The following is a 121896-nucleotide window of genomic DNA, read 5'->3' as shown; positions in this document are numbered from 1 at the left end:
ATAACCGACCTAGTGGTCTACAACAATCGTATTTGAAATATAATAATATTTTACAATGTAATAACAGAAGCATTTTCTCGATACATAGATAAACATAACAAACTTATATAATTGCACATAATTAACACTTGGCTGCGTATATATTCCTACAATATATCTCTACTTACATAAAAACACTATGTAAATAAAAAAGAACAAAATTATTCGCTGTTTTATTTAGGCTTTAATTGTAATTAGTAACCTATTTTTTTTATTTTAGTACTGAAAATGAAGTCCCTTACAGGACGGGAAGAATTAGGCAAGCCAATTTTTATACATTCACTGCCTTTTAACTATTGCGTAGAAGCTGGCTTACATGGATCTTCTAAGCAACAGAAAAAAGTCATCTCACAACAGGGTGTTCGGTAAGCAAGGATATGTTATATTCTATAGCCTAACTAAATTGATATGTCCTTTTTTTTGGAACACCAAACGTATTTGATTTTAAACAAGTAAATACGATCAGTGTGTATAGGTAATTATGTTGCGTTTCGATGTTTCCTCTACAGACATCTTTAGGTATAAAATGTATGTAATTGAGTAAAATCAAATACGACTTAAATGGCAAAACAACTATAGCCTAGTTACGTCGAGCGCCTCGCATCGACGAACTACAACATTACAAAATTTACAAGTTATATTTAGTTATTTTTAATGGTCGATGGCAAACAGTGGTGCCAAAGGCTCATGTTGGGCGTGCTCTATCTTCACATTATTTTACGAGCGTAACCCGCCATTTCGCATTTGCATCCCCGTCTGCTTTTTTACGATTAAGTTTAGTAATGTAAAAGCTTTTGCTTTTTTCGCCCTAGTAATGCTAAAATTAACACCTCGGTTACATTAGTTTTCTACAATTATAGGCGCAATAGTGCTATTATTGAAGCGGGGCGAGGAAAAATTATAACTTTAGTATTGCACGTGTGTCACTTTTGCCCTTTAAAATGGCAGTTGATGTAGAATATCTACAACGTATCAAACACAAATAAAGTGTATGTACAGTTTTGCGAGTAATTTGTTTTCCTTATTCCCGTATTTGCACCATCATCTGGATATGTTTAGAGTATTAGTGAACGCAGGGCGAACTTAAGTACAATGGCGATCTCGAGAAACGCGCTTAATTTATTGTTAGAGATTTTGTTGTTGCACTTCCGCAGCGCGTCGCGCAAGTTCGCTAATACTACATTTGCGGAGGCACTAGAAAACTAATCCTACAACATTAGGTTAATTAGAGTATAGATATAGAGAAATAGTTATTTGTCGACTATTTGTTATTAGTTTATTATGAATTATAAGGCAGCAAAGATAAGTAGCGACTAGATTCCTTTTTTGAAAGAAAGTAAATTGGCACACGTTCTCTTAGCATTCACTTTGTACAAATGACACAATATTATTTTATGATATGTATATAATACTTAATATTATTTTTACTATATTCTATTGTGGTGATAATTTGATGTGCAATTGTTGATTTGTATGTCCGCGACTATTTAGGTAACACGAATGAAGTGGAGGAACATACTGTGACCATCTAGCTGGTGAGGGATTGGCTCAAAAGTTGAGGTTCTGATTTCCCCAAGTGGTTCTATAAATTACAAGATTTCCATTTAAGACTACCCTATATAGTTTCATCGGAAAGCACGTGTTATTTTAATCTGTCGAGCTTTAAATGGTTACTCAAATAATTGCTTTCCTTTATCCAAACGAGGTTTTGAATAATATTTAAGTCTATTATGTAGTACAATAACGAGGAGTTTTGCATCACAGAATGTTGGCACCCAAGAAACGAGCTTAATTTCAAATTCATACACCTTTTGATCGTGGAAGACATAATACTTTCATGTTTCAAATAGGACAACATAGAAAATTAAGTATCATTCCGCAACAGCGAACGCTCGTAGTGTAGTAGCAAATGGAACGTCTGAAAAGCATGTTTTTCCGATACGTTGGGGAAATTTACGTTGATGTGTTTAACAAAATATACATCATTTCAATATATTCGTTTCTAATTTAAATATTTTAAAAAGTGAATGGCAAGAGAACGAACATAAAATACTTCACGATGGTAGGTAGGATAATGGCGATGAAGAAATTTACATTTCACAAATAAGACGAACTAAAATGTGTAGTTTTGATGATATCGGGGAGATTATTCATTATATTTAAATATTGACCTCGTTAATACAAAAGCTTTGAAAATCCGATGTCATCGGATGCACAGCCCTAAGACTAATAGTGACAGTGTGCTAGTAACAAGAAGTAGGCCCTAATATTGAACTGCTAAGAAGCATACTCCGTCACCTCTGCAGATTATTCAGTCTGTCTATTCGTAGTCGAATCTGTCAACGTGTGTTTTATTTCCTTTAATTGTAAAAAACGTTAGCGTGGACTTCTTAAAAGCGATACAATTCCGATCGCATTGCAGCCACCTGTCTTAGGCCGGGTGAGTAAGAACTACGGCGTTATAAGCCTGAAGCACATCCTATATGGCAAAGAAAGCGAAATCTAAACCGGATCACTTCTCATAACACACAATCATATCTACAATACATTTTTACGTTCTCTTCTCGTTTAACACTCAACGCTTTGTACACTTACTAATAGAAGGTGCTGGTTCGGCCTAAAAGCACCAATCGTGCCGTCAGTAGTTAAATATACATTTTGCTAAAAATTTAATAATTTCTAATGGATGTAATGGTGGTTCCACTGCGTTGCAATAAGTAGTAAAAAGATGAATATTCCTATTACTGAGCTCGGTCTTCCGGAGCCATCCGTACAGTGCGGGTTCGTTAACGAATTTTGTAGTTCCGCTGCAAAAGAAACGAACCAGATTAATCAAAGTTAAACCTAAATTGTTATTCATATTGCTATATATATGCAATGTTATTGCACAGCACGTTGAAATTTTCAAATAGAGCTGCGGGGTGAATGCTAGATCAACGAATAATGTCAATTTCATTGCATATTTAAACACTTTACTGCAATTCGCTATCGCATGAAAATTCGAAATTCTAAACTAATCATGTGGGTCAAACTGTGTGCATACGTAATATGATGAAAAACTACCCTCTATGATACTGTGATCTAGGTATTATTTCCATTGCAAAATGAAGAACCTCCCATTATAGATTTGTGGCAAATGGGACATACACTCACGTGTTGGTACAATGTCTTTACATTGTATAATATAATAATGAAAGTCTGTAATTGCGTCTCTCCCGAGGTCTCTCCGTTGGTAGCAAGATGGCAACGCACTCCTGTGTGGAATAAGGTACCGAAAGCGAAAAGATGTAATGGGCAGCAGTGCATAGGACGACAATTAAATAAGTAATTGCAAGTTCGTTAGAATTAGCGAAAATGCAAATTGTTTCACTTTACTGTCAAGGTTTAATTCTATTTTTTTTATCATATTCGTTTAAATTGATAAAGATTTTGGGGATTAATCGATTAATTGTCGCTCCTGTCAGAGCCCACGCATTTAGGAGGTTTCATTCATTAAGGGTATTTGTATTTTTGTTGCGACAGCAATTTGGATTATGTCCTCTGAAACCTAAGCAACTTTGTCTCTAGTTATCTGATAACTAATAACAACTATAACTGCAACGAAAGCGTATGGTCCACCGCGTTTGATGGGTTTGAGTATATTCTCCAAATCAATAATTAATAGATAATTCAGGTCAAAAATACTAATAAGAGAATATTGTTAGACACGCAAATGGAAATGAAATTAACTCTTATCTACAAATGAATCGGGTTTTATTCAAATTTTGGTACGAAACGAAGGAATTTCGATCAATCAAGTTTGAATGGCGACAAAGAAGAAATAAATGACTCTAATACTGCTATGATCTCATTGTTACGTGTTCAGGCGAATAGTGTGCATTATGCACCGTAGAGTATGGACGAATATGTACCTAAATCAATAGAAATTGAAACGCTAAAAGTTGTCATACAAATGAACACAATTTTATCAAGTTATACCGGCTCCGACTAATTGAGTTCCACATCGCATGTCTACAGAATACACTTCGTTTCATAGCTACTGTGTAATTATAACATGCTGTCAAGTGTACGTTAACGTGATTATTTCGACTTATACTTTTGCTTAAATTATCGTCCTCAATCACAACCGTATTTTGGCTTCAGCGTCTTCAATAAGGTTGGGCCACCCTGTATGTGAGATATTTTTAATTTGATCGCTTTTGCAAAGTATTTACTTTAGATAAGGTGCTATAAGTAAGACACATCTGGTCAAATTTGCGTGATACATGTTTGGTCTGGTCTTTGCGATAAGAAGTTTTATTGACCAGATTTATTGGATTATTGCAAACCATAAGTAATTAAGGTTCCTTTAGTTGTCTATCGAACCCCTGCATTCCGGACGTGTACAGGAAAAAATATAATTATAAATTCTTAATTTGGACAGGTGTTTTGTGGGAGGCTTACTGATCGTTTGCCATTGCACACAGCGGCACACTTGTTTTCTGGAGATATAAGGTAATGGAAGCACTAATGAAATATTACGTGTCAGTCATTAGTGCTTCGTTAGTGCACGAAAAAGAAACCCAGCACGTGCACCATATTTTGAGGTGCAGAGTGCCCGTTTTCCGAGCCAACTTCACACCATTTTTGGAAGCACTAACGAAATGTTTTGTGCCAATCGTTAGTGCTCCGTTAGTGCTTGACTGTGCAGCAAAAAGTAACACCACGTCTATCTCTTTTTGAGGTACAGTGTATCCGTTTTCGGGGTCATTTTTGACGCACTAACGAAATATTTTGTACCAAATCACCTAACGATGCAACGCCCATGTGGCGAGGCGAGTTCCCTGCATGGACACGATAAGAGACTGTGGATTTGTACAACAAAAATTCCTGAACGAGTTTTGTGATGAAACCAACATTAACGTTGACGGTTATCTACAATATAGGAGAAGGGACAACGCACGAAGGTTTAAAGTAAACGGTACACTATTGGATAATCGATGGGCAGTTATAAGATCCTTAATAATATAAAAATATCATAATGTTTTTGGCCGAACCTTTAGGGGTAGTACTTCATAGCTCACTATAACATGACGCTCTCCCCGAAAAACTAGCCACCTTTGCAAAAATTCGAAAATATTAAGTTGGGAAAAGCACTATATTTCGTAATAAGCAGATTTCTGCGGAAACGATCGAGGTCCGCAAAATAAAGCAAGTTACATCTGAGACAATTTTTTTTCGGGGCTCAATAAAAGGCAGTGTATAAACCTTCCTTTTTTACCAAAAATCGACTGCACCAAAATTTCTCGGGAAAACACTTTTTCTTATTAATTTTGGTGCGTAGAATCCAAAACAATTCGTACTTTTTCGATCGGACTTCTCAATCATAAGTTATGGACTAGAAACCAATTTCGAAAGAAAATTCAAAGGGCTGTAACTTTTGAACTAGAAGCCCAATCTTGGAACTGTTTGAAATTATGGATTCTACAGGCCACATTCTGTAAGAAAAATTTTTTTCCGGGTCGATCTGAGACAATTTTTTTTTCGTGGCTCAAAAAAAGGCAGTGTATAACCTTCCTTTTTTATCAAAAATCGACTGCACCAAAATTTCTCGGGAAAACACTTTTTCTTATTAATTTTGGTGCATAGAATCCAAAATAATTCGTACTTTTTCGATCGGACTTCTCAATGAAAAGTTATGGACTAGAAACCAATTTCGAAAGAAAATTGAAAGGGCTGTAACTTTTGAACTAGTTGCCCAATCTTGGAACTGTTTGAAGTTATGGATTCTACGGGCCACATTCTATAAGAAAATTTTTTTCCGGATCGATCTGAGACAATTTTTTTTTCGGCGGTCAAAAAAGGCAGTGTATAACCATATTTTGAGGTGCAGAGTGCCCGTTTTCCGAGCCAACTTCACACTTTGGAAGCACTAACAAAATGTTTTGTGCCAATCGTTAGTGCTCCGTTAGTGCTTGACTCTGCAGCAAAAAGTAACACCACGTCTATCTCTTTTTGAGGTACAGTGTATCCGTTTTGGGGTCATTTTTGACGCACTAACGAAATATTTTGTACCAAATCGTTATCCCCTAACGATGCAAGGCCCATGTGGCGAGGCGAGTTCCCTGCATGGATCACGATAAGGGACAGTGGATTTGTACAACAAAAATTCCTGAACGAGTTTTGTGACGAAACCAACATTAACGTTGCAACAATACAGGAGAAGGGACAACGCACGAAGCTTTAAAGTAAATATTGGATAATCGATGGGCAGTTGTAGGATCCTTAATAATATAAAAAGATCATAATATTTTTGGCCGAACCTTTAGGGGTAGTACTTCATAGCTCACTATAACATGACGCTCTCCCCGAAAAACTAGCCACCTTTGCAAAAATTCAAAAATATTAAGTTGGGAAAAGCACTATATTTCGTAACAAGCAGATTTCTGCGGAAACGATCGAGTTCCGCAAAAGAAAGCAAGTTACATCTGGTTGTAAAAGGTAAGGCATTTGACAACGTCAACGAGTTTTAAAAAGTGTCACTTTAAACGTCAAGGCTACTGTTTCGGGTTTTGTATCTTGTTATGGGGTAGTGCGAGGCCTACGATACTTACAGGCCGGAGCGCTCGAAAAAGTCACGTGACGTTAGGAGTCATATGAAATACATTACGGCTTATGGAAAATCCGTGCGCGGCTCCACTATTTATTTTTTTACTCCTGATCCGTTCAACATAGAATCACGAAATTTCAATGAGAGCTTGTCAATAGTACACACAATCAAATTATGGTGTTCGTTAATTTTTAATAACACTAAAAATAATAAATTTTTAGGTTTAAAGTATTGCAGGTAAAACGATGTTAGTAAATCCGCGTTTTTCTGTCTTTACATCATCATATTTCTTTTTCTAGGAACTATATCATTATAATCCTTTCGGTGTCTTAAACTAGAATGATATGCGCCTCCAATAATGCGTATATGATGCCTAATCTGATATTAGTATAGTTTTAAAAGGCCCTACAAAATCGCGCATTTATTATCCGCGCAGAGAAAAATTCACCATGCGAGAAACTTTTTTGTTATTACTATAATTGTCTCACATATATCGAATGAATTGTGGCCAAAGGACACAAAAATGTTCTTCAGAAGGAATTTTTAAGAAATGGTCTCTTGTTTCCTTTTTTTCAGCAGCTGAAGTAAATAGCGCGATTTCAGAATAAGTGAACGCGCAAAGGAATTACTATGTTTCAAATAATTGTTAGTAATCGATTTTCAAATTGTGTTTGTGAGATTCAAGAGGAGTATTTTGCATCAAAGATTTTGTTTCGTCGTGTAATTTAGCAGAAGATGAGGCGATGTTAAATATAAGTATTGAAATATTCTAAGATTTAGAAAACGACACAACAGTTACTTCTGAAAACGAAAAAAAAACGGCACTGCCTATTCCTTACAAGCTGTACTTTTTACTAAAACTGCTGTAAGTTGGATAGAAAATGCTATTTTTAGCGCATTTTTGCAAATTTATTTGTAAAAAGTAGCTTTTAATCTCACTTTGGCTGGCTGGCTGGCTGGCTGGCTGGCTGCAAATGTGGGCGCGTAGAAGAACTCTTGTAGAAAGGCAACGGGTGTACGTGTATCTACAAGGCCGTGAAATTTGTCAACCTTAGGGACATGGCTACATGATGTGGGGTTGGCGACATCTGGGCGTCATCCTCGAGCGTAGTATACTAACGTGAAGGTTTTTCAGTTTTTTTCCTATCTTCTACTACAGTTTTGGTCCGATTCTTTTGAAATTGGTGTCGTCGGAAAGATGTTGTAAACGCGCACAACTCCTGCGTGGCGGAATTTTGTTTTTTGTCATAGGGGCGAAATTAACGACCTTTTGCGAGGCGGCGCGCGCGTCTTCGAGAAGTAGTCAGGCGCCTTTTACTTTCCGTTGCGAACTCACGCGGTTTAACGTTTCGTGAATCTCGAATCGCTGTCTCTCTTTCTCGTGTCGCCAATAGAAGTGAATTGCGAGTGAACGGGACGTCGGAAGGGGGTACCGTCAAAGGAAATGTGGTAGCCCCCGACACGATCTTCCTGATGGTGGAGTCAAATCTTCAAACGCGAATTGCGGGTGAACCGAACGTCGGAAGGGGGTACCGTCAAAGGGAATGTGGTAGCCCCCGACACGATCTTCCTGATGGTGGAGTCAAATCTTCAAACACGAATTGCGGGTAAACGGGACGTCGGAAAGGGGTACCGTCAAAGGGAATGTGGTAGCCCCCGACACGATCTTCCTGATGGTGGAGTCAAATCTTTAAAAGCGAATTGCGGGTGCACGGGGAAAGTGGGAAGCGGTTAGTGAATGTAGTAGCCTTCGACAAGATCTGTTATTGATGGTTGAGTCGAAAGTGGCTAATAGAATACTGATCTGCCACACAAAAATGCGCTGAAGTCCCTTCGATCTCAAACGAGGACTTTGATAATTTTTTAAAACTTCCTTATTCAAAAGGCTATTTTTATTTATTCATAGAATGAAGATGAAAGCCTACGATACTTACCAGGCCTCTTAGGCGGACAAGGCAAATTTCCCATTTCACTTTAACACGAGAAGGTATAACTAAAATACTTTATGTACTGCAAAATTCATATTAACGAAGATATAAGATATACTCCATACTTTTGACTGATAATATCTTTAATTTTATAGTTTAATGTAAATTTGAATCTCACAAACACAATTTGAAAATGGATTACTAACAATTATTTGAAACATAATAATTCCTTTGCGCGTTCACTTATTTTTGAAATCGCGCTATTTACTTCAGCTGCTGAAAAAAAGGAAACAAGAGACCATTTCTTAAAAATTCCTTCTGAAGAACATTTTTGTGTCCTTTGGCCACAATTCATTCGATATATGTGATACAATTATAGTAATAACAAAAAAGTTTCTCGCATGGTGAATTTTTCTCTGCGCGGATAATAAATGCGCGATTTTGTAAGGCCTTTTAAAACTATACTAATATCAGATTAGGCATCATATACGCATAATTGGAGGCGCATATAATTCTAGTTTAAGACACCGAAAGGATTATAATGATATAGTTCCTAGAAAAAGAAATATGATGATGTAAAGATAGAAAAACGCGGATTTACTAACATCGTTTTATCTTCAATACTTTAAACCTAAAAATTAATTATTTTTAGTGTTATTAGAAATTAACGAACACCATAATTTGATTGTGTGTACTATTGACAAGCTCTCATTGAAATTTCGTGGCTCTATGTTGAACGGATCCGGAGTAAAAAAATAAATAGTGGAGCCGCGCACGGATTTTCCATAAGCCGTAATGTATTTCATATGACTCCTAACGTCACGTGACTTTTTCGAGCGCTCCGGCCTGTAAGTATCGTAGGCCTCGGGTAGTGCCATCCAAATTAATATCAACAAAGTCCCCGTAATACAAAAACAAGTTTTGCGCATAATGTGTGAAATACACATAAGAATGTATTATGTATAGACACAAATCAATTTACAATGTACCAAAAAAATGTATATACTTTATATTATGTGTATTTTTACTTTGATAATTCCTGTAATAGGCCAGTTGTAAAAATTAAAGAAGAGTTCTTACAAGAGGTAGTAAAAGTGAGTAAGTCTTCCATAATACTCGGCAGAGAAAACCATTTAAATTGAGAGTAAAAAATCGATTACCTTCTAATGTCATCTTACTTTGTATAAATCGAAACACCTAATATACAGTGGATTTGGGCTCAGAAAATAGAAATGCATACGATAGGTAGCAACGAATGTTACAAATGAAATCACGCAGAAAACAATGTGTGCCATTCTTCAATGAGTATCAGCATGGAATTAAAGTGTATTATGTGATTGTTTTATTAAAGTTTTTGGTTATTATTTTATGATTGTCAGCGGATGGTTTCGGCTGTAATTAATTTGCATTACAAAGGTATTGCTTATATTTAAATGTTAAGTATGATAAGGTACATGTGTTTTATTGTAGAGAATTTTCTAATCTTTAGGATATATTTTGGTTTAATTTGGACATGTTTGTTTAAAGTAAACAGTCTAGATAAAAAAACTTGTAAGTTAATTACAGTGTATTTTTGTCGTTTGTGCTGTTTGATTATCATTAAATTTGTTTCCGTTAGATTTAGTTTAGCTTTAGGGAGTATTAGGGAAGATAAGGTTTAATTTTCGATTTAAAGCGTTTGGAATGGTTTTTAAATTTTGTCGCGTGTGTTTCCGAGCACAGTACATTTCGAGTCTTGTGTAATTTGGGTAATTCGAGTGTGTGATTTAAAAATTGTTTGTGTAAATAAACGGAAATAATTTTTTTTGTAAATCTAGGCTGTTTGAAGTATTTCATGGTGGTGGTCCTAAAGTAGTGTCATAGTAGTAGTGATTCCTGCGAAAGTAATTTGTTCAGTTTTCCTTATGTCTAATTTTCATGTGAATGTGTTAGTGAATCCTATTTTTCATATCTTGCGTAATAATTTAGTAGTACATTAGCATTGAGTTTAATTGTGGCAATCTTCGACAATTTGTACAACCTTGGGTTGCAGTTTAATTCAGCTTTACTTTTTTAATAAACTAAGAATAAAGATATCCTTTCGCAACCAACGCTTGTCTCCGAATTATATTCATTTTATGCCAATTTGTGCTCAGATACGGAATTTTTCACTTGGGGAAGAAGGTTTCTGATGGCGATCGAATGTATCTGAAATATAACCCCGTATTAAAAATTCTATATCCTCGTTGATCTACGCACAAAATGTGGAAAGTTGAGCATAATTGGGCATGAGAGAACTAACTCATTAAATGTTTCACATTCTCCGAATGAGAACAATTTCAAACAAATTTGGAATTCATGCGTAATTTACCATTATTATTTATGTGATTTCTACAAAGTAGGCGGAAATGCTTACTACATTCATAAAACTAAGGGCACTAACAGTAATTGCAGTATAAACATAGTAAGTATACAACTTTGTCGGAGAACGTAATATTGTAAATCGATGTACCGTAAATGTTAAGGCTTCAAGTTTGCACTGGTAACGATAACCAAACACTCTTTTATTCAAAAGCAGAGTAAATCTTGAGAAGGGAAAAATAATAGAGAGCACCAGCGGAATGGAAGAATATTCCGCAATTACATGCAAGCATGTGTATTTTTGAGTTTTTTTCCAATTCTCTCTTAAACTTATTTCCGTCAGTAAGTACTCGTTTCGGATTTACGAAAAAAATTCAATCGATGGATTTGATAGACAGCTATTCGTTTTGTTCGTGCCCGTGCCACCGTTCATTTTAATAATAATAATACAGTAGTTGCAGCTATTACTGAGTTGACACATACACTAAGTTGACTGGAAAACACAGTTTCGTAACGAGGGAGGAACAATAATGCGATAACCTACCATTGTGATAAATACCGTTTCTTTTGTTGCCGTGAAAGCACACAGTTTATTATTTTATGTGAATCGGGAATGTATTTTGTGGGCTTTATGTATATTTAAGTGGCCACATTTGTGACCACTAATACAATGACTGCGGAGAACTGGCGAACGACCTACGTGGTCCCTTCGGGAATATAAAATAGTGCTTTTATAAGATGTGTCCAGAATATTATTCATTTGATGACCCCAACGTTGCAAGTTTTTTCGGTTCCTCGCGTAAATTAACTTAAAACATTTGTATGGCCACATACAACACAGGCCCCATTTTACGTAATTAATGTTTTAGGTATGCGTTATATGAAAGGTATTTCCCTTTCGCTCCCTATTAATTAAACTCCAACAAAACATCCAGTTTTATTAAGCGGGATACCTTGCACTAATGTAGGTACCTATATTGATTTCTACGAAATGGGATAAACATTCATAATCCGCAAATAATGTGGAAGTTTGCTTCATCTGAATTAATTATGTTACATAGAGACGATATATTACAGACAGGTTTCGATTTCCTGCAGCACACATCTATTGTTATTATGAATTAATTACAATACCACGCTAAAATTTATTAATTAGAAATGTCAAAAAATCGAAACATCGATTAAACAAACTAGAGCATTGAAAATACTAAAAAAGTTACAACCCCCGAAATTAAAGATTGTTGTATGTACGTTTCAAAATTATGTAATTTCAAAATAACAATGGATTGGTATGGTGGTATTGTAGGTAAAATGCATACTAGGGTAACTAGGGTATTATCATTTATACTAATTACACCCATTGTTTTCAGTTTTATAATTATGCTGATCATACTCATAATCAATTACGCAGAGGTACTTCCAGTGTACTTTTTCTACGTAATTAAGTTTGTTTCCCAATTTACTGTTATCGCCGAGTGGCCCTTGTTCGAAACAACTGGTTTTACGTACCAACCCTTAATAAAAATTCGTTCGTAGAAAAACTCGCGTTCATTTGTAGATTTAAGTGTTTTTATTTATTATATTATTTTATTTATACAGTATGTTCACTTCTGGAGAATATTCAAACCGAGTGTGCAGAATTAAGCGGTATAATTAATTTGATATCTGTACGTTACTAGATTTTGCTACAGTTTGTAATTGTTAATTTATAATTGAATTTCTTGCAGCATTTCATTTTTTTACAAGTTCTTTATGTTGCTGTTTTTTTACAGGGTGTTTCACCTGGAGGGGAGCTGCGTTAGGTCAAAATTGAATGATTTCACATGACATTGCACGCCACGAAATGTTCTTTTGTTTTGTTGTAATGTTAATGAACGTATTTTTCCTTGATCTGTTTATTTAAAACTGGTAATTAATACTGAATATTCATTTTTAGCAGGGTGACTTGTTTCGAATATGTGCTATATTTGATTCATCAAATCTCGATTTGACGTAGCAGGTTAAACATAAAAAGTGCATACTGCGCCTGATATACACCAAAGATGTCCACGGGCCACCGTGCTGATTATTGTTAATCGATTGGTTTAGTTGGCCCTTGACGTAGTGACCGAATATTGGTTTTCGTGTCAATCTTTTACTATTGCGTCACCTCTCGAAGCCTACCGATGCTATATATTTTGTTTATGAGTATGTACAAGTATGTTGATCGTTACTGTATTGTCATAATTTTTATGTTGTGCCATGATTTGTCTTTTATCGAGTTGTCATAATAATGTTAAAAGCTTGAGGTCGGTTTTTATAACTCTGCTGCTGGATTGACGTGGCTCTAGAGATGAGGGAATGCCATGCAGAGACCTGCTATCGTACGGCGTATTCTGGTTGTGCCCTTTATTTTATACTTTCTGAAGAGAGACCAACTCCTAAGGTTTTTAGTACAAGGCTGACATGTTATGACATTTTAATTAATGTGTGTGTGGTTCTTGTTGAAGCAATAGCAACTAAAGATACTTTTCTTTGTGATGTGCGGGATACTGTACTGGCCACCCAATATCCAAACTACGTGCATTTATGATAATGTTTAATGTATTTTTATTTCATACTGTCCGCTATACAGTACATTACATCATTCATTTGAGTCCGGAAAGTGATCTATTACATCACAAGACCGGAAAGTGTTGCGTAGCAACTGATAATTTTCTGACAAGAAGAAACGTCAAATTTGTTTAAGACGATAGCTATTTACATTATCATTCGAGAGCTTAAGACTATTAATTATACAATTAGAATTCTCACTAACTTTAATAGTAGACACACCCTCATCGCTGCGGACTGTGGTGGTGGAAACCTCTTGCCACCTTCTCAACCATATTCTCGGGGCGAAAATTGCACTAATTTCTGTACAATTTCAAAAAATTCACTCCATCGCACTTATTAATGACTGTAAATACGTCTACGTCTACCGTGAGTTTTTGTGTCCTGAATCCCGATGAATCCGAAATTAAAGGGTTGTACAATTAGGTGTCATCTAACCTTTACTAAACGGTAATCTTTGTAGGCGCTGTCAACTTGACATATTTGGAAATGTTCGCGTTTTCATTTATCATGGTTTTGCACATTGAATATTTGGACCACAATGTAGAACTAGAGAACTTTTTGGCCTAGAAGGTATTCTATTAGTTTAAAGAAGACTTGTTAGCCTGTACCTTTTTTCGCCAAGCACAAACTATATAACTGATACTGATTTCTGGGGAGGAGATTTTCTACAGCTTCTTCACTTTTTGAACAAATCACACTTACAAATTCACCACCAGAAGAACATGCCGCGTTAATTTTTTTTCAAATAAATGAACAAGGCAAAACAATTCGTGCGTAACTATGCAACGGTACCGGATTCAAAGGTGATGCGACTAAAGATGGTATGTGTTATCTAAAAGAATCAAAAGAAATCTCAAAATTGAGACAGTATGAAATAAAATTTTGTACGATACACGGCCGTGAAGTGATTATTAAAGCACTCGTTTAGAAATTCCGAACTCGGCTCCTTCGTCGCATCGTTCGTAAACATCTAAACTCATACTTTAATAAGCTACTTCCCGGCCTTATAACGTAAATAACTATTACATCATGTGTGTCAAATAATGAGTTTTTTTAGGAATTTCAGTGGAGTCTATATTCGACATTTCATAAATTTACATTGTTCTAATATGCATTTATTGCATTACCAACAATTCATTTGCTATACAGTATATTATTAGTTCGTTGCCTGGTTTTTTTCTTGATGAGTTCTTTTTTCCCCCTAACCTAGTTCTATATTTTTAATCGGTGAACTACCTAAAATTTATTCTGATTAAATTTCTGTTAATGAAGCGGTGAAGCCTGTCTTGTGTTTTACTTGTATACGTTACTTTATGCTCGCTCCGAAAAACAACACATATCTCGTAGCCTGACTTGTATACGTTACTTTATGCTCGCTCCGAAAAACAACACATATCTCGTAGCGACTTTTTAAAACACAACCTAGAAAGTGGTCCTAGCAGTTTATTGTCATTCAGGTTTTTGTCTAGGCCTCTAGGCGATCTTGTGCCATGGAGTTTAGTTAGTTTTGGAGGGAAAGTTTCGATTGTAAATCTTTAGTTGCGCAGTATCTCAGGGTTGGCCTGGGTACGCACAGTACAATAATTCAAAATCCACCAAATACCACCACAAATGATAAATAATGGTATTCAACATATCCGGAATTCATTTTAAATTTTGCAGTTTTAAAAAAGCTTTTTAAATGAAAACACCGAGGTCTATACATACTACCACTACACAGATAAATTTTGTCTGGGGTAGTACATAGATCCATAGAACTATTAAACAAAAATTTTGCATCCGTACTGGGTTTGCCATTTTCCCCCTCGCGACTGATGTATGTACAGCGCACACATGCGCGACCGGGGGGAAGTGCCGAGGGAAACTCCAAGCTTTTCAGCTACGCGACGTCGTCCATCGACGCCTGGTTCAATTTCCTACGATCTTTCGATATCAAAAAAAAATAGTCTACGTGTAGAGTTTTACAATATTCTTCCCGAATCTACAAAAGCGCTTAACTACATTAATTTTAAAAAGAATGTTAAGAAGCACATGCTTGAACATTGTTTCTACTCCGTGCGCGAATATTTAAAGACTAAGATGACTGTTTGTTCCTAGATGTTAGATGTTTTACGTTTAGTTAGTCACATATTATATTGTTTGGTCCATCGGTAATTTTATTGTGTATTTTATATTATGTTTGTATGTAGAACTGGACGTGTCGTAAACCAGATGGTATAGCATGACGAATAAATATTATTATTATTATTATTATTCGGGGCGATGGGACGTCATTTTTAGTGCACATCCGCACATAGCCTCGTAGTAGTTAGGATAGAGAGAACTTCGAAGGAACGCTATGCGATAAAATTTTGCGTCTAACTCCAAAATAAGGCGAAGGAAACGTTTGGTTTACTCACTCAGACCTTCAAGGATGATTGCTGTCGTACTCGCTGGTCAAAAAGTGGCACAAGTCCTTCAAGGAAGGCCGGGAATGGTCGATGGGCGTCCATCAACATCGCGAGTGGACGATAATGCCACACACTCGTGCGCGAGATTTGCTGAACAAAGACCGCCGAATGAGTGTTGCTTTGATGTTAGAACAATTAAATTTGCCGAAAACAGATGTTAATCGAAAATAATAATGACGATTTTGTCCAACCCTGCCACAAAATAGACAATTGACATTGCATTTTAAGTTAATGAGTTGTATCTAGACATCGAGGTACCTACCATGAAAGATTAGTCATCGACCATAAACAACAAAGGCGGATATCTTTCAATCTTTCCGAGAAATGTGACGTGTTTGTTCGAGAACATTCTAGAAGATTCGGTAACACTCGAGTTTCCTATATAAGCAAATCGAATTGCGATTCAGAACAGTGTTCAGGAAGTCGCTCGTTGTCTATATTGGTGTAGTTTATTTTTTCCGATAAATTGATGGTTTAAATATTTAAGTACAACTAACTTTTTGTAAAAATTTAAGCAACAATTATTTAATTTTTATTTATATCCCATAACATTTTAGTATCGTGTGAAAATGTTTTAAAAGCAATTTCAATTATAAAATTAACTGATACTCCCAATCTTCACCACAATATAATTTATTAAATTAAATTATAAATTCATTTAATAAATTATATTGTGGTGAAGACTAATTTAATAATTAACGAATACCACATAGGAGAAAATATGGATATAAATCAATTTCAATCCAATTCCAATCTTTAATATATTCTATCTTTAAATAACAAACATAACAGTCTAAGTAATTGCACTCTATTACTAATACGTTGTACCTTTACCTAGCACAATTCCTAATATCGTGTGCATTTCGACTCAATGTCGCGGGTCTCAAGATCAGATTTTGTCTGTTCACGCTTTTTCTATGCAACTGGATATCAAAAAGAGGTAGAAATGAACTATATCAATGAACAATGATAAAATAGCGATTAATTTTACAAATGGGGATAGAGTAAAATAATGATGTATTTTAATGCTTAAAAAAGATGGGCAAAACGTACTATCAGTTAGCAATGGATGGGCGAACTGTGCTAGCGATGTGCAATGACCAAAGCGAGAAATTTGGCAGCTATTGCCTAAATGCGACCCGTATAGAGTTTTTACGTCAGCTTTTTCTTAGAAGAATCAGGAAGTAATTAAAATTTCTCATCCTAGATCAAATCGCATTCATTTGCAATTAGTATATTATTTGACATTATTTGCTTATGGCAGTATTTGTAAAGGTCGGTTTTCGTAAGGACAAGTCTCGGCGACTTGTTGGCCCGACATGTCTGCTGATCGACATGAACAAAAAATGTTTACAACAGATATTTACTAAATTGATGCAGAGCACAATAGTTGGCTTCAAGATGGGAGACAGAGGAATATCAGCTTTGGCAGGAAGTCATGCGATAGAATTAATAATTCTAAACACACTCTAACGACTTTACAGTCGATACAGCCAATAGTAACGTGTTCCTTCGCTGATAAAGTGACTAACAGTTAAAAACACCCTTTCCAAAGCGTTATAAAAGCTGTATTTAATCAATTATAACAAAAGTGGAAGTACCATACCTGTCATTTGCGTTAGTTGAGGTAGATATTTCTTCCAAAAGGCACACTGCTTAAGTCTCGGTCCACGACCAGTTGCAGTAGAGTTTATGTCTAACGTTAAATATTCTCTTCCATATGCAGTATGCAACGGCCAGAAGGTTGGAGTCCACGCTCCGCTTGGAGATAAACTAGGATTACCCGTTTTCGCGAAATTTGCCCAGTACCTCATGATTCGTTTACTCAAATCGACTTCTTGCGGTGTATAGCTCTTGGTCGGATTTAGTGGTTCTCCAAATACGTAATTGATCTCGTCGGCATGCATTACTCCAGTCCACGATGGCCAAGGGTTCGCTATTGTTCGGTGTTTGTAGTAATACATGTAAACGTTATTTCCGGTTTCGGCGTAGCGATTTGCAAATTCGTTGACGTTGCACGTAAAATGGTAATCGCCCACCATTTTATCTAATGCGTCCCTATTACTGACAGGATCATCTGGATTTAACCAATCTGTGTACTCGAAGACAATAGCTTGGCGTGCAACTGCATTCATGTAAGGATTTAATTCGGTTACCGACTGTAAGAACTCTTGCCTGTTAACGTAGACGTTCTCCTCGTTTCGGAACAGTTGCGTGAGGTAATAAATAATAAAATAATATCCCTCTTCGGTGTTGGAACCCATGAGGATGTTAGTCTTTTTAAAATTTTTATTGGCAAGAGCGCGCGATGGGTATTCGTCCAGAAACGCGCCATCTATCACGGGTACAAAGGGAAATTCGCAAATACCGAGCGTACCCCATTCGTTATTAACCAACTCCTTGGGATCTTTTCTTCGTAAACAATCAATCACAGCTGTAAGATCGTCTCTTTCGTGCGGACACTGCACTGCTTCGGCTAATCTAAGACCGCGCAATAAACTTTCTTCTCTAGAGATAATGGCCCAAGGCGCCGTCGCGCTTCCCGATTCCATTATCGCTTGCGAAAAAAGATTTCGCGATAACGGACTCAATAAGTGTAACGAAACGGAAACGGCTCCGGCGGATTCGCCGAAAAGTGTAATGTTATTCGGATTTCCGCCGAACGCTGCAATATTATCGTGAATCCACTGTATCGCCATTAGCTGATCGAAAAGGCCCGTATTTCCCGGCACGTCCGACGTACCGAAATATAAAAATCCGAGTGAGGCCACTCGATATTGCATTGAAACTAGAATAATGTTCTCTTCCGAAACTATAATATTATGATCGTACACATCTAAAGTATTAGTGCCCGAATAAAATCCACCACCAAAAATCCATAATAACACCGCCGCGTTCGTAGGTCGCGGTTTAGGTACTACAATATTAATATACAGGCAGTCCTCGCTTAAGGGAGTATTAGGATTCCACATAGTGGCTCCTGCAAAATCACCGAATACAGTGTCTATAATTTGTACACAAGAATTTGGTTGCACCGTTGTATTTAATATGTGATCCCATTTTTCTATAGGTCTAGGATGTCGAAAGCGCAAGTTACCCACCGGCTTTTGCGCGTACGGGATACCCAACCATGCGTCCACTTGCTTACCCGTAGCCGCCGTTACAGTGATACCGCGTACTTTGCCCTTCTTCGTGTGAACTACCAAAGGGTCCTCATCAGTAGAGTCTCTTCGAGAAAAATCGCGTCGATCGTCTGGAGCGTCCCTGCGAAATTCTTCCGAGTCTCGATGAGGATCGAACGGATCTCTTGCCATCTGAAGTGGTTCAGCATTTGGTTCGGGAAAATGATGTCGACCACGATGTGGGGTTGGAAAGCACGAGGGTAGTAGCAAGCTTACTAGTAGCCAGGCGATCCACGGTTTCCACATCTCTTTTTATGCTAAAAGAAAACCTTCAATTAGTATCAGTGTGGGAACTGCACACGCGTTGCATGCATTTATTATTATTTATTAACGCGAGAATCGCCATATGTAATGGTATGAAAAATGAGTCGAGTATTGATGTACATCATAAGGCCGTTCGAAAAATGCGCACCTCTTACGAAAGAATCCTTTGTAAATTGCCTCAGGAAATTGAATATCTCCCAAATGTATTTAATTACGTCGTAATTACTTTGGGACTAAAAGTCGAAATGCAATACTACAAACAAATGCCATTTTGTAATGTAATTCAAAGTGAAATACCTAAAATGTATTTCTTCATGTTACAGATGAAGTATGCGTTTGAGATGCTTAAAATCCATTATAGGAATTTGATGGATTGGATCAAAACTCCAACACCGTTCCTTCTCCGTCTAAATCTTTTTATAGTAACAATTTTTCTGTGTAGTTTGATTTAGCACTAAATGTACGGTGGTTTGAAAATTAAATAAGGAGTTGTTATTAAGTGAAGGCGCTTATATTAGCGTGAAAATTAACTGTGTATAACAGAGGTTCACATATTTACATTTTACACTATAATAATAACGGAATTCTTGCGAGTTGCGGGCTCAAAATCCTACTAAAATAAGATTATCACCATTGAACACAGTACCTCGTTATTTTTCGGGGATATCGTTCAGCATAATATACCAAATACAGGATATTAGTAGACGGTCATACAAATATATTTTTCATGATAATGCTATTGTTGGATTATTATTAGTTCATCATTCGTCAGCGCTAACAAACATGTGTTGGATTAATTAGTACAATATTAATGCACTTACAATGAGAATTTCGGGTCCTTTTGTTACACAATAGCGCGTACACTCTGCGAAGTCAATTGTTGTACGTACGATGAGATGCTACAATGCAATGACGTACTACATCATTCTTTGCGTGTTACACACTTAGTGGTAAGCTTTGGCTCTTCATAATTGAAATTAACTTAATTCTATTATGTGAATCATAGAACCTATCTCAACGTTGCAAAGAAAAGTGATTATCTCCGAAACTATCAACTTTATCTGAAAAAGAAGAGCAGAAGATTATAGTAGACGTCATGATTAACTAGCTATGATTTTCATCAAGATTACAAGAAACAAATATTGAAAAATGTCAGGTTGCCTTTTGCCATATTAAATTAAATTTCTCTTTATCACTAATTACAACAGTTTACCATTCAATTCAGGCAACACTTCTTTATTTAATAGTTAATCACAGGTCTCATTAGACACAATGTTTTTTCCTTTCTTCTGAACTGACATTCAATCCACCAGTGTTTGGAGTAAACTATACCTTGATCACTTTATCCGTGAAATTAAAAATACGCATAAAGGCACCTAGCCCCCCCCTTCCCCACACACTTTTTGGGCCCCGAGACTATATCTTATAGTTTAATCCTATACGGCTGGAGTACACACGAAACCATCACTTTTGGCACAAGACTTCCTTTAGGTCCCCTTCGTGTTGCAAAAATGGGAGGTGTATATTTAGAAAAGGTTAAGACACATACGCAGATAAAGCAATCATAACAAGATATTAAATTTGATTAAAAATTTTATCAAACGCTGATGATTCGGCCTATTTTCGATAGCTCTAGTACCTACTGATTGAAAGGTGGGGGAATTTTTGCTTGCATAATAATAATTTTATTTACCGATGAAACCGATTCCGATTTACAAAGAGTTGAGTTTTTAGTCTTCAATCCTGGACTTCAAGCATATGTATTGAAAATATCCTCACTTCAATCGTAATTTGATATCATAACTAACTCTCCATTAAATAATATTTTGTAGATCCTTCATCACCCATATTTTGAAATTACGGGTTTCAGGTTTACAGTGAAATTTGTTCGCCCTTCAACCCCTTTCAAATTTTAAGTCGGAATATGTCGTTTCAGAATCGCAGCTTTAAATATTTATTTATTTGCGCAAATTAAAAATTTGTGGCTTTCAAGATAACAAATTATAAATTAAAGATGTGGATTGCTGCAAAATGAAATTTCCTTATATGAATTAATTGAAAAATCACCCACCTTTTTCTAATAGGTAATCACTATATTTTATAGGGTTGAAAGGATAGATAGATTTTAGATTTTCTACTGAACAGCGGATATCGGTGAGAGCTACTGATGCCAAAAAGCTGCACCTCCCACGCACCGGATTTGACAACAATGAATTTTTTGAATTTATTTCAAAAATTGAAGGTAGTGAATACAAAACATTTCCCAAATAAATGCAGATTCCATCTATATAAGTGAAATAAAACTAAATTAAAATTAAACTATGTTCACAGGATTCTTGACAGTTCCACATTTAAATCTGCCATAGTTCCTAAGTTCATGAAGATTTTAATGTTTGACTCTCGCTTGAAATTATTTCTCGGGCAGTTTTCGTGTTTTACAGTTTTGGCTTTTAATTAAAAACGATTATTTGCAAGTTACAGTTTACAGTCATAGGGGACTGCAAAAGTGAAGGCCAAGCCTACCTAAAAGCAATGTTGAAATAGGGTTCAAAGATTTGCAATTTCTTGCCAGATTCAACTTAAATTCACCGGAAGAAAGAAGAATTAAGTCACTTTTCTGTATAACCACTTTCATAACAAGACAGAACGTTTAATAAATTTTTCTATTTCGGTGTCACAATGACGATTTTGTACAACTGTTTTCGGCCGAAAACAGTTGCACAAAGACAGTGATTATAGTCGTTTTTTTTTGGTAACTCATCTCTTAAGTTGGCAGTTACTAGTTAGTACAAGTAGGTACTTCGTTGGGTACTTCCATGTTTGAACTTCAAAATGTCAGTCTTACTACGCTGCCAACCTAAAACTTAACGGCATAAAAAGTGTTCCCAACATAAAACATGTTAGTTCTAGTGTTCCCTATAGTTTCTGATAATGATTTTTTTAATTAAATTGAAGCACCGAAATAGAAAAAATAGTATGAAAAACGCGTGTTACAATGCTTTATTGTAATACTCCTATCTTGCGGACACTCGTGGCTACGCTTCGCGTCGCCACTCGTGCCACAAGATAGTCGTATTACAATAGGTCGCATTGTAACACTTGTCTTTCAATATACTATTATAGGTACCATTTTATGCTTTACGTTTGTCAACCAAACTTTACTGCTCTAAACTTAATACAAATATATTGACTGCTTCTCATATTCAATAGAATATCGAACATGTGTGACATTCATTTTGTCATCTTTAGATAGTTTATTATAATTATGACCTTCATTTTTAATTTTTTTACTTAAAATTATATACTCTCAATTTTTTTATATAATGTTTGTTTTTATCTGTTGTACATAAAACGCGCCTTACTTTTCTTTCAGAATCGCAGGATTATTACATTTTCTGTTTCGTCTGACGTCTCCATTTTGAAGTTTGAATTTTTTTCAAGATCTTCAGAATCAGAATTCTTTGAAATATAACATTTTTGGCTTTTAGATTGAAATTTAACCACTCATGGTTTGCAAAGTTCAATTTTTCAAGATTTTAGGTTAAAATGATTGGTTCAAATTTAAATTTAAGGATACTACAATCTTCCTAACTTTGTTTAAAATATCTGTTTTCATTATCCTGTTTTGAAATATTATGTGTAAAAATCTCAGCTTTTTTTGGTTATTTATCGGTATATTTAATTCATATTGTACAATAATTATTATTACGGTTTTTTTGAGGAAGTAAATGATAAATGAGTTTCTTTTCTTAAGTCTCTAGTAAACATACCCGGTAAAAGAATTGATAAAAACCCGACCTTTCGAAGGAAATTTTCGCGATTTCAACAAAAAAAAATGTGCGAAAGAAGCCCGAAATTTGCCACAATCATAATTCATGTGTAATTTATTTACAGATTAGCAGCATTTTATCCATGCTTCACAATTCTCTCGGATGTTTAAGGCGGTCGATACCGAAAAGGCGGCCCATGGAAGATTTAAAGCGATTTAACGCGGCGTTGATCGGCATGCTCATTTGGGGTGTCCTATGCCTTACCAACTTTTCAATGTCATGTGATCTGGTGCCAGCATGATCAGCGGTAGGCGTCCCTGGTTTGGCTTGTTGCCAGTTGCCAGTGGGTTGGTACTATTTACAGCAAGTACTCCTCATAATGCATATTAGGTACACTCACATTTATACATGACGTGTAGGTAGATATTTTCTTATGCGAATATTTTGAAGAGTGACGCCTTCACGTGTACCTAGTCGGCCTATATACTACATACAGATGGTGAATAAAAGTGAGGAACATCAGGGCACGTCTGGTGCTATCGCTGAACGTTGCAGCATGAGAACCGATAGTGTCGCTCAAAGACAGTTACCTACACCAACAAGAAGATGAAAATATCCTCACTTGAACTTGACTGTAATTATTACCATAAGCAATAAAGTCTTTCTAGGGACTGGTTAAGAGTAAAACTACTTGCAGTTCTGAAGCTTTAACCTTAAAGTTTGAAATTTTAACTCTGTGAGATTTAAACGTAAAAGCTTAAATATTCACACGTGAACTTCAAACACAAATTTTGAAGCATATATAATATATTTCAGTGAGGTACAAATAGTGGAACTGGATGCACGAGACTTGATAGGTTTGGTGTTAAAATAATTCCTTGTATATAGATCTTTGATGCTCAGATCTTACAGTTTGATTTTGAAGCTTGATATGTTAAAATTTAAATTTTGAATCTTCGTTCTTAAATTCTTTAAAACTTAAACTTGTAGCTTGAATGGCAAGAGTTAAATGTTGAAATTTGAACATTGACACCTAAGCTTTGATCCTAAACTTTGGATTCTGGAGCGTGATTCTGGAACCTTGTAGCTTTAATCTTGATGTTTGCATAGCTTGGACTTTGGAGCCTACGGTTTAAGTCGAAGCCTTGGATTTTCATGCTCTTGAAGTTTCAAAAATGAAGTTTTGATTTTTTATTCAATCAATCAATCAATCAATCAATCTTTATTTGTCCGTATACCAAAAATAGGTTTTGACACGTCAGAAAATATGGTAAATATTAAATTAGTACAATGCATATATATATATATATATATAAAAGGAATAATAAAAACAGTTTAAAATTTCAAATAAATAAAAGCTAGACAGACCATGTAGCTAAAACAGAATATAGATTATAAACAATTTAAAATTTTAGTTAAAAAGAGACAAAACAGAGATAAAATATAAACAAGTAAAGGTAAAAATGACTAAAGAGAATACTACTACACAGGTACAAAAAATTCAAGTAAACAAACAATGAAATAAATAAATATCATTAAAATTATTGAATAGATCTCCAAGGCGTATGTAAATATTCACTAACGTTATAAAAAGAATGACTTAATAAGTGCGCCTTAACGACTCTTTTAAATTTATAAAAATTGTAAGGTTTGATACAATCAGGAACGATATTGTATAAGTCGACCCTAAGACTGTTATTTTTAGACCTACTTAGTTTATAATAGGGCGTTTTTATTTTTTTTGCTCCTCGTGTAGAATAGTTGTGAGAGAAGTCATTGGTTTCAAATTTATTTTTGTTTTTATGAATTTCCAATATGGTGTGATATATGAAAATAGATGGAAGAGGCATAATATTTAATTTTTTAAAAATAGGTCGGCAGTGAGCACGATAGTCAGCATTTACGATTATACGGATTATTTTTTTTTGCAATAAAAACGCCTTGCTCGCTTTGGAAGAGTTACCCCACAAAATTACACCATATTGTAAATGTGAATGAACTAAAGAAAATAGCACGATCTTAGGGTGGCTATACAAAGTGATCGTTTTAAATTCCTTAAAATAAATAATGATTTGGTCAATGTGATTGCTCCAAGTGAGTTTTTCATCAATATATATGCCTAAAACTTTAACACACCTGCCGGTTGCAACCTTATTGTTTGTGGAGAGGGTAATTATGTGAGTTTTATCTTCATTTAATTTTAAATTGTTCTTATTAAACCAGGTTATTCCTAATTGTATTAAATTATGACTTTTAAGGGCTAGAGTTTCGATATTTTGGTCCGAAATCAGTAATGAAGTATCGTCATATGCAACAGCGTGATTAGGATGTATATATTCGAAAAAGTCATTAATGTATATAATGAACAGTAAAGGCCCTAATATGGACCCTTGAGGGACTCCATGCTTAGTATTAATTAACTTAGAATATATACCGTCAATCAAAACGCATTGCTTGCGATTATTAAGGTAGGTTGACATTAACGATCCCGTTAGTCCCCTAATCCCATATAATTGAAGCTTATCTAACATAATATCAAACGAAACGCAGTCAAAAGCTTTGGACAAATCACAGAGTATTAATGAAGAATGTTCCCCGTTCTCCCAGGATTTTACTACTAGAGATATAATTTGGCCCACAGCTTCTGTTGTGGAATGATTTTTTCGAAACCCATACTGACCACGATTTAATAATTTATTACGCTCTAGATAGTTATATAATCTTTTATTTAAAACAATTTCAAAAAGTTTACAAAACATTGGGACTATAGCAATTGGTCTATAATTGTCTATGTTGTTTGGGTCTCCCTTCTTAAAAAGGGGCTTGACAACTGACACTTTAAACGCCTCAGGAAAATTGGCTTCTGAGATACAAGGATTAAATAGATGTACCAAATACTTAATGTATATTATATGTATTGTATTTTTAATTAATTTAATGTTAATTCCGTAATAATCCGTACAGAATGAGTCACTTAATAAATTTACAGCATCTAGGACTTCGCACTTTGATACAGGGTATAACAAAAAAGTACCAGTAAAAGTTGATGGATAATGTAATGGTTGGGGAGCGATTAAGTTTGTTTTACCTAAATGGCGAATTATTTCCTCGGCCACGTTTACAAAATGATTGTTAAAGTTATCCGCAGTGAAGTTAGATTTCCTGTTTTGGGAGTTGTGCTTATTCCGTTCGAAATTAATTAATTTCCAGGAATCTCTGCTTTTGTTATCGGACTTACTCAAAAAGAGCTCATAAGCGTTGCTTTTTTCTGGTGCAATTGCTTTGCGGTACTGTTTCTTAAAACTATAGTAAGCGTCGTAGTGTCGGTTTACATCACAGATTGTTTTGATTATTCTTGGGACCTTTGATTATTGGGAGCTTTTCTTCTTGGAACATCGGCCTCAGAACGCAATAATACAGATTTTCTTAACATTTGCAACGCATATAGTAGTAACCTGAAGAGCGGTGTGACCTTAAAGAAAACTTGTATGACCCCCATTCATAATATAGAGCAACGACAATTACTTCGTAATTATCTATCCGTTAATCCAGAGAAGTCCAAATGTAGTTTTCCCATTTTCGTGGTATTAGTAACTAGAGCAGCTATACCTACTTTTCAATAGCCTCGCCTATAAAATGTTAGTCAAAACAGTCAGAACAAGAATTTTGTGGCTTGATTTGGGGGCTAGAAGGATTCAAAGTGTTCAAGAAATTAGTTTTCGTTAGTTTTCTCAAGAATAGGTAACGCTTTTATGATGTACATCAAGTATAGCTATGGTGAATTTTATTAAGGTAGGTAATAATTTATTCGCCTAGGCCCTAGATCAAAGAAATTTTGAAAGTAGATAAACGACGGAAATATTAAATTCCTTCTATTGCGTTCAAAACCATATCTGTTCTAATAACAAAACGCAAATCGCAGTGAAATTTAAAAGTAATACGTTTTTAATTTTTTTATTGTTTTCCTAATGGACAACGCTATAGGCTCGTTGTCCCGAAATTGAATATCTACCGGTATTGCAGATAAATAAAAGGGTAAAAGCAATCAACTTACAGTAGCAATGTCAACACGTTAATGTATGTGGTCGCATATTGTAGCTGTGGGTCAGTTTCAGAAATCCATATCCCTCATTGCCTTCTGAAACAAACACAGTTGTTAATACAAATACAATTTTGTAAATTTAAAACTTTTTACCCAATCGTTAATTGTAATATATTTTCATCACATTTCTTATCATGTAACGTATCGGAATGGAACACACGCTATTTCATAATAAAATATAGTAGCGGAGCTTGTAAGTAGGTAGCTACACTGTACTCCACTTTGCACAAACTTTAGGTGGCTGAACTCGTAATTCATTGCGATTGCTAAAAAGCACACTTGCGTATGTCGCGTGCCATTTTTGCGGCCTTTTACGAATATTCATTCAGAATTTTAAAACTTAAACGATATTTGTTTTACGTACGTTGCCCGTTGCACGTGCATCAGGATGAAATAGAAAGGTACAACTAGTTTCAATTGCAATAGATTAATAAATGTCGCAAATTGCTGTGGAGTGTAATAGAATGGTATGACATCACTCTATTAATAAAGTACGTTATTGTTTCACTTTTCCTTTTAATGTTGGCGGTTGCTTTAGTAGTAACATTGTTTGGATAATTATACTTACCCTCCAGTAGAGACCTGTACACAATTATTTAATTTTGAATTAAAACAATTCTTATTATAGGTGTTCTTTCAGCAATTAACATATGTCTCTGCTGCTGCATTATTTGGCTGATATTTTTACATTGGCTTCATCGAAAAGTTTTAGTGTTCGCGAATGAAATCTATCGTACATGTTTGATAATGATTTCACAAAACAACATAAACGAAATTCCATATAAAGTTTTGAGGTGATGTACAGGGCACAATAAAAACAAGTATAAATTGTGCACAACTCTTGTGTCAATGCTTACTTTCTCAAATGAGATCTGCATTGACATGAAGGCATACAAACGCGTGCAGATGCACTTTTTTAATTAATATTATTATTAATAATAATTTATTGCCATAATTGCCACATTTTGTAAAATAAAGATTGGTAATTTTAACAATAATTTATACGAAATGTGAGTTATATAGGGTTAATCGTGTTAAATAAAGTTTCAACTCATTTTTGAAACGATGCGTTGGTGTTATTTTTTTTAACCAATTGTTTTTATACAATATGGTTACTAGTAGAACTTTTTATTATAATTAAATCTACTGTTGATTATGAATAATTGTTTCATTTTATAAATATTCAAAATCTATTTTGAACCAAAATTAAATTCCAAATAAGTTACATATTTCCACCAAAATTAGGTCACAATCAAATTACAGAACTAGCCATTCTTTCAATTACATTAATAGACGTAAAAAGGGTGTGCGTTCACTTCCCGGTCGCAATAATCCCGCCTAGGAAACACAGGATCAGAAAAGTATTGGGGGGCGTATGTAATATTACAATAAAGAAGGTATAAGGTGAGCTTATTCCAAGGACTGATGGATGTGATGGCAGTATAGAAGGAGAGTGTGTTAGACACAAACACTTTGTTACTGAAATACTAATTCATTCACTTTTTGAATTAATTACATCATTTAGACTTTGTAACGGTACGTCCAAATTTAGTTTTGTTTTTTTAATTTTTGTGGTCAAGTTAGAAGTTGGTAGTGGAATTGTAAGAATAAATAAGCGAATGTCTGGATGTCTGGAGACGAGATGTCGGAGATTTGAATCATACTCAGTCATCTTAATTAAGGATATTTGATTACAACTGTGAATTCGGCATGAGGTCATTTTAGGGAAACTGCAACCTGAGATATGTTGGTCGTAATTGGGAATTATTTAGTACCTTAGTTTTTGTTTGATTTGTAAGGTGGGAATTAAGCAAATGAATTAACTATTAAGGATGGCCGTCTACTTTAATAAGACGCCACTTTGTAGGCGTTTTTTAATTAATATAGAATAGAGTAGAATAGATGTTCAAAGAAATCTGGACTTGGATTAAAAGGAATTTAACATCCTGGAAGCAATTTGAGAATTTCTGGACACTTAAAATGGAATTTAAGAACAGCTTGAGACGAAGATTTGAAAGCTGTGGACTTGCGATTGTTGATAAGCCTTACATAACGTGAAGGGTTAAAAAACCTGAGTCTTGCTGACAAAAAATAAATGGTGACTAGTAGTCAAAAATTACCAATCCGCTAGCTCATTTTAATGAACAAATTATGGTGTGATTTGAAGGAAAATGATCTACAACGCCATGAAAATGAGCCCATCGGCACTGCAGAATACCAAAAACTGTACCTAAGGACGTCACCCCTAAATACCAAAGTCTTGTTAGCAAAAGTGAAATTTCATAAGAACTTCATATTTGTGTTTAATGGACTATAGGAAATCCAGCGCATATATGCACCGAGATATGCACTTATTATGTAAGGTAGATGGTTTGAATTCTTCTGATTCCCCTGTATCTATAATGCAATTTTTTTCTCCAAAAGGGTATTTTGGCGGTTTTGCGGTCATTTGAGGGGGCAATTCGTAAACTTCACAACTTCAAGTACTCGGTAGCCAGAACTTTTATGACTACAGCACCTAAAGCGTCTCACAAAATCAGTGTCTTTATTTCATATAGACATTCGTCATCAATACAGCAAGGTAAAAGGACTGTGGTCGTTATGAAGCAGCTAAATCCTTCTTATACGCTTTAGTTCAGCACGTCTGAAGCTGAAAACATTCATGTGTGACAAACGAGTACCTCAAATATTAAGGTAAAAGGGCGCACATTAGCACGTAGTATAAAAAAATGCAAATTTCAAGGAGGTGCCCTAATAAAGCATAAAACTTGGTCTTAAATACACGTAAGCCTCTTTGCGGAACTACGGTAGAGCGATTTTTCTCTGCAACATTATAAAATAGAATTTGTCAATTCGGCAGTTAAGTTATTTTATTAGGGGTTGTGCAATAAGTTATGCTTACGAAAAGTCAATTCGAGGCACTCGTCGAGAATTCACCCTTCGCTACAGTTCGTGCATAAAAATATCCGCGTAATACATAAATGGAAAGGAACATTTGCGGTATAACGGAAATCTTATTGACAGAAGGCCCCTTTCGCCCTTATTTCCCGATAGAAGAAGTTCTGTTTTCCGATTTAAAAGTGACATTGAGTTGAGAACCTTCATAAAACGGTAAGTATGTAAAAAAAATGTTGGCGGTTGCATGAACCCCAACAAAAGGCTTGATAAAACTGTGTTCCGACACAGAAATTCGTACCTTATATAATTCGTTTCAAAAATATGCCAGTTTAGATATCGAACGGGTGCTTGCTGGCTGGTGCATTTTTGTTGTGCCATTTACCCTAGCACCCTCAGCTATCCTATTTACAAGTAACGACTAAAGTGTCTGTTAATTCCTAAGGTGTTTTTCCATCCATTTTTTTTTACAACAAAATGCACCGTCGGACTAAAACACACATTTGACCACTGATTATGTTTACCAGTTGTCCTTTTTTTACGGAACATGTCTTCTTCTTGTAGGCAACTATTTCACAAATTGACCAATTCCCCTTATTTCACAAAAAAATCCGTTATTAAAAAGATACTATACACAAATTGGCCAGTATTTTTGTAATGAACAGCGACTTTGTATTTGTTTCATTCGCAACGTAAAATAATGAAAAACACAAATTTAGAGTACGAAGTACAATGTTCGATATGTAAAATAACATAGTATGTATACTGAGAAACATCATTCCTAGTGCCTCACGGAGTAGCTTTACGATCAGAAGCAAAAGAATGTAGGAAAATCAGGAGTCTTTTTATCAATATTGCAACACCAATTTTTTAGGAATTTTGTGAAAATTCTCAATAGAACTTTGGCCGGTAACCACATTTTAAATAGTTGGGTTCAAGATGCTTCGCTTCTACTGTATATACATAGGTCCCATTGGTTTTAAAGATCTGTAACCTTTTTTCCATTTTTACTGGATTCTCGAATTTAATGATGGAGTGGAATCATTTTTTTCACCGCATACTTCCCCTCCAATAGGAGGGTTTTTTTAAAATAATAAATTAAATGGTTTTGTCAATTTCTAAAGTTTGCCGTTGAGCGAATTAAATATAGATACAAGATAATTTTTTGTTGAAGGTTATCGACACATTTAAACTTATTTGTTGGATCAATCAAAAATCAATTTCAAGAAATTAAGTGAAGAATGTGTATTGGAGGTATCGAACTTTGAAAAGAATGTTTTTGTGTTTATGAAAAATGTGGACTATCCATTTTCAACACGTTACTTACTGTATACACATAGGAAGCTATGTTGAAACAGTGACTTGCATAAAATGCAAAGAACTTTTTATAATGACGATAACATAACACGATATGAGGTGACACGAATGGGATAAATATCTCTGTCCCAATACTGGCTACCAAAGCAACTTACTGTGGGTCGTACCTACGTACAATATTCTCCAATACTTCACCTTGAACCACAATTACTTTCTAAACTGAAAACTATGAATAAACCCGTCTCAAACCTAGCTCATTTACACAATTTCCGTGTTTCTTCCTTCAGTGGGTATATGTTCTCCACCTTGATGTCATTCCTCTTTATAACATCTCGTACGAAATGGTATCTGATATCTATGTGCTTGAACCACGCGTGGAAAACTGGATTAGCAGATAATTTCTGTGCTCCGATACTGTCATTTCTTATGACGATGCTTTCCATGTTGACTCCCAATAAATTCTTCACGTACTTTGTCGGCTTTTCGTCATTTTCTTCACTTTCATCTTAAATGCTCTGTTGTCACAATATGCTCCAGTATTTCTTCGGTTTTTTTCTAAAAATCTGTTCCTTGATCATTCCATTTGAATAAGCCCTCGATATGTTGAGATTGATGAATCTTCATTTCTTTGTCAAAAGGCTGCAACAGCAGCTCGTATTGATGTATGAGCTCATTCCAAATCCTCTTGATACCACGCGACCCTTCCGTTTGTCGATTTAACTTAAATTGGTTTCGCAGAACGGATCTATTCGCAATACTTCGCTAACCATCCGGTTCGTCCACCACTTGCCATGTTTCTTTATTGATAAGAGATTTTACTTCAGAAGTCATTGCATCTTTCCATTCTTTAGATTCTGGGGCCTTAAACGTATAAATTTCAGCGGCACCTGCAACGGCCGATTCAATGTCAATTTATTCTTTTCGCGGCCGCCCAGGTTGTCTAGTTCTGATGATTCTAGGATCCCCAAGTTACCTTCTTCGACTTGAGGCAACTCCCTCTGTCCCTTCTCAAAGAATGCTATCGTGTTCGTCATCATTCTGTGACTCACGTACGCCATTTTCGTCTGTAACTGGCTCTGTGGTCTCTTGTGATTTCGATCTTTGTCGAATTCGGTACCCAAATTTGATATACCTTAGATTGGAGCGGGATACCCCACTCAAATCCCTTCCTTTTATTTGTTGTCTAGCTTCCCCTTTGTTGGAGATTTGTTCAGAATGAATACTTTTGATCCAAATTCGAGAAATAGTCGATTCATCGTTTCAGCCTTTGAGGTATACGCAAACCTACGCGGTCGCGGTCGCGGTAGCGGACGCGGTGGCGAACGTGAGGCCGCACACTAGGGCGTTCAATCCGCGAGATCACATGTTTTTTTACGCACACTACCGCAATTGATGAAATATGGCATTTGAAGTACGGGATAGATTTGTTTCTTTTTTTAATGCCTAACAATGTACTAAAACTATAAACAAATACACTTATCTTCACCAGGTTTGTCCAGTATCATGGCCAATTCATCCCATACCTTATCTTTCTTTTTTATATTTTTATACTCCTTACATGTAACGTCGTATAAAATTGGATTTTCTCTCACTAACTCAATTATAGTTGTTCTGTCATTTTCTTTTGAGACATGCGGCGCAAACTGGCGGGCCAACTGTGAGTGCAGCTGTCGCCCGCCACCGCTCTAGATCGCCGCGTTTGTTCGCTGCACTGATCTCCACCGCCACCGCTTGAACGCTTCAGTATGCGTTGCCTGTATAAAGTGTGTGCATTCTATTGCCCGCCACCGCCACCGCGACCGCGACCGCGTAGGTTTGCCTAAGCCTCAGTTCTGCTGAGCTGTGCAGGGAGCGGTAAGTCAATAGTTAATGCCTTCTGACTTCAAAAAATTGTCAAATTGCACTTCTTTGATTGATTTTCCATGTTTCTTTTGGCGAGCACCTTGTGCCGTTTGCTCTAAGTCCATCTGGAGCTACAAATATAACGAAATACGTAGATCCGTCAATCGAAAGAAAACACAGAGAGAGATACAACTATGATATTGATAAAAAAATGTAAATATATATATATTTTTTTAATGAAACGTGACCAGTAGGTACGTCTTAATGTTCTTAAAGAAATAATTCAGTTCATCATCATTGAGAGAAGTATTTTTTTAACGTGTTTTTTAAAATAGACCGGCATTGTAATGCACTTTGTATTGGCCGGAAGGACATTATAAAATCTCAAACCATATGCCAACCTTCATTGGGTTTTAATTACAATGTTATTTAAAACATAAAAAACTCCGTCCCGACCATTATATTTCGTTTATTTTTTGTCGATACAAGTATTTCCAACTTTAAATTACTCTACTACCAAAATTTTTAACCACCTATTGTAAACTACAACCAACCCTTTTATTTTTCACATGAAGATGATTGAAATGTCGAAACTAGTCGTGTTTTTATAAGATTATAAAATAAAAATTTCATGGATAATCCGTTTATTTAACAATGGAACCGCATTTCGATCCAGAATGGACAACCAAATTTCAAAACCCAGGATCAGTAGTATTGAGTATACTTACATAATTTTCTTGCATATCTTGCAAAAACAAATTGAGGCATTTCTTTAAATTGCGTGGTTGCCACGTTAATGATTATTATGATTAAGTAAACGGCCAAGCGCATTACAAGTTTCTTGGACACGTAGGATAAAAATGCGAAAATCATTTCTTAATATTCCTATGGATAAAATTGTGTTTCCTATCGGGACATCAAGCTTGAAGCACCCTGTATACGGACCTAAGATAGGTGAGTTTAATTTTATAACGGAAACAGAAGAAACTTCGATACGGATGTCGAGGCTATCGACTGAAGGATTGCTTCAGTATTCCATTCATCCAAGAAACTATCAGATAGCTTGGTTAGGAAGAAATGTGAAACTGATGCTCAATACTACTCAGAAAATTCTCAAATATTTTGTAAGCGACAACAATATTATAATATTAATAATACCTGGTATGACCAAATGAGATTGTCTTAGTCTACGAACAATTAAAATATAATGAGTTCAATATTAGTAACATCAAAAGGACGATTTCATATCAAATTCAACCTACCACTTGTACTGATTATGTTGATTAAAGTAGTCGGTTTAATATTAATTAATATCTTTCCGCGATTAGTTGATTATTATTTCAACAAGAAGTTGGAAACCATTCCCGAGTTTCCTCATTAATCAAACTGGAACAATGTAACTACGACGTGACTCAACAGCATTTTCGCCTAAAAATAAATTCCCTACACCCAATTATTAATTTCTTTTCCACTTCCAAATATGCCTTCTGTTGTTCCGGCTTTGTTCATCGCGCCGTTCTAATTTTCAATGGATGGCGAGTACTATTTTTCGTTATTATATTTGTATACACACTTTTGTTGGTGGCAATTATCTCTTTATGTGGAGTTTTACCACAATGGAGGTTTACCAAAATTAAATCGTTTTGTTTCAGTAATAGAAAAAGCACGACGATAGAGAAACATATTTCAACACAATGGAAGATTACAGATTCTCTGATTAATATATATATATGTTCAGGTGAAAACTCAAAAACGAAACCAATTTTCATTAAGTACCATTTTCATACATAGTTAACGAGAGAGTTTTCTCAAAATCAGGTTTGCAATTTATTTTAAGTGGACCGGTTCTTTGTACAGAAACTAATAAAGGGGCAGTAAAACCACCTATAACAGAGTCGTCGTTCTCAAAACCGCTATTCATTGGGGAGCTCAAGTCATTATATAAGAATCAAGAAGCATATAACGCTGCTACCTCAAAAGTTTCGACAACAAACTTGTTCATTTAACAAGCTCGCTCCCCCTTAAAGACATCGTGAATATCTAACTTTATTTCGTGACTTTTTTCTTATGAGGAAAGGTTGGCACCGCGATTTTTGTAGCCGTCAATTGGGGCGTAAATATTTTACTATCGTTTCCATTGGTTGTGAATCAATTAGGGAACGCTTTTGTTGAACGTTAGTTAAAACGAGGTTGTATTCATTAGTAAGTATCGATTTTTACTGGGACGTATTCAGCGATGTTAACAATTGTCGTTCATTCGGCCGATAAGTAAATTAGTAAATTGCACAGATAGTATCATAATGGGACAAATTGAGTTAATAATATTTGTTAGTACACTTCGCCTATACCCTTTTCATATCGTGAACTTTCCCTACGACTGCTTTCCAAATGCACAATAACGGGCGCAAATTGGTACATATCAATTTAGATTAGAATTTGGTATGAATATCATATTAATGTAGTGCTCCACTATACAACGGTTACTGTACCAGTAGTCCAAACAACTTTAGTTTAACCAAAGAGTATATGTTATATACTCTTTTTAACACAGTTACAGATGTACAGAATAGATGTTAAGAGTCTTCTGTACCCACTGCACCCAATGTAAATTTCCATAAGAGCGCCCGCCATAAAAACTCTAGTTGTTTTTCAAAAAAAAATTTTTTTTAAGAACTATTTTATAAATTTAGACCTTTATCTACAAAATGTTCGGACTATTTTTTTTTAAAAGTGTATAGCAACTGAATATCGATTGTTTAAAGATTAGGTGTTTTGCGCCGATTATTGCGCTAATCTGTTTCATTTTTTTACTCGCGATCAAGACGATTTATGGAAAAAGTAAACCGACAGTTTTTTAGATAATTCCTTCTAAACATTACCCCAAAAAATGAAATCATATTTTTTGTAAATAAAGTCTGTATCTTGGCGGGCGGTAAATCAACAATTTCAGTGTAACAAGTGGCGCCGCTGCTCAGTGTCGGCGGAAACTAACTAAGGACCAAGACAGGAGTTGACAAAGCAAAAATACCATCTTGTCTCTTGCAACTATAATCGTCTATATATGTACTATAATGTAAAAAAAGTTGCGCTTGGGTAAAGAAGACTCTTTCTTTCCTTTTAAGAGCTTGAATCTGCAATGTGAAGAACTAATCTCTTCTGCTTCTGCTGTAATTTGTAATAATGGAGCTGATATTAACCATTAGTCAACCTCCTCAATCAATATTAAGAGGATTTAATGCCTTCCGTTGTCTCCACGACCTTCGAGCAAAGTCAAACAAAATTATTTTTTCATTCCTTTTGCCGTGGAGACTCTTGGACCTTTCTATGATGAACCTTTGAAATTCTCTAAAAAAAGCTTGGTTAATTACTTTCCATTAAAAGCAGTGATGCAAGATCCACATCCTTTCCTTATAATATAATATAAGTGAATAATTATTCACTTAAGAGCTTTATGTCTTTGCTTTGAGAGTTTTCATGATCCTTCGTGGATTCAAAACCGCAAAGAGGCTTTAAGGTCCTTAGGAGCTTTTAGAACCTTTAAAAATAAGCTGTCGGTTCTTTAGTCTCTTGTCGGTGTTTATTTTCTGATATAAATTTTCTTCTGTAATTCTTTCATTTATTTGAAAGACCGATTACTGCGATTAAATATGGAAGGAACGTTATTAATCCCAGGATTTTAATAATCGTGGATAATTCGTCGGTAACCGCTTTTTAAAGCTGGTATATATATCTTTCGTTATTAGCACGAAATATCGTGTTAAGCCCGCGTAACTCCTACAATTGACAAGCAATTTATAAGCAAATTCGCTACGTCGGTTTAAACGAAGGTAAATATTGTGAGAGTAAATTAAATACTGCACGTGCAGTAAACTAACTGTTAATGCGCCGACCTAATGATTATAATGTGCGAAACTTAAGCTGTACTACAATATGTTACACGTACATGCATATTTCCATCCATAATTGTGCTTGCAATAAATAAGGGAAGCTCATGTTTATAGCCCACGGCATCGCAAGATTTATGTATGAAGTTATAGTCAAATTACGGCTGAAACTTGCATCAAAAGGATTTGCCTCGGCTGGTTGATAGGTATACATGTGTACACGTGAATTTTGGTGTACATATTCGGGTCAAATTGTAGTTAGTTCAAAGGAATGACTGAAATGTTTTAGAATCTTATTTCTCACAAAACCCTTCTGGCGACAGCAAAATTGGGAGTGAATATGGGGTATACGGTGGATCGAATTCAACAAATTTATAAATAGTAGATCGTCTTTGAATATCTACGATATTATACAGAAAACTGTCCCGTTCTTTAGGGGTGCCTAATGCCTTACGTCAAGTTTTTATTTTCATCATAAAATAATCCACAATTTCTGAAGTCGATTCTTCAATTTTCTTCCCTGTTTGAGTAGTTTCGTTAATAATTGGCGTGGAAACTGGTTTATAGTTTTCCATTCCAAACATTTGCAGGAGTTTTGTTGTATAACTCGTTTGACTAATTTTAAATGATTCGATTCCAAGGTGTAATTTTGAATTCATTTTCAAATTTCTTACGAAATCTTCTTTCAGTGATTCATTATTTGATGCCAATAGACCATCATCAACATACAGCGCGAGAAAGATTACATCTTCTCCTTGCTTCTTTATGAACACACAAGGATCAGAATCACTCCTTTTAAAGCCTTCTTTGATCATGAAATCTCCAAACCTCTTGTTCCAGTATCGTGTAGCTTGGTTGACACCACAAACGCTACGCTTAAGATGTTGTTTCATAAAGGTTGTAACGAAGCACCCGTTTTCCGCATTGAGTTTCATACCCGAAATGATGACTATACCGTATATTTGTGGTCGACCAGCTTTGCTGAACACTCGGTATGTAGAAGCGTTTTAAGTTGACCGCTTTGTTACTAAGTAACTTCTGAATTTACTCATTTTTAGTTGTAGGAGACGAGGAGTGAGTGTCTGTGTTTTCATTTGGTGTAATTGTTTGTTTTACCGCCGATAACGCATGTAAGTGAATTTGTGAATTTATCAGTTTTGCGATCGTTTCTGTAGGAATATCTAAATTGTTTGACCTGCGCATTCCAATTAACAATATGCGGTAATTGGAATACCCAATTTGGAGATTTCATTCTGACTAATTGGATAAGTATAATTAAAGATTGACATTTAAATGAGTTACAGAAAATCCATCCGTTTGAGGTGGGATTTATTCTAACATCGGTTCCATATTGTTCCGATATCAGGGAATCGGAAGATCCTTAACTACATCTCCTGTAACATCTCAGCTAACATTACCTCGAGCTTGACAGAAACCGCGGACTTTTCTTTCACGATATAAACACACCGAAAACGACTGTAGTCATCCTTAAATAAAACCAAGTATCGATATCCTGATTGAGAATTCGAAAAAGGCATCTGAGCACCATTTCTGCTAAAGTTGCAGCAAGTCTTGATTCCAAACAATATTTATCTGGATATTTGTGGATGGTTTTATATTTCTTAATTAGCACCTGACGCTTTTTTTATGAACTCTTCTTTCGTGAGTGTTTCATCGGTGATTAATCAAGTAAGGATACCACTAACGCAGAACACACGTCAGATTACATAGTTGTTTCTTCTATACCAATTTGGCGCCGAACACAAAAAACAATGTTAAATAAAATTAAAGTTAACTTCTTATAAACCCCAAAATAAGAATTCGCCTTTTAAAAAATGGTGAGATTGCGGCTTGCGGGTAGGTTTCAAACAAAACCAAATGTATTTTGTGTTCCACCCAAGAGCGCTAATAGTAAAGAATCTCAAGTATATTCCTTCTAGAATAACCCTCCTTGTAAGTCATCCATAATTTACATTTACACGTAACTGAAATTCATTATTGACATAAAGGTGTGCGCAAGTAGTCACATAAATCCTCGACACCTTCCTCTTGAACATTTCGGCTCGTAAATTATGTAAAAAAACTGTTTATAAACAGCGAAAATAGCGCTTTCCAAAAACGTATTCGAACGCATTGTCATTTTTGTATACTAGGCACTGCTGGGATGAAGACCAAAAATATTAAAATTTAATTGCGGTGTATATGTAAATATGTGCATTGTTTGTGGGGGACATTCTTTGTTTGCGCGAGCCGACCGAATTAAAATTGAAAACGGGAGCGTAATATCATTTCTTATGGAACAAAGGAACGAGACGAAAGTCAATGTTACGTAAAGAAGTCATTTATCACTCAGGACTGAAGCGGGAAAGCAAAATTAAGTTTACTCTAAGTAAAAATTTGCCCTCGATAAATTAATTGCTCGCCAAGAGGACTTTTTTGCGAGTGAGACGTATTTCCTGGTGGGTGCTTTCAGCTTGGAGTTTCAGAAATCATACACGCTAGATAAACAGTGTGCGCAACGGAAATTCCTAGAGTACATAAAAAAGTTACATAAAAACGATCTTCAATTTCAGCTTTCGTGTTATATTGTTTTAGCACATAAATAAATCTGACAGATTGGTTGAAAACTTTACCTCTTCTGAGCTTTTCACGTGTAAGCACAAACAACTAGAAAATTAATGGTATTACTGAAGGGTGGTTTTGTCTTAAAAGCGATATTTTGTAAACAATCAAATGATGAAGAATACTTCAATATTTAGTTCTAATCCTTCGGGGTACTGTATTATATACTCTTTCCCCAATATAACCGCTAAGCAGAGAAATAGTGTAATTCTTACTTAGTTGCCAACAAAATTGAACTGTTTGACCAAGGTACAATTCTTTGCACCTAAGTAGTCGATTTTTTGCTGTGACTTGGACGAAATTGGACCACTATCGATTTTAATATTGTCGGCCAGCAGTGGAAAATGGAGCACGTCCAAGGATGCCCAAAAAAACCTTCAATATTTAATTCTCTACACTTACACTATTCTAATTTAATGAAGGATGTCAATAAGCAAGTGAAGTTTGTTGTGCAACTGTTTTCTTCGTACGAATGCAATCTTTAGATCGTTGATGGAATAAAAAAAACTGACATTCAAATTCAAATGATGTGCTGTTATCTAATGGCTAATCAATTACTGGCAGAACTTGCGCAGCAGATTTTCGATAAGAGTCAAAACGGAGCTCTCGAAAGGGAAACATTTCGTTCCCTTCATTTGCATTTCTTGATATGAAAGAGCTCTCAAATGGCAACGCTTTTGTATTGAAATTCTAATTGCACAAGCTTTGATGTGAAAAATCGCTAATAAAGATCGAACAATACAAGAATTAATGTATTACTTACACGAAGTTAACTTTAAAAAAATAAACAGGGTACATGTGTAATGCACGGTAATTTGCATTTCAATGGACAATAATTATTGCCTTACGTGACACGAAATTATAAACCATCGATCATATTCTCCACTGAACTCGTATTACACCTCCACCAGACAATGAAATATTGTATGCATTATGATCGTGTATTATTAAGCTTTGTAGAACACTAGAGGTTGATAATGACCACTTATTTTATTGTTCTTTCACGAGATCGTATCTATTACATAACTGATCATTTTAAAGGTGATATTACGCTTTTCTAACGGCAATTCTTTCGATTTGTGGTTGCTTTCCTACAAATTTATGGAAGTGAGGGAGTCACGAATTAGGCAACGGCTTACTCCTATAAGACGAGGGTTAATTATTTCACGCTGCACCATTATTGCAAATTACCCTGTCCAGTTACGGCACTTAATTTTCCAAAAATGTCTAACCCACGTTAACCGTCCCTTTTGTATTCTGATTTAAATGCAATTTTGTAGTATTATACACAGTCTGCAGTATTGAACTGAAAAGCGTTTTGTCGTACGTCAGCACTCTGCTAGACCGGGTTTCTCCCAATTTTACCTATCGAGTTTAAAACGAGCATTTTTCATTAAGCAAAACCGTCAGCAGAAGTCTTGTTTGACAATAGACGTAGTTTAGCTAATATTTGGCAATATGATACGTTGCCAAAAAAAAGGTTGATATTTCATTTCAATACACTCGAGTAAAAATTAGTTTTTCTATTTCGGTGTTACAATGAGAATTTTGTGCAACTGTTTTCGGCAAAAACAGTGTTTCAATGAGTTCCATTGTAACATTGTTTTTGGTAACTTTTCATCTCTAAGTTGGCAGTTCCCCAAGACGTCAACGTCAAATTATCAGATGTGAAATCGAATTACGTAAAATTTATGTGTTTTCCTTGATTTTTGGTACACGAAGAACTTAATACATTCCCAATCAGCAGTTTACACATCCACCATAAATAAATTTATCTACGAGTAAAAAATTACACATTCACGGAATTTAAAGTTTCCAAATGTCAGTGTTGTGTTTATCTACGCTGCCAACTTAAAATTTGTCAACGTAAATGGTGTTGCCAACTTATTAATTCTAAAGTTTCCTGTAGTTTTTCATAATTACTTTTTAATTAAATTAAAGCCCCGAAATAGAAAAAATAGTATGAAAAACACGTGTTACAATGCTTTATTGTAATATTCCTATCTTGTGGACACTCGTGGCTCCGCTTTGCTACGCCACTCGTGCCACAAGATAGGAGTATTACAATAGGTCGCATTGTAACACTTGTCTTTCAATATACTATTTTCTATATATTTCGGTGTTACAATGAGGATTTTGTGCAACGGTTTTCGGCAAAAACAGTGTTTCAAATGAGTGCCATTGTAACATTGTTTTTGGTAACTTTTCATCTCTAAGTTGGCAGTTCGCCAAGACGTCAACGTCAAATCATCAGATGCATGTGAAATCAAATTACGTAAAATGTATGTGTTTTCATTGATTTTTGGTACACGAAGAACTTAATACATTCCAAATCAGCAGTTTACACATCCACCATAAATAAATTTATCTACGAATAAAAAATTACACATTCACGGAATTTAAAGTTTCCAAATGTCAGTGTTGTGTTTATCTACGCTGCCAACTTAAAATTTGCCAACGTAAATGGTGTTGCCAACTTAAGACATATTAATTCTAAAGTTTCCTGTAGTTTTTCATAATTACTTTTTAATTAAATTAAAGCCCCGAAATAGAAAAAATAGTATGAAAAACACGTGTTACAATACTTTGGACTCCGCTTCGCTACGCCACTCGTGCCACAAGATAGTCGTATTACAATAGGTCTCTTTTTCTATTTCTTTAATATCATTATTTCCGTCTTAGATCTCGCAATTTGAACTTATCGGTTCAACTGATATCTAGGAATTCCTAATTATACCTATTTAGTTTTTTTAAGTAGCATTTTTTCGGATTTCCTCAAAAAATCCAGTTAAAAAATTTAAAAAAACAAAAAAAGTAGGCTTAGAACTTTGAAATTTTGCACGTTTACTCAGTTTTTCATTCTGAACAACTTTTTGTGCGTATCTCATCCCTAAAGAGCACTTTACTGGTAAGTTAAAAACGGTTTTTGAAAATTTCAAAGGCACCCTTGATTTTTCGAAACTAAAATTATATCACAAATTAGTTTACAGCCAAACAGAGCTGATCCCCAGAAGCCCAAATTTCAAGTCGAACTTTTTTACAAGAGATCGTTAAACAATCTGGGGACACACTGTATGTTTCAACAGACACAATTTCTTATTCACTTCTAGATTGAACAGTTTCCAGTACTTAGTTTAGTAGTTTAGCTTTCATATGTTCATTCTGATGTGCTGTTACGAGCTACATACTTTTTTTTAGGCCGGCCGGTTTGAACGGCTCAAATGGCCATTTCGACATTCCTTCAATAGAACAACACTCAGGCATCAGATCTTGTATTCATCTGAGTGTGACCCTCACTTTCCTTTTTATAGGTTCTTTCTATTATTATCTTTAAATCAGCTCCGCGGCTTGGGCTATCCTTCCTCCTTTCTCTAGTTCCTAAAACATTTTGAATATAATTTTGAATAGCCTTCCATTTTTCTGGAACTTGTAGCATGCATGCTATGCTTGTTACCTCAAATTCATCCGCCATCTTCAAGGTAAGCCATCTAGGCGCGTTCCATCTTTGATACCATAGCACCGGGTGCCCCTCCCTCCTCTGTATGCCCACAATCACGACATTTATCGTTATCTCGCTTGCTGATCCTGTACAAATAGGTCCCAACTTGTCCGTGGCCTGCGAGGAATTCAGTGAATCCACACGATAGGTCCCCGTGTCTATGTTTTGTCCACGTCCACACATTTTGAATAAAATTTTGGTTCATGGCTGCCTTGTTTCCCATTCTCTTTGCCGTTTTTATCATGTTTCTCTCCTTGTTCTTGCGGTACTCTTTTCGTCTACCAAGGGTATAGTGCTAGATAGATGTTTAATTCGTACTGTGCGATATGCCGCCGCTACTATAATAATAATAATAATAATATTTATTAGTATTTTAGTGCGGTTCTTGCGAAAGCACTAAAATAAACGTCAAAAGATTTACAATAAGCCAAATACGTTTTAAACTAAGGTTTTACAAATTGATAGAATTCCTCCATATTATAAAAACAATTTGACACCAATAATTCTTTTAAATTTTGTTTATAGTTTATTTTTTTCGAGGATGTATTAATAAAACATGATAGCGAGTTAAAAATTTTAGTTGCGTTGTAACAAAAGTTCTTCTCAAAAAGTGATGTCTTGTGGGATGTTGCTTGTATTAATTTTTTATTTCTAGTGTTATAGGTATGATCAGCGGTTTTGAAAATTGATTTGTGTGCGTAAACGTATGAGCAAATTTCCAATATGTAAGTATTCACCACAGTCATGATTTTCAGCTCCTTAAAGTATTCTCTACAAGATTGTTTGTAGCCTAAGTTGCATATTATGCGTATTGCACGCTTCTGAAGCCTCAGGATTCTTTCCACACTATGACAATAGCCCCAATTGATAATATTATATCTCACGTGAGAGTGAAAGTAGGAGTGGTATACCATCAATAATACTTCACGACTACATATATTTTTTAAAACACTAAGAGTGTAACAACATTTTTGAAGTTTCAGGCAGACAGTATCAACATGCGGGGACCAACGAAGGTGAGAGTCAAGAGTTAGTCCTAATATTTTGGTAGACGAAGCGCATGGTTGGCCTAAAATTGAAATAACACCGGCAGGATTTCGAGTATGCGTAAAGTGAATAACACTAGTCTTGCTATGATTAAAAATTAGCTGATTATCTTTACACCACGTACAACATCTATCAAAAATTAATTGAGTTTTATTTGCCAAGGATTCTTTATTTCTAGATTTAATTAGGATGTTAGTATCATCCGCGTAACATGTTACAAATATTTCGTCACTTATACATTTACCAGAAATAAATGATGGAAAATCGTTCACAAATACGACAAACAAGGTTGGACCCAGAATAGAACCCTGTGGAACTCCAGATGTGACAGATACACAAGTACTTCTTTCCCCCGATGGCATTTCTACAATTTGAGTTCTATTTGATAGATATGATTCAAATAAACTTAGAACATTCCCACGGGCACCATATTTGTACAGTTTTTCTAGTAGTAAATTGTGATTCACCGTGTCAAAAGCTGATGAAAGGTGAAAAGGTCTATAAATAAGCCCACAGTGCTAATTCCTTTGTCTACCGCTGTAACAATTTCCGAAACAAATTCACACAAGGCGGTGTCGGTCGATTTATTTTTTACAAATCCATGTTGAAAACGATTAATAATATCAAAACGTAAAAGGTAGTCCCTTAATTGTGAATTAATGGCATGTTCAAAAACCTTTGAGAAGCTCGATAATAAGCTTATAGGCCTATAATTATTAATGTAGTGGGGATCATTCTTCTTGAACAGCGGTTTTACCAGAGCACACTTAAGTTGCGTTGGGAACACTCCGGTCACAAAAATAAGATTTAATATAAAACACAGTGGACTGGCAATTGCATGTTTGCATTTTTTTAAAAGATTTGAAGACACTTCGTCACAACCATATGAAAAAGACGATTTAAGCGCATCAATAATAGAGATTATATCCAAAGGAATAAGTGGTTTAAAAAATAAAGACGAAGATAATGCTACAGACAACTGCGGCACAGAATGAATTAAATTTGATTACTAGATTAAACGAACTTACCTGGTGAAGTTCTAATCTTAATTGTATGAGACATCACTGCTCTCAAGTTTTAATGTAGTACTTGTTCTACGAGACCGAAACGCACGCATTCAAAGCAAAAGCTAAAAATAGCCCCCCACCCGCCTCGTTAAAGGTTAACTGTTATTCATTGTTGAAAGCTGCAAACTAAATTAAGTGGGTAAAAACAAAAGGGGGTGGGTGGGATTGAACTTGAGAGCAGTGATGTCTCATACAATTAAGATTAGAACTTCACCAGGTAAGTTCGTTTAATCTAGTAATTGTATTTCGACATCACTGCTCTCAAGTTTTAATGTAGATGTTCAAAGCAATGTTTAGTTTGCTACAAATTTAATATTTATCAGAAATACACCTAAAAAACAATATGAAAGATATAACTACCATAAATCGAAATCATAAATTTATAATTGAACTTGCAAAAACGTTGGATTCACACAAAGGCAAGTTATAAAAATTAGCAAAAGTTTCTGAGCTTTTGCTCCAACCAGCCGACTTCCTAATAGAATCTATATTTACTCCAGATCTAAAAGCAGCCGACGTACTAGCGTGTCTTATACTATGCGATTTAAACAGTGAGACATCGACACCACTATCTGATAAAACAATCTTGATCCAGCGACTAAGGGTTTGCGTACTGTGAATCGCACAATGCGGTTTATTAAATGAAATGAATAAAGAATCAGCTGAATTCCGCAAACTCCTAGTCCTAGAAATATAAACTTTGAGCGTATACGCTGCGCACAACTTTTTGTCAGAGAAAAATGGCAAAATCAAATTAGGCTGTACTCTATTTAAACCAGAAGTTTTGATCTCATCAGGGATCCGAATTTCAATCTGCTTATCCAAAAATACAATGTTAGAAAGTTTAATTTTAGAAAGAGTCTGAATCCTATGGCCAGTAGTTAAAGCCAATAAAGTAACTAGTTTTAAAGAAAGATCCTTCAAAGGTAAGTCCTCTGAAGGCAAAAGAGTCTGTAAATGCTGTAAAATCACATTCGGATCCCAGATGGAGTCATACTTTCTCCTAGGCGGTCTACTTCTAAAAATTCCTTTAAACAATCTCTTAACTTCTAGATTGTTTACAAAATCATTGCCCCTAACAAAACTAATCGCCGATCTTATGACATTTAGGTAGCTAAAAGATACACCTTTATTAAATTCTACGGTAAGAAACTTAATTATATCTGAGTGAGAACTATTGTAAAAATCACAACCATGAGTCCCACAAAAATACCACCATCTAGAAAGAGCCGAAGAGTACTGCTTTAAAGTAGCTGATGATATTGAGTTGGTGAAAAGTTCAAAAGATTCAGGAGGAATTCCTCTCAAACGATAGGCTTCCCTGATAACTTGCACGAAACCAGGGAAAGTGATTTTGCTAGGGGATGAACGCGATTTCTGTAAGGTAAAATTAAATTACTATCCTCATCGTCAATATCACTACTTTGAAAAATAATAGGCTTCGATATGCATAGTTCCTTAAAGAGAGGCCACCAAACCTGAGTAGGCCAAAAGGGGACCACTACAATACCTACGGCCCCATCAAGGCTTATCTTTTGGAGCACTTTCAAAATCATCGAAAAAGGAGGAAACGCGTAAAAATATAAATTTGACCAGTTTAAGGTAAAAGCATCTACTGCTACCGATAGAGGATCTTTTCTCCAGGAAACAAATCTATTACACTTTGTATTAAATCTGGAGGCAAAAAGATCAATTTCTGGTACACCAAAAACGGAAATTATTTCTTGGAAAACCTGATCTGACAATTCAAATTCTGTTTCTACATCTAACTTCCTCGATTCACGATCGGCTATAACATTATCTGCAGAAGGAATGTAAGATGCAAACAAAAAAATTTTCCGGTTCTCACACCAGTCCCAAATATCGCGCGCCAAAGTATTAAGAGTAAAATACTTGGTTCCCCCAAACTTATTAATGTAAGCAATAGCAGTCTTATTGTCTATTCTCAATAAAATTTCACAATTTGAATAGTCAAAAGCAAAACAAATCAGTCCATAAAACGCCGCTAAAAGTTCTAAGCTGTTTATATGGAGAGTTTGTTCAAAAACGGTCCAAACACCTCTGGCCGTCTTCCCTTGACAACAAACACCCCAGCCTGTCTTTGAGGCATCAGAAAAAATTTCCAGGGCATATCGATAAGTCCTAATTGGAGTTGAGATCATCAAGTTTGTTTTCCACCAATTTAAGTCTCTAGCTAGGGAAACTGGAAATGTAAACATGTCATCAAAACTCTTATTGTTTACTATTAACTGAATGAACTTAAACCTTTCAAATGACTTGAAGTGTACCCAACCAAAACGTACTGCCGGACAACTCGAAACTAACTTCCCTACAAGCCTTGCAAAATTACGGAGAGAGTACTCGTAACCGTAATCAAAACTATTCAATAAAGCTAATAAGCTGGCAATTTTCTTTTCCGGCAATCCGATAGTCATATTAACAGAATCAAAACAAAAACCCAAGAAAGTGCAAACCTTGGACGGTACCAATTGGCTTTTGACATCATTTACAATAAACCCAAGCTCACATAACAAAGACCGAGTTGATGATACGTTTAAAGAACAATTTTCATATGAATCCCCCAATAACAAGAAATCATCTAAGTAAGTAACAGAGAGTAGCCCTTTACTCCTGAGACGCCCAAAAATAGGCTTTAAAATTTTAGTAAAGATAAGAGGGGCAGTGCATAAACCAAAAGGTAAACATGTAAATTCATATAATTGTCCCTTAAACAAGAATCTTAAAAATTTTCTTGAATCCTTATGTATCGGAATATGATAATAAGCATCCTTAATGTCTAATGTGGCCATAAACATATTCCGCCTTAAAAGACAAGAGACCGTCCTCCAGTCCTCCATTTTGAAATGAGAAGTATTGATGTACTTATTTAGATTTTTTAAGTTTAAAATCAATCTGGAGGTCCCATCAGATTTAGGCACAAGAAAAATACCAGATAAAAATTGGTTATGCACAAAATCACACTTAACAATAGCCCCTAAATCTAACAGATTAGAAATGTGAAAAGCAATCTCTTGTTTTTCTTTACAAGACCAATTAGGTTCAGTAGAAACACAATTGTAATTAATGTTATTACAAAAAGGTATCACATAACCTCTAATAACTGATAACACCATGGGGTCATCGGTTACACGTCTCCAAACAGGAAAAAAGTGGGCCAACCTGCCCCCTGTTTTACTTACTATTGTTTTCGAGGTTGGAGCCATGGCTTCCTTTTGTTGGAGCTCTGATTGGGAGTGAACTTTTTCTGCCCGCCTGTGTTTGGAGTTCTCACTGCTCCCTGTGCTCGATTCCACCGATTGGACACAAGCGGGTTGCGAAAGTTTTTTGAGCCATGTACGACAGCTTTCGGTTTGGTCAAACTTAAATCCTTCGACACTTTCTCCAGGGATTTGGAAGCTTTAACTTTTTCATCTAAGTCGGCTCCAAATAAGAAATCGTCTAAAGCAATTCCATCCAACGTAGACCGTAGAGACTCACTTATATTCGATCTTATTAAAGATCTTCGCACCTGACTTTGATTAAAATGGATGTCAGACATAATTTTTAATGAATCGTTCAAAGATTCAATTATGCTCTTGTCAAAAGATTTGACTCCAAGAAGTGTGTTTAGACACACCGAAGTAGCTGCAAGTGCCACTCCTAAACGAGCTTGTAGCTTAGCTAAATTTGCGTCCCTCTGCACGAATTTATCAGGTATCGACATGGACACCAAGGGATTTAGCTTGGGGCTATTAACGGCAATACAATTCTCAGGAACCTGGTACTTCTGTAAAAGTTTGGACATGTCTTCGGATTTTAACCCATTTCTTAGAATGAAAGTCAAATTACTAGCAATCCGGTCGTGTATTGGTGGTCCAACCGAAGTCGCTGGAGTAGAAACGTTCCCCAACAACGACAACAAGTCATCCTGCTCCGATGGAGATAAAACGACAGGAGCCGACGCACAGTCCAAGTTTTCTTTCTCTGCATCCAACACAATGGACGCAGAATCGGCGCCAACATCCCAAGCCTGTCCTGAAGCAGGACTAACCTCCAGGCACGAAAAACCGCCACCTCCTTGTGAGGGGGAAGGTGTAGTCAAAAGTCGCACGGAAAGGTCTGTAGGGGTCAGCGACCTCGACCTTGAGCCTAGCACAAAGGAAACCGTTAACGACTGTGACTAACACACATTTCTAGAAAACTTTCTAGCTTCGTAACAGAGCACTATCTTATTACGGAAAATGTAAACAAGTTACAAGATAAATAATCGCTAGAAACTTTCTAGCATCGCTTAAGAGCACTATCTTAAAGCGAAAAAAGAACAAACCGCTGTTGCTAAAAATAAGTGATTAATAAAATTAAATTACTTACTGCTACAGGGCGAACAATCATCCCTCTTAAGCTTCTTCTTTAACCTAAAAAGCTCCTTCTCCAGCCTTAAAAGCTTCTTAGCACGGCTTCGCTTTCCCATAATACGTATGAAAACGGTCGCACGCAAAACAAGAAATGAATAACAGTTAACCTTTAACGAGGCGGGTGGGGGGCTATTTTTAGCTTTTGCTTTGAATGCGTGCGTTTCGGTCTCGTAGAACAAGTACTACATTAAAACTTGAGAGCAGTGATGTCGAAATACAATTTGCTGTATTTGCTGTCTGTGTATAATTTAGTAAAATGAACACTAAACAAATTTGCAGCTTCCTGATTATTCACTAGACTGCCTCTGTCATAAATTTGTATTTGAGTTCCTTTAGTATTATTTCTATTGGTTAAGCTATTAACAATATCCCATGTGGTTTTCGTTTTGTTATTAGAATTCAAAATTTTGTTATTATAATATCGCTTTTTTGCAACAAGAAGTTGCGTCTGATACAACTTATGAACGTAACGGTGAGCTTCTTTAAATCCTATGTGTAGTTTTGATAAATCACTAAACATTATAACCTTCTTTTTAAGTTTCAGTAGAATCACTATTCATACTCCCAGCGCCATCTTCTTCTGCCCCATATTTCACTCCCGTACAGTACTAAGTTGTTAACGACCCATGCCAGCATTCTTTTGCTCTCCCGGGGGCCACCACAATTTCAGAATAACTTTTGTAGGTTCGTTGTTGCTTTCTCTGCCTATGCTATGGATTTTTCGGCGTGTCTAATATATTTCACTTTCGAAAGCAGTTGTCGCCTTGGAGTCTGACATTTACGTCAGATTTCACCTTCTAAATGGTCAATATTGAGTTTCATTTGCGACCTTAGTGCGATAAAAATCACTGGCTTGGGAATTGCAAAATCTACAGATCAGAGGTGCGTGGGATTGGTAGTAACAAAAGACATTAACCAATAAATAATTGACATGGCTGTCGGGATTAAAGATGTGCCATTGTATAGGTGGAGACTAATTCAAATTCGTCTTCCATCAACATACTTCCATATATATTTATTTTCATACGACGAAGATGATCTTGTTTGTCTTGTAGTAATGCCCATGTAAATTCAAGCTCGGCATCAACAGGCTGAGGAACCATTAGCTGACTTTCTAAATAATCATAATCATAATCATAATCATAATCTTTATTGATCCAATATATCCATTTTTGAATGTAGGACAAGTCAGACATCACGTTACAATAAAACTGCTAAAAACTGCATCGTAAGCTTAGGGCACATATACATTAAATAAATAGATAAAAGATAAAGATAAAATCACATAAAAACATTGGAACATATATAGTTTTAAAATTACAAACATACTACTACATAAAATATATAAAAATTAATAACAAGCTATTCGAAATAGAATTTTTTTGTTTATTGATCAATTAAATATTCTTGTGTAGTGTAAAATGCTTTTGATGTAAGAAGTTTTTTGACTGTAGTTTTAAATTGTTTCAGTGGTAGCTGTTTAGTTGCGTCCAGTTTGTTATAAAACTTTATTCCACAATAGAGTGTCGTGCTTTCATATAACTACTTTTTTTATGACGAGGTACAGGTAACTGGTTTCTCCTTGTATTATACCCGTTAATCTCTTTTGGATTAACAGTGTTGTTTAAGATATATTTTTTGACTAGACATAAAATTTTATATATGAAAATACAAGGAACAGTTAAAATTTTATGCTTAATGAAAATAGGCTTACACGTAGCTCTAAATGAAAGGTTGAATATTAAGCGAATTATTCTTTTTTGTCTTATTAATAATTGTTTTAAGTTTTGAGTTCTGCCCCATATGGCAATATTGTATGTTAAATTTGAGTACACTAAACCATAATACGTGTTTAGTAGCCCTTTAACAGACAAAAGATTTTTTAATTGATATAGTGCAAAGTATGATTTAGCTAATTTCTTTCGAACCATATCAGTGTGTGCAGCCCATTTTAACTCATTATCAATCTCAGTCCCTAAGAACCTTACCGTTTGGCTAAGTACTATTTTTATATTGCTTATGCTTAGAGATGCGTCATCAAATACCTTCTTTTTAGAAAGACTAATAACTTCAGTTTTGTCCACATTCAAGATTAGATTGTTTTTATTACACCACCACATCATATCTTCAAAAACTGACTCAAGTTTGGACCTAAGATCTTCATCACATTTAGAAGCCAGAACAATAGAAATATCATCACAGTACATTATAACATGTCCATTCTTAATGTATTTTGGAAGGTCATTCACGTAGAGCAAGAAAAGCAGTGGTCCAAACACACAACCCTATGGTACACCCATTTCCAAGTTAAAGTATCTGGATGTAGCACTATTGTAAGTTACAGCAATTTTTTGGTCCCTAATGTACGACTCAAACCACTTCAGCGCGACGCCTCGTATCCCAAAGTTTTCAAGCTTTTGAAGAAGGAACGTGTGATTAACTGTGTCAAAGGCCTTACTGAAGTCAAAAAGTATTCCTACAACATAGTTTCCATCATCATTTTGTTTAAAGATTTCTTGTGTAAATTCATAACACGCCGTTTCCACACTTCTCCCTGCTCGATAACCATGTTGGCATGAAGTTAACATATTGTATTTTTCCAAGTATTGCATTAAATTCCGATACACGATTCTCTCAAATACTTTAGACGTAGCATTAAGGATAGATATTGGCCTATAATTGTTCTTATCTGAGGGATCTTTACCTTTTGGTATTGGGACAATATTCGCACATTTGAAGTCTGAGGGAAAAAGGCCGGTCTTTATGGACCAATTAAATATTTTAACTAACTCATCTGTAACTTCAGTAGAAAGCAATTTAACAACATTTACAGGAATGCCATCAGGACCTGGAGAGCAATTTTTTAAATTCCTTATTTTTATTAATTAGCGGTATTCGTAAATAATGCACGTGCCAAAGTCCGGGATTTCTCTAAGTGTTTCCATCTTTGATAGTCAGGCGCAACTTTTTCCTTTAGAGGACTTCTTCCAATGGTGCAACACACGCCTAAGCCTTCGTAGGCGTCCTGTCACGGTCGCCAAAATGTGTCGAATTCTCTAGAAACACCATCCTTGAACTCTTTCAAATTGAAAGATATTTTTCTATATGTTAATCCAAAAATCACTTTATTTTTCTACAACTGCCTACTACATCAAAGAATATACAGAGTGTAGCATCTAAGACCCCTCGGATCATAATTCCTTTACCATAAAACATACCGAAACAAGTTGTACAGCAAAATTACCGCCGGCATGTTTTTAAAATATTTTGAATTACTAGGGGCGTACTGTATTCCAGTGGCGAATCAAACTTGAATTTTTTTAAATGAAACACTATATTTTATTACTGATTTGGAGAGTTTTTGAAAAGTACTTTTTTATGTTTATATCCCTAACTTTAACGATTTCGCTGTTCTTTTGCCAACATTTAACAGTTTTTCGAAATTTTTTTTGAGAGAAACTAAATCGCGCGGACGGAGTTTTAGACTGAGGCACAGGTTAAGACCTCTTCCACAGTTTTTTTAGGTACTTTATTAAAAAAATAAAATTTTTGATTGACCGTCAAATGTCATATTTTTCAAAAATTGCAATTGCCACCTTCCTAAATAAATTATACCTCTCGGTAGCGAAAACTACAAATTTTCTACTGATAGAAAGAAAACCCCTCATTCCATAAGAAAATTTCAGAGAAAAACCAAGTCGAAACGCCAATTTCTAAAAACAAATCTTATTTTCCGAGCACAAGTAGGTCATGATTAAACAAAATGTGTTACAATTAATTCCATTAAAAAACGCAAGTTTGATACGCCACTGGAATACAGCACGCCTCTGGTGATCAAAAATATTTTCGAAATATGGCGACGGTAATTGCATACAATTTTGGTTTTCGGTATCTTTTATGGTAAAGGAATTATGATACGAGGGCTCTTAGGTGCTACACCCTGTATAACTCTTTGACTACATATATTTACAATAAACACATTAGGAACATTAGTTCACATTATGGCACTTGTGTCGAGTACATAGGTTCTTCGCTAATGCGCGGATTTAGTTAGTTGCTGTAGTAACAAGTTCTCTGTCTGACCTACAGTAAATCACTACTAACTGGTCTTCTTTAAACTCTTGTACATCGAAATCTTTCAAGAATTTCATGGACAGATTTTCAGTAGTTTCAAAGACTTTATCCAGTTCGCTATTTCTGGATTTTCAAATAAAGGTCTTACTAATACGAAGTATTAAAATCAACCGAAATTTTAATGATTAAGGTAATGTAAAACAAAGCAAATTATTGGGATCAACTCATATCGGGGTCACTAATTACAAAAAATCATCAAGCTTCTTTAAATGTCAACTAAAATCTGTCTTTAAATAGAATTTTATTGACTTAGAGTGATAGTCTTGATTTGCACGAACACGAAAAGTCGTCAATATTCATATAACCGCATTTGGAAATTGTTTTTTTATATTCGTATTTCCTTCCGCATCCCATTTTAGTTTGTTGAAGTATAATTAAATTGGAGTAACGTATTTTAACGAAAGCGAAAGCATAATTACAGTTACTTTAAGTGATTATCTGTGGAAAAAGGAAAATCCATCTACAAAAGAGCGCAACAACAAAATGATGCGAATGGTAGATTGTCAAAACCCATTTTAAATTCAAAAAGGGCATCCGCTTTTAAAAGCGAATAATATGGAAACATAAAAGCTTAACAAAAATATTCTGCACTTGATACGAAATGGGGGGTAATGTTAGGATCTTTGAATAATCAATTTTTATAGATATTGTGATAAAAAGAATTTGCGCATATTTTACTCTTTTGTTATGATTTAAAATGCACTTAACCGAAGTAGGCGTGTTGTATAAATACCATTCAATATAGTGAGCCCCATCTGCGCCATTTTTTGTTATCGGCTTTTTTGTTCGGTTAAAAAAGTGGCCGGGCGCTCAAACGCAGTAAAGGTTTTAAATATATCTTTATGGTGTACGGAAGCTTTAGTGCTATGAAGTAAAGACCTCGTTGTTTTCATGTTAGTCGGTCACTAGGCTTTCTTATGCTCGATACGGGGGTTGCGTGATGTTCTACATTTGCGATATGCAAAGTACATATCTGTCTTATCGGGTTAAACGCCACAATGGTAGCTTTCTAGAACGTCAACTTTTCCGAGCTTAATACCTAACCATGTTGGCTTTCAGATGTCGTAGATATCTTTGCAGTGGAATGAATGCACCTGGAATTGAATTTTAAAGCGATTCAAGACGTTAGATGTGACACTAATGAATTCCCGGCCGTTGTTGTAAATGAAACGTTGGTATGTAGGTCTAGTTATATTAATAGTTCCCTAAGGTTTGAGGTATAAACGGAAGGGAACATATTTTATTTACACTTGTAATGCTCCAGGGTAGCATTCAAGTATATCTATAGCAAAGAGTTGGATTATTCGTGAGGACTGAATTGAGTCTGGCCATACCAAATATGAGGTTAGGCAGAAACCACAAGGATTTATGTAAAAAACTCATTCCCAAATTGTTGGAAGAATGCGAGGGAGAATGTAGGGTTTTGTCAGCATCTACCTTATTTAGTTTAGGTTACAGTGTAAATATACTAAAAGTGTTTGCCGGCGACAAAAGTAGGGCAAGAAAACACTACTACATCCAATATCTGCCACATAAATCATTTCTATTAATGTTTATAGCGCCGTCGTATACTCATTTATCTTTTCTTCATGCTGTTAATATCGAATCGATTACAAACTAATGAAAATATGATGAACTAACACAGTCAATGGTTGTCGTAATTTTAACTGGAAGTTATTTTGTAACTTTTATTGGCAACCACTCCACCCTTAAAATCAAGGCCGACACAGACACGCCACCGTCGTAAAACATTTTAATTGTGTACTATCGTGAAGTACGGAATAACTGATGAGCGACCTAGATTAAAAAGGTTATTTAATTTTTTATGTCTACTCTTGATGTTTCAACTTTTGCTGCAAACTGATTTCTTGATGAAACTTTTTTGCACGCAATCGCGTTTGTGACGTGCAGTCATATTTTACATTGTTTTATTAAAGTGATTGATGTAAGTATGCATAATACATCAAGGTCGCATGCCGATGCAAATGCAAGAACGGAAAGCACTAAAACTGCACTTTTACGATTATCATAGGCAATTTCACATGGTCGGCAATAAAAGTTTTATGATTACCTAATTGGGAACTTTATTAATAAATTAGACTGTCTATGACCTGATACAGATATCTAGTAGTAGGTCAGGGGTAATTCTGACCAAACGTCGAGGTCAAAGTTTGGCCGTCGTCGCTGCGGATGCAATGCCGTTACACCACCCCATCGATCTACTCTACTGCTGTAACCGTATTATGACACCCCGTTTTAAGCCTTCCGCTTAAATTACACGAAAAAACGTACAAAGTGTTTCATGTTCACTTGCAGTCGCATGCAACTATTCCAGAAAAACGTGGCAGTTAATAGATGATGGGCATTACATATTTCAATTTTCTTTATACGGGATAGTTTATGGTTTCATTTTCTCGTAAAATACGCACTTCGACGTGAAATATTGGACATAAAATATTGTTTATATTGGCAAGCAAAGTACTTTGCATCAATCGTAAAACTGTATCAAGCCCGTTCTTTGTTTATTGTTACGATCACTTGCGGAATACTTTGAGGTATTTTCTCGTGCTTCTCATGAAGTATTCGCGATGTCTTGGGAATCTACCTAAAATAATATTTATAACCGCGAAGACTCTTCGATTGTAGGTCATTGCATAACCGCGCAGATTGGTTGAATCAAAGTACTTTGTTGCGAGTTTACAGCCTTGAACAATAAAGTTCGTAATGCAACTTTGACAGATGGAAGTTCAGAAAAGCTCATTACCGAGTTTTATGAGTTATGTGAATTTCACGGATTTTGACAAGTTAAAGCATAGAGGGCTACTTTGTAATTTATGGAGTAGCACGTATTTATGAGTTCTAGTATAGCGGAACGTTTCCGTTGTTTATTAACTATCCTTAAAGTAGGGTGCGAACAGAAACACCTGTGGCTATAAATGTGCCAAAAAAGTTTTGGCGAGTTAATACTAATCAAACCACGTCGCTGGATACAGTGAGAAGTTTCTGAGGGAGTCGTGGACATTCAAAGAGGCATTAGTAAACGTATTCAAACAAAACGATCCCTCACGTATTTTGAAAGAGTTTTGAATATACACGGATGAATAATGTAACCACAATGCTTTCAAGTGACCCGAAACGGTGATCCGTCACGTTTACATGCGCTTACGTGTCACGCCTTCGGTCAGTTAAAGACCTGTTAGTTTCCAATTTTTGTTTGATTTTGCAATCGTTTATGGTACTCTTTGGATTATTGCTTATTTTTGAATAAACTTCTTCGATCCAGTTTTCTCTCTACTCCAAATTAAAAATCTTGAAGCTCACGGTTTTTGAATCCGATCGAGATCTTAGTACAGTGAACAACGTACAAACTACAAGCCTATAAACATAGATTGAGTTGAAAGTGCGAAAACGTTGTAATCTTTTTAGTTCATTTAGTCAATGTTTACCTTAACCCAAGTGGGTGGTAATAAATTAAAATAAAAGGTAATAAATTAGACAATAAATATTTCCCTGTATGCGATGCATGTCTAAACGAGCTTTGTAAGCCTTTCTTCCTTTTAGGAACTATATTTTAATCGTTTCGTGTGCTTTGGAATAATTTTTTGTCATTGTTAAGCAATTAATGGTGTGTTTATTCGAATCCTTTGTGCGACCCAGAGACAGTTTCAAGTATTCGTCAAAAGTTTCTAAATAATTTCATTGGAGTTGATCGAGGCTACTGAGTTTCCCAAATTTTTAATTAATGGATTTTTTATAGCAGATGCCGGAAGTGTACGAGGAGAGATTAAAAAATCTCAACTCAACAGTTAGTATAATGGGACTAACGTTTGAAACAGAGTACATCGAAATGTGCGATAGCTGTAATTTTTTGGGGATTACTTTAGATAGAAATCTCAACTGGCGGCATCACATAGAAAATCTAAAGCCAGTATTAAATAAATCTCTGTCACGATGTAAACAATTTTGTGACCAAAAAACGTTACTCCAAGTGTACTACTCACTGTTTGAATCGAAGATGAGGTACGGCGTCATTATGTGGGGAAATGCAAATAATAAATTAATTAACGACTTATTTAAGATACAAAAATGAGCTATTCGTACAATGTTTTCATTACAAAAACGAGAGTCGTGCAAGTGGTTTTTTGAAAGACACAATATTAAAACCATTTATGCTCTATATGTGCTCGAGTGTTTGTGCTTTATCTTCAGAAACAAATTTCAATTTTCACGAAATTCCGATCACCACTCATATAACACTAGATTTAAAAACAACTTCGCTTTAGCCATATCAAAAAATAGCGTACATGATACGTCATATTTGCAAATGGGTGCCAGATTCTACAATGCTCTCCCAGAACACGGAAAATCAATTTCGATATATAAACATTTCAAAAAAAAAAGTTTCTCATATCGTCACTAAAATGGCTTTGTATTCGCTGGATGAGTTTTTTTATAAATGCTACATGTTAGGTACTAAGTGTTTTATCAATGTTTTGTTTTAAAATTTTATTACTTGTTAAATCTTTTATACATATTTTTACTTTTACGCGATATCTTTATTTTATTTTTTATATATTATACTATTCAAATTATTATAATTTATGTATATTTTACGCCAAATGGCACAAAGAAATAAATAAATCAATCAATCAAATTCTAAGTTTCAATTTTAATGTGTTTTGAGCTAGCTGCTAATCTGTGAAGGCTGGGTCAAGTTAGCACCCTTAAATCGGCGCCCCAATTTGTTGCATAGGTAAAATTTGTGCCCATTTGTGCGCTACTCCCTAAATTTTGTGTGCTTCTCGTTTACGAGAAAATCAAAACTTTCCATTGGGTGTCCAACTTAATGTCATGTGGATACGAAAATGATGGTGTACCAGCATTAAGTTGAAACCCCATTGGAAAAATTTGATTTTCTCCTAAACGAGACGCGCACATAATTTGGTGATTGACGCACAAATGAGCACAATATTTAAGCGATGTAACAAATTGCGCTGCCGATTTAGACCCAGTTGTGCAATGTTAGTTTAAACTTCAATTTATAGCTAAATGGGGGTTAAAGAATTTGATTGGTTAATATTTTACAAGTTGACCAATCCTGTTTCTGAAATCGTCAGTTAAACTAAACTGAAGTGAAGTTTAAACTGACGTTGTACAACCGAGCCTTCGGGGTGATAACTTAATCCAACTTTCTGTGGGTGGTATAGTGATCGCATACCCATTACACAGCAATATATTTCTTCAAGTCCCCAAATTTCGGATTGTTCAAAGCAAATGTGAAACCGAGACTGAATTGGTGTGTGATTATTTTTGAAAATGCTTTTCTTAGATCCAATATATTGGGAACTGTTTGCCAATTTTAGGTGGGAGTTTCAAGGCAATTAAAAATATGTTAGATGCATGTTAAAATAAAGATATTAATTGTAGTGTAGCTGTTCAATGGTATATCTGAGATATATTTATTTTATGTTAAATTATTATTCCAAATCTTATATACCACTCACTGCTACTTAAAAGTTCCATTCTTACTTTTTCTGTGTACCAAATTTAATTTTTTGTATAATCAATGTAATTGGTGCTCAGAATGTACGGCTACAAATATTCTTTTGTAACTTTTCTATACTTTTATTTTTTCTTAAAACCGATATACTTCGCAACAGCATCCCGATAAATATTATACGCCACTTATAAAGCCAATACTTTTCGAAATTCCAGATCCCCCAAATGCGTCCTACTTTATGACGCTTTCGCGTAACACAAGCGAACAAAAAGCCTTACTTTCTCTGAAAATTGAACTTTCGAAATGTTTGAAGTTTTTATTTAAGATTTGAAATGTTAAATTTTCCAGTAAATTATATTTGATTTTAGTGCGCTCAAGGCGTGTGTTTTAAAGGGGAAACCTTCAAATAAAAATAAAAAGTTTAAATATTTTTTGCAAAAATTGGTTTATTCTTAATGGATGAAGAAGGTTTTAACGTATTAAATTGAAATGATATCTCCACAGCGGAATTATTTTGCTTTCGTGCAAGACGTGTTTAATTTCGTACGCGAGTGTTTATTTTCACAAGCCCTTATTTGTGTTTCTTCGTTGTGTTTGTGTTTACAAGTTAGATGGTGTTTGTTTTCTTTGCCTTGAGCATTTATTTTTAGTAAGGGAAAATCTCGCCCTTATATTTTCATATACCTAGCCAGAAGTCAATATAGAAGTAGGCTGTTGTTTGGAGATTAAAAGCATTAAGAAGTTAAGACCGATTTGAAGCAGAATAACGGAATTATTAGTTAGCGAAGGTTATTATGGAACACATATCCATTTTGATTAAAAAATCAAAATCGTTGCGTTTTATTTTATACCCAAATCGGTTAGCACAAAAACTGTGAGTTTATCAGGACACGGAAAGGGTTGACGGGCGCGCAAACCCGCAATCTTCCTAAAAAATTTTAGTATAGCGATTATACGCCGCCATGCGTAAAATAAACTGTATAAGACACGGTATCGTATTTTATGCACAACAAAAGTAGGGCTATACCAACTGAAATCAATATGGGAAGCTCAAACTTTGTGTCTCGTCTACATCAGCCTCATCAAATTATCATAAACCAAACCCATTGAAAAACGCCGCTCAAGACTTGATTGGTTGTCTTTAAAAACCTACTTTTGCTAAACTAGCCCTATTTTTACATCCGAGCAAAAAAGAAATATAAAAAAATGGTCACGAAAACTGTTAGGCAAATTTGTTGTCAAATTAACTATTTAAAATCGAAAGACACGCTCGCGGAAATTTTGTGAAAAAAGGTCTGCAAATCTAGGTCTACTATGTCAATCACACCCTAACAGAGGGTTCGTGACTTGCATGTTAATCACCCAAATACTAGCGAATACGTGTAAATTTTAATTTGGAATTCTGAAACGAGCAATTATCGATCAAATTGGAAAGGAGGTCTTAGGTTCGTAATAAGCAGTTGCAATGTGACAATAATGTTGCATACAACATTTTGAACCAACTTACATGATAACGTGGTTTCCGTAACTTGTGTTTGAATGAAGGAGCTGTAATTTCAGTAAGCGCACTATCTCGAATTGATTTGGAGTAAGTGTACGATAATTTAATCACTACACATACCGGGGGCGGATCGTAAATTTTAATGGCTCTAGACTGTAACAGAAACATTAAAATAAAATAGAGCTGTGAGTATATCTAGCAATCATTCTGCTTAAACTTTTTTAAATTTCAAGTCCAAATACTTCGTTTCAGAACTTGCAAGCTTTCGGGTTATGTGGCTACAACTAACAATTATGTCTTGTACAGGGTGTCCATTAATAATGGTCACAAGCCATATCTCTGGAACCGTTAATTGCACCGTTTTGGGAAAAAAAATTTGTTAACAAAAGGGGCCAAGAGAAATCGCTGGAAATTATTTTCAAGTTATTGCTTCGCCGCTAGAGGGCGTACGATTCATGGTTAAGTAGAAAAATGACTTTTTCTAAAATATACCCAACAAGCATGCATAAAAAATACATGTATAGCAATCTTGTATCAATATTGCTTCATTTTGATGCAGCACATATTGGTCTCGCTCATTAAATATGAGGGGTGTGGGAAGGGGAACATTTCTTTAAGGAATTGAATTTGTTCAATAAGTCAACTTGAATGAGCATCAATATTGCAATTAAAATTTGTGAATGTTCCAAAGGATTCAATTTAACACTCGATTTAACATGTTTATTTAAACACCTACGTACTACCAGAAAATTTATCGTGATAACTCTTATCCGGGGTTTATCGTTTATCGTTTCGAACGTGTCAAATTTTTAATGCACTACCGCCAAATATTAAGGCCATTAAAACCTACAAAAAATTTAGATTTGCATTAAAACAATTTCTAGTAAAAAAAGCGTACTATCACCTAAATGAATACCTAAACATTTGAAACCTTTTAAAATATTTATTGTATGTTCGTCACAATTTTAGAATGGGATATTTTAATGTGTTTTTTTAATGTGTCGGTTTGTTTTAATATGTTATACATTCTATGATTTTAGTATTTTGTGTGCTAAGTATATTGTTTGTATGTATTAGGGACATGGTGTTGCCACCTACTATAAGGTAAAGCAACAAAGAAATAAATAAATGAAATGAAATATCCCGGGTCGTAATATGGGACCAATTAAACACAAAACGAATCATTTACACACGAAACAAATTTATTAGACAATAATCATTCAAAAAGAGAGAAAGGCACTCAGGATCTGCAAACATTGTACCACGAAAAATTAGAAGTGCGCATGCGTAGACTGCGCAATGTCAAACTTTCTTAGTTGTAGAGATATTTGTTTCGAAATTTTAATGAAGTATTCTTCTAGTAAAGTCAAACATATCGCATATTTTAAACATCAGCGCATGCGCAGACTGCGCAGTGCTAAGTTTCTTATATATAAGAACATTTATGCCTTAACTTATTTTGCTTTGTCCATTACATGACCTTTCGAGAAACTGATCAATTCATGGAAAATACGCTAATGTTACTCGCCTTGGGGAGAACACCTTTTTTTTCATTTTTTCAGTTCGAGTCACATTTCGGAAGCGTACCGAATCATAAATCGTGGATATTACTGACTAAAAATTGATGTCCAAGACAGAGAACTGGAATTATGCCAAAAAATTAAAAACTTGTGACCATAAACTAGGTTCAAAGATCACGTTAATAAAAACGGTTTCTACAAATTGAGACTAATTTATCAAAATAAGGACTTCCTTAATGTTGAAATTAAAAGAAACCTGTGCGAGTCCCTAGTTTTTTCTTAGTTAAATTACTGGGATGTGATGTATGGACCACGTTTAAACGCCAACGATGTTCAAAAGATTCAAAAGTTACCAAATTTATGCTTAAGATTAATCTATTGAATTTCCAAATGCGTACACATAATAATAAAAAATTGGTTGAACATGAAAAACAGACGTACAAAATTCACTTAAATTTAAGATTCAAGGCATACCTCCTCCGTATTCTAGAGTTCATTTGCTTTTAATGTTGTTACCCTTTGGAATAAAATGTACAAACATGTTTCCATAAATACTGAGGCTCTTGGTGATCAACATTTCAAGAAACAACTAAGGAGGGTTCTGTTGGAAGGAGGCCCCTTGCAAGTAAAATTGAAGGGTTTTTGCGTTTTTTCCAACAGATATTTCCAATACCAATACCAATAAAGGCATTATATAGGTCTGAGAAAAACCAACACATTTCTAATTACAGAGATAACAACTAACTTTTACGAAGCGATAACAAATCCTTATCGCCAGATCGGATTTTATTGAAATTGTTTTTAAAAGCACTTTCTTATCGTAGTTTATCTAACCATAAATCATTAATAAAAAATCAATAAAAAATCATCTAAATAAATACAGAATTCGAAAAACACGGTAGAGAACACCCTTTGTCATGCAATGTTGTCGCCATGCATTCAATTAGGGCTTGATGTTTTAAAAATTACCCTCCTAACTATACTTCTCAATTTAAACGGAGTCGGCCTAGATCCTTAAGAGGTGGTTCGTGTGCAGAATTTTGAGCAAAACTAAAACTAAGCATTCGACCAAAAATGTCTTGCTGAGAGCAGATGCTCGATTGAAATCTGCAGCAGTTTTAATGTAAAGTAAGAATTTGGTGTGGCAAAATCCCGTGGTCCTGCGGGTGGTTGTATTGAAATTCCTTTTAGTGTCACTGGTTCCTTACATTAGATCAAAAATGTCCCATTAATCCAGAAGCCATTCTTCAAAACAGCTTCGAAAATCGGCGTACCTCTAATGTTCTGGGTGGCTCTCATCAAAGATCGGTGTCAAAATACGATAGCTTGCCAAATCATCCTTAATTAACGACTATGTTCTTATTTGTGTAAACACGTTCTTCTAAATTTGAGATTTCAGAAATTTTAAATTACATAATAATTACGAATAAAAATATCTCTTCAACCAAAATGAAAAAGGATCGTTTATTCATTGTCCCTCTCTTGTTCTGGGCCCTCAACAGACTTGTGCCCAATTACACCCGCATAATACTGTTTAGAAGTGCCCCTGTAGAAGGTCTTAAGTTGTTCTATACTACCGCGGTATTTACCTTACGAATTAGGAAAACTGCAGGAAAACCTAATTTCTCAGTAGCCGGCAGAATGCTCGAAACTGATCTAAGAAAATTGTTCACCGTATTCATAGAACTGGTAGGGATCGAGAACTAAACACGCAACAGATACTACTTAATCTTAATTGGGGTCCGCTAATTGATAATATTACTGCTTTTCTTTGCCATTACCAACTAACACATTGTGTTCGGACGAGCTCCTAAACTAGCCTAATTCCGCTCTTTTAAAGGCAGAGCCGTTACTTGCACTATTACCTCTGTTTTACCGCGCAAGCTAAAGCTAACAGTCAGCCAAGTCAAGCGCAGAATTCGTTAATGTTTCATTGAACATTGGGCTAATGTATTTTCACAAAGGCCATTCCCAAAGCTCGCCAATCAGAAATAACTTTTTTTCGAAATGTTTGCGCGAATACCTACATTTAAATGTCCAAAATAGCATCCCATATACCAGATGAGTTAATCAGCATAAAAATCTCTCATCCGAAAAATTTTCAACTGACACGCCACATCTAATGTTCCATAAAGTACAATATCAGAGAAAATAAGGTATCCACTTTATTTTTGTTATAGGGACTCACTTCTTTATATCCAAGGTAAAATTTCACTCTTCATGCAATGAAAGCTATAACGTTCTCGAGGTCCAGACAGAAATTTAATTAAACCTTTCTGAGCTACGATTTATAAGTAACCTCTTTTGTCCCCAATGGAAGTTTAATGTTCGGAGAAAAGAAAAACAGTCTCATTCAGTACAAAATTATAAGTTCATGTAAATCAAACGCTTTCGCTATTCATGATGTTCTGTTTTCCAATGTTCCTCCTAATTTTCAATTCTTTACTCTGATGACTCAATACTTAACATCAAACTTGTGCTATTTCACTTTTTAAATGGTATAAAAGGTCATATCATATCATTTATTATTTGCCATAAAATATATTCCGTATACTCGCATCTATTCATGTACAATGTGGGCTTTCTTCAAACAAAACAAAATTATGAAAAAATGTCAAAGCCACGTCAGTTTAAATTTTTACGTGCTAACCCAATTTGGTAATGTCGTTCATACAGATCGAGCATTTTAGAAAAAGCAATTGCACATACCGTAGTTTTGCCACTAATTTAAGTGAAATAGAGATGATTAATCCTGAATGCAGTTAATTAATTGATTATGTTGTTAGTAATAATTCAATACATTGCAAAATTTAATTACCTATTTGTACAGAAGCCTTCAATTCAATTCAAGAATATGAATACGTCTTTTTATCGCTCGTGTATTTTTTATCCATTAAATTCTACACAACAACAACGTATTGCAGGATTTCTTTTGTACTTACTATCTAGCTTTACAAAAATGAAGTTATCTACAACTACGGTCATACACAGGAAATTAACTGCAAAGTCTTTGACCTTACCATTCCATCAAGTTTCTTCTCACGACAACACGCTTTGCAAAAAATTAAGGGTACGAAGAATTAGTTCCGACGGAAAACCGTCTCCTTATGCATCGAAGTGTTATGTTATTTTGGGTTCAAAAACATTAACTTAGTTAAACACCCCAATTAGAAACTTTCAGTTTTCATTTGCATTGGTAGAACCATAATTAAACTACCTATTCGGTACCTATGATTCCGGATTTCTCGATGAAAACTAAGAAGTGACTCTGCTATGTGTGTAAGGTCGTGTCGTGAGGTTCCCTGCCAAAAAGGGCCATGGTGAAGGAGATTCATTAACGTTTTTCAGTAAAAATTTTCTAGTTTAATTGTATACAGTTTAGGCTGTCTTACACAAACGACTGATAATAAAAAATAATTAATAGGGAGCGATGAATTAAAAATTGGGTAATGATTCCTGTACCGTTTGTTCAGAAAATTTTCGAGTTTAGTTTTATCACATAAGAGGAATGACTTTTTTAATAAATTATTTCGTCAGTCCAGAGCGTTCTCAAAAATACACATTACACAAACAATCGATAAGCTGAATTCACAAACCCTTTTCGCGAATATTTGAATTTCGTTTTATGTTTGCAGCAAAATTAATAAACTAATATATAAGATTTTAATTAAAACTCTCGACAGGAAAATTACCGATCACAGCACACTTGGTGGCGATCTACAATCTATGTTTTTCTTCAGATGCGAGCGATTTCCGGGATGATATCTTGCTAGATATCGTGCCAATGTTGAATGAAAAGTCTTTTCGTTCAACATTGACACGATCCTATTCCGGAAGTCGCTCGCATCTGAAGAAAAACGTAGAATGTAGATCGGTATCAGGTATGCTGTGACCGGCAATTTTTCCTGGCGAGAGTAATATTAATACGCGTTTCATTTTTCTTCATGTATAAAGATCCTATTGTTTCATTTCAGAGCGTTTAAAAATGTTGGGTTTTAATGTTGGTCGTTCGTTGACGTTCTTAAAAATACAAAAACATTCGAATAGTGTTGCCGCCAGACGAGACGAGACGAGACTTTCGAAGGTCTTGTCTCGTCTGTCGTCTCGTTACCTCGAGACGAGACTTTAGTCTCGTTTCGGCCTGGTTCAGTCTCATCTTGTCTCGTCTCGTCTCGTCTAGTCCGCTTGGTCTAGCCATACTATCCAAGAATGATGTAGAGCATATAAAGGGTACCAATAAGGCATGGCAAGTAAATAATAATGACTTTCCTTATCTATCTGGTAATCGCGAAACATAATTTCTTATATTATGCGTATTTTAAGGTGCAAAAAGAGCATTATGTGCTTTTAAGGTGGCGTTTACAAAAAGTGCAAAAGTAACCTTGCGATTTTCGCAATAACTTTGTTTCGAGGTAAGAAAATGAACTTCTGTTAACGGGGGAAGGTTGCTAAAGGTTTAGGCTTGTGAATGAAGTTAAATTTTATAACAAATTATTATCAGTGTGTGATAAAAATGAAAGATATATATTACATATGACAGTTCATTAACATCTATTTCTTAAATAACGGCGAAAGTGCAGGAATTGGATAAATAATTTTTGTTTCACTCAAATGTCCCAACATTATATATTTGAATGAATGTTATTTCAACCAAAAATTTTGACCCAAAAACCAGTTTGTGGAAAGAAATTTCCAATTTTTGAATGTAAACCCCACCTTAATATAAAGGAATCCTATATTAAGTATTATAAGATTATAACCAAATCTTGTTTTGCCAGCATGAGTAAGAAAGTACTTGATTGTTGAGGGTCGTATTGGTTTAATAATCAATGGGCGAGACTAGACGAGACGAGAACACTAAAACGGGAAATCGGGTAAAATTTTAGCAATTTTATTATTATCGCAAATAAAAATTAGTGGGGTACTGAATAGTTAAGGGTGAAACCATTACTTCCATATGATATGTTAAATAATCCGAGTGAAGATGATAATAGAGAAAAAAAGAGTGAGAGGCGCCATATTGCAAACCTAAGTTCACCCGCACACCTGCGCATGTGTCATTCGCCCAAAATCTTTTCAGCCTTTCCTTTTATGACGCAGAAAGTGAGAGTACAGACAGATCGACCCATTGAGATTTTGTTTGATTCGGATTCCTGGTGCTCTAAAACGTTTTTTTTTCGTCAAAAAAGTGGGAAGGGGGTGATTTTTTACCCCAACCAATGCAATACCTCCCTTACTAACGTGCGAGTGGTAAAACGTTTTCCTAGTTGTTTTTGAAAGAGTCGTTATTTTTTCAAAGTTCACACAATATCCACACGCGAAAGGGGTAGACAGATGTCACTATAATCGCATAAATTCTAGGATAAAGGGCCATTCAACCCGACCCGAAAGTGCGGAACCGGGAGCGTGACGGACGCGGGAACCAGGGGCATCCAAGGTCCCGTCTGGATATTCGAAAAACTAAGTCGCCTAATACGTTCGATGGGGATGTACAAAAAGAGGGTCCTCCCCACACTCCGCATCAAACTACGAGAATCTTACTCCGGTTGAGGAAAGATTATGCGGGAAGTGTTCGAAGTAAAAGGCTTTCCAAGTACCTGTATTCATACGGCGGTTCTATCATTAACTAAATCTACTTTTTTGCATATAGTTATCAAATTACCGGACTTTTTTTAACTCAAAATCGTACTTTTTTTCACAATTTATACAATGCGTTTCCATGGCTTTTGGTCCTATCTATGAACAGTAGCATCAATTTTTAAGTGAGTAAATCTGCATGATAATAACTCGGGACTGGAGGTCTCATAAAATTAAAATCGAACTTCAGTTCAGGTAAGTTTTTTTGATTTGATAATTAAAATCTTTCTATATCTTAAATACAATTTTCAAGTTTTAAGTTTAGAAGGGTATTCTTCTGAACTGTTGCTTTCAACAAGATGGTGCACCCACGCACAACGGCTTAATCGTGCGAGAATACTTATCGGACATATCTCCATTTTTCAGAAATATTTGATGATGATTTCTCATAAACGAAACGTTGTATTTTCAATTTCTCAAAACTGTCCCGCTATTTAAAAATGAATATTCTGGCTATTTCGTCATCTTTTTTGGACATGTCAAAATTTCCTCAAATTTAGAGCAACTTTTAAAGAATACCATATTTTCCGTCTGTATGTCTGTATGTACGTTAACAATTTTCCAAAATAACGGCTCGACAGATTGTGTTCAAACTTTGTTAAGCATCCGGAAACAAAAAAACGGGCCGGATTTTTGGAAAAAAATTTTGGAGAGCAACAGCAATGAAGCTTTTTTTCTCAACTTGAAACACACCATTTTTATTAAATTACACGACTTTCTTTTTCTATGTAAAAAATTATGCTAGTAGGCTCGATTACAAAAAGGAAATTGGCACCTGTTTTTTTCGTCACCATAATGGAAACCCTGTTTTTCGGCCACAAAATTTATTAAAGAGTAATTAAAATTACTTGCAAAATAAGTGAACTCATTACGGAGGAAACAGCCGCTCCACTTGCTAGTTTTGTTCCCGTAGTCCAACCGTGAGAAGAAAAGAGCTTTTCTTAGCTTAAACTAGATACATATATTTACGATTCTAATTTAAAAAGAACGAGATTATTAACATCATGATAACCAAACGTTCATTGCAACAATCTGCATTTTAATTATAAATAAACATTAATAACTGGCTATGATTAAATTAATTTTATTAATTAAGTTTTCAGTTTTATTAAAAGACATTTTCCCAATTGATAAATGATGGCTTCGTTTTTATTACGTTTAAACGATATTAGACCAAAAAAGTTTTAATTGAAAATGTCAGTGTTCAATGGATGATGAACGAAAATCGACTGATCATGATTAATTTAGTCGAAATTGATACTTCAACCGTCAAAATCGATAAATAAATTATGATTGTCATAATTCATCAGCTTTGTGGGCTGCGAATCAAAATGCTCTTTTTGATATTGGAAAACCGATATGTGAAATGTTGTGCCTTCTTCACAAAAATTGTGCGGATTTTTTAACTGTGCCGCTATAATATGGGCATCTTATGTTTGAAGTATGATTACACCTTTATACTAAATTACTTTAGGACTTTCTGCATTATTTGCACCTTTGGAAATATCAGTGGTACCCTTAGCTGTCTCATAACCTCTTTGTTTTTCCTGTGCCATATTAACGCGTACATGCAAGTAACGCGATTTAACTCTTGTCTTGTAGAAGACTCGAAACAAGATTAAGTAATTTGATTTAGAAATTCCAACGAACAAACTTCCTAGGCTTGGTAGAATTGCGAATTGGCCAGGGTGCGTATGACTGGTTCTAGGCCCTAAAATGATTGTTTGAAATTGTCTAATGTTCTAACGTCTATCTAAATTCTAAACCGTATACACTATACATTGAAATACAAAGGTCCCAGCGAGGTTCTTTGTAACGGAAGCACTTTTCTATTAATTGCGTAACGGAATACGTACTGAATTCTAAATGCAAGTTCGCTTAACCTGAAATTGGAGTAGGTACACATTATTGTGACTGTAATTATACCGCATACGTAATGGCTATTGATTTTAATTTAATGTAATGGGTTTCACGTCAAATCTAATTGAAATGTTGTAAGGTGGGTAAAATTTAACTGTAAGCTGAAAACGAATACTTTCCATTAAGTAAATAGGACCCTATGTTTATTTCGTTTAAGGTTAACGCATTTTTTCAGCCAATTACAAGCCTAATGAAGTTTAAATTTGTTTACTCGAATTGCAAGTTGACCCGTAGACAAAACAGGCTTGAAAAACAAAGAGGAAAAAGACAAAGGACCATGAAGTGTTTACAACACAAAGGGGGTTCTAGGCCGTCGTTGTGGCGTATTCATTGCGAACGATGGCTCGAATCTTGTCAACAGTAATAAGAGGTCAAAGAATAGGGATGGAAAGTCTTTCCAAGAAAAACCTCGTTAAGAAAATAAAAACAGTTTCATCTCTCAAAATTTCCAAGCATCTCTATAATGGAATTACGATGATAAGTTTCTATTTTGAGCACATACTTTAATGGAAGGTTACTTCATTCTCCCGTAAACATCCAAATGAAGTAAAGAGTTTCTGTTATTTATATACCTCATTAAAGTTTGTGAATGCTTGAGTTTAGTTTCCATGATACTGTGACGTATATTCAAAGTGGCAGCAGCTAACATTTTAAAGTTTATGTTGGAGTAAAAGTTGTATCCGAAAGGTTGATGTTGCTTGATTTTCTAAGCAAACTTTGCAAGAGAAGGAGTTTTATACAAAATTCAATATCTACTCTTTGCTTTAAGATCTCAAGCTCTATAATAAAGTTGTGCGATTGCCAAAGAAGTTGTTTAGAAAGACATGACTTCAGGATACCATTATTACATAATACATATATGTCCTATTCAGCTTCTATTTCAGAACGCACAAAAAACTGGTACATGAAAAATTGGACAAGAAGATCTAATTCAGGACCGCACTAGTTAGGTGGGAAATTCACGCGGTCAACTACTGTTATTTCTGGGTCACTAGTACTGTTTTACTGGTTAAATTTTGGCCAGCTGCAGCGCTCTTGCTTTTCTTGTAGTACTAGGATCAATGTCGTGTCTACAATACGGGCGCTTTGGGCAGCATTACTGTCTTTTGTTTAGAAGGTTTCAAGTTGTCTAGTAGAACATCTGGGACATTGGCCCGTATGAATAAAAATAAGCAAATGCTTATACTTGCACAATTCAAAGTAAATACTCGTAACTGCCCCTTCATACTGGTCTGTTTAGCAGCTCTGCATTGCGTCCCGTCTTTCTGCTTAGCAGGGCTGCTAAGTCGCCCAGTGAAAAGGAGCACTTACGAGTATTTACTTTGAATTTTGCAAGTATAAGCATTTGCTTATTTTTATTCATACGGGCCAATGTCTATCGTTCGCTTGTATGCATGATATGTGTACCTAAATCGGATTCTGAAAGCCTGTCTTTCTTTCAGCTTATGTGTTTAATTTTGTTTTGTCTTAGCGAATAAATTTGTCAATCAAGTAGCTGTGTGTGTAATCGAACCCACAGTGCGACCCAGATTCGTGTTGTCATGTTAAATTTAGTATTCCTGCCCAGAGTTATGCTAAGCTTCAAAACTTGTGTAAATAATTCCTTAGAGTTTTTGGATGTGTTCAAGGCCGCCGAGGTTCCTAAATTATAAAATTAAATCATTGTAGCGGAAGCCGGGCGTGTAGAATTTATAATCGAGCTAGCTGGAGAGGTATTTTGTGGGAGGCTTAGTGACCGTTGCACACAGTAGTAGCTGTTATTCTTTACACTAAGGTAATAGCATATAGTGTAAGGTAGAATGTTATCTGTTAGATAATAATGAGACACACCTGATGATTGAAGATTAATTATAATTTGTAGTGGAGCCCATAGTACAATTTTCCCGGCTCTCATTCTGAAGTTGTGTGGCAATTAGAACAAAAAGAAATACCGATCTCAACAAATTACATTACAGTTTATACTCACTCGTAAATCATTTTTTATGATTTAGAGGAGTTTAATCTTCAAGAGGGATCTCTAAGGAAGGCGCTAATCTAAAAATAGCACCTAATTAAGAACACGTAGAGATATAGGTACCTAGCGTGTAGAAATACGGAACTAAAATGACCCGTTCAATCAATCGTTAATTTACACCCTCAACTTCGAATAATTAAGGACGCATTTTTACCAAAATGATGTCGAAGGAAAAGCGGGTTGGTCTCGGGTAATTGGATGTTTAACGTCGAACATATTTCCTTGTAATTGCAGGGGTTAAAAGCTCTCTTCCAGATTAAAAAGTGATTCTTAAAATATCGGTATTTCAACATTTGTACGAAGGTTCAGGATAATTAAACAGGAAACACGTACGTGACCCTATTCGAAGAGTTTTCTCAGTTTGAAATTCATTTTATATCGCGTACAGCAAAGAATTTTAAGCTGATAAGTTTCTTGATGCAAAAAGGATAATTGTAAATACGTGCATAAAGGAAACGAAAAATAAACCATATTTGTGCGGAGTGCTCATCGATCGAGTAGTCTTTCCTCGTTTGAACCCCGGTTACCCCCTATAATGCCAGTACGTTGGAACATCCAAACCCTCTAAACCACCCCTGAACAGCCTAACTGTTGTTACGCTTTACTCGTCGACTAAAGCGGGTTTTTCGCCACCGCGACCCAAACAAAAGGGACTATTCTCTTTTTGTGAGCGCAAATGTTGTTTTCGTGGCCAATAAGAAATAAAAAAAATTCTATTTGTCCTTTTAAAATTGTTGTTGGAGGAAATAGTGCGGGATACTAAAATTATGTTATCCCGCCGAGAGCGTTTATCAAAGCGCCTTAAATGGGGTTTTACAGTCGGCAGTGCTGCCATCAACTTTGTTATGGAATGAAATAAAAAATCAGTTACTTCTTTTCCAATTTCTCTAATTTTATGTAGACCATTAGAGGGAGGGAATGTAATGCTAGAAACACAATTCGGGGATGGAAGAGACTTGTGCCGCCGATAAACTCAGTTCGAGTATCGGGCGATCTCTCTGATATAACTTTATTGTGCACAGAAATTGCGATAAAGGCATAAAACGAAGCATCCGAATACAATTTCCTACAGCTGAAATATCAAGCTCTGTAAGATTTACCGTGCTGTTGACAGTTTGCGAAGTATCGTATCACCTGCATTGTCGTAAAATTTTAAATGTCCTTAAAATACAACCACTGAGAATACTGTATGTGGATCTGAACACTTTCCACAGACAAAAAAAACCTTTTTAGGTAAAAACAAATGGACGTTATTAAAAATTGCATTCCAAATGCACTGTCAGATTTAAAAATCACCGTTAATCACATTTGCTCAAACAGAAATTAGAGAGGGATCGAAACAGACAGATTATTAAATAATGCACAACCCTTTGGCGCACAAAGGAATATAGGTCTCAAAAGGTTTTCCAATCGGGGTTTAGGGTTTTATTTATACAATCAATTGATTCTGTAACATGCAAAACACTAGGTACTTTCTATCTACGATCGCAGGTAAAAAGAAGAGCTTTTCTGCTCTTATTAATATTCGTGTCACTCTTCCGTTCCTTTATGTTTCCGTGTAGCCTATTATTATGGACCGTCATAAAATATGTATAGCCATAAAACGGTAAAGAAATTTCAATGTGCCAAATAAACGAAAACAAACTTACACTCATAGATCGATTTGTAGACAGACAAACTTTGTATACAAGGTGTTCTAACGGAAATTGCCAGAATGGTTAATTTTTTTAGTATTGGAGCTACGAACTAGCAAACAACTATTCGACTTTTTAATTTCAATGACTTAAAAGTGCTTCAAATTTGGTATAAATAAGAACCACCGGCGACATACTGTATATTGGTGTATTTATTAGTTAAGATGGTTTCAAAGAATCGTAAAAAGGTGGACTAAACTTGGAAACTTACGCCATCCGGGCGAAAGGAGGAGAAGGATTTCTTGAAAAATGGTGTGTACGTTATGAGAAAGGATTCCTTCAAATAAGAATTTTCCTACTAAATAAACATCGTGCCCCTAAATATTTATGGCGTTTCCAGTAGGGGCTATCAAAGTTTATTAGAAATATTTAACGTTATTTTTTTTAGTTTGGAAATGGGATAGTTGAACAGTGCCTAAGCATTCATGTAGACCTTTCCATCTTTCTATCCGTCCACCCCAGACGTTAAGACCATATGTATGAGGCTGGAGTGCTGAAATCTAAATGGACGGACGCAATTAACGCAGAAATATGTATTTTTTATATGAAATACGTTAAAAACGGTCCAAACAGAAAGTTATTTTAAATCCTCCCTAAAAATCGTTGTTTAGTAAACTTTAGTATCATACGGTTTTGTGCTTTTATTCTTGTAGCAAACGGATAGGTTTCATTTTTTGTTGAATTTGTGTATAAAGGAATTTTAGTGGTTGAATACGTCAGTAATTACGGTTTTATTTTGCTGCGTAGTACTTTTACTGCACCTGCTTTATTCGCGATTCAGATTAACTGTGAGGCCTCTGGTGGCAGCACATTGTAATTAATATTGGTGAGATAAGACCGCCATTTTGTTTATTTACAATGGCCAAAAGTAGTTGTAGTTGTAATGGCTGTAAAAGTAAATACGCTTAGAAAAATTTCATTTACAGTTTTATCACGTTACTTTCAAGAATTTTAAATGTGATCAGTGCAATTATGCAACCAACAATAAGGATAATTTAAAAAATCGTCATCTAACGCATATTATTTCCAAAGTGTTTAATTGTGAACAGTGGAATTACACAAACAACAATCAGGATTCAGGATAAGTTAAAGATCATCGTCGAACGCATAGCATTTCCAAAGTTTTTAATTGAGAACAGTGAAATTACTCAACAAACAATAGGAGATATATGCGTCGTTCTTTGACACACTCCGCTTTGAATAACTTTCTATCACTGATGCAAAACCATTATCTAGTATATTGATATACTATATAATTGGTAGAAAAAAAGAGAAATGAATATTAGATTATGTGTGTATACACAGAAGACACAAGAGGGTTAGAAATAACAGCGACTATTGCATGGTAATATCCAAAATAAAGTTGGAAACGGAAATTCACGCAATATCCCAAAATATTCCGACCAATTTAGATTTATAGACCAATCAGTAAACCCATACTGTGGCCCTACTTGACGATTTGGTGAAATGATTAAAAAATTGGCGGAGGATTGAACCCGAGCCGCCCATTTTCTATAAATCATATTCTAGTGACATCTGGCATCGTTGTTGACCATAAGAGCTTGTACTGTACATTCAAGGCGAGGCGGACTATAGAAGTAGTAATAATGATCATCCCAAGGAGATCCTAAAATACTTCGTCCAGTATTGAATAAATATTAGAAGGTAGATTGAGTAACGTAGTCAGTGGCGGATTTACATATAGGCACACTATTCACGTGCCTAGGAGCGGCAGCTTTAGAGGGTGGAATTTTTTGCAGTAAGTGTATTTATTTTAGGTAACATTTTAAGTTTTAAAATAAGTTCCCTATAACAAGTTACAAATGACAAAAATTTTTAATTAAAATTATGAAATAAATTGGAATTGGTAGGTAGTTTAAACAAACTGTAACTGTAAGAACGATAATCGACAATGCAAGTTTTGACGTGTGTGAAAACTAAATCTTAGGTATACTGTATTTCTTTTCATATTAGTTTTAAAAATTTCATTCATTTTTTATTACCATCTTAAAATTTATTGCAATTTAAAGATTGTTTTGGTGTGCTTAGGGGCGCAAAAAATTCAAATCCGCCACTGAACGTAGTTCAAAAACCGTTAGATGGAACACAGCGATTTCAAGGACGAAGTTACTATAAAGTAACCCATTGGAAAAACTAAGAAGCATCATTAGAAGAAGTACATTACGTTATGGCTGGCTGTCTAGCTGGCCGGTTGACTGGCTCGCTGGTTAGCTGGCTGTTCGGCTAAGATCTCAGCAATTACAATAGCTAGAGACTTCAGCCCTAGCTTCAGACTCTAGTCTATCTTGAATTAGATTTCTCGTGAGATCGATTATTTTAAACTTTGCTAATAAAATATGATCCGTATTACCAAAAATGCGCTTTCACCATGCATATGCTGATTTACAAATTGTTTAACTTTGTATGCAAAAAAATATTATAGCACTGCTCAAAAAAAGATGTGTACTAAAGCAAGGAAAGATGGTGTGCCCAAAACAATTTATTATACAGTGCCCATTATGTATTGTATCTCTGTAAATAACGACTGTATACAACATTTTCCTGTATAAAAGTTGTTTAACACTTTATTGGGCACAATAAGGCAGCGTTCAGTTGTTCTTATTTCAGAAAACAAACGAATAGCGAAAAACAATTTAATTTTTTTAAGTAACAATTGTAGCTTTTGATAAGGGTCGCTTGATAGACATTTTTTTTTCTCTTTTCGATGATGTAACGTACCCTCATAGGTACAAGAAAATGTTTCAAAAAAATTTAAGAACTCTTTATTAAGTAATTACATCAATAACAGTAATCTAGATATCCTACAACAAAATAAATCAAAAGAACGTGTAAGTGTCTGATTAAACCTCGAAGGCAAAACGAAATTAGCAGTGAAATGCTTTTCATCGCTATAAGTGATCAAAATATTTGCCATTAATTGCAAGGCCTAACCTAAACTGAAACGGACCTAAGCAAAAAGCTTGAAATGAATGTTTGAATATTTTAGGAGAAATTGCTGGACAACTATTAAGTTTTGAATTGAGGCACAGCCTAAGACCTCTTTCACAAAATCACGAGACTTTTACATAACACGCTTTTCCATTACGCTGGAAGACCGCCATTGTCTCTCATAAGTAGTGATACAGAACCGTAAATGAACCAGTGCAAGGTCGCTCGCCAGATTATACACTTTCTAACATATGGTGGAAATAAAAATATCTAGGGATTTTCTATGCAATTTGTTATTTGCTTTAGTTACGGCTTACGTCTGGCTCTAGTGTGAGAAAAATATAATACTACTGGCATTGAATTTATAACTAAAATTCAATGCTACTGGTATGCGGACATTAGTGGTATTAAAGATAATATTACGGCAAGGTCTAGGACTACATAATAACCATTTTTACCGCAATCGAAATTTTCATAAACAGGGTACAAATTGGTCCTTCGTGCCGAATTGGTTTCATCTCTACTTTGCGACAACTTTACTCCTAAGTTTATACCATGGGTATTTTTATAACTGTTATCGTCATTAGACCACACTTTTATTGTATTACACTAGCATTCATTAATCGCTACGGGAACACTTTGTATGCAAGTTTAAAACTCGCACATCCTTACAAGAGAAATTTGTGAGACACGAAGCAGGAGCAAATATTACTCTTGCTCTTGGTACACTTATGCTTTGAAAAAGGATAAAGCGAAATAATTGAACCTGTTACCGTAACTGTCGACGACTTCCAGTTTATACACGTACGGAAGTAATTGAAGGAAAACAAATTCCAAGCCGCAGAGCGACACTGTCAGTGCGATTAGTATTTACGTTAGTCACCAATTTATAGACCAACATTAGTAATCTGTTTAATTCCGCACAAATTATTCAGTTTATAAAGCACCGAGGTAGTCAGTAGCGGATTCACTATAGAATCAATAAAGTACCGTCGCGTCGGCTTTATACATAACTTTAAGAGTTTCTCAAAACAGGACGAGTTAAGTGTAATCAATTATTATTTACCTAATAAGTTTATTCCATGAAATTATAAAAGCGGTCTGAAGTTTATTTGCAAAGTTAACACTTTATAATGCTTAAAACGTTACTTGAGTTTTCCTCGAATTTTTCCTTGAAACTTCATAATTTCTCATTAACCTTTTGTATGGGTATCGATCGATTTGCGTAAATTTAGAACATAAGAACCAACTAGACTAAGAAGCATTAATTTTGGTATCGATTAGCTAATGGACATTTCGCCGTTTACCTCCCTTATACACGAGAGAGAGCCGTATCTTGCGCGACATAGCAGGAGGAATACGAAAATCGCTGCAGTTGGCATTAATTTTGCAAAGTAACCTGTCAAATGGAGATACAGCCTTCCACTGCGGCGAACATCATCTGTATTACCAATTATGTTTAGACAATTAAATTTGGATATCTATAAAAAATTATGGGGAACTGGCCTCACATGTATAGACACATGATTAGTTACGAAAAATCTAAAGGAGTTTCCGACGAGCATTGATTAAAATTTTCAGTCTTCATCATCGCCTAGCATTCCTGTTTGAAGGATGCACATATCCCTTCAGGAAATTTTCTTCGGATATCAGTTTATAGGTAGTATATCCAAAGCCAAAGCCAACCGAATAAATCGGCTATATTCACTCATACTTTCCCAACACAAATGTGAAGTATACGTAAATCATTTACGAACAAGAAAATTGAATTTCAAACCCGATTTTCCTATTGTGGTACGTTCATATTTTCGTACTACTGTCCTGGAATCAATTGGGATAGGTACACAGCACATTGTACAATAATTGCACTGAAGGCACCATTATTGATGATATTTATTACTTAATGGTCAAATTTATTATAAAAGTTAATTTAAAAGTTTGTTATTTGCGCGTTAAATACAACACACAGCCTATACTCTACCACCTACGTGAAATAAATGTCAAGGTATGATGAATTTGTTTAATTTCACATAATTTACGAGCTAGTAATCGAGAAAAAAATTAATATATTAAAGTTTAATAAATAATTTAACAAATAACATCTACAATTAAGCAGAAATAATTAGGTATGATGTATAACACACACAAAAGGTAGTGATGTGTTTTTTCGTGGGATGAACAGTTTACAAGATATTGTCCAAAATCCGTACGAGGCGTCATCTGCAGCGGTTCCGTCGATGTAACCTATGTTCAGATTAAAGCTTATAGACCCCCTAACACAACCCCATTGGCCGCAATACTCTCACTGATATCCTACGGGAGCCAAATTTTGACATTTCCCTATTCTACTACTTAAAAGCACACGGACCGACTGTAGAATTCTAGAATTCTCCGCCTCTGGCGGGACGGGCTGGATGGTTATTTATTATTAATTAATTGTAAATAAATAAATCACGTAATTAAATTTAGGTTACAGTACTTTACTCACTCCTTACAACAGCTTTCTATTTAGTTGATATCACTCGTTTGATAGCGACGCTAAAACAATATTTTTTTGATTGCTTTTCACTAAGTTTAATACGATCATATCTTAGATTCAGACAGCAAGTTGTAAAATTCCAAAATACATCTTCTGATAAATTACCTATTACGACGATCAGGTCTACCACAAGGATCAATATTAGGTCCGGTACTATTTACTATTTTTCTAAATGACATTTTTATGGATGCCATTGGAAAATCTTACATTATATGCCAACGATTCTACAACCTTTAATGCGAACAGCACGGTAAAAGAAAATTTAAGAAAAATAAAATGAAAGAAAGAAGAAAAGAAAGAAAATTTAAGAAAAACGATATGGCATACTCTGAAAAATGTGAACTCACCAGAAATTGTAAAAAAATTAGTAGGAATTTGCATTGATTTAAATTAGTTTTTTTGATAAACAGTCTAATTTTATTATGGAGCCATGTACGTGCAGCAAGCGGGATTTTTTTTCTATCCAACGACGCGTTTGACAATAACAAACTTTGTCTTGTGTTTGTATTTTGCATTCAATTGTGCACTTCTACAAACGTGGTACCTATTTTAGTCAGTCGCACTTATTCTACAATGCAGTAGCTTTGGGTAGGCTAGTCAAAATAGGTGGTTAAGGTAGAAAAAATTAGTAACATGCGGAAATGAGTATCCAATAGGGTCCTTATTAACCCCTCAAAAATCGCACTTTGTCGCATTGGTGGAACTTGGAAAAAAATGACTGCCATCTTGATTTTTTTTAAATTTATTAAATATTTCGTAAAGTATACATTATATCAAAAAAACTCACGAGACTTTTTTTATGGAGAATCAAAAGTTACCTATAATAATAAAAATTTAAGTCTATTGATCAAAAAACAAAAAAGTTATTGAAATTTATATGATTTGGGTAATTATCACATCTGTGTCGAGACAGATGTATTTCAAGAACTTAATGCAGATATAGCAGTTTTAATTAAATCAGGACTTTAAATTATTTTAAATCTGTACCGGTGTCCAAAGAAGATTCATGATTTAATGTAGCCAGTAAGTAGAGGGAGGCAAATAATTGAATGTTTTTATTTTCTTTAGGATATCGGCTCACTAGAGTCGTTTATATATTTTAGCAAGGTCTGATGATGAAGTGAGCTTCGAAATCGATAACCTAAAGAAAATAAACACATTCAATTATTTGCTTCCCTCTACTTACCTGCTACATTAAATATATTCAAATAATTCACATGGAGCAACACATCAATAAAAAAAAAAGATTCATGATATTAATGTGCTGTTTGGCAGCTTCTTCGGTTGGTGGTAGTGAGGCTAAACACAATTCTGAATTTAAGCTTTGCCTTGAAGTCATTCGCATACATGTATAGTGTGTGACGTAACTGGTTAATATCATGAATCTTCTTTGGACACCGGTACAGATTTAAAATAATTTTAAGTCCTGCTTTAATTAAAACTGCTATATCTGCATTATACATCTAAGTCTCGACAGAAATGTGATAATTACCCAAATCATATAAATTTCAATAACTTTTTTGTTTTTTGATCAATAGTTTGTCTTTTTTTTAATATAGGTAACTTTTGATTCTCCATAAAAAAAGTCTCTTGAGTTTTTTTGATGTAATGTATACTTTACGAAATATTTAATAAATTCGAAAAAAATCAAGATGGCGGCCATTTTTTTCCAAGTACCACCAATGCGGCAAAGTGCGATTTTTTAGGGGTTAATAAGGACCCTATTGAGTACTCATTTCCGCAGAGATCACTTTGTTACTGATTTTTTCTACTTCACTTGTATAAACCTGCCTAGATTGACCAGCCTAGGGTACAGTAGTGATAAACGTGAAGCAAATTATAGAGGTGTTTTTAGTACTCTTAACTTTACTTAAACATTTATAAAAACGAATGTGAATTAATTTTTAATGTTATCTTGATTATTTTGATATCGTTTATTGTTGGCCCCTACTTAACTTAATGTAATCTAATAAGGTTCAAAAATTACAAATGGTACCTATGCTTATGATCTTACTCGTTTTGCTTTAAATGGTGTCGATTGCCTACAGCTATTTATAGATATAGTTCTTGGATTCAAATGAAACTGGCAAACATTTTGCATAAACTCATGCCGAAATGAGCGCGATGGATAGGAAGAAATTGTACAGTTCGTCATTTTTTGACGCTCAATATGCATTTAACGCTTGCAATGCAAAAAGTATACAAGTAAACCCTTTCACATTATTGCACAAAACGAAAAAAGAAGTGATTTGCAGAGCATAGCGCAAATATGGAAATGGAAGTTGTAGGTCCTTATTTGATATTCAATGAAGTTAACCAGGCGTATATGCAATTAAATTTGAAAAGGTCTGAATTCAATCAAAAGTTTGAATATTTATGTGTCCCAAAATGAGTAGATTTTATTAAAATATGCTTCCTTTCCATATATTAAAGCGGACGAGTGGCGCGGCTCTGGATTTTCTAGGCCAGGATCCGCAGAATATAGCGTCGGTGTTTTGCTGCAGCACAACAACTGTATTAATGTGATTTATGCAATTTAAATAGATATTGATCTAATAAAGATAGGTACATCATATTATTCAAGCTCGAGTTGAAAAGCATTCGTGTTAAACGTTGGCGATCAAATATTATCATGCCATGAATATTTAGGCCGTACCTACTTTCTTTATTGACGTCGTTCTATGCAATGATCCATTTTAATGCGAAGGGCCACAGATTATTTTTCGCACGATGATTCTGCTTTCACTTAATAATAAGGAGATTCGCACTAAAATTGTTTATAACAAAAAAGTTCAAGGTTAGTTGTGAAATGAACGGAAAGCGAAAATGAATCAATATTTCTCGGTGCCCCTTTCAGATTCTGTACATCGATAACAAATAATTAAAAAGTTTTTGTCCTAAAGGTGTATAAATCTCACTTGAGTGATTTATGGCGTCGAACGAAGCGTAACAATTTGGAAATTTCCTTTATAAAAGTAGCAAAGGTGCCCATAAATCTTACGTACCTTTTCAGCGTTTCCCATTTTTTTTAATGGAAAATTTGCTTAATTACATAACACCAGTTTGCGATGTCATTGCTATTTAAACGTCAAAATTAACTATGTTGAGATATCTACCTGAAGGGAGAAACACATAAACGCTCTGTCAGTTCTACTAATTAGTGTTTCATAGACAGTAAACTTGCACCTTTAAGGAGGTAATTAGCGTTGAAGTGGTTCTGAACGTAACAGTTTTAGGAGCACAGGAGAATACTTACGTGTGATGAAAACTTTACTGGTATGTGGAAAACCTGGAAAAAGAAAGCGTCATTAGTGAAATAGAAAACAATAATATCTGAATTCTTAAAAAATTTTGCTTTTTCTCTAGATATGCCTGGAATAGATTACCAACATATTATAAGATATATCTTTTATATTATCCTAAATTGCTATAGAAACAATAACAGATTGATATAAATATAATATAATAAAATATAAAATATCCTTTAAAAAACTGATTTTTGATTACTTAGGTACTAGTAACAAAAATAGGAATTACTATGAATCTTCTTGAAACCTTTATTAGAATCCAAATTTCATATCAATAGGACACTCCAGTAAACAGTATGAGAACACAAAGTGCACTAAGCTGTTTCCCTAAATACAGGAACTAATACGTCCTGAACACATTCTGTGCTCGATACAAATTTTTATATCTCCCTACGCACAAAGTGTGGTAGTTGGCACATAAACGAGCACAAAACAGGCGTAAATTAGTGTTTTAGTTCTTGGATTTGAGGGAGCAAGGCGTTGGATTTGAGGGAGCAAGGCAATGCACGTGATTAGTAATCGTGTCTCACACATCTGGTCCTTTATGCACCCCTGCAAAAGAAGGGGAAGTCGAGCAATGGAGAACGGGACTGGCTTTTCATAATAAAAGGGTTGAAGGCTCCCGTTTTAATTTTTCGATACCAAACTTCCTACTTCGGACCTTCAACCCTTAAAACGGAATCTTCCAAACGATTCAAACGATCCCTTATCAGAACCAGTTAGATCGGTCGCCGCTCAAGGAGGACTGTGATACTTATGATCCAGTCAGATCTACCGAACTAATGCACGAACCCAAAAGATCCCTGGCGGATCGGTTAACGTGAAGCCCGCAGGTTTATATAACCTACCAGGATTGACGATACCAACAATACAGGTAAACTAATCAAAACTAAACAGAAAATTAACAGGTCAGGTGAAAAACGGAAAGCTCTCGAGTGAATGGAAAACAAAGAGAAAAGTAATGCTGGGTTTTATCTGGCAAAAACGGAATGATGAATAAGTGATCGGTTAATATGAGTTCTAGTAAAATGGCCTGATAGAGGTAAACTAACTCCACAAGAAAATTTCGAAAAAATTTACCGCTACCGTTGCGATTCATCTCGACAAATCATTTCGCATTCTTCTTCACCATATCTAACTCCCTCGCCTATTTTGAAAATAGAGCATACGTAGAAGCATTTTTACGACAATATCGTTTTTGTTATATCGTTCCCTGTAACAGTTTGGGAAAAAATCTGTTTTTTTTTGTTTTGGAGAACACATTTCGCCTCCTGATCGTCTGGAATTAAAAAGTATTGTTATCGCTCTTAGGCTGAATCGAGGCTACCAACCACAATGGACAATATACATGCTAATGGAAATTGATATTTTTTATTTCGCTTTATTGGTTCTGCAATAGTGCTGTTTAATGCAAAAAACAGAATAAAAACATTTTACCTTGTTCAATTTTCAGTCACTCCTTAAAGCATTTTGACACAAAAATCAGGGATCTCAAAAAGCTATACGTGATGGACTGAAGGCTTTTTATAAGCATCGTGCATATTTTAGATTAAAATTTTTCGGCTGGAAATCTAAGCCTGAGAATAGGTATGGTTCGTGCTCGTAAAAATAACAGATTGATTCAATTTAATGAAATCTATGTCGATCTCGTGTTGATGTTTGGAAGAAGCATTTATAAAGACAAAATGTGATTTTTCGTAATGCAGTCGCGCTTTCAAATTTCACGTTGTTCCAGAAAATGCTTTGTTTGTAGACCGTTACGTCTTTTCTTTATGTACCCTCTTTTCAAACGGTGCTTTTAGTGGATTAGATTTCGGGGCGTTAAATTTCTGAATCTCCACTAATCTAACTTTTTGTACTACACGCATTCATAGAATAAACGAGTTCGATTTCTAAGTAAAATAATCCTCCCAAGTCTGTAAAGATAAATATTCAATTGCGCACGAAACATTTCCAATCCAGTTCCTTTGCTTATGAGGCAAAACGATCTCACCCCTCTCCACGCGCTTCCCCCCCCAACTAATAAGGTAAACACTTTCGTATCAATTTCGTAGATATACGGCCTTTTTAAAAAAAAGACACAAATCTTTGTTTCGCACCTCACCTGTGTTTAGAATCAATGAAAAAAACACAAAAATAGGGGTAAATTATACTAGAATTTTACAAAAGATTACGTTTTCATCTCTTTACATATTGCACTTATCTCAATTTTAATTGAATGATGATGGTTGATTTTCTTTTTATTATTTTGTGTTTGTAAAATCAAATTTTTCTGTGTAATTTCATGCAAGTTGTGTGTTAATTCGAACCCTTTACTAACGACGAACAGAGAAGTTTCACGTTCAAATTACAATTAATTTTATTTGATTCTCGCCCCAAGATCATCAGAATAGTCTTTCTGGTAGTGCCAAAAGGAAAAATGCAAACAACCATGTACGCTCTTTTTTCAGTGTTCCTTTTATATCCCGAAAACTATGCTAATTGACTATATTCGCAAGAAAAATATAAAGTATCTTTAGCAAGTTTAGCAGTAAAAATTAACGGAATTTTTTTTCAGTTCTTGAGTACAGGCGGACCGACAGACTGAAATCATCAAGATTTTGTTTGATTCGGATTCCTGGCGTTTCAAAACGTATATTTCCGTCAAAATAGTGGGGGTAATTTTTTAACCCAATGCAATAAATCCCTTACTAACGTTCGCGTGATAAAAATCGTTTCGTTTAATTGAATAAAGACAGTTCCAATTTACTGGGTAGGAATTTAAAATTTTTACATGTAGCTTTTGTCCCAAAATTTTGACAAATCAAATTATTCATCCTCTAAATAATCTCTACATGGATATCGTAAAAAAGAAAATATATTGTTGCTGTTGTTCCCTAAATAAAAATTGAAACACATCAAAGAATAAAAGAATTAAACACAAAGAGGAGCTAGCGCCACAAAGGCACATTTAGATTTAAATATTCGAGTACTTCATTAGCGTTGCATTGCACGCAAACGTTTCGTTGCGATTCACAGTATCAATCCTTGGATAATATAATTTTCTCTTCAGGACCAGCGTTCGCATTTCACACTCCAACATTAATAAGATGACATAAGCACAAAGCAGTCAATCGACTGTACTGACTTTAGTGCGGAATTACTTGAATTTTGGAAGGAACGGCTCCACCATTTTTCTGTTCACCAAATAGATAAGAGCCTTACATACCTCAATAGTTGGGATGACCATGATACCAAACAAAATCAGTTCAATTACTTTTTAGCAATGGTGTATGTGTTAATTTAATTGCAGACAGTAAGAAAATGTGGTTGTCGTCGTAGAGATTGTTCTTTACACAGAAGTGATATCGGTATCTTTTTGTTTGTTTCGAACTTAATATGAACAACTTTTAATTGGTTTCGCCTTTCGCGAAAATAAATATAGCAGGGTTTACTTTGCAATTTACAAAGGCACAAATTTCTGCCCTTAATCTCAATCCGAGAGGTAGATTAAATTGGAAACAAATATTGGATTCGCCAAATTTCTAGGAAACGGGAATAAACTGAGGGATTGCAATTCAGATTACATACATTTGTGAAATTTGTTTTACATTTTATGCAAAATAACATAGTTAAATATTAGTATGCGTCACCTTAGAGGAAGTGATTGACAGGATAAGCCCTCTGATTGTAAATATAAATTGAAACTGATTATTTATATTCGCAAAAGCGTCATGAAACCTTCATTTAAATGCAAACTTTATGTCATCAGGAAATTATAGTTTCCATGACAGAGGCAGACCAGACTACTTTTCCTTCCGCCCGTCACTGTACCGGGGACACCTGTCATTGTTCCGGCCAAACCTGTCACATTGCTAAATGTCTATATTGACTCCTGTCATCACTGACAGATTGACATTAATCATATTAAAATACGATTTCGGGTAAAATTTTATACGAAACCCCTCAGTAAAATGACACTACTTGACTAGGAAAGTAATGTATTCGACCCCAAAGGGGGTGGATGGGGCCGGCGGGACACAGGAAAGTCTCCCGGTGGGACGGTAGCTTACAGCACAGTGATCTCAGAAACCTACAAGTTATACGTTCGGTTTAAAGACTAAGGAGTTGGGATCAATAATAAGCCCTTTAGACTATTGGAAAATTATGCTTACGTCTCGAAATATTCGAAACAAGATAAAAAAGTAATCGTAAACCGTAAACGATTTACAAAAAGCGCACTTCCACTTGCTTTCCCATTTGTAAGATGCAACTTCTGTTAAAATCCTAAAAATCCGACCACAAATAAGAAAGATAGCGTTGCATATGTGCAATCCATTTTTGACATGTTACTTCTGTTTCAATTTATAAGAAGAATCGTACTCTACAATTTTAGAAGAATAGTTTACAAATATCGAATGTGGGTCTGGACATGCGCAGTATTATATTTGATTATACAAGATGCAAGATCACCTTCATGGAACTCTACTTTATGATGCTCTCGAGATCGTTCTAAAAACAAAATATGTAGCAATTTATTACAATTCCTGCAATTACCTGCTAAATATAATGTGCCACAATGGCCACAATAGCGCCTTTTTTTTAGTTTTTGTAGAAATGCGCTAAAAATGTGAAATATTGTGATTTCGTTTTTCTCTCTAAGGTTAAAAGTAAGTGAGATTAAGAAGGAAAAGACACTTTCACATTGCTATCTTTATAGCTCCACAAGATGGTTTTTTTTATTACAATGTATTACAATATTTTTAACCCGTACGGTTTCCGAATTATTCTGTACGTTTTTTATGTTGGACATCCTGTATACGGAAAAAATCAAAAATATGCTATTTTTAGAAAGGTATTACAATAGTTCCTAAACCTAACTCCTTTCTCTCTCCAAATATCAAATCCATAAGTCACGTTTATAATAAAATCATTAACTACAACCAACCCGGTTTATGGCAAAGCATTAAAAGAAGGGCACCGAAAATTTCAAAAATTACATAACTAAACGTCCAGTTGAGTGAAGTGGAATCTTCCGAAAATTTGGGCGTCTTCGGAAGCGAATTTACCAATGCGACTCGCTACCATAATCAAAGAGAACTTCAGAATTGAGTCCATACTCCATAGAAGTAATTTGATGAAGACAAGTCGATCCTTTGGGGTGAAGGTATCGTGAACGTGATCTTTCTTGGAGCTTGGAACTATAGGCGAATTGTCCGAGGACAAATACTCATCGCTTATAAGAGCGATTATTCGGGAGAAGCGAGAACTCCATATGTTTTCAAGGGTGTCCAACAACGAACCGAGTTATCATGAAAAATTGATATCAATACAGGGTGTAGCATCTAAGACCTTTCGGATCATAATTCCTTTAAAATGTTCTTAAAATATTTTTGATTACCGGAGGCGTGCTGTGTGCCAGTGACGTATCAAACTTGCGTTTTTTTTAATGGGACACTCTATATCGAAATGATAGAAATAGCTAACATTTTGTTGACCACACTTCTTACACTTCCCACAATATTTGTAAATCCACCAAATTGTTTTATGAACAATAAATAAATTAAATGCTTTGCTAGTTGCAAATTTGGTTTGTTGAATACATAAACGCTGTAGAAACTTACTACGCACGCATCAAGTTTTTAGGAACTGGTAAATGACTCCGTTTGTAAGCAAATGGAATAAAATAAATGCTTTTTGCACACATCTATGAAAATTAAAAGCCGTACCGAACTTCTTGAGCTGTTACGTTACTACAAATAACTAAAGCAAACAGAACGATATGAATATCAAACACACGAACGTGCTCTAATTTATAAAACGCATTAAATTCCCATCAACAATGTAACAAGTTTTATTACAGTTTTTAAACTTTCGACTGTGTACAAAGTTACCATCGTAATCCAAAATGAAACGCACGTGCTGTTGACATAGCTGTACATTTCTTTTAATTGCTTAAATTTTAATTAATGTTAAACTCATTTTCGAGCTAACTTACACCATTAGTTGAAATTGTCGAAAGTAGTCGGTTCTCATAGTAACCGAAACGAAATAATTTAAATTAAAGATTATTGCAACCCTTAACGTTGAGTGTAGTATTAGCTGCGAGTATTTTTAAGTAGTACCAAATTAATGAACATGGTTGTTTCATATCGTAACTTTATTAATTAAATAAGATCTGGGAAAAATGGGGTGAAGGTTGTAACATTGTATTTCCTTTGGACTTCAAAAATCTTCATTATGGTTTTTGACACCTTCATGTATGGAAAAGGGCCATTTTAAGAAAAATTGAGAAAGGCTTAAGAAATTCGAGAGAAGATTTGCAAATTAAAGACCGATTTCAAACAGATTTCTAGATGGCTTTCAGTTGACTTCGAGATAATTTGAACTTTAAGAATAATTATGAAAAGCAGGGACGGACTCGCTACGTGCTAAATATTTAGTATAGTTACACTCTAATTTTTAATAAGGGACAATAGAACGTAACACCAGAAGTATGTGGGATAGGGTTTCTTCTTAGAAAAGGAAGATAAAAGAAGAGTCGTTAGGGGTGAATATTTTGAGGGAGACAATAGCACCGGGGGTCTGCGGGGTATGGAATACCCTCCAGCACCTGAAGCTTTTATGATGGATGTAAAAAAAATAAATTACTGGGGTATACCCAAATGAATTTTTCTTATACCCCCAGACTCCCGCGTACGTTATCCCCCAATATATGTAGTGCTTTTAGATTTACATTCTAATTTTTAAAAAGGGACAATCGAATGTATCACCTGTCCTAAACTATGTGGGGTAGGGATGCTCCTTAAAAAAAAATTCAATGAAAAACTATAACAGTTGTTAGGGGTAAGCATTTTGTGGGAGACTGTAGAGCTGGGGGGTCTGGGGTTCTAGAATACCCCTCAGTGTTCGAAGCTTTTATGATGGTTAAAATATATTTGTTCTTTACCTGGGGGGTATTCCCCAGACCCTCGGGTACATTCTCCCCCAAAATATTTAGTGCTCGAAGACTTACACTCCAATCTTTAACAAAGGACAATCGAACGTAACAGCTAAAGTCTGTGGAGTAGGGATTCTCCTTAAGAAAAGAAAATTTGTTGAAAAACTATAAGAAGAGTCGTTAGCGGTAAACATTTTGTGGGAGATCGTAGCACTGAGGGGTCTGTGGGATATGGAATACCTCCCAGTGTTCGAAGCTTTTATGATGGGTGTAAAAAATAAATGAAATAGGGGTATTCCATATTTAGTGCTTTTGGTTGCAGTTCATGCAATAATTATGCTTTACCCTGTATGTGTTAACTTCTTAAAGACAATATGTCGAACTCGTCGGTCGTTTATAAAGACTCTAGTAATACAGTGGTTATATAAAAATATTGTGGCGAATATTCTAGAAATACAGATAGATATGGGGCTTAGTCACCGGCGACAAGAAACAAAGGGTGATGTGGCGCATTCTTTCCGGCAAATACGATGTGTTTTGTTCGAGAATATTCGGTTAACCGCACAAAAATGCTTATTTATTTGCTTTATTTAAAATAGTGAGATCCCGCAAATATCGGGATCGAAATTTTGCTGCAGGATTGCATTCCCTACTTGGAACTAATTTTATTGTTAAAAAATTCCATCTATTGCTAAATTCGCTATATTTGTGAAACAAAACACTCCGGAAAGCAAGGACGAGGACCATCAAAATCACTGATCAATACAATAATTATACAAATTATAAAATGCAAAATTTCAGAAAAACTAATAAGGCAAAATTATGTTATGTTTTTTCGCTCGTAATTTAAATTCAGTATTTTGTTCTTTGTTTCGCCGACGGAATTACAAATTAACGAGATTCGATCATTACTTGTAAAAGAACATACACGCCATTACAGTTACTCGACAGTTTTTGTCAACCTTCTGGTGTTTTTATTGGTGCTATATAAGTTTGGTGGAGTTCCTCTTGTTATTTTGCTTTCAACGCTTAGCTGACGCATTTGCGGATACATTTTAAAAGTTCTAAGGCCGTTTTCGGTATGTTAATAAAAATGACGCGTTTTTTCTCAATATTGCGCAAGGAAGATTCATTTGGGGAGGTCCACCGCCATCTATCAACTCCAGTACGCCATACATGAGCTTCTACATTACCGGCTCGGAAAATTCTACTTCAATTCTACCAACTAACCTATGACCTACACCGTACGTCCGCTTTAAAAATATAAGGGTTGATTTAGCCCCGCTATTTCACAGCCAGGTCTGCAATTCTGAGATTGGAGAAGTATTGGACAAGTTTTCAGCGTGCCTCGAATACCTACCCAAAAATGTCTACCGGCTCTCGGACTGTAAATACCAATTCCATCTAAGACACTCATTTCAAGCTGTAATTTTAACGGTAAAATAACATTTGTCTAGATATCTAAGATTTTAACTTGTAAGCCTGATGATGCGCACTGTTCCAATATCTATCGCTATAGAATAAATTATCACTTCGTGGTTCTTTCTTGTATACCCATAATTACAAATATTCATATACGAGCATTACATTCATGTAATTCAATTTTGGTATCTTTAAATTTCTTTTGTACCTTAATTAGGGTTGGTTTTCCTCAACGAGGTAAACATAAACGGAATTAATTCAATGTTTGCCAGTCATTTTCCCCATTACGTCAAAACGAAGAATTTCTTTAGGTTTGATGATTCTTTAATTACGCTTGTATTATGAGAAACTTAATTAAATGAAGCATTCCCTGGTATAATAAGACTGAAAAGGCAGAACGTCTTGGGAAACGTAGATAATTAAATGTAAAGGAAAAGTTCACTTTGATGTTGACATATTTTTTGTTAACATGCTCTTTAATATAAATTTAGCCGAACTAAAATTTATAAAAAAAATCTTAATGAAAGACTTTTGTTGTTTGCAGAGAAGACGATTAAAGCTTCCCTTACCTGCTCCCGACATGTACTCAATATCTAGAATGATATTACCATTCAATCAGGTTGATTAAGTTTCTTTTAGAACGTAGTGGACCTGGAGATAACTAAATGAAAACCAAACAGACGACGTCTCGTGGTTAAAAATGTTCATTACTGTCGGCATTGATTTTTTTAAAGTAAAGACTTCTTAAAACGAGCGCACTGATTTAAAAGCATGGGTGCGAAACGCTATAAAGTTTTGGCTAATTACATCGTTCAATTTTTATTAAAAGCGGCTTAACGTTAAAATGAGAATTGTTACTAGCGAACTTTTTCGGGGGTAAATTTGTGGGGTTAAGGCTCGGTGAGTAATAAGTTCCACAGGCGATAAAAGTTCTCATGAAATGCAAAACAGTTTCTATACTTAAACTGTCTTTAGTAGTTTAGACAAGTGTCGTAGTTTCTAACCATAGTTTACGTTAAATTTTCGGTTTGTTTCTTTTGTAACTTAGTTTAATTATTCATTCAAATAGTTCGGCAGAGAACGGTATTCCGTAAGCTGTCAATGATTAAAGTATTTCAATTACGGAAATGATTAAGGGATGGGATTAGTAAGAAAAATCGCTAGGTTTCCAGACCGGAATTTGTAACAGAGCCCTTCTTGGGAAACGACGGAAAATCTAGCGGACAGTTTTATGTACGGAACTATTAATTAATAATAAATTTAAAAATTCAAATTTAGACATTTCAGTTGTTTATCTGGTTTGAGAACTGAAGACTTTACCGATTACCATACCCATTTGCATTAGGAGCATTACGCTGTTATATGTTCAAGCGCTTTAAAAATGTAATTCGTGTTATTAGTTTTGCTACAATTGTTATTGTCGGATGCTTGAAGAAAGCAAATACGACTTTTTTGCTAAGATTACTTTTAAAAAGGTATCCCATACGAATATTTAAACTGAGTATCCATTGCAGACTGTTTTATTTCCTTCAGCTTATTCGCCACTCTTAATTTTTGAACTCAAGTAGTAGTTCACGAAGAAATGCACTACTAACTTCACGTACACTTGAACAAACATCGATTCACATCTATCAGCTTTTTTTTAAATTTTTAAAGGATAAATTAATATGTTGGACCTTTTGTGATTATTTTCTCTTGAGGCTCAAGAGAAAAAACTTTAATTACTTATTTCATACCTATCAATCCAATTAAGAAAAGTAATTACAATGGAGACATACATTAATATAATTAAGACTTATTTTAATTAATTTGTTCTATCGATCGCTTGTTGTGTGGTATTGGTTTTTCTGGCCTTGAGCGCTCAAGAAAAAAAACTAATTACTTATTTCATACCTATCAATCCAATTAAATCTTAATTACTTTAAAGTGTTAATAATGCAAAATCTTCAATCGTAACTGTGATGTAATTACAGATTTCGAGGTAATTATGGAGTCATAGATACCCTATTAAAACAGGCTGAATTTTTTAATAGACTATCTATGAATTCATACTTACCTCGAAACAACACAAGCTCATCGTGGAACAGTTTGTTCACTTTGTAATTACAGATGTCAGATTTGGCTCTTTGATGATGGAAAACTCCCTTTAACTTACTGAGAAACAACTGCTTCTTCGTAAACTTCACTTCTTTACGAATAAGCACAGAATCGGTTTATTTAATTTGAATGTGTGTCTTAGTGTTGTTTTTCTATTTTAGAATTGTTTGTAATTGTACAATTCTTGTTTAAATTGTATCATTTGTGTAATTTATTAAATTTAGATAAGAGACTTTAAAAAATAAATCTCTAATTTTTGAGTTTTTATTAGGCGTAAATGTTTAAAATGACATTTTTCTAATTTTGAGATTTAAAGTGGCACTTTTTAAAACTCGTTGACGTTGTAAAAAGTAAAACATTTCGTAACTGGTGATGGAAGGTATCACTTTAAATGTCAAAATGAGAAAAATATTGTGTGAAACACGTTGGGAAACACTCATATTCGTAACTCGCTTCCTTTTTCGGAACTCGCCTCGCTCGTTTCCGCAGAAATCCGCTCGCTACAAAAAATAGTGCTTTTCCAAACTGGTTGCACAAATAACTAAATAAAAAAATAATAAAATTCGTGTTGAGAACTAACAAAAATTGGAAATAGATACGTTGAAAAGAGCTCATAAATATGCATTTTTTTTCCAAGTCTTCTTTTAGTCTAAGTAGCCATGGACTATGATAAAAGAAAAACATAGTCCATGGCTACTTAGATTCGTGAAAACAGAATCTTTATAATTTATTTTTTCGCGTACAAGAAGAAGTAGAATAATCGTTTCACATGATTTTAATGCAGAATTTATATCTCTATAACTTTTATTTGAAGTATTTTTGCGTAAAATAATTAGGAACCGTTTGCGCAAAGAAAAAGTAATTTCCCATAAACGCCTATGTTCCACTTTTCGAATTACACCCTGTACTTGATGTTTATTAACGTTATGTCCCTTACACTATTTGAACCGAATAATGAATATTAATATTTAGCAGGGCGACTTATTTCGAATATGTGATATACCTCCTCGTTTTGAAATCGTAAGGTAAAAGTGCAAATAAACTCCCTTGCACACGCTGGAGATATATTTATGCGCGTGTACTTGTTTTATGTGTCTTAGAAGTAAAGAGCCACCTGTCTCATACCCTATTGCAAATCGATTCTTTTAGTTGACCCTTTACATGTAATACCTGCATAATAGTTTTGTATTATTAGTTTATTTTTGATTTGCACGATAATTACTAACCTAAATGTAATGCTATTTGGTATGGCTGGAAAGCATTTTTTCAGAACTTTCCAACGACGTATCACACATGGGGGGTCACTATTTAAGATTTAAAAGTTGGGGTGGCTGTGGGGGTTGGAGGGGGTGCGTCGCCAACTATGTCATTGTGATTCCCCCTCCGAATTAGCGAAACGGATTTGATTTTTTTAAATATCTCGTTTATTTACTAAGACAAGGAAGGTGGTAAGTTTTCAAATTGCCACCCTGTATAACTAAGACTAAGAGAAAAAGATGTAAGGAACAAGAAAGTCCGTCAGTTTGCAACGAATTCGGTTGAAATCTTCAAGATGGCGACGGTCTTTTGCAACTTCCAGTAGTACAAAAATTAGGTATCCAGATGCCTGCCAATTTTTACTACCCTTAAGACATCGAAGACATCAGTGATGGTGCTTATAATGATTCGCATCCCGATTAGAATAAAGAAAATTGCCAGCTCTGTACAAAAAAATTACAGGCAATTAATCAATCGTTCGGTAGCTACATAGTGAAATTTTGATTGAAAACCTGTCAACAAAAATATAAAACACGAGCACTGTGGCATTGCAATTTCTTGTCCCAAAAATAAATGTTTTGAATCACAAAAATGAAACAAAAGTATATCGGAGTGTGCTACGGAGATAAGAGATAAGGCCTTGTCCACTCACATTCCGTCGTAACTAATCAAGAAACAATGACGTTACGTGGGGTTCCACTTTTGATATTAAATGTCATTGTAATAACAATTTATCTAAATGGAATAACTAATTAATTTTAAACTCATATCGAAACTCATTATTCGCAATACTGCACTATCCTATAGAAATCACGTAAATTCAAATTGATAAACTGTTTCGGAAAGCGTCACTGAGATTGTTCAAAAAAGCAACGTTCAAAGAACTTTTAGAATAAATTATTAACAGACTTTTGCACGTAGATAGTTATTTAAGAAAATTTTTTTATAGCTTATTATTAATAGAATTATCTGAACATACGATTTCCAGTATGACGGGTAGTAACAATAAGGACGATTCATCGTACCATAATCGAACGAGAGGTTAGGGAGTTTAAGGGCGAGAAACAAGCAGAAAACCACGAAATTACGTAACGCGTATCTAATGATGTATTTTTTACAAAAGCTATTCCAAAAACAAATAGAGAAGTCGATTTGATTAATTTTCGAATCCACGAAATAAGAACAAAAGGTACTCAATACTGTAAATTGTAACTTCCGCCTATTAGTCATTGAGGTATCATCACAAGCAGATTAAGAACTTGATGTTTGAAACTTTTACTAACGCACTGCATAGTATTTTTTCTGTTTAACACGAAAGAACCTTGGAAAACGTTTTGAGCGTTTTCCATGGGACCTATAAAGCGCAGTAATCAAAATTGGAAATTAGGGACGACCAACCTATTTACCTAATTTTTTGATCAAATACAATGTCGTATTAATTATAATTTGGACTCCACCCGTTCTAAACTAATTGAAGAGAAGGCACCGCACAAAACGAACACCAACACAACATTAAGCAACATGTTACATACTAAAGATGTTTTGTTATTTCGTTCTTGTACCACTCGTTAAATTAAATCAAATATCGAAATGTTTATAAATATTTAATAGCGGACTGTATCGCGTGACTGAGCTTACAAGACTGCCTTACCTAAGTAAGGGTTAGTATATGTACAGTAACATTGGGAGGGGGGAACAACTAAATTTAAACATACACCCCCCATTGAAAGAATACAGCTTTCAATAGCAATCAATGAATAATGATCCTAACAAAGTAATTACATGAACATGATATAAACAAGAACAATATAGATATAACATATATACATACAGATAAAAATACAATAAACACAATAATTCTAAGAAAGTAATTACATGAATATAATATACAAACAAGAACAATATGACTATAACTTACACACAAACAAAAAAAAATACAATAGGTAAACACAATAATTCTAAGGAAGTAATCCCATAAACATGATATCAAAAAAGTTTTCTTTAATTAATGAGATTACCAATTATAATTGTCATTATTCGCTAATCGGTAAAACGCATAACTTCACCACGGCTCTTTTTACAAGCCCACTACTAGTATGCACTGTCACAACTCGTGTTGTTCCATCGGCTCCGGGATGCAGTTCGACTACTCTGCCTAACGGCCATAATAAAGGTGGTGTAGATTCGCCCTTCAATAACACCATGGCTCCTTTCGTGATTTGTGGGCGCTCCTTTTTCCATTTGCCTCTGGATTGTAAGGTGTGAACGTACTCGCCTGCCCATCTTTTCCAAAAATGTTGATACATCTTAGTCAATCTCGAATACTGGGTTAGTCGATTTTCTGGAGTCTGCAGTTCGTTCTCCTGGGGTATGCAATTCAATACATCTCCAATCAGGAAATGCCCCGGAGTCAACGCGAGTAAGTCGTTTGGGTCGTTAGAGATTGGAGTTATAGGACGGGAATTTAGGACCGATTCAATCTGAACGAATACTGTAGTTAATTGCTCGAAAGTTAGGTGCGCATTGCCTATTACCCGTTTCATTAAAGATTTCGCCGATTTGATAGCGGCTTCGTAAAGTCCTCCAAAATGAGGTGATCGACTTGGGATAAATTTCCAATCAATTGAATTTTGTGTAAAATAATCAGAAAATGCGGACCCTGACAATAATTTGATAACCTGTTTTAATTCCCGATTAGCACCTACAAAATTTGTGCCATTGTCGGAATACATCGATCTGCAAATTCCACGTCTTCCAATAAATCTTTTAAACGAATTTAAGAATGCAGAAGTGGATAAGTCACTGGCTACTTCTAAATGGACTGCCTTGGTAGCAAAACAGACGAATAAGCATAAATACGCTTTGACAATTTTTCTATTACGAGTTTTTCCATCTTTGATCAGAAATGGACCAGCGTAATCCACCGCTGTATGCATAAATGGCCTGGAAGGTTGAATCCGCTCTCCGGGAAGATCTCCCATAAAGGGATTCTCCTTATTCGTTCTAAATCGTGCACACGTAACACATTTGTGTATTACCCTTTTTACAGAGCTGCGGCCGTGAATTGGCCAGAATTTATTTCGAATAATGGCTAGTGTGCCCTCTACACCGCTATGCAAATTTCTTTTATGTTCGGAATCAATAATTAAATCGGTTATTATACATTTTGACGGTAAAATTATAGGATGTTTGTATTCGGAGGTAAATAATGATTTCGACAACCTTCCTCCCACCCTCAGTATTCCATCATTATCAAGGAATGGATTTAATGGTAAAAGATTGCTAGTATTTGCTAACCCCCTTGAAGATTTTATTAATTCAATGTCGGTCTTGAAAAATTGTTTTTGAACTATCGAAACTATTTTTTGCATGGCGTTATTAATTTCGGATATACGGTTAATTCTCCTGCTATTTTATTATTTTTATGCGTACTTATATTATTGATAAATCGTAATGAATATGCTAAAACTCTTTGCAATTTAGTTATATTCGAATACCTTTTAAAAAAATGGAATTCATCGTTCATGTTAGTAAATGCCAATATTTTGTAATTATTTTTTCGCGTCTCTGGTAGTTCGTTAATTTTAGTTATTGTTTCTATGTTATAGGTGGTACCCTTAAGCCAAATAGGACCCTCCCACCAAAATGTGTTATTAACGAGCATTTCTGGGTTTAAACCTCTTGATATTATGTCTGCAGGATTGTCGCCTGATTTTACATGGTACCAGTCTAGTGGATTACTAAATTTTTGGATTTCTGCTATTCTGTTTGCAACAAATACCTGAAAATTCATGGAATTCGACTTTATCCATGATAACGAAATCATAGAATCGGACCAATAACAAACTCTTTCAAATTTGGCATTAAATGAATTAATAACTTTGTACATTAAATTACTTAACAAAACTGCTGCGGATAACTCTAGTCTGGGTATAGTCATCGCCTTTAAAGGAGCAACCCTAGATTTAGCGCATAATAAACGAGATTTTATGTTGCCTTCCTTATCACTACTTCGAATATATATACAACAGGCATACGCCGCTTCCGAGGCGTCACAGAAACCATGTAACTCTAATTTTGAATAATTTTCAATCGTGACTTGCCTCGGTAAACGAATATTCTCTATCTCCTTCAAATTACTTAAAATTCGATTCCATTCAGTATAAATGTGGAATGGTACCGATTCGTCCCAGCCTAACCTCTCTTGCCACAGACGTTGTAAGATAATTTTGATTTTAATTGTGACCGGCCCTAATAGTCCCAGTGGATCGTAGATTTTTGCCGTCATCGATAATATTGTACGTTTTGTAATCTTTTCGTTAATAACGTTAGATAAGGAATACCCTATAGTATCTTTGCAAGTATCCCACATTAAGCCCAAGGTTTTCGTCTCTTTGTCATCCGAAATATAATATTGATCTACGTTGCGTTTGACATCTGATTGATTTAAAATGACCTTATGGTTTGAAGTCCATTGTCTGAGTTGAAACCCCGCACCTTCCAAAATGGCGTTTACTTCGTTTTTTGTTTTAATCGCGTCTTGGATAGTATCCGTTCCGGTAATTAAATCGTCCATATAAAAATCATTTAGTATGACGCTACTAGCTTTTGGTGATTTCTGCATATTTTCATTACCTAGTTGCTGCAAGCAACGCATCGCTAGGAACGACGCTGGAGCCGTACCATAGGTGATTGTATTTAATCGATAGTGTTTTAACGGTTCATAATCAAAATTTCGCCAAACAATACGTTGTAAGTCTCTCTGATCGTCTGCCACGTTTATCTGACGGTACATTTTGGCAATGTCGGCCGTGTAAATGATATTATGTTTTCGAAAACGTATAATAATTGAAAATAGATCGTCTTGAATGTGGGGACCTACGCATAACTTTTCGTTTAAGGAATGACCCGAACTAGACTTACATGATGCATCAAAGACTACCCGCAATTTGGTTGTAGTACTAGAATTTTTAATCACACCATGGTGTGGTAAGTAAAAAATGGAACGCTGACTGTTACCATGTAATTCCGGTTTCACCTCGCTCATATGACCGAGGCTTTCATATTCATGAATAAACGTTTGATAATCTCTTTTAAATTCTGGATCGCGTGCAAATCGTTTTTCTAATGAAATGAATCGTCGTGTTGCGTTATCGATAGAGTTTTTAAAATCAAAATTTTCATCGCGCATGGGTAGCCGCACTTCGAATCTTCCAGTAAAATCGCGCTTAAAGTTTGTAATAAAATGTTGCTCGCAATACAATTCCTCTTTAGTAAAGTTACGCTTGGTTTCGCACTCTTCGATTCGCCAAAAATTTTCTAACTGCTCTTGCACGTCTTGAGTTGCGGAATGTAATGAATTAATTTCTTGTTTAAAATCAGTGTTAAGAAATGCACCAGCGAATACCCATCCTAATGTAGTTTTTTGAAAAATTGCGTTATGATGATCAAGTTTGATTTGCCCTATGCATAGAAGGTTCCAAAACACCCCCGCGCCTAATAATACGTCGATTTTTCCAGATACATTAAAACTTTGATCGGCGAGCTTAATACCGTTTGGAATTTTAATCGTGCTTATGTCGATATCGTTAATTGGCACATTACCGGTGATATCCCTCAATACTAAAAATGATAATTCCCTTTTAAAAACATTGTGGATCGAACTGATTTCTGTAGTTACTTGTCTATTGACGTTTGTGATTGATTTATCAACTCCGGAAACTCGAATACTAATTTTTGATCCTTGTAAATCTAATTTTTCTAATAATTCTGAAGTAATAAAATTTGATTGCGACCCCGAATCTAACAATGCACGGCACGAGATTAACTTACCCCTTGCCCCTCGAATATGAATTGTCGCTGTCGATAAAATAACGTGATGATTTTGGAAATAAGAATGCGCTGTAATGATTGAATTATTAGACGTTGTAATTGCCGCTAAATGTGTTTGGCTCGATGGTTGTGGAGAATTTGGGTTACGTTCTGCTAATGCTTTATTGTTTGAATTTTCTGAGTTGATACGTTCAAAGGAACTGTTATGCAGAACCGTATTATGGTTTCGATTACATTTTCTGCAATAGGATGAACGACATTCGGTATTGAAATGGTTTGGCCGAAAGCAGTTTGCACATAATTTTAATTTTTTGATTTCGACCCATCGATTCTGTACACTTAATTTTAAAAATTCGGGACAACGAAATAGTTGATGATCCCGTTTACAATAATAACAATTTGCAGCAGACAAAGTGCTCGTTGCCAAATGACTCGACGAACTACCTTTTTTATTTAATAATTGGGATAATCCACTATCACCACTCATTTTCTCCAAAATGTGACATCGTTCGACTAAAAATTTTGATAATTCCGACAATGTTGGTAGCTCGGCGTTATTTACTGATATCTTTTCCCATTCATGCTTAGTCGTGCTATCAAGTTTGTTAGTTAATATATAAATCAATAAAATATCCCACTTGTCCGTGGGTAGTTTCAAATTTGTGAGAGATCGCAAATGCTTATTGAAATTGTCAATTAACGATCGCAGCGATTTATGATTATCTTTAATGACGCATGGTAATTCAAAAATGTGCTTTACATGTGTGCTTATGATTAATTTTTTATTTTCATAGCGTTCCCTTAATAATTCCCACGCAATTTCATAATTTGATTCGGTTACTTCCAATGAGTTTAATAGATGTGCAGCTTCACCCTTTAAGGCCGATTTTAAATAATAAAAGCGTTGTACTTGAGTTAATGAGTCGTTTTTGTTGACCAGGGCGTCAAATGTATCGCAAAAACCCATCCACTTATCATAACTTCCGTCGAATTCCGGAAGATGCATGGTAGGTAATTTAACATTGAAATTTGAATTCGATTGAGTGTTACTAATAATGGTGTCATTTGCAGGTCGATAATTTTCAATTATGTTGCGCGCCTTAGCTAGAACTTTGAAAAAACTATTTTCAAACTCCTCGCTTTGGGCTGTCTCGTCCGTATCTTCCAAACATTCAATTTGAGATTGAACATTTTCGAAATCATTTAGAAAATGTTCCGCCTTTCCCAATCGGGACTTTAATTCAAAAATATCAGGTGATTCTGTAAATTCAGATACGTACGTATGAAAACGGGTAAGTGAGGATTTCAAATTTCTGCGCTTATTTTTTAATGATTTTAATAATTCCATTGATTCCTCGAGTGGCATGGTTAAATGCAAATAAAATAATATAACATATACTACAGTATGCGAGCAGTTGGTAAATCGGGTTAAATAAATTGGAATTTAGGTAACAAAGGATGACTCACTTGTTATTGACGATTGTTGTTGGCACAACTTTCTCCGAAGGAATTTCCAACCTTGAACGCTTTGTTGCGGAATGGAACAATAGAAGTTGCTGCCTGGATCCCGTCTCCAACTACCTGCTGGCTATAGCTGTCTCACTTTAACGTATAGGTATTTGCCGTTTACGAATTTAAATAAATTTTAAAAAACGAATAAAAAATCACGTTTCACGATTAATTCATAATTCGGCTGGATGGACCATATGTTTTTGTTATTTCGTTCTTGTACCACTCGTTAAATTAAATCAAATATCGAAATGTTTATAAATATTTAATAGCGGACTGTATCGCGTGACTGAGCTTACAAGACTGCCTTACCTAAGTAAGGGTTAGTATATGTACAGTAACATTGGGAGGGGGGAACAACTAAATTTAAACAAAAGATAACGTCTGAAGGTGACCGTTCATAACCGACTGGTTATCGCATTAGTCACAACAGTCAAAATTTCAAATTGAATATATTCTTTCATTGGATGCATACCTGTATAATACAAACACACACCCCTCATTGTATCGTAGATTGAATTTTGAATGAGAAAATTAAGTTAATTTTAGGCCCCAATCCTACCGTTAACTATACAAAAAATCTATCCTCTCGCCACCAAGAAGTATGCCGCCCTATTGTTTAAAAAAGAAGTTGTCAAAGAAAATGGGTATCTCATATTTCTAAAAAGGGTGGGAAAACCTTCCCGTGTTCAAGTTTGTCAAGTCTTTCTAAGTTTCTTCTTAAGGTTTAATTAATTCATATTACCATCAAGCATCGCAATTACTTCTTACTTCTTACGCTGTTCCTCGAGTTGTTCTCATGTTACCACATGCTCCTGTCACATTCTTCCTATATAAACTGATATCAAGATCTCCTCTAGTTTCTCCCAGTTCTTTTTAAATATGTGGGGAGCCGTGTAATTGAACTGGAATACTTTATGTGTGCCATCCTGCGTTCCAGCGACGGGACCAAGTTTATCGAAGTACCTCCGAAGCTGTGCCGCTTCATTTTCTGGTTCAATATTTTGATTACCTGTATGGGTAGCTAAGAATTCGCTAGGCAACCGAAGAACTGTACCGTAGAACTATTTTGCGCTTGAGATCTTTTTTCCAGGTTGCCCGGATTCCTAGCAATACCACTGGTAGAACTTCAGCCGATTCCTGTTTTCTGTGGCACATGAGGGCTGCCATTAGTTGGCCGCGAAATCGTTCTACCATCCCATTGGCTTGTCACTTGTGAGTGGTATACTGTGGTGTGAGTTCTGTTGAAACCTGCAAGATGTTGTAACCGTTGAAACACGCGAGATTCAAATTGTCTTCCTTGGTCCGTGGTTACAGGAAGCGGGGTCCCAAATCGTGCGATCCCGTGTGTACCGGTCGATACACATTTTCCTTGCGATATCGGAAGTGGTCCTACCAGGTCGATATAAGCATCCTCGAACCTCGAGCTTGTCGGTGGGATTGCGCCTGGTGTGGGGTGTGTCGTGTTACTTTTGCTTCGTTGGCACTGCAGGCCCATGCTCTGCAGTCCTTATCGATGTATGGCCACGCGAATTTTTGTGTTGCTAATTTGGTAGTTGCTTGTACACCTGGGTCTGAAAGTTGGTGTATATTATTGAAGACGTGAGTCCGAAAACTCTATACTTTGTTTTTTAACTAGGAAGACGGATTTAAAAGTTCCCGCAAAAAATCTTAGTTTCTATTGGCTCGCGCTGCGCCCGTTTTACACCCAGGTAAAATTGCTATTGACATGATTTAACTGTCAAATTTAATCGCGATTCTCATCCTTAACTGTTGTACTTATTTTTGAGTTTTCGTATGTTCCGAGTCCTTTTGCATAAATTTTAACAAAGTAAAACAGTTCTTTTAAGAACTAAAGTTGATATTTCGCGTCCTAAGTGTACTGGCATTAGTGCATGGATTCAACTCCAAGTACCAGTAAAGCAAGCTTGTCTCCTTTGAAAAAACGTAGTCGCTTAAACTTGGGTCATTTTATCAGTCTCCGAGAAGCAGTTTATTATAAACACTTATAAACAAATGATATCTGATAGTCCGGATATGAATTTTGCTACGCTTGTGTTGAAGATTACATCTACCACAGGTAACGTAAATAATGATGTAGGTATATATTTGGTTATTAAAGTATGACACATATTAGGAGTTGCACGATCAACAGTATACCGGATAATTAAAGAAGATCGAAGTACTGGGATTGTTGCCCCTTCGAAACGTCCCGGTGGTCATAACGCTGTTGCAAATGTGAGCTCTGATGATTGGCGGAATTGTGTGCAACACGTTATTAAGAAAGAAAATAAGATGTGTAGATTGGATGGCCTAATGGATACACTTATAGAACCATTAATTATTTCACTCGGGTCGGAGGACAGTGACAGTTTTAGTGAACTTTCGGAAGACAGTGTCTAAATCGCTTATACATAAAACGGTGAACTGTGCTGTTTAATAATATGAATATATAATTCCATTGTTATGAATTTGTTCAATAACTTAACATTTGTTGTAAATTGTAATGTGGATTGTGTAGTATTACAATTGATAAAACATTTAAAACTACAATTCAAAATAATGTTTCAAAGGCCAAAAAATGTATGCAGGATTATTACCTATTATCAATGTATTACCTAATTCGCTTTTAAAAGTGTGATGTATGCATAATATAAAGTAGTTCCTATCAAATAATAACCCAAAAGCATAAATAATGAAATCTATCCAAATGTGAAAGAAAAACACATCACGCAACACACAATACATGTGTGTATAAAATGAGTAGGTATTATTTTTGTTACTAGATTCTAGTGACATTTTCAGTGTGAATCAGGTTTTTAAATCCGTCTTCCTAGTTAAAAAACAGAGTATAGCTCTTTGAAGCAGATGCTCTGTGTTATCGCTTCGATGCGTCAGAGTGCGTCGGCTAACACGTTATCTTTTTCTACGACGTTTGACTGTTTCTCTTTAGCGCCCTGTACCTATGGCTCCGTTGACTCGAATTTCAAAAAGTCTTCAAAAATCAAACAATACTGACGTGATGCTACATGCGAATGATTTAAATTTTGATCGCCCTTCTACAGGGTGTTTCAAAATGAATGGTCAAGTTTAATAATTTGGAACCTTAAAAAGTTGATTTTTTCAAATGAAACCTGATTTATTTTTTGCACTTTCAAATGTGGAAAAAAATTCTTCATCGATTTCATTACATGCCCTATACCTATCTGTTATGGTTTTCGTTTTATTTAAGATTTTCTAAAATTGTGACCGTTATATGCATAATTTCCTTAGGAGGCCTTAAAATAATTTGCGGATTTAAATTATGAATGGGAGTAAGGAATGAAATGTGTTGATTTCTATTATATTGGCCACATCGTTTTTCCTGTTTCCGATTCACTCGTCCTATATCGTCCCTGTTCAGCGAGCTTCTTCAAAATCAATAGTGTTCTACCCGCTTGCCCAAAGAACCCCTACACCATGATCAATATGATCGGACGACACTTTTAAAAAGAGTTATAGCTCACATGCACGGACGGACGGACGGACGGACAAAAATACAAAACTATAATGGATCTGAGGATCCTTACAAAGAAAAATAATGTACTGATGATTTGAGTATTGCCGGATCAGTCAGTAATCAGTAATCAGTAGTGTTTATGCTCAACAGATTCTTAGTAATCCATAAATGAACAATCATAAAAGTAAATATAGAAGCGTATACATATACGCATATCATATCATATCGAAAAGTGGAACATAGGCGTTTAACATGGGAAATTACTTTTTCTTTGCGCAAACGTTTCCTAATTACTTTACGCAAAAATACTTCAAATAAAAGTTATAGAGATATAAATTCTGCATCTAAATCATGTGAAACGATTATTCTACCTCTTTTTGTACGCGAAAAAATTAATTATAAAGATTCTGTTTTCACAAGTTTTTAGTCTAAGTAGCCATGGGCTATAATAAAAGAAAAACATAGTCCATGGCTACTTAGACTAAAAACTCGTGAAAACAGAATCTTTATAATTAATTTTTTTGCGTACAAAAAGAGGTAGAATAATCGTTTCACATGATTTAGATGCAGAATTTATATCTCTATAACTTTTATTTGAAGTATTTTTGCGTAAAATAATTAGGAAACGTTTGCGCAAAGAAAAAGTAATTTCCCATGTTCAACGCCTATGTTCCACTTTTCGATTTACACCCTGTACATTATTATTAAATTATTATAAAAAAAAGTACAATAAAAAAAGATAAATGGATTATAATTGTTACAAATTAGTAAGAAATTAGTGGTATTATTAATGATATTGCACAAGTACTCCGACTAGTAAAAAGTACTGAACAGGTTACTGCAATAATTTGTGAAGCGTATTGAAGTATCTTAAACAAACTACAGCTATGAGCAGAAAAAAAACAAAAGTATGAAAAGCATTGCACTGCAGTGCTTTGTTTGCTGATGCTAAGCGTGAAGCACCAAAAGGGACCATTAAAGCGATCGACACCAGTCTGGTCGTATTTCTACACTTCCGTACTATAACTAAACTTGGCAAAGCATTGGTGTTAAATTGCTTTTAACCTAAATGGGTCTAATTGTCCCGTTTATAGAATACGATCTCCAGAATAAACCAAAGCGGCATGTGATGTATAAACGTTGTGATATGCGGACAGTCCTATCTAGTTATAAAGCCATACGCATGTAGAGACATGGAAAGATAAGTCAGTCAGCATAAAATTGTAACCCTGCAAAATCCAGCAATTTATTCAATTAAACTACCTCAAAACCAAAGCATCCAGCAGATACAACTACCCGGATTAATTATCTTGTCATAACCGTCGACTGCAGGTACGGAGATATTTTCGCATCATTACATCACAATCATTTTTGTTTCGAAATATTTACGTAACAATGCCAAATATGACATTTTTGCTAAAGAAGGATTGATAATTTTAAATTCGATTAAAGATTTGACACCAAACTGCCCCAACCACGAAAGCTTTAGTGAAAAATTTAAAGTCAACTTTTTCGAAATGTACAATTACCATATCATAACTGCTAATTTAAACATGAAATATTTTATCTGTAGATTGTCATAAGAAATAATTGAACAAAAGGTCAAAACGGAAAACAGGGATGAGTTTTACTCCTGGTGTGTACATCACTCCAATTCCACGATTTCACATATTTACATGTATTATTTTATTTGCGTTGGGTTAATGTATTGTAAATTTGTCGTTTTAACTTGTGTGCTTATTAAAATTGTCAACGTCCTCATGTTTTCATAGAGTACTACGTGCAAGTTGCAAGTGAAAAGGGAAGGAAGCTTCGCAAATATTTTTTGCTTCTTTTGTAACATTGAACTGGACAAGAAGCTGTAATTCACGAAGTAATTTATAAATATTGTGGTCAATGATATATTGGGTAAACGAACAAATACAAATTCTGTAGCGAGAATAACTAGAAGGTAGATAATAAAGTACACTTCAGCGACCACAAGTGCTTATTTATTTGGGTAATTGTCGGTAGTAAATCTTGTTATAGATAGTTCGTCTCACCTGCTGAATCTTGAAGCGTTTTTCTCTAGAAATTCATTTCTATCACGCTTTCCGTTTTCCATCAAGTATGCAAAAAATTGTGTGTTCAACGCATAAGAGGACTGGCTTTTCAAGCTCGCGTAAATTGAATTTTGTGCTCGCTACGCGAATCCATCTATTTTCTTTTGCTCGCAAAAAAATCGACACCTCTTTTACTTATAGGACAATGCCACTATATCGAGATCTTGGATACAATCAAGAAATTAAAAAGTATGCACTTACATGAGAAATGTGTGCATGCTGTCTACGTACCATTTCTGCAACAAAAAGAGGAGAATGGTTTACTGACATTACGTAGATATTGAAAAGTTCGTATATCGACCGTTACAATAACAGCAATACATGTTTTGAGTACTCAATGCAACGATATACCCATCTTCTAGCAACGGAACGTCTCAAGTCGCTATCAATCACTTGAAACTGACCGCAACAGTTTGTTCTTCCAAACGCGATCATCAATCACATGACGACTTCTTTAAACTTGCTTATATAACATGAAATGTTGATTTATTGTTTTAGATGTAAACACGACTTTAGTGGCGATTTATAAACCCTTTATTAAAGAAGCAAAGGATATCATTATAAGAACGAGAACGGACATCAGCACATTAAGATAATTTTACAAACGAAAACAAGAAGACAAGCACTTCAACGAAAACGATACAGTGATGAAGAGGTACAAGAGAAATTGAGAAATCGTACACATAAGATATAGAGAGTCGAAGGACTACCACAAGAGTGGAAGGATACTGTAAAGAACCATAGAACTAAATGTAGAAAGGAGGAAAAAGCAGAAAAAATGACAGTTTAAACACCTACAATACCGCGTGTAAGGGAATATGGGAGCAAACGCACAAATAAGGGAATTAGGGAAAGAAGGAGAAGTGGCGATGAGACAACTGTTGGGGATAGGAGAAAGGAAATGCAAGAGAATACCTGTTTGATGGGATATGTAAGCAACGGAGATGTTGGGATGTAAAGCTGGTAATGGCACAAAGAAGGTATTTATTACAAGTGGAAAATGGACCCAAACGGAAGTACATCAAACTACACAGCAGAAGAAGAAACAAAAATGGAGAAGGTGAGTCAAACGACCGAGTCGTAGGACGATCGGACGCGAGGTGAAGAGAGTGAAAACGCAAACCTGTTAAGGGGTGCTTATCAACACGATTGATCACAAAAGAAATATGGTGGCGACGCAACAAAATATGACGATAGAGGCATAGAGAGATGTAGAAAGAAGGAGAGCAATAAGCGAGAGTTGGAAAATTACCAATAAGAAGGGAGAGCGAGACGTGCAATTGCAATAACACAAGACGAATGTATGGTAATCGCGGAGGAGCAAAAAATATAACGATAAATATCTAAAGATGCTAATGATTAAGTAATATTGTATTGTATTATTGATTTATAAATCAAGGTTGTGTACATCAATGTAAACAAGAAAAAGAATAAAAAACAACTGACGGTAAGATATGCAGTGTACTACCAACTTTGGGTCAAATCGCAGAAACTGTGGTCCAAACAATTTTATTGAATACGGCCCTGGATTCTACGTAGAACATATCTAGGATAGGCAGTTTTTTTCTTCTTACAAGGGTGGTAAGATACGATAACATCCCAAAAAATCAAACTTTTCGTTTTCACTTTGTATCTCAAAATCAAACGTTTTTAAATAGAAACATACTATTTTCTATTTTTTTTTAAATGCGACATTTTATTTTGAATTCGACACATTTAAGATTGGCGTATCTATCTGTCATAGTTGTTGACATATATCAATTTTTCTCTACCTATCTTCCCATTCAAAAATTAATGTCTCTTAAACCGTTCAAGATAATTGAGTGAGGTTTTTGGTAAATTTTATTTTTTCCAATACCTACATTGTTTTATTGAATTTAATCCCTAATTTTTGTGCATTAACAGGTAATTTTAATCCCTTTTGTTTTCTTGTAAACAATTCATGGAAAAATGGATTTAAATCGGTCGGTATTGGAAAAAATAGTATAAGTAACACTGGATTAAACTAGTTTTTGTTCCCTTAAGAATTTTAAAGCCCTCGGCTTTAAACTATTCTCTCAGGAACAAAAACTCTTTTTAATGTTACTTAATATAGGTACTATTAGAAATCGCTTGAAAATATAATAAATTCATTAATAGTCTAGGCGATAAAGACATCTAACTGGACATTTTGAGGTGGAAAAGAAAAAAATGGTGGAATATGTTCAGTTAGGTGTCAGAAACAACATATTAAAAATCCCACCCCCCAGACCCTGTGCTAAAGGCTCCAGCCACCCCACCATCCCCCAAAAACCGTGTTTTCGCTCTTTTTGGTTGATATCTCGCGATCTATGAGGTCTATATGAAATATTTTTAGCTGAAAATATTTCTCGGGACATTTTATGCAAGGTAGATACTCAGAAGTTAGCCTACGTGCACCTTTTAGCCTAGGAAATTCATAAAAGAGGGGAAAATCATCAATTTTCGTGGCTTTTTGCAAATATATCGCGACCTTTAGGGCTAGATGAAATATTTTTACCTGAAAATGTTCCTCGTGAAATTTCTTACAAGGTAGATACTCAGAAGTTAGCCTAGGTGTGTACCTCTTAGCCTAGGAAATTCATAAAAGGAGGCGAAAATCATCAATTTTCGTGTTTTTTTTTGCGGTTTTTTGCAAATATATCGCGACCTTCAGGGCTAGATGAAATATGTTTAGCTGAAAATGCTCTTCGTGCAATTTCATACGAGATAGGTAACTGAACAGTTGGCGTAAGGCACCTTTCACCTTCAACTTTCATGTGTGAGGAAATATTCATTCTAAAACAAAGTATTTCTATATACCACTTATTCATGTAAAAACAGTATTTTCATATTAAAATATTCACACATTCATTTATACCTCAACGTAAACATTATCCTCTGCAGATTCCACTTCTTCAGGCTCTTCGACGTCCTCTAGTGCTAGTGGGTCGTCTGAAATTACCGACTCGTAGTTCTCCTCGCCTTCCGCTTTACCTGCATGGGCACCCTGAAACGACGACGTCCCATTTAGGCACGATGTTCCATGACACTGGACGCAGAACTCGTTCTTCAGACCTACAACAAGAAGTATTATGTCAAAAAAATTTTATAATTAAGTATACGAATATAATATTCTCTCGTGTGTCCTAACTCCTAAGTGTAGGGTAGAGAAGGTTTACCTGATTTTCTGAAACAGTTGCAGGAAATCAGGTAAACCTTCTCTACCGGACACTTAGGACACACGAGAGAATATTATAATCGTATACATAATTATAAACATTTTTTTGACATAATGCTTCTTGTTGTAGGTCTGAAGTGTAATAAACTCTGTGTTCAGTGTCATGGAGCATCGTGCCTAAATGCCACGTCGTCTCTTCAGGGTACCCATGCATCAGATAAAGCAGAAGACGAGAACTACGAGTCGGTAATCTCAGACGACCCACTACCACTAGAGGACGTCGAAGAGCCTGAAGAAGTGGAATCTGCCTCTAGTCTATAACTTTTGATTGAGAAGTCTGATCGAAAAAGTACGAATTGATTTGGATTCTACGCACCCAAATTAATAAGAAAAAGTGTTTTCCCGAGTAATTTTGGTGTAGTCGATTTTTGGTAAAAAAGGAAGGTTATACACTGCCTTTTTTTGAGCCCCGAAAAAAAAATTGTCTCAGATCGACCCGGAAAAAATTTTCTTATAGAATGTGGCCTGTAGAATCCATAATTTCAAACAGTTCCAAGATTGGGCTACTAGTTCAAAAGTTACAGCCCTTTGAATTTTTTTTCAAATTGGTTTCTAGTCTATAACTTTTGATTGAGAAGTCTGATCGAAAAAGTACGAATTGATTTGGATTCTACGCACCCACATTAATAAGAAAAAGTGTTTTCCCGAGAAATTTTGGTGTAGTCGATTTTTGGTAAAAAAGCAAGGTTATACACTGCCTTTTTTTGAGCCCCGAAAAAAAAATTGTCTCAGATCGACCCGGAAAAAAATTTGCTTATAGAATGTGGCCTGTAGAATCCATAATTTCGAACAGTTCCAAGATTGAGCTACTAGTTCAAAAGTTACAGCCCTTTGAATTTTTTTCACATTGGTTTCTAGTCTATAACTTTTGATTAAGAAGTCTGATCGAAAAAGTACGAATTGATTTGGATAAGGATAATGATTACGTTGAGGTATAAATGAATGTGTGAATATTTTAATATGAAAATACTGTTTTTACGTGAATAAATGGTACATAGAAATACTTTGTTTTACAATGAATATTTCCTCACACATGAAAGTTGAAGGTGAAAGGTGACTAAGCCAACTCTTCAGTTACCTATCTCGTATGAAATTGCACGAAGAGCATTTTCAGCTAAACATATTTCATCTAGCCCTGACGGTCGCGATATTTTTGCAAAAAACCGCAAAAAAAAACACGAAAATGATGATTTTCGCTTCCTTTTATGAATTTTCTAGGCGAAGAGGTACACCTAGGCTAACTTCTGAGTATCTACCTTGTAAAAAATTTCACGAGGAGCATTTTCAGCTAAAAATATTTCATCTAGCCCTAAAGGTCGCGATATATTTGCAAAAAGCCACGAAAATTGATGATTTTCGCCGCTTTTATGAATTTCCTAGGCTAAGAGGTACACCTAGGCTAACTTCTGAGTATCTACCTTGTATGAAATTTCCCGAGAAATATATTCAGCTAAAAATATTTCATATAGACCTCATAGATCGCGAGATATCAGCCAAAAAGAGCGAAAACACGGTTTTTGGGGGATGGTGGGGTGGCTGGAGCCTTTAGCACAGTGTCTGGAGGGTGGGATTTTTAATATGTTGTTTTTGACACCTAACTGAACATATTCCACCATTTTTTTCTTTTCCACCTCAAAATGTCCAGCTTGCCAATTTTACAGTCTCTATCGCCTAGACTAGTTAAAGTGTGTAGAGCATTTTTTCAACAGTACTGAGGACCTACCCCATGAAGGCTTTCGGATATTGAATCAACAGCCTGAAATTCAATTTTATGACTGATGTATGTACAGGGTGACCAAATAAGAATGCGAGGTACTGTATCTGGGAACCTGTCCATCGTAGAGGCTTGCGGTAAAAAAATTTACTAAAACGGCCACGAGAAAAACCTGGAAAATATTTTTAAGTTTGTGCAATGGCCGCTAGGGGGCGTAATTGCAATCCGGAATCTAAAAAAGTGATGTTTCTATGAATTCCGCTATATTAACCTAACAAAAAATGTCCGGTCTTTGAAGTTGACAATAACCTGAACGTTTTTTGTTTGAAAATTTTTCTTGTATCTCTAAAAGTGAAGTGGTGGGGGGTATTCAAAGGTTTCCGTAAAGAACACCCTGTATCTTCGAAACGGCTGAGCCGATTTAAACAAACTCGGATTAGTTCAAAACATCTATTCTTCAGCTACAAATATTATACTATTTGAAGTTTTGTTAGTTTTACATATCACCGCTTGAGGGCTTTTTTCGACATTCCGACAGAAATGGTTAATTTTATCAAAAAAATTAAATGCATTGGTTTGGGTTTTTTTTCATGAAAAGGTAGCTAAATGATGCCTAAACAAGCTCGCGAAAAGAGCATCACACAAGAGTATCACACTCCGTTTGAATTGTTTCAGAATTTTTGTATGAGTGTGTATTACAAAAAAAAGGGAGTCAAGGAGGGTTAGATTTGCCATGCACGACGAAAAGAATTTATTATGGCGTGAAATTAAAAGATCAGGAGCACCTTAAAATTAAACACAAAAGTTGATATTCCAAATTTCTTTATATTTTCTCCTCTAATAAATATAGATAATAAATAGGTTTCTTGACTCTTGTAGCTTGAAAAATTCTGCGTTTGATCATGATCTGATGGGGTTATCAATAATATGATTACCTAAACCCTCACTGTTGAATTAGCGCCTGTCGAGACCAACTGTAAGACTTTAAGATAACTGTGGGATAATTTTGTCTCTGAAGGCTGATCTTACAGTCGGACGAAGTTTCTCAGGAGTACAAGGAGTGGGATGATGGAGGAATTTCATCCTGATCGTTTACTTTGTAGTAGAAATTTATTCTCGTACTCTGAGAAATTCTAATCCAGGCGCGCATCATTAAATTATTTTATTCCGACGTGTAGCGCAACGGTAACATAAAAACTAATGCTATTAGTTTTGCTTTAGGAGAGACCACTTCATGTTGGGTTTCTAACCAAACCATTAAAATATATCACCCATCCTTTTCGAGGCTGGAGCAGCATGAGATTAGAAACATTGTACGACATACCTTTCAAAGATTAAAAACGCCGACTCTAATCCACTAAGAAGTGGTGGTTACTTTATTACTTCAAATTTAAATAAATGTAAATTGATGTAAATTAACAATTGCATTTCATTTTTATCAGATTAAGTTAAGTGACAAACCAAAAAATGGTACCTAAACGTAATGCAAAAACACTTTCCGCGTCAATTATATGTTACGCTTTGAATTACAAATTAAACTCAATAAGCGATTAATTCCAATGAATGCTAGCAGGAAACTTTCTATTTACTCGGACATAAATTATACATATTAGGTTACATAATTTATTATTATAGATATGTAGTTAGTAGATTATAGAAACTGCAAACAGATTATTGTGAACTTTCACAATAAACTTTGACCTGGAAACAAAGTTTCTGCCTGGATACAGTATGCATAATACGTTTATTATTTACTATAATTTGCAAATTTATTATGCAAACTGCCTGTTCACTTTAACCTGGAAAGGAGTGTCCGAGGGATTCTCATTTTATCTTTACGCTACAATTTCCGGCAGGATTGAAGACGTTATTTTTTTGTATGAGCTTGCGGGTGTGTTACAGTTATAGATTTTGTATTAGCACAAAAACTAAGTTTTCTCTTGATCTGTCTCCCTACAGGCACAGCCAATAAAATTGTCAGCAAACAGCTAAATTTTTACGCGCCCATTTTTCCAAACCCTCAGCATAGAATTGTTTTCAATAATGTAGACAATCTCCTTCACATTGCACTTAAATTAAATCCCCCATACATTCTGTTGCGATACGGAAGTCTTTAACATCAGCATTACAACGTTCGCTCGTCCGGCATCTAATACGGTTCCAGATCCTGAAAGAGGCAATTCCTAGGCTTCTCCTCTTCAAAGGTCTGTATAGGGTTCCTCATATGCCTCCCTTCTTTCTATCCACCCTAAATCGTTTTATTACCCAAATCTTGTTTAGTCGCCTCTTACGACATGCAGTGTCTCTGCAGTAGGGGTATTCTTTCCCGCCCCTACACGGGCAACTGTTAAACGAACATAAACCTGTTCACAAAAAGGAAAAGGAAACAGGATCAGTCAACCTTCTCTGATTAGAGCAAATTTTAGTAAACCTAAGTTTTGTGGTACGAGGAGTAAAAATGCAGGGTGTTTAGTAAAAGTATCTTACAAGACACAAATGTGGTTGCTTCGCATTTAAAAGGAAAGTTATGTAGCTATATTGTTCTTCGCCAATGCCATGAATTCATTAAGAGTCTTAATTAGAGATTTACGAATAGAATCCGTAAAACTCAATTTTTTCTAATGAAATATCCTCAAACAAAGGAGTTTGATATTGGTTTGGTTTTCAAAACAAGGGAAGATTTTTGTTGTTTTATAAATTGATTTGATCCTAAATTTTGCTCAAGATGAGTTGGTGTATATGAATAATGTTTTGTGCGAAAGTGACAAAGATGTTATTGGTTTATTTTATGTTATTTTTTTATTATCTTTATTTTACAGTGGACGAATTAGCTACTCTTTCCAGTCAACCAACTATACATTCACAAACAGTCATGCCTTACCTGGGATTGGAACCCAGGACCCTTTGTAGCCAAAGTTAGAGCTATTAACGTAAACTAATTTAGCATTAGGAAAAAAATGATAATACATAAAAAAGAAGTTTATGATTAGGGTGTATCTAAAAACACAATATACAGGGTCGCTATTAAAGGTGGAGCCTTAAACTCTCAAATGTTTTGAGATAGACATGAAAATTAGAACGTTTCCATATGAAATTATTTCACATATTAACTTTACGCATGGTTTTTATAGGTACAATAGTTGTAACGAAACAAACCATACGTACTTTCTGCTCTTTGTTAATTTTTGAAGGTATCTAAATTTAAAGTGCAATGCATGAGCGAGTTAAGCGTATGGCAAAGCTTTTCTAAATTTTCTACATTATTTTCATACTTGTGCTATCAACGACTCAACAGTACTAACAAAAAACAACAAACTACTAGATATAACAAATTATTTAAGAATTATTGAATTGTTCGAAAAGATTTAACCTAAAATTGGTCGCCAATGGCCAACCGATGCGACCTTAAACGTAAAAATAAAAAAAAATCAGTACAGACAACGACTTTATTTACAAGAGTATGCGGTGATAATGATGATTGTAAGGAAAGGATTGTTGAATTTTCCTTTTACTAGTGGGGGGGGGGGTTATTTCAGACCCCTCGATATTGCATTCTCCCCCAAAATCGTCTGCCTGACCACTCTCATTCCACTTTTCGGTAAAACTTTGTTTATATAAGCATAGGAATGGTCACACATTGATAACGATGGTTGTAGAGAAAGGGTCGTTAAATTTTCTATTTACTGATGGGTGTACCACTACTGGGGGATATTCCATACCCCCAAGACCCCCCTGTGTTGCCATTCTACCTGATCACTCTCATTCCACTTGGTATCGAACGTAACACAGGTGGGTTTGGGGGTATGGAATTACCCCCCAGGTCACGAGGACTTTATTTATTTATTTTAAGTTTAATATCATTTAATTTGGTTTTTAGTAGGTTAGCGGCTAAGGTATATTTAGTTATTTTGCTGTCTTAGATTATTATTAATTGTCCGATAATTGGAATCTAATTTTGTTGGGCAATAAATCATATTATTATTTTACTTATATGAGTATAGAGGAATGGTCTTATGGTGATAATGATGGTTGTAGGGAAAGGGTAGTAAAATTTTCCTATTAAAGGGAGTTGTCTGATTGTCTGATTTTACCCAAAATCGTCATGAAACCTTAACTTTAATGCCTACTTTATCTCAGAAAACTTTAGTTTAGGCAGACCAGAATGCTTTTCCGGCCGCTTGTCACTTTACCGGCCGCACCTGTCATTAATGACTCCTATCATCACTGACAGATTGATATTAATCAAAAGTTCTGTATGAAAATTGAAATTTTATATTATTATAATACGCTTCCGGTGAAATTTAATTCAAAACTCGTCAGTAAAATGACATTACTGACTCGGAAATTAAAGTACTCGGCCCCAATAGGGCCTCGTACTTCAATCTCCGCCAATAATGTGTCATTTTCCTGACTGTTATGTACATAATTATTTTCTACTCACATCTTTAAAATGGCCCATTTTGCACTGACATATAGTATGCGAAGCGTTCTTTTTACTACGACTACTCATTAGATACAGATCGGTGCCGATTCGGGTGTTTTCGGCAATTAAACACTCTCGAAGTTTCATTAAACACGGCTTGAATTTTCTTGACTAAATCAAGTTGGTAGCATGACGTTTTTCAAGACGAATTCCTATTTTTCAAAAATGGACACAGAAAATGATAATGAAGAAACAAATTGTATTACTACTCCTGCTAAAATAACGCAAGCGGCATCAGAAGAAGATGAATGGCGAAGACACAACCGTGTAGGATCCTTTTGTGAGGACGTTATATGTTTGTGTACTGTCCACAATTTTCGTAGAAAAAGTATAGTATGAACCGCGTTGTAGGTATAAGCTTCTCTCGTTTAGAAAACTTGGTACATAATATACTATTATTTTATAAAATAAATCCGTTCTTAAATCGTAAGGATAGATAAAGTGATCACTTTAACCGTAAGGGTAGATAAAGTAAAACAGATGATTGTGCGTTCCAATGACATCTGTCATTCTTATTTCAAATGTCCGATATCAAATGACGTTCAGAACATATGACAATTCTGTTTCTATAGAAACGAGCGCGACGGCGGAACCTAAGCTTGCTTTTTTTGAAGTCTCTAAATTAAATTCAGAATTGTCAGAAGCTTTACAATGGCTTCTGCTATAAAATAAAGTTTTGTATTATGCACGATGATAAAGGGAAACTAACCATCTTGTGAAATTTAATTCACTAATGACATTTGAATCGAATGACATTTGAAATGAAACGATTGCTTCCAAAGCCTACCACACCTAATGACAAATTAAGAATATTTAAAAAAATGCTAATAACTCTTGTATCAGAAATAGTATTTGTAATATTTTGTGTACAATTACCAATTACATTTTGATATCATTTAATTATAGTAAAGTTATGTGCAAGAGCGGAGTTGGATCACCTCGAGTAGCCCAACATCTGAACTTCGTCATGTTAAATTCTGTTTTAGGTACATGATTTAATAAAATACTTTATTATGTATTATTATTATTATTATTATTATTTGAAACACTGAAGGTTTTGATTGCAAACTGCTTTAAAACTTTCAGCGGTCTCTTAGGCTTTAAGGATTATTATTATAAAAAAGAGCACCCACTTATCTTGAACGTTTAAAGAGGTATGAATGTTTGAATGGACCCTTGTATCTCCAAATGTTTAGAGAAATATTGACACATGTCAAAAACTATGACACTACGCAGATCTTAAATGATTTGAATTAAGAAAATGTTGCAGCAAATACTTCACAAAAAAATAGAAAATGGTATGTTTCTATTTAAAAAAACCAAGATGGCACCACGGTCCGCTATTTACGGGAGCGGTGCCATCTTGAAATTGTTTTCATTTCGCAATAATTAATTTTCTATTGCAACTGTAACTTTAAAAACTTCTAACGAACGGGCTACGTCAATCACGCTATATAGGAGTTGTAGGTACAATATTTTAAGAGCATTATACAAGGCAGGAACGAACCACCGATTGTAATTTTAATTAAAAAAATCAAAAATTGCACCATCCATTTATATAGCTAGGGAAAAGTTAAATGGAAGGTTTATCTTAGTGTTAGCGTACACCCCGGCACCCTCAGCTACCCCCAACAAAATTACCTATGTAACTTTCTCATAACACACTGATTCAGTGTCTTGAAAGTTACGCACCAACTCCATGCCATAAGTTTTAACTAAACAATTTTAACTAACACACCAACAAAAGATGAATAGCACACGATTTTCAGTAGGGGAATTTTTTGGCACTCGGGTCGCATTTGTAAACACGACTTTTAGTCCGTCTCCTATTGAATAGCACTGATATTTTAACCCGTAGAAATCGATTGCCGAACGCTCGACATTGCTGTCTCTTTTCGTTCTCGAGGGACAGACACACAGAAGGACGGAAAAATCATCGCATTTCGAAATATTTCTCTAAAAACCTGTAAATAACTAGCGAATAGAATAGCTCCCAGGTTCTACCCATAAAACTCCAATAGGAAGAACTACTTAACCAAATAGGCAAATACCCAAAATGCGTGAATAATGAAATCATTTAAGATCACTGTCATGAGCCGATTCTAAAAATTGAAGTTGGTCAGACTCAGTCACGAATTTCGTCCCAGGGGCCAGGACCTAGCCGCAATAGTGCACAACTTTGCTGTTGTGATCCAAAAATAGATAATTCGGTCTCGGTCACACTTTCCAAATTCTAATTTTGTGCAATAGAAGGAAAACAATAGCATATTCATTCGTCGCCCTCCCAGTGCCTGCACTCAAGTCCAAATCGGGAAGAATTGCACAAAATTAGTCCTAACCTTTTCATAGAAAACTTTCACTAGACCAACATTTATACTCGATCTGACAAGCATTTGATTTATATAACTATTTCTTTGTCCGAACACAATTATTAATGACCTCAATTGCGTTTGTTTTAAGTCTACTAAGCAACATGTCGAAGGCCGATTTTCTCACGAATGTTGAACTCCGGGCCTCGTACGTGTCTTCATTTCCAATCATATTTGTGGTTACAGCGTTTGATATATTTTTTAACTTATAAATTTACTCCAATAAAATTGCTAGCGCGATGATATCCTAGAAAAAAGCTCGTTGAACATCTTGTCCAATTTACAAACTGATGTTATGACATTCCGATAATTTATTGCCGAAATTAAGAATAAATTAGTGGCAAAAAAGCAAAGTTGAATGGACGGTCAGCAATAGTGTGACGTTGACAAGCACTACATAGTGTTGCCGTACTACATTTGGAATTCGGGAAAAAACACCATTATAGTTTTTGCGGAAGAAAAAGCTATAGTGGTATCTACATCTCGAGCCACGCTATGTTTTTTTACAGTCAAATTATAGTCGGTTTTCGCACACATTTTGAAGCCCATTGCACAATCACATCGAGATGCATTCCTCTAACCACACACCTAATTCCGCCTTGATTTATACTTGAGCTCGCTGCCTAAAAGCATGACCACGTCCACTAATTAGCCATGCCGTTATAATCACGTACTATAAATTGTCAAGCAGAAGTTTAACCGTTTGTAATTCTCTTTAAACGCATAAATATGTATGAAAACATAAACATTAGAGAGCGTGAACGACACGAAAAGTAATTTTCTTGCAGTGAGTAAGGTATCCATGAGTACTACGGAATACATTAATGGTATAACACAATCCTTCATTGAATGGCACGTTTAAGTTTGCATTTCATTTGCATAATTGCTAATTTATTGAAATTTATCTCATAATTCACATTTTGAGGCTCTGATGAATCAACGTTGCTTTTTCGAATAGGTACAGCGTCGCCGCTTTTTGATTTGGGCGTGGACCTCTGCTAGAGAAACCCAAAACAAACACTACCAAACGCAGAGTGGAATGACACTTTATACAGCCTTGAAGATACGCTTACAAACTGAGTTTTTTTATCGTACTTCCTCTTTTTATTCATTTGTAAGTGGGGCCCCTCTAAAGCACTGATTTTTCAGGTGTCATCGTCTGTATTCATGAAGCAAAAAAGCGAAACTTCTCCAGAATTTCATGCTTCTCATTACTGCTACCGTTCCGTCTTTTAGGAACCAAAGGTTGAGTTCTGACACCATGGCTAGGATAATCGAATGAATTACCATTGCAAATAGGACCGTTTTTGAAATCAATTTTCAAAAATACTTTAGGAGCAGAATACTCAGATTAAAAGTATGTGCAAGGCGCGTAAGCCCAACCTGCGCGAAGACAGCAACCAAAGGTAGCGACCGTTTCTCCGAAAATGCCCAAATACCACAGAAATACAAAAAAATGTAGACTGCGTCCACCTTTACAAACAAGCAATGCGCGAGTAGTTATCACTTTCTAGTTTGTGCAGAAAAATACTGCTATACATATCCAATAAACAGATGCAAAAATAATTTCTTGCAACCCCTTGCGTCACATAGAAATCTACCCCCAAAGTGTTTATAAAATTAATACGGCAAAACGGGGGTGGTTATCACTTTCTAGTTTGTGCAGAAAAATACTACTATATATATCCAATAAACAGATGCAAAAATAATTTCTTGACTGTATCTGCCCGGCATGGTGCTTCAAGACGTGTTCAAGGGTTTTTAGGTTATTGATTGAGTTTTGTAGACCATTTATAAAGCATTCCAGGTCCTACACAAAGTCTTACAGTCCTTTTCTAGTAGCATTTTAGGGTTCATCTCTCGAAAACTCTAGAAAGGACCTAATGAGTTTTCAGATAGGCACATTCCAGTGATTTTCCAGAGAGGTAGAGCTTACTTGGTTCTTTTCAAAATTTATGTAACCTTGTCCTGAACCGAAACCTTCATTTCATGCCTATTTTATTTCAGAAAATTCCGTAATGGCAGTGGCAGTGGTGGCAGTAATTCTTTTACTGACTACCTTTCCTGTCACCTCTCACTTTATCAGACTGCTTTTCCTGCCACCTGTTACTAATGTCTCCGCTCGTCACTGACACATTGATATCAATCAAAATACTATGAAAACTGAAACTTTTATATTAAAAAAGACGATTTCGGGCAAAATTTAATACAAAACTCGCCCGTAAAACACTATTTCGTTTCGTTGGAAAATACCTAACAATGATGTCCTATTTCCTTATTTTAACACATTTAATGAAAATTCATAAATTATCACCTTCAGGAGTGGGTTTCAGCAAACCGATGCAGGAATAACCCGATAATACGAATATAAATACCTAAAACCCGAAAGTTCTACGAGATTAGTCGTTCCCATTTGGAATTTCTTTCTACAAGATGAATTATGATAATTTCAGAAATGCGATTGCTACCAAGAAAACTTTTTACACAATGGCTCTCTACTTGGAGGTCTTCCTGCTTGAAGTATATGTCCAAAACAAAGTTGAGAGTGCCCGAGGGATTAGGACGCTCTTTAGTTCTGGGTATACACCATATTTTTTGTGCTACAGCAATTTCAAGGTTAAAGCTCAAATTTGAAAGAAGAGTTTGTGTTGGTCGTAGAATCTAGATATCATGTAATGTTACGATTGCTACAGTTGTTGTGTAACCCCACTGAGTTACACTACTAACTTGACGTTTTGGAACGACGATTGGAATAATGTTTCAAATTTAACAACACTTCTTTGATGAAATGGAAAGTAGTTTTAATATAGTATTTTATAAAATATTAGAATGTTATTTGATAGAGCTGTTCTTTATCCTACTTTCTAGTTTAATTTCAAAAATGCTGAGAAC

General features: G+C 35.1%; 2 protein-coding genes across 7 annotated transcripts; both read right to left on the bottom strand.

Moving 5' to 3' along the window:
• Positions 1-1525: 1525 nt before the first annotated feature.
• Positions 1526-82545, bottom strand: LOC116171566 (acetylcholinesterase-like). Of its 5 annotated transcripts, XR_004145467.1 has the most exons (5): positions 82512-82545; positions 27212-27295; positions 17548-19380; positions 2635-2846; positions 1526-2577 (listed from the first exon to the last, which is right to left on the bottom strand). XR_004145467.1 is itself a non-coding variant. In XM_031488479.1 (4 exons), exons 3-4 carry the CDS (start codon positions 19367-19369, stop codon positions 2719-2721), a joined length of 1950 nt encoding a protein of 649 aa, XP_031344339.1. In that variant the 5' UTR covers positions 19370-19380; positions 27212-27295; positions 82512-82545; the 3' UTR covers positions 1526-2718. The 5 variants fall into 5 exon arrangements, 4 of the variants coding, with proteins under 4 accessions (XP_031344339.1, XP_031344341.1, XP_031344340.1 ...); XM_031488479.1 differs by having other exon boundaries at positions 1526-2846; XM_031488481.1 differs by having other exon boundaries at positions 1526-2846; positions 27212-27292.
• LOC116171567 lies at positions 45725-49934 on the bottom strand. 2 transcript variants are annotated; one of them, XM_031488484.1, is made up of 3 exons: positions 49804-49934; positions 48633-49581; positions 45725-46809 (listed from the first exon to the last, which is right to left on the bottom strand). In XM_031488484.1, coding segments are annotated over exons 1-3 (1050 nt in total). In that variant the 5' UTR covers positions 49904-49934; the 3' UTR covers positions 45725-46808. The 2 variants fall into 2 exon arrangements, with proteins under 2 accessions (XP_031344344.1, XP_031344343.1); XM_031488483.1 differs by lacking the exon at positions 45725-46809 and having other exon boundaries at positions 47922-49581.
• Positions 82546-121896: the final 39351 nt, after the last annotated feature.

This window comes from Photinus pyralis, unplaced genomic scaffold, assembly GCF_008802855.1.
Source record: "Photinus pyralis isolate 1611_PpyrPB1 unplaced genomic scaffold, Ppyr1.3 Ppyr1.4_LG5, whole genome shotgun sequence".
NCBI lineage: Eukaryota > Metazoa > Arthropoda > Insecta > Coleoptera > Lampyridae > Photinus > Photinus pyralis.
The sequence above is the reverse complement of the archived record's forward strand: the minus strand, read 5'-3'. Positions and strand labels throughout refer to the sequence as shown.

Excerpts from the sequence above, each read along its gene's own strand:
- LOC116171566 (XM_031488479.1), bottom strand. The coding sequence starts at position 19,369 with ATGTGGAAACCGTGGATCGCCTGGCTACTAGTAAGCTTGCTACTACCC. Across the intron at positions 2,847-17,547 it reads TCAACTAACGCAAATGACAG|CGGAACTACAAAATTCGTTA; the intron begins GTATGGTACTTC and ends TTTCTTTTGCAG.
- LOC116171567 (XM_031488484.1), bottom strand. The coding sequence starts at position 49,903 with ATGGGAAAGCGAAGCCGTGCTAAGAAGCTTTTAAGGCTGGAGAAGGAG. Across the intron at positions 49,582-49,803 it reads TGATTGTTCGCCCTGTAGCA|GCTCAAGGTCGAGGTCGCTG; the intron begins GTAAGTAATTTA and ends CCTTTGTGCTAG.